This window comes from Pongo pygmaeus, chromosome 19 (genome assembly GCF_028885625.2).
Source record: "Pongo pygmaeus isolate AG05252 chromosome 19, NHGRI_mPonPyg2-v2.0_pri, whole genome shotgun sequence".
NCBI lineage: Eukaryota > Metazoa > Chordata > Mammalia > Primates > Hominidae > Pongo > Pongo pygmaeus.
The window spans coordinates 77,745,653-77,874,850 of record NC_072392.2 but is presented as its reverse complement, the minus strand read 5'-3'; the positions used below and the strand labels follow the sequence as shown (position 1 = coordinate 77,874,850).

Here is a 129,198-nt window from a genome sequence, read left to right as displayed (position 1 = left end):
AAGCTGGGGTTGGGGTGGGCAGAGGCTCTTGGCGAACGCCGGGCTCTACGCCTCTGGGATTTCTTGCACCTTCGCTACGGGTCGTGTCACTGCGGAGTCCTCTCACGCCCGCGGTCCAGACCCCTTCCCATCGGCTCCTTCTCCCCGCCAAAGATGCCCCGGCCTCCAGGAGGGCTTCAGGGATCGCTGTCACTCCAACCATCAGGAAGGGCTGGCATGTCCGTCTGGGCTCCTGAGTCTCACAGGCGCCCTGTCCTTCCTCCTAGATAAAATATAAACTAGCCAGGTCACTTACATGCTGCTAGCATGCCCCATGGCTCCCCCTCCCTTGCTAGTCCCAATCCTTAGGAGCAGAAGACACCTCTGGAGCCCCCCAGCATTCCCTCCCTGGTCAGACTAGGCTGCCCTGTCTGCAAAATACTGGACCTCCCAACCTACATCCTTAGCTGTGCCCTCCACCCAGCTCCTGGGGATGATGGGTCCCAATACCAGGACTGGGACCTCAGACTTCTGCTAGGGGTGCTGAAGGCCAGGTACCTGAGATGGTGTGGGGTGTGGTAGGGCATGGTGGGTGGGCTGCTGAGTCTCCACCCTGACCTTTTTGGTACCCATGCTAGGGGACCACAGGTCGCTGAAGAACAAGATTGGAGGCAGGGAACCCCTTCCTGGGTCCTCTGCTTCCCCAAGGACCCAGGACCTCTGCTGGGGATGAGGGAACTGCCTCTAGCTTGTGACACCCCCACCCCCCGCTCTATTTTAGGCCCAGGAGAGGTGAGAAGGCGATTTCCCAGGAGGCGCTGACATCAATGCAGGCAACCAAGTGACTCCCCCCACCCCCAACCACCTGCCATGTCAGACCCAGATGCTCAGTAAGGCTGAGCCAATTCTTCCTTCGCTCTGGAGACATCTTGAGAACCTCCTCCAAGATGTAGGCACGAGGAGGCTCCTGGGAATGAGGGCCTACTAGATGGTATTCCTGGAAACTCATGATGAGCCCAGAGGGATTGTGCTCCCCATTTTACAGATGGGGAAACTGAGGCTCTGAGAGGTTATGTGAGCTTCCCCAAGTCACACAGCTGGTGAGAGGCACATCCCATACTCCAGGGCCCCACTCCTCTTAGCCACCCCTAGTCCTACTTCCATCTCTGCCCTCCATTTGGGACCACAGGGGACTGGTATATCTGGTCCCATGCACCCTCACCACACACCTCAGACACGAAGGTGGCTGTCCTGCTCCAGCCTGCCCATGTCTCAGGGCCACATCAGCAAGTCCTGATCAGGAGTGCCCCCCAGTAGGCTGGGTGAGGTTTGTCATTTCACAGTGGGGGCCTGGGGATGGGAGAGTCTGGGTCCTCCAACATGTTCAAGACCACAGAGCAAGCCCAATCTGTGGTCCAGGCCTCTTCACCAGAGGCCTGTTCCTACCACATCGGTGGCCCTGGGACCTTAGACTTCCTGTTGGGGAGACCTGATGAGCCCTAAGAGTGACTCTCCCTGGTGGCACCCTGGGCTAATTCCAGTGGAGACTCAGTCATATGGCTCCCTGGCCCCCATAGCCACTTATATTCCTGGGTTCCCCGGCTCCCAGCAGATCTAGCGAGAACTTACTTTTTTTTTTTTTTTTTTTTTTTTTTGAGACGGAGTCTCACTCTGTCGCCCAGGCTGGAGTGCAGTGGCATGATCTTGGCTCACTGCAAGCTCCGCCTCCCAGGTTCACGCCATTCTTCTGCCTCAGCCTCCTGAATAGTTGGGATTACAGGTGCCCACCACCACGCCCGGCTATTTTTTTTTTTTTTTTTTTTTTTTGGTATTTTTAGTAGCGACGGGGTTTCACGTGTTAGCCAGCATGGTCTCGATCTCCTGACCTCGTGATCCGCCCGCCTCAGCCTCTCAAAGTGCTGAGATTACAGGCATGAGCCACCGCACCCGGCCAGAACTTCCTATTTTTTTTTTTCTTTCGGAGAGTCTCGCTCTGTCACCCAGGCTGGAGTAAAGTGGCGAGATCGCGGCTCACTTCAACCTCCACCTCTGGGGTCAAGTGATTCTCTTGCCTCAGCCTCCCAAGTAGCTAGGACAACAGGCATGTGTCACTATACCCGGCTAATTTTTTGTATTTTTAGTAGAGACGGGATCTCACCATGTTGCCCAGGCTGTTCTCAACCTCCTAAATTCACCATGTTGTCCACGCTGTCCTCAACCTCCTAAATTCAGGCAATCTGCCTGCCTCCCAAAGTGCTAGGATAGGATTACAGGTGTGAGCCACCGTGCCTGGCCTAGAACTTTTTTTTTTTTTTTTTTTTGAGATTGAGTTTTGCTCTTTTTTTTTTTTTGAGATGGAGTCTCGCTGTGTCACCCAGGCTGGAGTGCAGTGGCACCATCTCGGCTCACTGCAAGCTCTGCCTCCCGGGTTCATGCCATTCTCCTGCCTCAGTCTCCCAAGTAGCTGGGACTACAGGTGCCCAACACCACGCCTGGCTGATTTTTTTGTATTTTTAGTAGAGACGGGTTTTCACTGTGTTAGCCAGGATGGTCTCGATCTCCTGACCTCGTGATCCACCCGCCTCGGCCTCCCAAGGTGCTGGTGGGATTACAGGCGTGAGCCACCGCCCCCAGCTGGAGTTTCGCTCTTGTTGCAATGGCATGATCTTGGCTCACCGCAACCTCCACCTCCCAGGTTCAAGCGATTCTCCTGCCTCAGCCTCCCGAGTAGCTGGGATTACAGACATGTGCCACCATGCCCAGCTAATTTTGTATTTTTAGTAGAGATATGGTTTCTCCATGTTGGTCAGGCTGGTCTCGAACTCCTGACTTCAGGTGATCCGCCCACCTCGGCCTCCTAAAGTGCTGGGATTACAGGCATGAGCCCACCGCACCCAGCCGACCTTTTTTTTTTTTTTGAGATGGAGTCTCACTCTGTTGCTTAGCCTTTTTTTTTTTTTTTTTTTTGAGATGGAGTCTCACTCTGTTGCTTAGGCTGTAGTGCAGTGGCATGATCTCGGCTCACTGCAACCTCCTTCTCCTGGGTTCAAGTGACTCTCCTGCCTCAGCCTCCCAAGTAGCTGCAATTACAGGTGTGTACCACCATGCCTGGCTAATTTTTGTATTTTTAGTAGAGATGGGGTTTCACCATGTTGGTCAGGCTGTTCTCGAACTCCTGGCCTCAAGCAATCTGCCTGCTTCAGCCTCCCAAAGTGCTGGGATTGCAGGCGATAGACCTTATTTTTTAATTTTTTCAGGGTCTCACTCTGTTGCCCAGGCTGGAGAACAGTGCACAATCATAGCTTCCTGTAACCTTGACCTCTTGGGCTCAAGTGATCTCCTGCCTCAGCCTCCTGAGTATCAAGGACTACAGGTGGCGTCACCAAGCTTGGCTTTTTTTTTTTTTTTTTTTTCAGATGGAGTCTTGTTCTGTTGCCCAGGTTGGAGTGCAATGGTACGATCTTGGCTCACTGCAACCTCCTCCTCTCACCGGGTTCCAGCAATTCTCCTGCCTCAGCCTCTCGAGTAGCTGGGATTACAGGTGTGCTCCACCTCCACCGTGTCTGGCTAATTTTTGTATTTTTAGTAGAGATGGGGTTTCACCATGTTGGCCAGGCTGGTCTTGAACTCCTGACCTGAAGTGATCTGCCCACCTTGGCCTCCCAAAGTGCTGGGATTACAGGTGTGAGCCACCATGCCTAGCACTTTTGTATTTTTTGTAGAGATTGGGTTTCATCATGTTGTCCTGGCTGGTCTCAACACCTGGACTCAAAAGACCCATTCAAGGCCGGGTGTGGTGGCTCACGCTTGTAATCCCAGCACTTTGGGAGGCTGAGGTGGGTGGATCACGAGGTCAGGAGATCGAGACCATCCTGGCTAACACGGTGAAACCCCGTTTCAACTAAAAATACAAAAAATTAGCCAGGCGTGGTGGTGGGCGCCTGTAGTCTCAGCTACTCGGGAGGCTGAGGCAGGAGAATGGGGTGAACCTGGGAGGGGGAGCAGCCTCCCAAAGTGCTGGGATTACAGGCATAAGGCCAATGCTTAGCTAACAAATTTTTTTTTTGTAGAGACAGCGGTCTTTTTATGTTGCCTGGGCCAGTCTCGAACTCTTGGACTCAAGTGATCCTACAGCCTCAGCCTCCCAAAGTGCTGGGATTAGATTACATCTGTGAACCCCGGCACCCCGCCTTGGCTAGACCTCTTGCCTCTCCCTTGACCACAGTCCCCAGTCCCTGAGGTTCCACCTCCCCTGTCCCTGAGGTTCCACCTCCCCTGTCCCTGAGGTTCCACCTCCCCAGTCCCTGAGGTTCCACCTCCCCTGTCCCTGAGGTTCTACCTCCCCTGTCTTATGCTTGCCTCAGCTCTCTTAGGAGCTGTGGGATCCCCACATAGAAAGCTTGCTTCACGTTCTCTCACCCACCGTCCCTCCTGAGGTCAGGGCTGTCTGTTTTCTCATTGGTGGCCCCTCATCAGACTGGGACTTCAGAAGAGCAGGGCTTGTCTTCCTCATCAGACCTGACCCTGATAGCAAGGGCTGTTTTCTGCTTAGATCAGGGCAGGCCTGTGTCTCCCCCTCAAACATAGGGTTCCCTGGGGTGCCCCACCTCAACTTCACAGCTATGGCTGGCTCCTTCGGTCCATCCATTGAGGCTGGGGCCACTATTTCTGCTGCCCTGATGCCACTCTTGGGGTTGCTCTTGCTGAGGGAGCTGTGGGGCCCTGAGGGGTGGGTCTCTGGCCTCCCTTAGGAAGCCCCTCCCCTAGGAGGCCAGAGCCTCCTTCCTTCTGCTGCTCTTCTAGCTCTTCAGCCGATTCTCTCAAATTTTCCTGCACAAGGGCCAAGTTGGGGATGCAGGGCCAAGACCTTGTCTCCACAACTCCAGGTAAGGGAGGGGTGCTGGTTGCCCCCAGCCCTGGGGTGATACCATGGGCAGTGATTCCTGCCAGTGGAGGCCATCCAGGCCTGGTGCCCAGCCTTAAGGCCTGCAGCACAGACCATGCTAGTCAAGGGGGCAGGATTCAGGTCTCCAGGCTGGGGTCCCAATCCTGCCTCCCCCACGAACCGGCTGTGTGACCTTGAGCAAGCCTGCTGGCCTCTCTGGGCCTTGGTTTCCTCATCCATGACACAGGGGTTAGAAAACCACTCCCCTCACAGTGCTCCTCTTGGGGATGATGGCTGAGCTGCCCGTGCTTGTAGCAGTGTCTGGCACATGAAAGGGGCTCAGTCACCCTGGGCTCGCACCGTCCAAGGCGCCGAGGAGCAAACTGGCTCCCTGGCCCTTGCCCAGGACCCCAGGCCTCTCTATGGCTTGGGGGCCTCGGGGTCCTCTCTCTACCCAGCGCAGAGAACCTGTGCCTGATGTCATGATGTGGAGGGGTGGCAGCAGGGGAAGTGCCTAGCATTTGGACAGGAAGTTCATCCTGCTTCCTCTTAGATGCCAGCCCAGGGTCCAAGGACCATTCTTCTCATCTGCATAGCTCTCCCGGGAAACCTTATGCTCCTCCCTCTCAGGCGTCCAAGTGGCCCCTCTTTTAATCTCTGAAGCTCTCAGGCTTCACCAAGGGAGGAGTTGGGGGCACCTGGGGCACCAGGATCCCAGGCACACTCATCCTTTGGGAGGTTTGTGGGGCACAAATACAGTCATACCCATAAGGGCCCAAGTGCCACTTCTCTTCCACAAAAGGGATCCTCCTGGAGCTCAGGAGAGGGCCCTTGGGAGGGGGCCTGGGACAGGGGGTCTCACAGTGCCCCTCAGCAGCTTCATCCACAAATGCACACCCGAGATGAGGACGCCAGTTACCAAGGGACACTGACAGGTGGGAATTAGTGAGAATAAGCTTTATGTAAGTTTAGGAGGGAGGCTCACAGGCATGTGTGCCTGTGGGTAATATGTTATTTGTTGAGACAATGTGCCAAGCTCTGTGCCACATACCTCACAAACACATCTGATTTCATTCTTGTGACTTCCTAGAGAGGTAGCAACTATGATTACCTCCATTTTTCTTATTTATTTATTTATTTATTTTTGAGACAGAGTCTCGCCCTGTTGCCCAGGCTGGAGTGCAGTGGCGCAATCTCGGCTCACTGCAACCTCTGCCTCCCGGGTTCAAGTGATTCTCCTGCCTCAGCCTCCCGAGTAGCTGGGATTACAGGCGCGCCATCACGCCCGGCTAATTTTTGTATTTTTAGTAGAGATGGGGTTTCACTATGTTGGCCAGGCTGGTCTCAAACTCCTGACGTCAAATGATCCGCCTGCCTCTGCCTCCCAAAGTGCAGGGATTATAGGCGTGAGCTACCGTGCCCAGCCTAGATTACCTCCATTTTTTAGATCAAGAAAACAGTTTGAGCTGGGCACAGCTGAAACTCCCCTGGGAAGGGGAGCCAAGGTCCAGGATGAGAAGGAGTGCTCGGGTATACAGCACTCCTGCTGGTGGCAGGATAGGGAAGGACATAAAAGATTTGCTGGCGGTCACAGTATTTTACTATAGGAAAGGGTCCTGAAATCATCTCATCCAAGCCCCTTACTTAAAGACAAGGAAACTGAGGCCTGAGTAAAAAGGCATTTTTCTGAGGTCACAGTGAGCTGGAGGCAGCTAGCTCCTGCATTCCACTCAGCAGAAGGGAGTTGGGGTGGAGCTACCGATCGGTCACATCTGCCGAGAAGTGAAAGGCTCAGCAAGAAGAGGCGAGAACAAAGGCCTAGGGACCTAGTCTGAGGAAAGCAGTTAGGGCTGGAGGGCTCTTCAGGTGTCTCAGAGCTGACTCAGGGCAGACGGCAAGGCCTGTGCTGAATGAACGAACGAGGGAATGGGCAATGGTGAGGAAGGGCAGGGGGACAGGAGAACCAGGCCACTGAGGGGCTGCTGGGACCAAGGGAGTCAGGCTTCAAGGAGGAAAGAAAGGAGAAAAGGAACCAAGTTTGGTCACCAGTAGCCTGTCCATGACCTTGGAATAGATGATCCTAGTGGAATGCTTCAGGCAGAGCTACCCAGGAAGGAAGTGTGGAAGGGAAGGAGGTGAAGAGGAGGCGGTAGGTATAGACCACAGGAAGCAGCCAGAGAACAGAAGGTTGGAGCCTTCAAGTATTTGAAGTTGATTTACTGAATCAACTCAAGTGTTTTCCAGGAGAGGAGCATGGCATTTTGGGGCAGAGGGGAGAGATGGCAAGTCTGAGAAGGAAACCAACAAGGGTGGTTGGCTAGGTGGGCTGGAGGGCCAGGGACAGACAGCGTGACTTGTGGAGGGAGGACACCTCTTCAGAAAGAAACGGCAACATGTTGAAAAGGGACTGACTGCAAGATGAGGCAGTGCCCACTGGGTCTGGTCAAAGTCATCTGGTGCGGGACCGGGATGTGGAAAGGGGGCTGGAGTGGAAAGGAATCTGAGCAGTGCTCACACCAAGGAGCCACCGCAGGACCTCACTGACATCAAGCACCACCCATCCATCCTGGGTCAAGTCTCAGATGTTCTGGTTTCACCTCTAATCTGAGTCTACAGCCAGGAAGCTGCAATGGAGAAATGGCTGAGGAGTGTTCCAGCCCTGGCATTTGGCCTGGCAGAGATGTCCAAGGTCATGATCATTGAGATGGGGGGAAGGCAAGGGTACACGGATGTGAGGTTCGGGGAATGGGTCCTGGGCAGCTGACAATGAGGGCACCTGAACCTGGCACCACGGGTTTTGTGTGAGCAGCAGGTAAAGGTATCAAAGTCTGAGACAGGGGCGAGGGGAAACTTCCTCATGCAGAGGGGTGGTGTCATGGGGAATGAGGCAACCCCATGTCACAAAAGGAAAGGGACGAACCCAGCAGTGCCCAGACACAAGCCACAGTCTGGCTTCAGGGAAGAGGAGTGGGCCCTTAACAGGAATGTCCGCCGAAGCAAAGGAGTTTTCTTGGGAGGGATGGAGGGGCATGTCCTCTGCAGGCAATCACTCCCCAGGCAGCAGAGCCAAGTAAGTGACCAGATGAGACTGGGTAAAGGAGGCTGGGCAGGGACAGAGGCAGCCCTGCTCCCTGGAGCCCCTGGGCAAGGCCGGCAGGAGGGTTGTGGCACTCACACACGTGTGACTTGCAGGAGGTCCCATCCCACCATCTAGTGATTCTGTCCATCACTGCTGGCCCGCAGCCCTGCCTTGGGTCACTGGAGGGCAGATCAAGGACCGACATATGACATTCCAGCCCCATCTCTTTGCTATTTGTTATTAACAAATTTATTTACATTTCCTGAACCAAAATTAATTGTAAAATTTAACAGGAAGGGGGTAACATGACCTCTAAGGTGGGCTGTACACATAGTTGCTCTATTTCCAACTAATAACTTGAGTCCTCACCCATAGCTGGCCCCCCCCCCTTCTTCCTTTGAAAGGAGACACAGAATAGCACCAGGCTTCCAGGAGCTTCAACATTTAAAGAGACAACTCTTTAAATGCACGGACACAGAGAAGGGTGAGAAGAACCACGGTACAAATTGTAATGAAAGAAAAAGTGGCCAGAGAATCGATAGCAAACCCATTTCTGTCTCCAGATTAATGGCTTGGCTGCCAGAAATGGGGGGAGGTCCTTGGGGAAGGAGAGGAGGGAGCGAGGGAGGAGGGTGATGTGGAAGTTGGCAGGTGACACACTGGCCCCGGAACAGCCGAACTTCGGGCAGGCAGCTCAAGCTGAGGAGGCAGAGAAGGGCCGAGAGGGGTCCCAGAGGGGGTTCTGGCCACATCCTGGGCTCAGGGGAAAGGTCAGTGCGGGGCCCCAGCTAAGTGCCTGGGGGAGGGAGCTCTGTGAGTGGTGCAGCCCAAGCCCCTCCTCTGCTTCATATGTTCCTGAGGATCTGCGTGCGGGAGCGTGGGGGGCTGGGGGAGGGGACAAACACAGGCATGTCGGAAAGCAGGAGCGGCCACATGCTCGTGGGAAAGGAGGCCGGGGTTGGGGGTGGAGCACATCAACAGCTAACCCGCGGCTCTGCAGAGAGGCAAGGGCCTGTGGAGGGCCAGGAAGCCGGGCCAGGACTCCTGCTGCCCCAGCTCCTTTGTGGTCCCTCCCCATGCCAACTTCGCCTCTGCCTCCTGGCGTGGGCGGCCAGCCTCAGCTGGGCAAGCCCACTGTAGACTCTGCCTGGTCAGGAACATGGCAGGAGGCGGGGGTAGGAGAGCCCCCAGCCCAGATTCTCTCCCAAAGACCTGGCCAGTGGGAGGGCTGGCTCTGTTGCCTCCATGGAGCTGAGCGTGACAGCTGCTAGCTGGACTTCAAAGGCCAGGCCCAGGCCTCCTTCTGGCTCTTTTGGGGAAGTCCTGGGGTTCTGCCCCTCCTGCGTCCTGGTCAGCCCTGGCCGGGTGTGCAGCACCCAGCAGAGGAATAAGTTGTATCTGTGGCCCTTCAATCTGGAGCTGCCTGGCCCTGTGAACAGCCAAGCACCTTGGGGACTCATAGGAGCAGCTCTCTGCCAGCATGGGGCTGGGGCTGGGGCTGGGGCTGGGGTTGGGACCAGGGCTGGGAGACAGGGAGACAGGGCACCTGGAGAGGCTGGGGGGCCCAGAGGCATCGGGAACAGCTGGCTCCCGCACTGGCTGGCAGGGGCTGCAGGAGGGAGGTAGACCTGCTCTCTACAGGTGCTCCTGAGGGCTGCACACTGGTAGCTGAGTACAGGGGAGCTGATGGCTGGCCTGGAGCTGTGGGGCAGCTGGGGAGCTGGCCAGCCTCCTGGGATACAGGGCCAGTGGCTGTACACTCAGAATCCTCAGGCCCTGGGGGCCACCCTTCCCCCAGCCAGGGGGGCTGTGTGGCCCAGAACTCTGCTGGTCTGTCTGTGGGCTGCCAGGCGAAGGGGTCTGGGAGAGAGAGGCAGGTCTGTGAGTGGCACAAGGGCTGGAGGGAGGCAAGGAGTCTGGACTCATGGCCTGGAAGGGGAAGAGAGGGAAGATGCTTGCCACTAGTTGTCCTGGTGCCGCAGGGGTTGGGGGCTATTGGGACAAAAAATGAAGCCTGTGGCCAGGAGGCCCCCACTCTCTTCTCAGCACTGCCACTGGGGAACTGAACCTTCCGCTTGTGGCCAACAAGTGCCAGGTCTGGGCCAGAGGAGAGTTCCATAAAACCAGAGCTAGGCAGGAGGCATTGGCAAGCAGGGCTCCTGGACACTAGTGTCCCTGGGGGGTCCACAAACACATCAACTGACCCCCCCAGGTCCTGGCAGCTTGCTATAGGTCCAGGTACCTCACCAGTCCCTGCAAGTTCAGCTGGTGCCTGCGTGCTGTCCACTGTCCCATCCTGCTCTGGGATACCTGATGCCTGGCAGCTGTCTTCTTTCCTCATCCTGGGAGATGCTGCCCTGGGATGGGAGGGCTGATGGGGGTGCAGAGTCTCAGGACAGAGAGGGTCACAATCAGAAGCTGGGGAACCTGACCACCTGTTGGGACAGAAACACCCAGTGAGCTGCAGGTTGCAACTTCACAGCAGGCCTGGGCCAGGGCTGAGGGCACAGGGAGAGCTGCCACAGTTGGCGGTTCATGTGCCGAGAGAGCTGCCTTCTCTGAGGCCTTGGTTGAAAGTCCTCCCGTTTGGGTCTGAACCTGCTGCAGCAGCCAGCACTGTGTGCACTTCTCTTGGCTCTGCGGCCTGTGGTTGGGGCCGGCCAGAGGAATAGGTTAGAGGCTATTCCATTTCATGACTTCACAGAGGAGGCTGTGCCCTTTGGCAGCTGAAGAAAGCAGCGCAGTGCCTGGCTGTGCAAGTTGAGCTTGAGGTAGAGATTTGGGGTGAGAGGTGAAGCCACAGCCCCAGGTGGGAGAGGGTCTGCCTTGCTGGCAGCAAGGGGAAGCGGGGCTCAGAGGGCCCTGGAATTCCCACCAAACCCCATGCAGTCCTTCTTTCTGGGGGTGACTTCTACAGAGGGAGAAAGACTTTGCTTTTCACCTACCTAGGAGAGGCCCAAGCACTACCCCCCTGCTCCCTGGCCAGAACTGCTTATCATCCACATCAAAGTCCGTGGAGTAGGAAGGGAGCCACAGTCTAGTCTGGGTCTAGTCTTCATCAACTGAAGCCACAAATGGAGGTCTTTTTATTTTTTTTGGCCACTCCCAAAACAAACAGGACTGAGGATGAGGGGAAAGGAAGGTGAGAAAAAAGGAAAACATCACAGTCTGGTCCCAGCAGCCACAAATCTGAGGGTCTCTTCCCACCCAGAGGGCAACAGAGGAGAGTGTGGACGCAGTTGTGCCTGCCAGCGTGCCACTCACCTGGGGCGGCCAGCCTGGAAAGGGATGTCTGCAAAGCTGTGGCTGAGCTGGGCAATGATCCTGTCCACTTCTGCATATAGATGGGCTTCCAGGGCAAAGCTCCGGTGCTGGGCACTCTGAAGATGCTGCCGACCGGGGAGAGGAGCACAGGGCATTAGATGAGGCCTGGGGGGAGGGGGACACGGAAGCTGACCTCCCAGCCCATGCTCTGGCCCTGGAGGACAGCCATAGCAGCGTAGAGATTGCATAGGAAGGACTCATCCCCAGTGAGCAGGCTCCCTCAGGGCACTCTGGGAGCAGCTGCTTAGTGGGGAAGGGGCTCACCACATGGAGCTCCTCGAAGGCCTCTTGACAGCACTCACAGTAGCCTTTCTTCCTCCTGGGCATGGTGCGGGCAGCTGATCGCGGGCTTGGCTCTCCATCCTTGGATTCTCTGGGGAGGGTACATAGTGCGGCAAAGTGGTTACTGCTGGGGCCCTTGGGGGAGGAGCCACTACTTAGGGCCTGGAGCCTAGGTCAGAGAGGGGAAGGACCAAGATGGCCAAGGGTCTGGGCAGTCACCGGCAGGCAGGCCTTCCCTGAGCTTGGTACCAATTATCTAAGAATGGCAAGAGGGGAACAAGGAAGAAGATGTCTGGAGATGTCCCTGTGGGCAGCCTGTCTTATCTCTGTCCTTCTCTCTCTCTTTTTCTTTTTGAGATAGAGTCTAGCTTAGTCACCCAGGCTGGAGTGCAGTGGTGCGATCTCGGCTCACTGCAACCTTCACCTCCTGGGGTCAAGCCATTCTCCTGCCTCAGCCTCCCGAGTAGCTGGGATTACAGGCGCCCGCCACCATGCTCAGCTCATTTTTGTATTTTCAGTAGAGACGGGGTTTCACCATGTTGGCCAGGCTGGTCTCAAACTCCTGACCTCAGGTGATCCACCGTGCCAGCCATCTCCATCCTTCTCTTAAACCACAGGTGAGGATGGGATGGTGATGGCAGCAGCAAGAATCCCTTGTAGGAATTCCAACTCTGTGCTCAAACCTACACCCACATTCATGAGACCTGAAAGATAAAAGGGAAAATGTCTCAACTACACTGAAGGGACTACTCTACTTTTCCACCCTGAATGTCTCCCCAGCTTGGTTCAGTCTGTCCCTTCTCTCATGCTGCCTTGGATCTCTCACAGCTGTCCTCACTGTCCGCTAGGACTTTCAAACCTTCCTCAAACCTGACTTCTTTTTTTTTTTTGAGATGGAGTCCCGCTCTGTCACCCAGGCTGGAGTGCAGTAGCACGATTTCGGCTCACTGCAACCTCCACCTCCTGGATTCAAGTGATTCTCTTGTCTCGGCCTCCCAAATAGCTGGGATTACAGGAACACACCACCACGCCTGGCTAATTTTTTTTTTTTTTTTTTTTTTTTTGTATTTTTAGTAGAGACAGGGTTTCACCATGTTGGCCAGGCTGGTCTCAAACTCCTGACACCAGGTGATCCGCCCACCTCAGCCTCCCAAAATGCTGGGATTACAGGACTGAGTCACCACATCCGGCCAAGCCTGACTTCTTATCTGAATATCAGCCCCATATTTCTTTTTTTTTTTTTTTGAGATGGAGTCTCGCTCTGTCGCCCAGGCTGCAGCAAAGTGGCGCAATCTCGGCTCACTGCAAGCTCCGCCTCCCGGGTTCACACCATTCTCCTGCCTCAGCCTCCCGAGTAGCTGGGACTACAGGCGCCCGCCACCACGCCCGGCTAATTTTTTTGTATTTTTAGTAGAGGCGGGGTTTCACTGTGTTAGCCAGGATGGTCTCGATCTCCTGACCTCATGATCCGCCTGCCTCTGCCTCCCAAAGTGCTGGGATTACAGGCGTGAGCCACCGCGCCTGGCCTATCAGCCCCATATTTCTAACAACCAAAGGGCATTTCTGACTGGCTATCCAGCAAACTTGACAAGTCCAAAACACTCTTTTTAAAGACTTCCTAAGTATGACACAAAACCCAGAAGATATACAGAAAAACTCATAAATTCAACTATATACAACTTTAAAATATGTATGCATGGCAAAGAATCATTAGCAAATGATATGGTTAGGCTTTGTGTCCCCACCCAAATCTCATATTGAATTGTAATCCCTATAATCCCCAAGTGTCAATGGAGAGACCAGGTGGAGGTAACTGAATCATGGGGGTGGTTTCCCCCTTGCTGTTCTCGTGACAGTTCTCATGAGATGTGATGGTTTTTAAGGGGCTCTTCCCCCTTCACTCAGCACTTCTCCTTCCTACCACCTTGTGCAGAAGGTGCCTTGCTTCCCCTTTGCCTTCCATCATGATTGTAAGTTTCCTGAGGCCTCCCCAGCCATGCTGAACTGTGAGTCTATTAAACCTCTTTCCTTTACAAATTACCCAGTCTCAGACAGGTCTGTATAGCAGTATGAAAATGGACTAATACAGCAAAGTTAAAAGACAAACCACAAACTTGGGGTTTTGTTGTCGTTTAAAAGTATTTACAACTTCTCTGCTCAGGGGGGCTTAGGAAAAAATATACATATATTGATTTATTCACAACTGCCAGGTCCGGTGGCTCACACTTATAATCCCTGCACTTTGGGAGGTCAAGGTGGGAGGATCACTTGGGCCCAGGAGTTTGAGACCAGCCTGGGCAACATGGTGAAACCCCACCTCTACAAAAAATATAAAAATTAGCCAGGTGTGGTGGTGCGCACCTGTACTCCCAGTTACTTGGGAGGCTGAGATGGGAGGATTGCCTGAGCCTGGGAGGTGGAAGTTGCAGTGAGCAGAGAAAAGAAAATATTTACAACTAATAACAAAGAGCTCATTTTTCTAATATGAGAAGGGCTCCTTACAAATCATTAAAGTGATCAATAACCAAATAAAAAATGGGCAAAGTATATAAAGAAGGTTCACATAAAAAGAGATTCAAACAATCAAACATATGCAAACATACTTAGCCTCATTCATAGTAAGAAAAAAACAAAAATTATAATTATACTGAGATACAGTTTTTAATGTTATACTGGAGGTCAACATATCTGCCAGTCACAGCATGAGGCAAGGGGATGGGAAACAGCCTGTCTCATGCAGTGCAGGTAAACATATAAGTTGGTATCCCCTCCATGAAAAGCCATTTGGCTGAATTTATCAAAATTATAAATGCATGTATCTTTTGACCCAATATTTCTATCTCTAGGAATTTATTCCACAAATACACTTGAACAATTGCAAATGTACTCTGAACATGATTTTCATTGGAGCTAATCTAAGCATCCATGAATAACAGACTGGTTAAATAAAATACAGTAAATACATTCCATGCAATGGAATAATGGATACCCTGCAGCCATAAGAGGGAATGCAATTTTTTTTTTTTTTTTTTTTTGAGACAGGGTCTACTCTGTCACCCAGGCTGTTGTGCAGATTCACCACCTTGGCTCACTGCAACCTCCGCTTCCCATGCTTAAGCAATTCCCCAGCCTCAGCCTCCCAAGTAGCTGAGACTACAGGCTTGCACCACCATGCCTGGCTAATTTTTGTATTTTTAATAGAGGTGGGGTTTCGCCATCTTGCTCAGGCTGGTCTCAAACTCGGGAGCTCAAGTGATCCACCTGCCTCGGCTTCCCAAAGTGCTGGGATTACCACTGTGTCTTGCCAGATTTTTTAAAAATATAAAAATAGAGATGGAGGTCTCATTATGTTGCCCAGGCTGGTCTCGAACTCCTGGCCTCAAAGTGATCCTTCCCCCTTGGACTCCCAAAGTCCTGGGATTATATTCTTGGTCTATCTCCAGAGATAGTTCACGGATATACAAGTACATGTGTATCCTTCGTTCCCTCTTCTTACATAAAGAATCATATAGGCTGGGCGTGGTGGTCCACGCCTGTAATCCCAGCACTTTGGGAGGCTGAGGTGGGTGGATCACGAGGTCAGGAGTTCGAGACCAGTTGGCCAACATAGTGAAACCCCATCTCTACTAAAAAAACAAAAAATTAGCCGGGCGAGGTGGTGTGTGCTGTAATCCCAACCACTCGGGAAGCTGAGGGAGGAGAATCGCATGAACCTGGGAGGTGGAGGTTGCAGTGAGCAGAGATTACGCCACTGCACTCTTGCCTAGGCAACAGTGCGAGACTCATTCTCCAAAAAAAAAAAAAAAAAAAAAAAAAAAAGAATCATATGGTATTGACTATGCTGGATGTTACTTGCTTTTTCTTTTCATGCCACCCCAGGCTGCGCTCTCCATTTGGCAGGGGTGTGAGGCACTACTCGGATCTCCTCCAGCCTCTACCCTTGGGAGGAAGGTTGCACCAGTGAGGAGATAGAACTGGAGGCTGGGTGTGGAATATAGACTTTTCACATTAAACCATTTGTAACACAAATTTTAAACTTTTTAAATTTTAAAAATTTTAAACTTTAAAATATAATAATGATTTCAAAAATGTAAAAATTTAAACACTTCTTCCTACACATATTTTCCACATGCACACACACACACACACGCCTGGAATTTTGATGTCCTACCAGGGCCAACCCCCCGCCTAGGCTCCTCACATGCAGATACCAAAGCGTCATTGCTTCATCTTCCCTGTACAGCCTCTTAGCTCCTCTGTGATCCCAAGGCTATCCCAGGCCTAGCATCACTGCCAGCGCCAAGCCTGGGCCACCTTCTGACTGGCTCTCCCTGGTATCCCTTGTATTGGGACTTAACCTCTCCTTGCTCCCACGTCATCTGTTGCCACATTCCCTTAATTTTTTCCCTCCTATTTGTACTATTTTCTGACCCACAGCCTTTGTCAGCTGATGGAAACCACAGACCCTCCTTGGCCCCAGGAACTCCAGGGCTGAGAGTCTGCTCTGTTCTCTCCTGGTCTATAACCCCACAGCCCAGAGGTTAGAAAGGGTCTGAGAAGGCATCTCACCCATCACCTGAGCTGAATTCCTTTTCTACTTTGGTTAATGAGCGTTCAAATTCTCAAACATCTGCAGAGTAGAAACATTAACAAGCCCACAAGCCATGAGCCACGTAATGCAGCGATCTTCTCCTCCGCCCCGCCCCTTAGTTATTCCTGATGTTTGGCCCAACCAGTTTAAACTTTGATATTCACTAAAATCACCTGAGAGCTTGTAAAATGCAGCTTTTGGGGATCCATCATCAGAGATTTTGATTCTATAGATATGGGGTGGAGTTCAGGAACCTGCATCACGGTTTCACTCTGTCACCCAGGCTGGAGTGCAGTGGCACAATTATAGCTTACTGCAACCTTGAACTCCTGGGCTCAAATGATCGTCCTGCCTTAGCCATCTGAGTAAGTGGGACTACAGGCACTTGTCATCATGCTTGACTAATTTTTTTTTTTTTTTTTTTGAGAAGGAGTCTCGCTCTATCGCCCAGGCTGGAGTGCAGTGGCGCAATCTCGGCTCACTACAGCCTCCGCCTGCCGGGTTCAAGCAATTCTCCTGCCTCAGCCTCCCAAGTAGCTGGGATTACAGGTGTGCGCCACCATGCCCGGCTAATTTTTTTTTTGTTTGCATTTTTAGTAGAGATGGGGTTTCACCATATTGGCCAGGCTTGTCTCAAATTCCTGACCTGAAGTGATCCGCCCACCTTAGCCTCCCAAAGTGCTGGAATTACGGGCATGAGCCACTCTGCCTGACTCATAATTTTTTACATTTTTATTTTATTTTTTTTGTCGAGGCAGGGTCTTGCTATGTTTGTGTGCCCAAGTTGGTCTCAAACTCCTGGCCTCATGTGATCCTCCCACTTTGGCATCTCAAAGTGCTGAGATTACAGGCATCAGCCACTGTGCCCAGCTAGAACTTGTACTTTTAATGAGACCCCAGGGGACTCTGATGATGGTGGTCTATAGATATGAGTTTGAGAAAGCGGTCTATTGTCCTCTGTGTATACTCGGTAAACACAGTGAGGTAACTGCTGAGTGAGGTAACTGCCGGGTGCACCATGTCTGGTTGCAATGGTCCATGCTCTGGGGGAAACAGTGCAGGCCAGGGGTTCTGGGCGGACAGGGTAAGAGTGCTGTGTCTCAGCAGTGAATTAACAAATAAGTCTTCTTTGACCCTTAAGGAGAAGGGGGTGCCCTTCACAACCCTGGCACCTCCTTTTCTTCTTCAAGTTAAATTCTTCAGTACAGATGAAGAACACAAAATAAAATGGATGAACGCTCCTAGTCTCTCTTCTCTGGGCTACGTTCCCAGAATAGACTTTGCCTAAGGAGCAAACACATGGCCATTCCCAAATCTGACCAGCAGGCCCCCGATGGGGAGGACTTTGGCCCGTAACCAGCCCTTGGTACTCAGGAACCAGAAAGACCCACCTGGTATGGTGCATGCTGCCCAGGGTCGTCAGGGCCTCAAAGGGACTTGCATCTTTGGGTCCAAGAAAAGAAATTTCAGGAAAGGATTTAAACTGATGATGGAAAGGACGAAACTTCCTGCAACAGAGAAAACTTCCACTTTGACTACAATGGGGAAGGTAAAGGCTGAGGAGGGGGCCTCACCCAATGCCCTAGAATTCCAGCCCTGATAAAGTGGACTCTCACCTCCACATCTTTTAAATTCTATAACAAAACTCATCAGCCTTTCTAGGTTAAATTAATATGTATGTTCTCCCTGTCTTTTTTTCTTTTTTTTTTTTTTTTTTGAGACAGAGTCTTGCTGTCACCCAGGCTGGAGTGCAGTGGCGCGATCTTGGCTCACTGCAAGCTCCGCCTCCCGGGTTCACGCCATTCTCCTGCCTCAGCCTCCCGAGTAGCTGGGACTACAGGCGTCCGCCACCACGGCCGGCTAATTTTTTGTATTTTTAGTAGAGACGGGGTTTCACTGTGTTAGCCAGGATGGTCTCGATCTCTTGACCTCGTGATCTGCCCACCTCAGCCTCCCAAAGTGCTGGGATTACAGGCATGAGCCACCACGCCCGGCCCCTCCCTGTCTACTTTTCAAACTCATACCACTGCCTCCCTGGAATCCTATAAGCACCTTCTGGGCTTATCCTATTTTATGTCTAAGGAAATGAAGCCCAAGAGGTTCTGTGACTTGCTCAAGGGCTCACAAATAGTTAAGCGGCCAAGGTCAGATCAGAAGCCACATCTCCAGACTCCTGATCTACTTTTCCCCACCTTCCCATTTTGTTTCTTGACCCTACAACAATCTTTGAGGACTCTAGCCTGGCAGATTCTAAATGGAAGAATGTTCAAACCAGAACAGTTATTTCCCTGTTCTGTGAAGTGTTCTTGCTGGTCCTTAGAACTATTTGAGGGCTGGTGTTCTGAAAGGAGAAGACAGGCACAGTGAAGGTTCTGGATAGTCAGACCTGGACTGAGTGGTTCTGGCAGTGTGCCTCAAGTTGCAAACATTCAAGAGACTTGCAGAGACAGAAGTGATCTGTGTATACTTCGCAAACCCTGCCGAGTGAGGTAACTGCCGGGTGCACCATGTTTGGTTGCAATGGTCCATGTTCTGGGGGAAACAGTGCAGGCCAGGAGTTCTCAGGGAGTAGGGTGAGAGTGCTGTAGCTCAGCAGTGAATTAACAAATAAGTCTTCTTGGACCTTTAAGGAGAAGGGGGTACCCCTCACAACCCTGGCATGTTTCTTTCTTCTTCAATGATATTTTGTTGCTGCTTAGGGGGCTTGAAACTTGACGATGGGCAGGCTAATAGGCCTAATAGGCTTTGAACACACCTGCTTCAAAACAGCACATTAAAAAAAAATCACAAGAGGCTGGGCACTGCGGCTCCCCCCTGTAATTCCAGCACTTTGGGAGGCCGAGGCAGGTGGATCACCTGAGGCCAGTTCGTGACCAGCCTGGCCAACATGGCCAAACCCCGTCTCTACAAAAAATACAAAAGTTAGCTGGGCGTGGTGAACACCTTTAGTCCCAGCTACTCGGGAGGCAGAAGAATCGCTTGAATCTGGGAGGCCGGGGTTGCAGTGAGCCAAGACTGTGCCACCGCACTCCAGCCTAGGCGACGGAGTGAGACTCCGTCTCAAAAAAAAAAAAAAAATTCACAAGAAATCTCAGCTCCAGTTGGATCTCCTCTCTGGCCTATAACGCCAGGAACACACACATTATGTACCCCACTCTGGTGACAGTGATATACCTGTGCCTGCCATGTGCAGTGCAGATACTGAGGCTATAACAGTGCCTTTCAGCCATTGCATATGTGTCATGATTACCTACGTTTAAATAGGTGTGAAGGGGCTGGGGATGAACACGCACTCCATCCCACTGGAACTGGAAGACAGCACCTCTGTACCATCCCGTTGTTCTCTCCACTTGCCTTTGGGCCACCAAAGCCAGTGCAGCACTGTCTGCAGGTGCTGAGAAGTGACCCTGGGCTTGTCTGGAGGATGGGCAGGCATGCCAGGCTCCTAGGGCTGGTCTCAGCTGCCCTGCCCTTCCCTGCCTGAGGCACACAGACAATTCTGTCCTCAGTAGTCTCTGCTGGATATACTTGGACTTATTTCCTTTAAAAAATTTATATAGTCTGAAAATGCCTTTTTGGAAAAAAAATTAAAAACAAAAATTTAAATTTTGAGATAATTATAGATTCACATAGACTTTCGATCTCGTACTTACTGAAGAGTCAGTGATAACCAACATGGCTGCTAATAGCTCATCAGGTTAACATTGTCAATGGGACCCTCCTGCTCCAGGGAAGAAGAGGCCATAATGGTGTACACAGAAGACACAAGACAGGGCAGGCAGGACACCTGGATTCTAGCCTTGGGCTGCAATTTATTAGCAAGGTGGCTGTACACAAGTCCCTTCTTTCTCTGACCTCAGTTTTCCCCATTAGGAAGAGATGGGCTCTCCTCATGCTTTTTTCACCCAGGGCTGTCAGGAGGTAACACGAGCCAGAAAAGGATTTTTCAAAGTGAAACAGAAAGGCTTTATCCAGTACAGGGTGGCCTGACAAGGGAATCCCCAATACCACCCCTACCACCCTCATTTCAGCCAAGATGATGTCTTGGACTATACTAGCACTGTGACTGGGTAATGATTTGATATGAAATGTCAGCATACACCCAAGGGGAAAGGAGCTGTAATAATGAGCCTGCATGGGACACCATGAGCTCATAGAGCAGAGTATTACATAGAGGTAATTCACACACAGGATCTTTAACCTCTGACTCATCTCCAAGAGGACTATTCACTGTATAATGCCACTCTCAGAGGCTCCTCCTGGTTTGCGTGAGACTTCTCCATGACAGTGGGAGAAAGTGGCTTCTCAGGAAGATGAAGGTGCAAGGTTAAGGGGCTCCATGTCTTCACATTAGCCTGAGGTCCCTGAGCACCCCTCCCTCCTCCCTCCTCTGTGCAGGCCTAGCTGGGGCAAGCAGAGAGAGGAGGTCCCACTCACCTGCTTTCATCTTCGATTTTGAGGAACGGTGCCTTCAGTCTGGCCACTGAAAAGGGGAAGAATGCACACATTAGCTATCTGTCTGCCCCTGTGCAGGGCCTGCACCACACATGCAGGAAATGCTGAGAGGGGAGGCTCTGCCAAAGCCTAAGAGCCTTGCAAGAGCTGGAAATCATGCCACCCCAGGCTGCGCTCTCCATTCACTCAGATCTCCAGCCTCTACCTCTGGGAGAAAGGTTGCACTAGTGGGGGGATAGGCTGCAGTGTAACTGCAGCCCTAGATGGGCCCTCCCTCAGCAGGACACAGGAGCTCCTGTGTGTGGATTCTGGAGGCTATCGACCAACCAAAGATGCCACCACTATCAGACACCTGACTGGTTTTGTGGGAGAAACCCAGCCCCTGATGGTTTCTGCTAAAAGCAGGGTAGGGGTGGTCATTCCCACAAAGTCCCAGGTCCTTCCTAGACCTCTGCTTCTGGAGCCTCAGGATACTGAGGGGCCTAAGAACAACTTCCCAGGCAGAATGCTCCAGGAGGACCCTGGGTTTTTTGGAGGTGAAGCAGAGAGGAAGAGGGATAAAGAGTGTTTAGTGGTCTTATTAGCAGGATGGTAGAAAAATATCACAGGTGAAATCTGGTTCCTGAAAAAATAGGGCAAAGGAGTGCTGAGAAGATGAATTTGGAGTCAATTAAGAGACTCACCCCTATTAGATAGGTATTCGCATAGCTTACAAAATCTCTTAGGCATCAGGACCCACAGTGACCAGGAGTCCTGTCGAAAGGGCAGCCAAGGCAGCTGAAATCCTGGGCCCATCTGACAGCCACAAATTCCCCAAAGACGCTGGCACCTTACAGCTCCCAACTGTACTTGAGGCCACCAGTAGCACCCAAGCAAAAAGCAGCCTTTTCTCCTTTAGCAGCAGCTCTCATTAATTACTTTTTGGGGACAATTTCTTGTCTTTCTAATTAACTGAGACAGTTATTAAAATCAATTCCCCTACAGACTTCCTTGAATTTTGAGCATGAGAGAGGTGTCAAGTGACTTTTCTTAGCTCCTGCTTGTGCATGAATAAATGCCACTGAAAGAGCATCTTTGGGAGAAACATCCAGGGGGAGCAACTCTCCTGCTGTCCAAGAGGAACCAGGAGACGGAGTCCATCAATCTGCCAGTTTGTCAGTTTCACGGAGTTTGGCAGTTCTGAAAACGGTAGGCAGCTGTCAAACTGCCCACCCCCAAACTGCTACTGAATCAGAAGGAAAAGGATGCTGAACCTCAATCGATGCCCAGGAACAGCCAGAGGACACAGGAGCCAAAGTGTCTGCATGGGGTCTTGGCTCTAAAGGAGAAGCCCCGGCCCAGCAGCTCTGGACTTGCTCTTGGACATGCCTCTCTCGCTCCAGAAACCTGAGGACCAGGCCCTGGAAACACAAAGGGGCAAGATAACCTGGACTCGCTTGCTGCCACAGAAAAGTGAGCAGATGCTGCCACAGAGGGAGTCGTGGGGAAGTGTTTAGGGAGGGAGGGATTGCAATTAGATGAGGAAAAGCTACCACACTGACCTTTCCGTGTTCTTGACTCTGCTGCTGGACATGTTCCCTAAATGGAGAGGAAAAATAGGTTAAGGATGTGAGGAAGCCACGGGGGTCAAGGAACCGGGCCTGATAAGCCAAGTGGCTGCCAGTCTGTCCCACTTTGCTTCCTGCTGTTGAGAGGCCTGAAGAACCAGACTCTCGGGCCCTGAGCTGGAGCAGACCTGGGCACAACGGCTCCCTCCTCAGCAACACGATGAATAAGGGGGGCACTCGGTGTGTGGATCTTAATGGCAGCTGACTGTGTAGGGAGTGCAAGTCAGTACAGAGAGCAAGAACTCTGGAGTCCCAGAGGCCTGGTGGGAACTTCAGCTCTGCCACCTGCAATGTGAAGAGTACCCACCGACCTCATCGCATGTGGCACAGAATGGATGCTCACTAAATGACAACTTTATTTTCTAGGTACTGATGCTGTTCCAGGTACCCTATAGGACTAGGATAAAGACGATGGCCATTTGCTTTCCTATGTCCTATCTTGTGTACTCTGATTCTGTGGGTCAAAATCAATGTTTAAGCCAAGGTCAAACAAAGTTGATATTAAAAAGTAAATGGAGGCCGGGCATGGTGGCTCACGCCTGTAATTTCAACATTTTGGTAGGCTGAGGCAGGTGGATTGCTTGAGCTCACAAGTTTGAGACCAGCCTGGGCAGCATAGTAAGACCCTATCTCTAAAAAAAAAAAAAAAAAAAAAATTAGCCAGGCATGGTGGCACATGCCTGTAGTCCTAGCTACTTGGGAGGCTGAGGTGGGAGGATGGTTTGAGCCCAGGAGGCGGAGGTTGCAGTGAACAGAGATGGCACCACTGCACTCCAGCCTGGGCGACAGAGCCAGACCTTGTCTCACAAAAAAAGTAAAGTAAAATAAACAAATCAAATAAAAAGAAAAAAGAGTAAATGGATCTTCTGGTGTGTACCTGAAAAATAAGTAAATAAATATAAGATAAATGGAATAAAATTAAAAAATCAGCTTTAGCTGGAGGGCCAGGATGATGGTGGATCCATGATCACCTGTGCCTCTGGGCCCTAAGAAGTTCCAGATTCTCCTCTAGGCCACACCTTGAGGGCAAACACAATCCAAAGAAGCCTCTCACATTCCCTTGCATATCAGCACATTACACCCAAAACTCACTTCACTGCTAGATATCTACAAAACTAATTTTTTTTTCTTTTTTTTGAGACAGAGTCTCACTCTGTCTCCCAGGCTGGAGTGCAGTGGTGCGATCTCAGCTCACTGCAACTTGTCTCCCGGGTTCAAGCGATTCTCCTGCCTCACCCTCCCAAGTAGCTGGGATTACAGGCATGTGCCACCACACATGGCTAATTTTGTATTTTAGTAGAGACAGGGTTTCACCATGTTGGCCAGACTGGTCTCAAACTCCCGACCTCAAGCGATTCGCCTGCCTCGGTCTCCCAAAGTCCTGGGATTACAGGCATGAGCCACTGTGCCCGGCCTACAAAACTGATTATTAAGTTAAAGTAAAAATGCTGTGCATCTGCGTAGAAGGGGGGAATTTTTGACATACTTGCTTCTATGTGCATAGAGTCCTAGAAACTGTTCACACTGTCAGGAAGGGAGGTCAGTGGTTGAGGAGAAGCTGGAGCAGGGAGAGAATTTTTGTTGTATACCCTTTTGAATTTTGAACAACACAAATTTAACAGCAGCAACGTCCCCAACACTCCTAGAGGAGAGGGTGTGGAGAAGGTGTCAGTGTCTGAGTGCTCTATCTGCTATTTTTTTAAGTTTTTTTGAGACAGAATTTCGCTCTGTTGCCTAGGCTGGAGTGCAGTGGTGCGATCATGACTCATTGCAACACGTCTCCCGGGTTCAAGATTCTCCTGCCTCAGCCTCCTGAGTAGCTGGGATTACAGGCATGTGCCACCACGCCCGGCTAATTTTTGTATTTTTAGCAGAGTCGGGGTTTCACCACGTTGGTCCCGCTGGTCTTGAACTCCTGACCTCAAGTGATCTGCCAGCCTCGGCCTCCCAAAGTGCTGGGATTACAGGCGTGAGCCACCATGCCCAGCCGCTCCATCCACTTTGGATGTGGCTTGCTAGTTCTGTTAGCTAATTAGCACTGTTAACTAATAGCTATTACTGTTCGTCTTGTGCCTGGATGCCAGGCTGTGGATAGATCTGTAGATTTAATCCTTCCTCAAATTGAGGCTTGGGTGAAGATACTGTGGCTTTAAACCAGGTTGGGCTCTCTTGATGTGGTACACACAGTTCTAACGCCAGCAAAGAATGGAAAACAAACAAGGATTTAGAAGATGGCAGCTATTTCAATCACTCCTTCTCACCCCTGCAGTATGCAGACTCATTCCCAGTCTAGAGGCTGTACAAAGGATGTTCCAGAATAGCAGCCTGGTCAGTGCCATGGGCATTTATGAACTTTATCTGGTCCAGAACTACTGTAGGCAGCCCATGGCCCAGGCGGTCCAGGCCATAGGGATGTCTCAGCAGGGTGTGTGCCATGGGAGGACTGCAAGTGCCACAGAGAAGAGAGAAGAAAGGGTGTTGCAAAGCTATGGGCGCTAGGACTGACGTAAGTAAGAGGCTGCATTCCTCTTCCATCTTTCAGAATGGCCAGGAAGAGATGGTTTGGGCGGGCCATGGATTTACCTAAGTTGTCACTGATTTCACTGAAAACCATCCATTTGTCCTTCAGTTCAGCAGGATGACCTACCTCTGGCTTCTTTGGCTCTTGTTTTTTCACACATAAAGAGGGAAGAGACAGCTGTTGCACGTGCATCATCATTTCTGTGGAGAAGACAGAGGGTTTGTGCCAAAGGCTTCCAGTCTTCACTTACCTAGCACAGCCCCTTCCTGGGCTGCAGGACTAAACTCGCTCGGCCAGCCCACTGAATCACTCCAGCCTTGCCTGCCACCTTCTGGCTACACATCCCCACTGCATCTCCTGACAGTGGAGGTTAAGGACTGGGTCCTCTGTCCCTGGAACAGCACCTGAGAGTGTGTCATGCTCTTTTGCAGCATTGAATACAACTCATCTTTGAACAGAAGGTGCCTCATGGCTTGCTAAGGACTTTAAGGCACCACTGAAGAGCTGCGGCTGTGAGGGAGGCCATGCTGTGTGAACTACTCAGCTGTACCCTCAGGTGAAAGACCAGCAAGGGCTAAACATGCTAGCACTTCTCTAACAGAGAAAGGCAGGGAAGGAGATCAAGTCAGAAATGGCTGATTTTTCAGTGAGATGAAGCCATCCACATCCCAGACCAGGAACTTCTCCTGTACAGCCTCTAGACTCCCCTGGAAGATCTTGGTACCAAGGGGTGGGGCAGCACCCCAGTCAGCACCTATGGGCTGTCCCATCTGGACCAATCCCCTAAAATGGATCAGAGAAAACTCCAGACTCAAGAATGGAGCTGGGTATGAGACTACTCACTGCCAGCTGGTTCAAGACAACTATTTTAGTGTAAACAGGCTGCAAACAGGTTGTTTACAGTGTGAGAAAAGAAGGAGCACAAAATTTACAGCTGAGTAAAACTGAGAGTGGTGGGCCACACTACACACTCTGGTGAGACCATGGACAATTTGCCTAATCCCTTTGAGGCTCAATTTCCTCATCTGTATAATGGGGACAGGACCGTAGTGAGGATTAAATGAGGTAATTCGTAGCACAGGGTCAATACCTGTTAGGTGGCCATGAATTTTTTTTTTTTTTTGAGAAGGAGTCTCGCTCTGTCACCCAGGCTGGAGTGCAGTGGCACAATCTCGGCTCACTGCAAGCTCCGCCTCCCGGGTTCACGCCATTCTCCTGCCTCAGCCTCCCAAGTAGCTGGGACTACAGGCACCCGCCACCATGCCCGGCTAATTTTTTGTATTTTTAGTAGAGGCGGGGTTTCACTGTGTTAGCCAAGATGGGTCTCGATATCCTGACCTCGTGATCTGCCTGCCTCGGCCTCCGAAAGTGCTGGGATTACAAGCGTGAGCCACCGCACCGGGCCAAATTTTTTTTTTTTTGAGACGGAGTCTCGGCTCTGTCACCCAGGCTGGAGTGCAGTAGCATGATCTTGGCTGACTGCAACCTCCGCCTCCTGGGTTCAAGTGATTCTCCTTCCTCAGCCTCCTGAGTAGCTGGGATTACAGGCACACACCACCAGGCTCAGCTAATTTTTGTATTTTTAGTAGAGACGGGGTTTCACTATGTTGGTCAGGCTGGTCTCGAACTCTTGACCTCGTGATCCACCCGCCTTGGCCTCCCAAAGTGCTGGGATTACAGGTGTGAGTCACCACGCCTGGCCAGTGGTCATGAATATTAAGATCATTTCTGCATTTGTAAAACAGGATCATCATACTAGCTGGGGGAGAGCTGTAGCAGGTGACATGAAATGGCATGTTCTAGGGACCTCCTACGGGATGCCGAGGCCACAGCCTGCACTCTGCGTCCTCACCACTTTCCCCCTTCCCCACATCCTCCCACCTTTGTGGATCAACATGGCAGCTGAGTACTTCTGGCTTCCGGTGACCAGAAGCTCACATGACCATGATCCTTCTAAAAGCTGACACTCCTGGTCAAAGTCACCAATTCTCCCTCCACAGGAGCCCAGCACAGAAAGGGTACCATCCACGTGCAGAATCCTCACTCCCCAAGAGCGGGCATTGGTCAGGAGGCTGCTGCTGCCCCCACTGCCTCCTCCACTGATGCTCCCCTGAAATTACAACACAGAGTCAGGTAGGAGCAGAGACTCCCCAAGGCCTGAACGTGAAAGGGACAGATAGAAATTGCTTCTGGGAGGCCTGAGTCATCCATGGGAGGGACTGCGGGGAGGCAGGCAGGAGAGAGAGTACAGTGCCCAGAGAGTCCATCCCAACCCCCAGGAAGACATCCTGTCCTCCACATGGCCACATTGGGAGGGAGGACCACTGGTCTGCCTATACACTGTGCTCTGGCCACCTCGTGACCAGGAAGGAACAGATGCTTCTGAGAGAGCTGTTCGTTGGGAGGGCCTCTGCGAGGAAAGCTCTCAGCACAGTAAGTACACAACGAACACGGTGACCATCGTCCTCACTGAGCATGAAACTATGCTAGCTGCAGATCTTCCCCCTCCACTGGCTCAGTCCAGCAGCACCACTTCCCCTCCTGTACCCCTCCTGATGTCACTAGCACGACTTTTCTCACAAGATCACCTTAACTCCTCCTCCTGCCACTAAACTTTAACAGCCCTGGATTTTCACACAAGGAATAAAGAGTTACTTGGTTTTTTTTTGTTTGTTTTGTTTTGTTTTATTTTTGAGACAGAGTCTGGCTCTATCGCTCAGGCTGGAGTGCACTGGCACAATATCGGCTCACTGCAACCTCCACCTCTCAGGTTCAAGTGATTCTCCTGCTTCAGCCAGCTGAGTAGCGGGGACTACAGGTGCATGCCACCACACCCTGCTAATTTTTCGGTAGAGATGGGGTTTCGCCATGTTGGCCAGGCTGGTCTCGAACTCCTGGCCTCAAGTGATCCACCACCCTCAGCCTCCCAAAGTGCTGGGATTATGGGCATGAGCCACCACACCCGGCCTAGAGTTATTTGTAAAAGAAGTCTGGCTTCTGTACCCAGCAGTCCTGTCCCGCCACATCCCACATCCCCACGGTTCTCTTGGTAGGCTCCAGAGTTGGAGGTGGCTCTGGCTTCAACACTTAATCTCTAGGTGAATGGCTAAATAACTTGTCTGAGCCTCCACTACCTGATGTAGAAGAAGGAAATAATGACAATACTACACATCGCAGAGTGTGCATTTTGTGTGGGTGCTTCAGAAGAACCTGGGAAGAAGGGTGAAATCCCTCCCTGTGCTGGAGACCACCCGCTCTGTGCCATCTTGCCCCAGCTCACCTGGTTTCTGATGGCCTTCTGCAGCAGCTCCTTCCCTCTGCTTAGAGGCACCTGACGGGGACAGAAGAGCAGTGAGGTCTGCTGTTAGGCCACCTGTGCACTGAAAGATGTTTACACAGGAGCTAGTGAGGGGTTATGTCTTGGGGTTATGTCCCTCGGAAAGCTGGGAGCAGTGACAACTGAGGATTGGTAGAAATGAGAGCCTAGAAAACGTTTAGGAGGTAAAGGTAAAGCCGCAGGAAGTTTAGGTCACCCTGAGGTGGCAGCCTGAACCTGGTGGAGAGAAGGGCACTCTGAATTCACTGAGATCCAATTGTTACAAATGTCCTGAGACCCTCTTTAAGAGTCTCTGCATCCTCCAGGAGATAATGAAAGCAAATGTTTCACTTTAGAAATTTTTGCTCGTAGGAAGTCCCATCTGTCATCACAATGCCAACAGTGTATGTTCATGGACATTTTAATATTAATATAAGTTAGACAAAATAAGAATGTAAGCCTAGAGGGGAAAAGCCATATTCCATTTTAAATCAAAGACATAACACGTGTATTGTCCAAACTCCTGGCCCTTTATACATGCAAGCACGGAAGAAGGGAATGGCTGCCTACTCAGGGTACTCCTGCCCAAGCCCAGACCAATCCCAACACGTCTTCTCTGGTTTATGAAGACTCTCCTCTGGTTTCTAAACCTCTGACTTTCAAGTCCCATAAAAACTGACATACGGCATAAAAGGGTAGCATGGGGGATAGTATGTTGCTGAGGTGTTTAGATCCAGAGCTATGATAAAATATTCTCAGTCCCTGAATTCAAATGAGAGATTAAATTAATACAGATGAAATTAAAACCAGAGACTGCCTTAAAAGGCTCACCAAAGCCTACTTCCTTTGTTTACACAGTATACCTTTCCTACATGAGGTTCTTACCGAGTCAATGGGTTTCTGTGAAGGCCTGGGGTGGCTGCCTTTTGGATCAACCATGGCCGATGTTTCCACTCTGACCTCACTGGGGCTAGGGCAGCCTCTGTGTCTTGTCCCACTGCTCTCTGCCTTTACTTCTCTGCGGCTGGACACGATGTAACTTACTTCTTTGCTCAGAAAACCCTCAATTACCTGAAACCAGATCACAGAGGTGGCTGAAAACCAAAAAGCAAATGCGAATTGTCAATATAAAGAGGCTGGAGAAGGAAATCTTGGCTGCCACGAGTTCCAGAATCAATGTCTTTAAATAGACTAAATGCAGTTCCGTACCAAGTTCCTAAGAAGACATCATCCTGAAATCTAATGGGGTTTATATATATATATGTGTGTATATACATATGTATGTGTGTGTGTGTATGTGTATATATATATGTATGTATGTGCATATGTGTATGTGTGTGTGTGTGTGTGTGTGTGTGTGTGTATGTATGTGTGTATATATATATATATATATATATATATATATATATATGTGGCAGGTTTTGTCTCCAGGACTGCTGCCCTGACCCAGTGGCAGAAGGTTGCAGGCTTTGAGTTCTATAAGCAGTTTGAGTTTGCATGCAGCAAGAACACATTGAAAGAGCTGGACGGGATTAAGACTAGCTTGTGTAAGCCATGATTTTTCTGTGTAAGACACACTGGGGACCAGGTGTGGTGGCTCATGCCTGTAATCCTAGCACTGTAGGAGGCTGTGGGAGGATCACTTGACATCAGGAGTTCAAGACCTGCCTGGGCAACATAGCAAGATCCTGTCTCTAGAATTTTTTTTTTTTTAAATTAGCTGGGTGTTGTTACGTGCATCTATAGTCCTAGCTACTTGGGAGGCTGAGGCAGGAGCATCACTTGAGCCCAGTAGTTCAGTGATGCAGTGAGCTATGACTGCACCACTACACTCCAGCTTGGGGGAGTGAAATCCTGTCTCTAAAAAAAAAAAAAAAAAAAAAAAAAGGCTAAAATGGCTTATATACACTTTACCACTATTAAAAAAATATTTAGTTATGAATTGAAGGATTACATTTACCTTTTTTTTTTTTCTTTTCTTTTTTTGAGACAAGGTCTCACTTTGTCTCCCAGGCTGTAGTGCAGTGGTGTGATCTTGGCTCACTCTAATCTCCACCTCCTGGGTTCAAGCAATTCTCTTGCCTTAGCCTCCCAAGTAGCTGGGACAACAGGTGTGTACCACCACACCGGCTAATTTTTGTATTTTTTGAAGAGATGGGGTTTCACCATGTTGGCCAGGCTGGTATGGAACTCCTGACCTCAAGTGATCTGCCCACCTCGGCCTCCCAAAGTGTTGGGATTACAGGTGTGAGCCACCATGTCTGATCGCATCTACCTTTTTCTCGTCACCGGCTGGAGTACAGTCATGCGATCTCAGCTCACTGCAACCTCCGCCTCCCAGGTTCAAGTGGTTCTCCTACCTCAGCCTCCCAAATAGCTGGGACTACAGGCGCATACCACCACGCCCAGCTAATTTTTGTAATTTTAGTAGAGATGGGGTTTCACCATGTTGGCCAGGATGGTCTCGATCTCTTGACCTTGTGATTTGCCCGCCTTGGCCTCCCAAAGTGCTGGGATTACAGGTGTGAGCCACCGTGCCTGGCTGCATCTACCTTTTTTAATACAGCAAAAGAAATGCTAGAGGGTAGGAGTAGGGCAATCAATGATTATCCTATATAAATATAGGAGATTGTTAATGACCATACGTTCCTCCTCCCATCCCAGTATACCTACTCCTTTGCAATATGACTTTGCTGTTCCTGCCATTAGGAGGTGGGACCTTTTTTATGCCCTTCAATCTGACCCAATTGGACCAATAGAACATGTGGAAATTATGATGTGTGAGTTCTAGAGCCTAGGCCTCAGAGGCCTTGGCTTCCTGCCTCACTTTCTGGGAAGGCTGCCTTGAGACCCCCATGTTAAATCAGCTAGTCTAGCTTATTGCACATAGATATGATAACTGACACAGAGTGCCAGATGTGTGAGTGAGGCCGTCTTGGTCTTTCCAGCCCAGGTGACCCTCCAGCTGAATGCAGCCTCAGGAGTGAGCCCTGTTGAAACCACCAGATAAACCGCCCAGCCAACCCATAGCATAATGAGAAATAATAAATTGTTGTTTTGGCCAGGCGCGGTGGCTCACGCCTGTAATCCCAGCACTTTGGGAGGTCAAGGCGGGTGGATCATCTGAGGTCAGGAGTTCAAGATCAGCCTGGCCAACATGATGAAACTTCATCTTGGCCGGGCGCGGTGGCTCATGCTTGTAATCCCAGCACTTTGGGAGGCCAAGGCGGGCGGCGGATCATGAGGTCAGGAGATTGAGACCATCCTGGCTAAAACGGTGAAACCCCGTCTCTACTAAAAATACAAAAAAAAAAAATTAGCCGGGCGTGGTGGCAGGCGCCTGTAGTCCCAGCTACTCGGGAGGCTGAGGCAGGAGAATGGCGTGAACCCGGGAGGCGGAGCTTGCAGTGAGCCGAGATAGCACCACTGCAGTCCGGCCTGGGTGAAAGAGTGAGACTCCGTCTCAAAAAAAAAAAAAAAGAAGAAAGAAACTTCGTCTTTACTAAAAGTACAAAAAAAAAAAAAAAAAAAAAAAAAATTAGCCGGGCATGGTGGCAGGCGCCTGTAAACCCAACTACTCTGGAGGCTGAGGAAGGAGAACTGCTTGCACCTGGGAGTCGGAGGTTGCAGTAAGCCAAGATCGCACCATTGCACTCCAGCCTGGGCATCAAGAGTGAGACTTTGTCTAAAAATAAATAAATAAATAGATAAATTAAAAAATAAATAAATAAATACTTGCTTTAAGCCCAAGTAGGGTTGGTGTTTTATATAGCAAAGGCTAAATGACAGAAAGGACTAAAAGTTCAAAATGTAATTATGGGCCAGTTTGGTTATACAATCTTCATTCTATCCATCCTCACCACTGAGTTTCTGCAGTCCTGAGTTTCTGGGTTTGACAGCAGCGAGCCTCTCCATTCCAAGTCCTATTCATCCAGCTTCCCCAGTTATTAGTTTCTTTTGGGTCAAGCACTATCATGCTGTTTTCTTTTTTTTTTCTTTTTGAGACAGAGTCTTGCTCTGTTGCCCAGGCTGGAGTGCAATGGCACAATTTTGGCTCACTAGAACCTCTGCCTCCCGGGTCCAAGCGATTGTTATGCCTCAGCCTCCCGAGTAGCTGGGACTGCAAGTGGGTGCTACCATGCCCTGCTAATTTTTTATATTTTTAGTAGAGACAAGGATTCATCATGTTGGACAGGCTGGTCTAGAACTCCTGACCTCAGGTGATCTGCCCACCTCAGCCTCCCAAAGTGAGATCACAGGCGTGAGCCACTAAGCCCAGCCTAAATATATATATGGTTTTTTTTTTTTTTTTTTTTGAGACGGAGTTTTGCTTTGTTGCCCAGGCTGGAGTGCAGAGGCACGATCTCGGCTGACTGCAACCTCCACCTCCCGGTTTCAAGCAATTCTCCTGCCTCAGCCTCCCGAGTAGCTGGGATTACAGGCACATACCACCACACGTGGCTAATTTTTGTATTTTCAGTAGAGACGGTGTTTCACCATGTTGGCCAGGCTGGTCTCGAACTCTTGGCCTCAAGTGATCCGCCTGCCTTGGCCTCCCAAAGTGCTGGGATTACAAGCGTGAGCCACCATGCCCAGCCCCTAAAAATATTTTAATGGAATCAAAAACAGCAAATGCTTTTTACTCAAAGTTGTTCACCTGTGTTATTTCTAAATGCTGAAAATTATTAAGTCTAAATGTCCACAGAGCAACAGTTAAGTAAATTAATAATCCACTCAAAAGAATATTACATTCCCACTGCAAATGATGCATATGAAAGGCAATAATGATAGAAAAGTGCTAATGCTTTAAGGTTATGGGTAAAAAATTGATAATAAAAATGTACTAATGCCAGCTGGGTGCTGTGGCTCACGCTTGTAATCCTAACATTTTGGGAGGCTGAGGTGGGGGGATTGCTTGATGCCAAGAGTAAAAGACCAACCTGGCCAACATAGCAAGACCCTGTCTCTAAAATTAAAAAAAAAGTACTCATGATCATAACTAGAAAAAAATAAGCATTGCCCTGCCCTTCCCAGCCCTGCCCTCAGCTCCCTCTTGCAGGCAACTGGGTAAGGCAAAAAATAAATAAATAAATAAAAAAGGGCCAGGTGCGATGGCTCACACCTGTAATCCCAGCACTTCGGGAGGCTGAGGTGGGGGGGATCACCTGAGGTCAGAAGTTCGAGACCAGCCTAACCAACATGGAGAAACCCCATCTCTACTAAAAATACAAAATTAGCCAGGCATGGAGGTGCATGCCTGTAATTGCAGCCACTTGGGAGGCTGAGGCAGGAGAATCGCTTGAACCTGGGTGGTGGAGGTTGCAGTGAGCTGAGATCGCGCCATTGTACTCCAGCCTGGGCAACAAGAGCAAGACTCCATCTCAAAAAAAAGAAAGAAAAAGGGCCAGTAGCAGTGGCTCAGGCCTGTAATCCCAGTACTTTGGGAGGCTGAGGTGGGAGGATTACTTGAACCAGGGAGGTTGTGACCAGTCTGGGGCAACATGGTGACACTCTGCCTCTACAAAAAATACAAAAATGAGCAGGGCATGGTGGTGAGCACCTGTAGTCCCAGCTACAGGGAGACTGAGGCGGGAGGATCACCTGAGTCTGAGGAGCTTGAGGCTGTAGTGAGCCATGACCACGCCCCCCATTCTAGCCTGTGTGACTAAGTGTGGCCCCCTCTCAAAAAAAAAAAAAAAAAAAAAAAGGCACAAAAAACAAAGGCAGGATGGAGGCAGAAGGTAGATGGGCATTATCAAGGGCTAGGAGTATCAAGGATATAGGGAGTTGCCCAAGCATATAGGGAGTGACTGATAGTGGGTACAGGGTTTCCTTTTTGGGGTGATGAAAATGTTCTACAATTGACTATGCGATCATACAACTTACATATTTCTGTGAATATAGTAAAAACCACTGAGCTGTGTACTTTAAATGGATGAATTTTATGACATGTGAATTATATCTAAATTAAGCCATTTTGAGAGGAAGGAGGAAAGAAAAATACTTAAAAATGCTGGTTGTCACCTGGAGTAGTTCCATGTTCTCTAAAATTTCTAGAATGAACAGATAATACGTTTATTTATTTATTTATTTTAACATTATTTTTGAGACAGGGTCTTGCTCTGTCATCCAGGCTGGAGTGTAGTGGTGCAATCATAGCTCACTGCAGCCTCAAACTCCTGAGCTCAGATAATCCTCCCACCTTAGCATCCTGAGTAGCTGGACTATAGGCACGTGCCACTGCCCCCAGCTAATTTTTTTTTTTTTTTTTTTGAGACGGAGTCTTGCTCTTGTTGCCCAGGCTGGAGTGCAATGGCGTGATCTCAGCTCACCGCAACCTCCGCCACCTGAGTTCAAGCGATTCTCCTGCCTCAGCCTCCTGCGTAGTTGGGATTACAGGCATGTGCCACCACACCCGGCTAATTCTGTATTTTTAGTAGAGACAGGGTTTCTCCATGTTGGTCAGGCTGGTCTCAAACTCCTGACTTAGGTGATCTGCCCACCTGGGCCTTCCAAATTGCTGGGATTACAGGAGTAAGCCACCATGCCTGGCAGCTATAATTTTATTTTTCGTAGAGATGAGGTCTCACTATGTTGCCCAGGCTGGTCTCAAACTCCTGGACTCCAGCAATCCTCCCACCTCAGCCTCCCAAAGTGTTGAGATCACAGGTGTGAGCCACCACAACCGGCCATTAAGTTTCCTTTTTTTTTTTGACCGGGCGCGGTGGCTCACACCTATAATCCCAGCACTTTGGGAGGCCGAGGCAGACAGGTCACGAGGTCAGGAGATCAAGACCATCCTGGCTAACACAGTGAAACCTAGTCTCTACTAAAAACACACAAACAACTAGCCGGGCGTGGTGGTAGGCGCCTGTAGTCCCAGCTACTTGGGAGGCTGAGGCAGGAGAATGGCATGAACCCGGGAGGTGGAGCTTGCAGTGAGCCAAGATGGCACCGCTGCACTCCAGCCTGGGTGACAGAGCGAGACACTGTCTCAGAAAAAAAAAAAAAAAGAAAGTTTCTCTTTTTTTTGAGACAGGGTCATGCTGTGTCACCCTGGCTGGACTGCTTCCCGGGGCTCAAGGGAGTCTCATGCCTCAGCCTACTGAGTCGCCGAGACTACAGGCATGTGCCACTGTACCTGGCTAATTTTTGTATTTTTGGAAGAGACAGGGTTTTGCCATGTTGGCCAGGGTGATCTAAACTCCTGGGCTCAAGTGATCCACCTGGCTCGGCCTCCCAAATTGCTAGGATTACAGGTGTGAGCCACCGCACCCAGCATTTTTTTGAGACAAGGTCTCACTCTGTTGCCCAGGCTGGAGTGCAGTGGTGCAAGATCTCAACTTCAGTTCACTGTAACCTCCGCCTTTTGGGCCCAAGTGATCCTCCTACCTCAGCCTCCCAACTGCAGTCATGCACCACCACACCCACTTAATTTTTTGTATGTTTTGTAGAGACGGGCTCTCACCATGTTGCCAGGCTGATCTTGAACTCCTGGACTCAAGTGATCCATCCTCCTCAGCCTCCCAAAGTGCTGGGAGTACAGTCATGAGCCACTGTGCCCAGCCTAAGTTTCTAATAAGGAAAAAGATTTATCTTTGTTTTTTGAAGGTTATTTATTTATCATTATTTTTTTTTTGAGACAGAGTCTCGCTTTGTCTCCCAGGCTGGAGTGCAGTGGTACAATCTCGGCTTACTGCAAACTCCGCCTCCCAGGTTCAAACAATCCTCCTGCCTTAGCCTCCTGAGCAGCTGGGACTATAGGCGCCCACTATGATGCCTGGCTAATTTTTGTATTTTTAGTAGAGACAGGGTTTCGTCATTTAGGCCAGGGTGGTCCCAAACTCCTGACGTCAAGTAATCCACCTGCCTTGGCCTCCCAAAGTGCTGGGATTACAGGTGTGAGTCACTGCGCCTGGCCAAAAAAAATGGTTTATATTTAAAATTGCTTTCGGAAATGTAGTGAGACACTGAAAATATCTGGAAACTGCCGGGCATGGTGGCTCACACCTGTAATCCCAGCACTTTGGGAGGCCGAAGTGGGCAGATCATGAGGTCAGGAGTTCAAGACCACTCTGGCCAACAAGGTGAAACCTCATCTCTACTAAAATACAAAAATTTAGCCAGATGTGGTGGTGTATGCCTGTAATCTCAGCTACCTGGGAGGTTGAGGCAGGAGAATTGCTTGAACCAGGGAGGTAGAGGTTGCAGTGAGCTGAGATCGCGCCACTGCACTCCAGCCTGGGTTATAGAGCAAGACTGTCTCAAAAAAGAAAATACCTGGAAACCATAGATATAATTCCTATCCAACTCCTGCTCTACAGCCTGCAAAGGCATATGGCATCACAGGAGAAGAGCAGGTTACCTACCCCACCCAGTTGCTGAATGGCCCCTGTCAAAAACTGGAGATTCTTGCCAGCAGGTAGATCCAAGTAAAAGGACTTTCCAGAAAAGGGATGCTTCCCAGCACCTGGTGAGTTCTTCTGGCATTTTCCTAGACACCTGGAAACTCCTAGCTGAGCCCCTAGAAAACAATAAAGAGGAGCAAAGTAAGAAGCTTGAAAAGAGAGTCCTGAGGCCAGGTGGCCCTCACTGACAGCTCAGTTTGTGTGCTATAATAGCACAGACTAGACCCTGGGCACACACAGACAGCTGCGAAGCCAATGCCCTTACCCTCAGAAGCTCAGATGTGCTGAAATTGGAACCTTCCAAACAAGATAATAAGCAAACAAGGCTTGCTGACTTCCTCACTTCTTCCTTAGAATGTAAATCTAGGGAAGCCATTTAAGTAAAAAGGAATTAGACAGATCCCCAAACCAGACATTGGGGGGCTGCGGTGAATAGTAAGCTAGGGAAAAGAGGGCCCAGATTCACACGGGGGTGCCAGGCAGGAGGATGCTTTCTAGCTGTGCTGGGTGAGTCACTGCCTGCCCTGTTGCCAGTGCCCAGCCCCTAACCAGAGTAAGCAGGGTAACATCATGGCAGTGTTGCCACCTAGCTTAGGGTGAATATGCATGTGTATTCGAGACAGATAAGAGGGTAAGGGGACAGTGAATTTGTTGGCTCCTAAATGGGCCTACTTCCTAACCTCACCATTTGGTAACTTAGGTAATTATAACTCAAAAAGACAGCTCTTGAAAAACAAGACAGTGTGTGTGTGTGTGTGTGTGTGTTGGAGAGCACAGAATGCTGCTGCAAATGGAGAGTGAATGAGCCCATATTCCAGGGGCTTTGTACTATAGTGGGGTTGTTTCCTCTTCTTTTTTTTTTTTTTTTTCCTTTTGAAACGGAGTTTCACTCTTGTTGCCCAGGCTGGAGTGCAATGGTGCGATCTCAGCTTATCGCAACCTCCTTCTTCCGGGTTCAAGCGATTCACTTGCCTCAGCCTCCCCAGTAGCTGGGGATTACAGGCATGCACCACCACACCCGGCTAATTTTGTATTTTTAGTAGAGTCAGGGTTTCTCCATGTTGGTCAGGCTGGTCGCAAACTCCCGACCTCAGGTGATCCGCCCGCCTCGGCCTCCCAAAGTGCTGGGATTACAGGCGCGAGCCACCACGCCTGGCCTGGGTTGTTTCCTCTTCTATGCAACCCCCAATCCCTAAACTCAATGGAGGACACATGAGATAGGGCATAAGCTTTTGATCTTCCTTCGAGGAGCACGTTACCAATCAGAGTGGCTAATGTCCCAAAGGGACATTTGTGTATAAGAAAACATGAGGCAACTGAAGAAAGCAAGTACTACTAAAGAAACTTTATCTGGTATAGATTGTCTATCTGTCATAATAATGAACCAGATAGGAAAAAGAAAAACCATTAAGGTATAATAAATATCCTCGAAAAGACTAGGGAGGATATAGGAAACATAAAGCAGGAACAGCAGTTAAAGAAAAGAATTAGGCCGGGCACAGTGGCTCATACCTGTAATCCCAGCACTCTGGGAAGCCGAGGTGGGCACATTACTTGAGGCGAGGAGTTCGAGACCAGCCTGGGCAACATGGCGAAACCCTGCCTCTACTAAAAATAGAACAACTGGCTGGGCATGGTGGTGCACACCTGTAATCCCAGCTACTTGGGTGGCTGAGGCACAAGAATTGCATGATCCCGGGAGGCAGACGTTGCAGTGAGCTGAGATCACGCCACACTCCAGTCTGGGTGACAGAGGGAGATTCTGTGTCAAAAAGGGGGGGGATGGGGAAGAATTAGCTGGAGATAATGGACATGAAAAACATAGTATTTTTAAAATCTTGGCCAGGTGCTGTGTTTCACACCTGTATCCCAGTACTTTCGGACGCTGAAGCGGGTGGATCACTTGAGATAAGGACTTCGAGACCAGCCTGGCCAATGTGGTGAAACCCCGTCCGTCTCCACTAAAAATACAAAAAATAACCGGGCGTGGTGGCTTATGCCTGTAATCCCAGCTATTCGGGAGGCTGAGGCAGGAGAATTGCTTGAACCCAGGAGGTGGAGGTTACAGTGAGTTAAGAGTTAAGATTACACTACTGCATTCAAGCCTGGGAGACCAAGAGAGATTCTGTCTTTAAAAAAAAAAAAAAAAAAAGCCAGATAATACCAAGTGTTCGTGAGGATATGAGAAACTGGAACCCTCATATACTTCTGGAGGGAATGTGGAATTGTGCAGTCATATTGGAAAACCATGTGTTAGTTTCTCAAAAGGTTAAACACAGACTTACCGTATGACCCAGCAATTTTACTTCTAGGTATATCCTTGAAAAATAAAAACACAGCCACATGAAAACTTGTAAATGAATGCTTATAGCAATATTAATCATATAGCCAAAAGCTGGAGTCTTTCCCATCTTGCAAGATGATGGGTGAGAAAGCTGAGAAGCCAGATACTAAAGAGAAGAAACCCAAGGCCAAGAAGGCTGATGCTGGTGGCAAGGTGAAAACGGGCAACCTCAAGGCTAAAACGTCCAAGACAGGGAAGCCCCATTGCAGCCACAATCCTGTCCTTGTCAGAGGAATTGCAGATATTCCCGATCTGCTATGTATTCCAGAAAGGCCATGTCCAGGAAGAAGTACTCAGCTGCTAAATCCAAGGTTGAAAAGAAAAAGAAGTTTCTTGCAACTGTTACAAAACCAGTTGGTGTTGACAAGAACAGTGGTACCCAGGTGGTTAAACTTCACAAAATGCCTAGATATTATCCTACTGAAGATGTGCCTCTAAAGCTGTTGAGCCACGCAAAAAAAACCACAGCATGTGAGAAAACTGTGATCCAGCATCACCTCCAGGACCATTCTGATCATCCTCACTGGGCGCCACAGAGGCGAGGGTGGTTTTCCTGAAGCAGCTGGTCTTGGGACTGGACCTCTGATCCTCAATCAAGTTCCTCTACGAAGAACACACCAGAAATTTGTCATTGCCACCTCAACCAAAATTGGTAGCAGCAATGTAAAAATTGCAAAACATCTTACAGGTGCTTACTTTAAGAAGGTGTGGAAGCCTAAACACCAGGAAGGTGACACCTTTGACACAGAAAAAGAGAAATAGATTACAGAGCAGCGCAAGACTTATCAGAAAGCTGTGGACTCACACGTTTTACAAAAAAATCAAAGCTTTCCTCAGCTCCAGGGCTACTTGTGATCTGTGTTTGCCCTGACGAATGGAATTTATCCTCACAAATTGGTGTTCTGAATTTCTTAAGAACCTAATAACTGATAACATTTTGTGTCTCTTAAAAAAAAAGTGGAAACTCATATGTCCATCTGATGAATGGATAAACAAAATGTGGTATATCCACATAATGGAACACTACTCAACAATGAAAAGGAATGATGTACTGACACATGGCACCACATGGATAAACTGCAAAAACATCATGCTAAGTGAAAGAAATCAGTCACAAAAGACTACATATTTTATGACTCTATTTATATGAAATGTCCAGAAGAGGCAAATTTATAGAAACAGAAAGTAGATTAGCAGATGACTAGGGCTGGGGAGTCAGGAGAAATTTGGGAGTGGCTGCTAATGGGTATTCTTTTTTGGAGTGAGAAAAGTGTTCTAAATTGATTGTGGTGATGGTTGCCCAATTCTGTGAACATACTAAGTCACTGAATTGTACACTTTATATGGATGAATTGTGTGGTGTGTGAACTATAACTCAAAAAAGCTGTTAAGAAAAAAAAAAAAATAGGACAGGCGTGGTAGCTCACGCTTGTAATCCCAGCAGTTTGGGAGGCCAAGGCAGGTGGATAATGAGGTCAGGAGATCAAGACCATCCTGGCCAACATGGTGAAACCCTGTCTCTACTAAAAATACAAAAATTAGCTGGGCGTGGTGGCACGTGCCTGTAATCCCAGCTACTTGGGAGGCCGAGGCAGGAGAATTGCTTGAGCCAGGGAGTTGGAGGTTTCAGTGAGCCAAGATCATGCCACTGCACTCTAGTCTGGCGACAGAACAAGACTCCATCTCAAAAAAAAAAAATTTTTTTAATTTATTTTGAGATGGAGTCTCACTCTGTCACTCAGGCTGGAATGCAGTGGCACGCTCTTGGCTCACTACAACCTCCGTCTCCTGGGTTGAAGTGATTCTTCTGCCTGAGCCTTGAGTAGCTGGGATTATAGGCATGCAGCACCCAAAGCCAGCTCTAAAAGAAAAACAATTTAAATCTCAATATTTGCACAGTCTCAAAGTATTTTCCTGTAAGATAGTTATTAATTACAGAAGGTAAAACAGTAACTTCACAGTGGAAAAACCTAGCAGACACCACTTTTAATCAAGGGATCGAAGTTAATGAGATTTATCTTATCTTCATCATGTGCCTCCTGATACCACATACTGGAGAGGGGATAACATCACTTCTGTGCCAAAAATGCTTTAGCTGAATTCAATCATGTGGACATACCAAACAAACCCAAATTTAGAGGTGACTTCAAAAGTACTGAGGTCATCAAAGACAGAAAGAATGAGGACCTCCTCTCAGGAGGAGACTAATGAGATATAATTAAAAGTAATGTGTAACCTTTTTTTTTTTTTTTTTTTTTGAGATGGAGTTTTGCTCTGTCGCCCAGGCTGGAGTGCAGTGGTGCAATCTCGGCTCACTGCAACCTCTGCCTCCCAGGTTCAAGCGATTCTCCTGCCTCAGCCTCCCAAGTAGCTGGGACTACAGGCGCGTACCACCACGCCCAGCTAATTTTTGTATTTTTAGTAGAGACGGCCATGTTGGCCAGGATGGTCTTGATCTCTTGAACTCATGATCCGCCCACCTCGGCCTCCCAAAGTGCCGGGATTACAGGCATGAGCCATCGTGCCCAGCTGCAACACGTAATCTTAAACCAGGAAAAGAACACTGGGGGATAATTGGTAAAATGTGAATGAGATCTATAGATTAGTTAATAATATCAATATTAATTTCCGGATTATTTTTCTTTTTTTTTTTTTTGAGACAGGATCTCACTCTGTCACTCAGGCTAGAGTGCAGTGGTGTGATCATGGCTCACTGCAGCCTTGACCTCCTGGGCTCAAGGGATCCTCCCCCTGAGCCTCCTGAGTAGTTGGGACCACGTGTACCACCATGTCACGCACCACCATACCTGGCAAATTTTTTTTATTTTCTGTAGAGACGAGATCTCACTATGTTGCCCATTCTGGTCTTGAACTCCTGGGCTCAAGTGATCTTCTCACCTCAGCCTCCCAAAGTGCTGGGATTACAAGCATGAGCCAACATGCCCAGCCTCCTGGATTTTTTTTTTTTTTTTTTGAGACCAAGTCTTGCTTTGCACCCAGGCTAGAGCGCAGTGGCATGATCTCGGCTCAGTCCAACCTCTGCCTCCCGGATTCAAGGGATTCTCCTGCCTCAGCCTTCCAAGTAGCTGGGATTACAGGTGACTGCCACTACATCCAGCTAATTTTTTTGTATTTTTAGTAGAGACAGGGTTTCACCATGTTTGCCAGGCTGGTCTCGAAATCTAGCTTCAAATGATTCCCCCGCCTTGGCCTCCCAAAGTGCTGGGATTACAGGCATGAGCCACCATGCCTGGCCTGGATCTTTTTAATTGTATTATTATTACATAGATGTTAATATTTGGGGAATCTGGGTAAAGAGTAGGAACCTTTGACTATTTTTGAAATTTTTTTATAACTGTGAAATTATTTTAAAATTAAAAACGAAAAGATCTATCCACATCAATAGATGAGCTAATATAACAGTGTTAGGTGGTAAATTAGGTTGAGTAACTCTTCCAGAAGGTATCACGAAGAGATAAATAAATGGACATCAGAGAATTTAAGAAATGCAGAGGATAGGGATAGAAATGTCAACAACACCAGAAGAGTTGCAAAGGGGGAAAAACAATGGAGAGAAGAAAATATTTGAAGAAATAATGATCCAGGCTTCTGAATAAATGTGGAAGATGAATACAAGAACTTCTGTTCTCTCTCCAAATCTCACTAAAGTGACAGAAAAAGAATAAAAATAGATAAAGATACTGGCAAGAAGACAACAAGCAAGAGATGCTACAAAATGTTGGAAGCTGGAAATTAGATGGGTGAGTGAAAAACAGACAGGAGATGAGAGAAGGCTAAATCCTAAGCCAACAAGAAGCAAGCTGATTAGAGCTGAAAGGCCCAATCAGAGGGACCATATAGAGTAGAATGCTAGAATGAAACAGTAGGCTAAAATACCAATTATTTGAAAGCCTTTAAAAGGAATAGACACTCAGAACCCTCTCCCACCCCAGCAGAAGACTAGAGCTGTGGTTCTTAACTGGGGAGATTTTTCCCCTCAGGGGATACTTGGCAACCTCTGGAAATGTTTTTGGTTGGCACAACTGGGAAGTGGGTGTGCTCCTGGCATCTAGCGGGTGGAGGCCAGGGATGCCACTTAATATCTTACAAAGCACAAGACAACCTCAGAAAACAAAGAATTACTTGGCTCAAAATGTCAATAGTCTTGGGGCTGAAAAAATCCCTAGACTAGAGGAACATTGGGCACAGGTGAAAGCAAAGATAAAGCCCCAGTGAAAACATAGAGGATCAAAAGAATATCTGTATACTGAACAGTAAGACCTACAGATCTCTCGCCCCAGTGAGCTCCCAGAATGCTGACAAGCTTATACTTACCAGACAGAGGTTTGGAGGACTCTTCTCTAGGGAACTGACTAGCCCAAGACAAAAACATACGAAGTAGTGACAATTGAGGTCCCTCCCCAACAAAATTGCCAGGTCCCAGCTTACAATGAAGTCTATCAAGTTGACAACCCCTTCTCCTCATTCTTAAATATGAATAGGTAAACAAAGATCATCAGACATTTAAAGAAAGTTTCTAACAAGAAATTAGGCTAGACTGGGCGCGGTGGCTCACGTTTGTAATCCCAGCACTTTGGGAGGCCAAGGCGGGTGGATTACCTCAGGTCAGGAGTTCAAGACCAGCCTGGCCAACATGATGAAACCCCGTCTCTACCAAAAATACAAACAATTAGCCAGGTGTGGTGGCATGCGCCTGTGGTCCTAGCTACTCAGGAAGCTGAGGCAAGAGAACTGCTTGAACCTGGGAGGGGGAGGTTGCAGCGAGCTGAGATCGCGCCACTGCACTCCAGCCTGGGAGACAGAGCAAGACTCTGCCTCAAAAAAAGAAAAAAAAAGAAATTAGGCTAACAAACAGAAAAAAGAAGAGGAAATAGACACAATGTAGGAAGCAGAAGAAAACTAAAAAGAAACAAAAACAGTACAATTAACAACCAGAGAGAGGAAAGGGAATACATTATATCCATTAAGCACAACAAGACACTGTAAGAAAAGACATACACAGAATAGAAAAAGCTCTTGGAAATTTATAAATGTTATAGAAATTAAAAATTCAACTAAAATTGGAGATTAAGTTGTGGAAATTTTCTAGAGAACAGAATGAAAGACAAATAGATGCAACATGGGAGAGAAAAACAAGAAAATCGGCTGGGTGTGGTGGCTCACACCTGTAATCCCAGCACTTTGGGAGGCCGAGATGGGTGGATCACCTGAGGTCAGGAGTTTGAGACCAGCCTGGCCAACATGGTGAAACCCCGTTTCTACTAAAAATACAAAAATTAGCCAGGTGGCGGGTGCCTGTAATCCCAGCTACTTGGGAGGCTGAGACTGGAGAATCACTTGAACCTGGGAGTCAGAGGTTGCAGTGAGCTGAGATTGCACCATTGCATTCCAGCCTGGGCAACGAGAGCAAAATTCTGTCTCAAAAAAAACAAAAAACAAAAAAAAAAACCTGCAAGAAAATCAAAGGAAGAATCTATGAGATCTAATATCCAAACAATAAAAGTTCCAGAAACAGAAAAGAGAAAATAGGAGAAATATTATAGAAATAATGCTAAAAATTTCCCAGAACTAAAGAAAATGATGTTCCAGATTGAAAGGTACCTGCTCCATAAATGAAAAAAGTCCCACATCAAGACACACTGTCATGGAATTTCAGAATACTGAAGAGAAAGACAGGATTTGATTTACATTGTAGCCAATACCGAAGACCAGCTAATGTAAAAGCCTTCCTATGGGAGCCTCTCTGAACCTATTCTGGTTTGGGGGCTGCCCATTAAAAAAAAAAAAAAATAAGCTGGGCATGGCAGCTCACATCTGTAATCCCAGCACTTTGGGAGATCAAGGTGGGAGGATCACTTGAGCTCAGGACTTTAAGACCAGCCTGGGCAACAAAGTGAGACTCCACTTCTACAAAAAAATCAAAATTTAATAATTTTTGACAATAATAGCAATAAAAATAGCAAATATATATCACTTGCTATGCACAATACATTCTCAACAGGTCTATAAAGAAGATAAAATTATTATACCTGTTTTACAGATAAGGAAACTGAGGCACAGAGAAATCTTGTATGCCCAAGATCATACTGTTAGTAAGGGGTAGAAATGGAATGAAGGATACCTCTTATTACTTGTTAAGTGAAAGTTAAAAACAAATACAAAAAACATACAGAGACTGTTACCACATTGGCATATAGATGGATAAATGTTGAGACAGTCTTGTCTAAATTTATACAGAATTTCAGGAAAGCCAAATATTGCTGTGGGGCTCCCCAAACTTGTACTTCATTTTTTAAATTATTATTTATTTCAATAGCTTCTGGGGTACAGGTAGTTTTTGGTTACATGGATGAGTTCTACAGTGAATTATGAGATTTCAGTGCACCTGTCACCCAAGCAATGTACACTGTACCCAATATGTAATCTTTTATCCCTCACCCCTCTCCTAACCTTCCCCCTCATCAAATCCCCAAAGTCCATTATATGACTTTGCATGTCTTTGCATCCTCACAGCTTAGCTCCCACTTACAAGTGAAAACTAAAGGATATTTGGTTTTCCATTCCTGAGTTATTTCACTTACAGTAATGGCCTCCAGCTCCATCCAAGTTGCTGCAAAATACATTATTTTGTTCCTTTTCATGGCTGAGTAGTATTCCATGGTGTAAAAAATACAGAATTTAAAATACAGGGGATATAACACAGGAAAGAGGCAAAAAGAATTCCACAGAATAATGAGGGGAGATCGGAGGACAAAATCAGTGCAATAGGCCTAGTACATAGCCAGACCAGACTGGAGTACTAAAACGCTATGTCTCCAAGACAAATTGACAGATCCTCTGATGAGCTTGAAAGTACTGAGAGAAGGCCCATACTCTGGTGAAGAGTTTGGACCTGAATTAGTGATCCATACATAAAAAACAAAGAAAATCTCCTAGTTTATTATATAGCTCAGTGGTGAATAATTTTTTGTCTGTTTGTTTTTTTGAGACGGAATCTTTCTCTGTTACCCATGCTGGAGTGCAGTGGCATGATCTCGGCTCACTGCACCTCTGCCTCCCGGGTTCAAGTGATTCTCCTGCCTCAGTCTCCCAAGTAGCTGGGATTACAAGCGTGCATGACATCCTACTGATTTTTGTATTTTTAGTAGAGATGGGGTTTCACCATGTTGGCCAGGCTGGTCTCAAACTCCTAACCTCAGGTAATCCACCTGCCTCAGCCTCCCAAAGTGCTGGGATTACAGGTGTGAGCCACTGCGCCCGGCCGAATAACGTTTACGTAATGAAAATAATGTCGGCAGGGCACGGTGGCTCACACCTGTAATCCCAGCACTTTGGGAGGCGGAGGCAGGTGGATCACGAGGTCATGAGATCGAGACCATCCTGGCTAACACGGTGAAACCCCATCTCTACTAAAAAAAATACAAAAAATTAGCCGGGCCTGGTGGTGGGCACCTGTAGTCCCAGCGACTCCAGAGGCTGAGGCAGAAGAATGGCATGAACCCGGGAGGTGGAGCTTGCAGTGAGCCCAGATTGCGCCACTGCACTCCAGCCTGGGTGACAGAGCAAGACTCCGTCTCAAAAAAGAAAAAAAAAATGTCAATACAAATGACTAAACCAAAATTACTACGTATATACTGGGGGGATAAGAGGGAAAGTAAGAAATGCATGTGTGTTTGTGTGTGGTGCAGAAAAGTGGTAGGACAGAAAAAATCTTTATTGTCCATAGGAGATAGTCAATAGATATAATTCAAAATTGGCTGGGCATGGTGGCTCACTCCTGTAATTCCAGCACTTTGGGAGGCCAAGGTGGGTAGATCACTTGAGCCCAAGAGTTCAAGACCAGCCTGGGCAATATAGTGAGACCCCATCTCTATAAAAAAAAAGAAGATAGACTGGGTGTGGTGGCTCACGCCTGTAATCCCAGCACTTTGGGAGGCTGAGGAGGGCAGATCGTGAGGTCAGGCAATTGAGACCATCCTGGCTAACATGGTGAAACCCCATCTCTACTAAAAATACAAAAAATTGGGCTGGGTGCAGTGGCTCATGCCTGTAATCCCAGCACTTTGGGAGGCTGAGACGGGCAGATCACGAGACCATCCTGGCTAACATGGTGAAACCCCACCTGTACTAAAAAAAATACAAAAAATTAGCTGGGCCTGGTGGCGGACACCTGTAGTCCCAGCGACTCCAGAGGCTGAGGCAGGAGAATGGTATGAACCCGGGAAGCGGAGCTTGCAGTGAGCCCAGATCGCGCCACTGCACTCCAGCCTGGGTGACAGAGCAAGACTCCGTCTCAAAAAAGAAAAAAAAATGTCAATACAAATGACTAAACTAAAATTACTACGTATATACTGGAGGGATAAGAGGAAAGGTAGGAAATGCACGTGTGTTTGTGTGTGGTGCAGAGAAGTGGTAGGACAGAAAAAATCTTCATTGTCCATCGGAGACAGTCAATAGGTATAATTCAAAATTGGCTGGCCATGGTGGCTCACACCTGTAATTCCAGCACTTTGGGAGGCCAAGGTGGGCAGATCACTTGAGCCCAGGAGTTCAAGACCAGCCTGGGCAACATAGTGAGACCCCATCTCTATAAAAAAAAAAAGAAGATAGGCCGGGTGTGGTGGCTCATGCCTGTAATCCCAGCACTTTGGGAGGCCGAGGAGGGCAGATAATGAGGTCAGGCGATTGAGACCATCAAATACAAAAAATTGGGCTGGGTGTGGTGGCTCATGCCTGTAATCCCAGCACTTTGGGAGGTTGAGATGGGTGGATCACGAGACCAGGAGATCGAGACCATCCTAGCTAACACAGTGAAACCCCATCTCTACTAAAAAGACAAAAAATTAGCCAGGCATGGTGGCACATGCCTGTAGTCCCAGCTACTCGGGAGGCTGAGGCAGGAGAATCGCCTGAACCCAGGAGGCGGAGGTTACAGTGAGCCGAGATTGCGCCACTGCACTCTAGCCTGGATGACAGAGTGAGACTCCGTCTCAAAAAAAAAAAAAGGAAGACATAAGTCAAAATGGAAAACAATTAAAACAGTATAAGCATATTATTACAGAAATAAGGTGGTAACTTCTAGAAGAAATAGTTAAAAGCTGTAAATGGTTGTTTTTTAGGAAGTGGGAATCAGGCAGCCTGAAAGGGGATTAACTCTCATGCCTCCTGTTTTTTGTGATAAACTTTGGCTTTTTTTTTCTTTTCTGAGACGGAGTTTCATTCTTGTTGCCCAGGCTGGAGTGCAATGGCGCAGTCTCGGCTCACTGCAACCTCCACCTCCTGGGTTCAAGCGATTCTCCTGCTTCAGCCTCCCAAGTAGCTGGGATTACAGGAGCTTGCCACTACGCCGGCTAATTTTTTTTTTTTTTTTTTTTTGAGACGGAGTCTTGCTCTGTTGCCCAGGCTGGAGTGCAGTGGCGCAATTTTGCTCACTGCAAGCTCCACCTCCCGAGTTCACGCCATTCTCCTGCCTCAGCCTCCCAAGTGGCTGGGACTACAGGTGCCCGCCACCATGCCCAGCTAATTTTTTGTATTTTTAGTAGAGATGGGGTTTCACCGTGGTCTCAATCTCCTGACCTCGTGATCCGCCTGCCTCGGCCTCCCAAAGTGCTGGGATTGCAGGTGTGAGCTACCGCGCCTGGCTGTGTTTTTTCTATTTTTAGTAGAGACAGGGTTTCACCACATTGGCCAGGCTGGTCTTGAACTTCTGATCTCAGGTGATCTGCCTGCCTTGGCCTCCCAAAGTGCTGGGATTACAGGTGTGAGCCACCACATGTGGCCTGCCTTTTAAGCTATGTCAAGAATCAAACAGGAAGCCAGGTGTGGAGACATGCACCTGTAGACAAAGCTACTTGGGAGGCTGAGGCAGGAGAACTGCTTGCACCCAGGGCTTTGAGGCTGCAGTGAGCTATGACTGTGCCACTGTACTCTAGCCTGGGTAACAGAGCAAGTTCTTGTCTCTAAAATAAAATAATAATAAAAACAAAATCTAAAGAATCAAACTGGAGGCCAGGTGCGGTGGCTCACGCCTATAATCTCAGCACTTTGGGAGGCCAAAGTGGGTGGATCACGAGGTCAGGAGTTCAAGACTAGCCTGACCAACATGGTGAAACCCTGTCTCTAGTGAAAATACAAAAATTAGCCGGGCATGGTGGTGTGCTCCTGTAATCCCAGCTACCCAGAATTACTCCTGTAATTCCCTTCTACTGAGGCAGAAGAATTGCTTGAATTCTGGAGGCGGAGGCTGCAGTGAGCCAAGATGGTGCCACTGCACTCCAGCCTGGGTGACAAAGTGAGACTCCGTCTCAAAAAAAAAAAAAAAAAAACAAAAAAAAAAACCTGGAATAAAAACGAAAATAAAAACCCTCTAAAATCCACACATAATCGTCTTATAGTAAATTTTAAGAACAAATATAAAAATGTATAATCTAAAATATCGGGCTGGGTGCAGTGGCTCACGCCTGTAATCCCAACATTTTGGGAAGCTGAGGAGGGTGATCGCTTGAGCCCAGGAGTTGAAGACCAGCCTGGGCAACATGGCAAAACCTCGTCTCTACAAAACAAACAACAAAATTTGGGCGTGGTAGTGAGTGCCTGCAGTCCCAGCTACCTGGGAGTCTGAGGTGGGAAGATCACTTGATCCTGGGGAGGCTGAAGCTGCAGTAAGCCATGACTGCTCCACTGCACTCCAGCCTGGGTGACAGAGCAAGATCTCAAAATAAATAAAATAAAATAAAATATTTTTTTCTTTCATCAATATAATCCATAGGTTCACATAATCTAAAACATCTAATGAGAAAAGGAGGTCACTTACAAAGCAACGAGAATAAAAAAGAAATGCTGAAGAAAACAAGGAGAAAATACTGTAATTTTTCAATGTGTTGAAGGAAAAAAATCTTGACTTAAATTTTACTACAAGGCTGAAATAAATATATTCTTAGTTTATCACACAAAGCCTCCTTTTGAAAACACTCTTGAGGGAAGTTCTCCACAGAAACAGAAGTGGAAAAAAAAAGCAACAATAGATAAGAATGAATAAATAACTCAGTAAATGAAGTGGATTACTGTTTAAAAGGCAACAAGCCGATGGCATATCTGTTAACAATCCAGAAGTAAAAGTAGATGGTATTTTTTTTCTTTTTTTTTTTGAGACGGAGTCTCGCTCGGTTGCCCAGGTTGGAGGGCAGTGGCGCAATCTCGGCTCGCTGCAACCTCCGCCTCCTGGGTTCAAGCAATTTTCCTGCCTCAGCCTCCTGAGTAGCTGGGACCACAGGCACGCCTCACCACGCCCCGCTAATTTTTTGTATTTTTAGTAGAGACGGGGTTTCACCGTGTTAGCCAGGATGGTCTCAATCTCCTGACATCGTGATCTGCCCGCCTTGGCCTCCCAAAGTGCTGGGATTACAGGCGTGAGCTGCCGCGCCCGGCCAACTAGATGGTATTAACTAAAGGGGCAGTACGGAGGAAGTGCCATGTGCTAAAATACTTACCTAATTAGGTAGCAGTGTTTAACTTAAGGATTTTATTGTAAACAACTATGAATGTAATAATTTATAAATTTAATAAGTCACTCTATCCTGACTCCACATCTGTCTGTTAATCTTGTTCATAATATGACTCTTACTTGACCTTTACCATGAATCCCAAAACGGTCTATGATGCTGCGTCCATACACACACACATAAAACCACTAAGTGGGCCGGGTGAAGTGGCTCACACCTGTAATCCCAGCATTTTGGGAGGCCTAGGCAGGAGGACTGCTTGAGGCCAGGAGTTTGAGACCAGCTTGGCCAACACAGCGAGACCCCATCTCAATAAATAAATAAAATGAATAAATAAGTACATAAAAACACTGAGTGATCAGAAAACTCCAACAGGGCGAACATTTTTCGGTCTTTTCCAAGAGACCCTGGGGCAATTTTCACCTCATGTCCCTAGTTCTGACCCGCTACCCACCTAGGTCCGGGGCCCGGAGCCTACTCTCAGCCATGGAACTCTCCAGCTCGAGGCAATCGTCTCCTGAGAAAGGACATAACAGCAGCTCAATCATCTTCACCAACCCTTCGACCTTCCATGCCTCCCGCCCACTACCGTCTCCCAAAACCCGCACAGAAACGCGACTCCTGGGAACAGCAAGACTCAACTACATCCCGCGACTCCCGCCAAGCTCTTGTCCCTCATGCCCTCCGCCTCCTTTCAGACTCCGCTCAGTCAACGGCCGTGACCTCTTGGCCACCTCCTGTCCATCTTAATCTCCATACATCCCTCCAGGCTGTTGTCCCCTACGTTCCTCTGCCACCTTCATTCCTCGGTCCCCTCAACTCCTGTGGCTCCTTCCCTGCCCCTATACCCTCCTCAGCTTCGGCACCTACCCGCTGGTCAATTCCTAAGTCCCCTCCACGACCCCGCACCTCGCCTCAGCTATTAACGACCCCTTCCGCCTTTCTTTCTCCCCTTCCCGGCAACCGTACCCTTTCCCGGTTTCCTCATCAAATGCCGGCTCCTTCTCGGCCTCCGCACTCCTTCCTCAGAGACCTCCGTATTACATTCGCGAGCTCCATGAGCTCTTCCCGACTCCACAGCCACGGTTATCCCGGGGCAGCTACAGTATCAATCTCTTGGCGTTTTCGGCCGCGGCTTCAGTTTAAATTTCCTGCCGGCTCCACCCCTAAAAGGAGGCCGTAGCTGCGAGATCCGCCCTACGGTGTCCTTGGAAGGACAATATTAGTTTCGCGATTCCTCTCTCCGTTCCCCCACCGCCTACGCCTTCTCAAACCGTCTCTTCATTTCTCGGCTCTTCACTGGCTTGACGGCTTTGTCCCTTAACGGCCCTCAAGTTGAGGACTAATGGTCGCTTTTTAGTGATTCTTCACACTGAGCTGCATTGAAATTCCTAGAAGTTTGAATACTAAATAACAAAATAAGCCTAACACTTGCAGAGCATTTGCAGTTTACATAAAGATTTCACTTACACATCATTTCATCTTCACATTTTTGTCCCCCTCCTGTTCTTCAATTATTACCTGCCCAACAAAACTTCTCAAAAGAAGTATCTTTATCCCTCACGTCCCATCTTTTCTTCAACCCATCTAATTAGACTGCTAATTAGAGATCAAATTTGATCTAATAACAGATCATTCAGTGGCGAGCTGGGGACCTCCCCACTAAAACTGTACTTATCCAGGTCAACTGTGATTTCCACAGTCTGAAATACTATCCTCATCATATCCAACTTATAGATGGACTATTCCTTCTTTGAAATATTTTCTTCTTTTTGCTTCCATGACTCAGCACTCTACCGGTTTTTTTCCCTATCTCAATGGCTCCTCCTCCGTCCCCTTTGCTGGATCCAAAGCCACTGTTCACCTATATATGTTGGAGTATGCCAACGCTTTAGCCCTTATCCCTCTCCCTTATCTCCCTAGGAGATCTCATCCAGCTCCACAGCTTTACAATTCAGCTCTGCCACACCTTCAGATTTTCTGTAGCTTTGACCTGTCTGATCTCCAGACTCACATATTCAAGTGCCTACTGGCTATTTCAATTTGGATGTCTAATAGGCACCTCAGGCTGAACACATTCAAAACAGAACATTTGTTTCGCTGCCCCTGTCAAAAAACCACCTGTTCTCCCCCCAGGTCTTCCCCTCTCAGTAAAATGTTACTGTTTACTCAAATGTCACAATCATTCACCCAGTTGCTCAAACCAAAAACCTAGAAGTTATCTTTCAGTACTTTCCCTTGTGCCCATCCCCACTCCAAGAAAAAATCCTACTAACTCTGCCTCCAAAGTACATCTGGAATCAGACCACCACCACCCTAGTTCAAGCCGCTATCATTTCTTGCCTAAAGTACTGCGGTCAATTCTTCACTTCTACTCCCGAGTAGCTTCCTATCTCTCCCCAATATAATCCATTCTCCATTCAGCAACCAGAGTGATAGTTTTTATATTTATTTATTTATTTATTGAGAGCGAGTCTCGCTCTGTCGCCCAGGCTGGAGTGCAGTGGCACAATCTTGGCTCACTGCAACCTTTGCCTGCTGGGTTCAGGCCATTCTCCTGCCTCAGCCTCCCGAGTAGCTGGGATTACAGGTGCCTGCCACCATGCCTGGCTAATTTTTGTATTTTGGTAGAGTCGGGGTTTCACCAGGTTGGCCAGGCTGGTCTCGAACTCCTGACCTCAGGTGATTCATCCACCTCGGCCTCCCAAAGTGCTGAGATTACAGGTGTGAGCCGCCGCGCCTGGCCCAGGGTGATATTTTTTAAACACTGGTAGAGGTATATATAGTACATAAACTTGGTATCTCTTCCAGTGGGACTCCTCCCTGAGGAAGCTTATACATCTCAGCCCTGATGAACGAACGAAGGCTTGGCCATATGACTTGCTTTGGCTCATGAAAAAAGAAAAAAGTGACATCACTTCCAAGCAGAAACTTTAAGAGGCAAGATGGTTCAGCATGTTCTTTTTTCACATGTGTGACAGAATTTGTATAATAAAGGTATCTGCCTCAGCATTGTTTGCAATACCAAAAGATCAAAAGTAACGAAAATATTGATTAACAACGGGCAGTAGGTTAAATAAATTATGGTGTAGTCATACTGTGCAACACTATGCAACTCTAAAAAATGAAAATACTTTAAAATATAAATGTATTTAGGGAGTCCTAGCCAGAGCAATCAGCAAGAAAAAGAAACAAAAGGCATCCAAATAGGTAAAAAGAAAATCAAACTATCTCTGTTTACTGATGATATGATTCTATATCTAGAAAACCATGAAGACTCCACCAAAAGGCTCCTAGACCCAATAAATTACTTTAATAAAATTTTAGGATTAAAAAAAAGTCAACACACAAAAATCAGTAGCATTTCTATGCACCAATAATGTTCAAGCTGAGAGCCAAATCAAGAATGTGATCCCATGTACAATAGCCACACACACAAGGCTGGGCGTGTTGGCTCACACCTGTAATCCCAGCACTTTGGGAGGCTGAGGCGGGTGGATCACTTGAGGCCAGGAGTTCGAGACCAGCCTGGCCAACATGGTGAAACCCCATCTCCACTAAAAATACAAAAATTAGCCTGGAGTGATGGTGTGCAACTGTAATCCCAGCTATTTGGGTGGCTGAGGCACAAGGATCACTTGAGCCCAGGAGGCGAAGGTTGCAGTGAGCCAAGATCACACCACTGCATTCCAGCCTGGGTGACGAATGAGACTCTGTCAAAAAAAAAAAAAAAGCGCCAGCCAGGCACGGTGGCTCACACCTGTAATCCCGGCACTTTGGGAGGACAAGGCAGGCGGATCACGAGGTCAGGAGATCGAGATCATCCTGGCTAACACGGTGAAACCCCGTCTCTACTAAAAATACAAAAAATTAGCCAGGTGTGGTGGCGGGCGCCTGTAGTCCCAGTTACTTGGGAGGCTGAGGCAGGAGAATGGTGTGAACCCGGGAGGCAGAGCTTGCAATAAGACGAGATCACCCCACTGCACTCCAGCCTGGGCAACAGAACGAGACTCTGTCTCATTAAAAAAAAAAGAGCCACATACACAAAACAATCCCTAGGAATACATCTCACCAAGGAGGTGAAAGATCTCTACAAGAACTATAAAACACTGCTGCTGAAAGAAATAATAAAGGACACAAACGAATAGAAAAACATTCCATGATCATGGATTGGAAGAGTCAATATCATTAGAATGTCCATACTGCCCAAAGCAATCTACAGATTCAGTGCTATTCCTATCAAATTACCAATGTAATTTTTCACAGAATCAGAAAAAAAAAAACTATTCTAAAATGCATATAGAATGAAAAAAAGAGCCTGAATCGCCAAAGCAATCCTAAGCTAAAAGAACAAAGCCAGAGGCATTACATTACCTGACTTCAAACTAAACAAGGCTACAGTAACCAAAACAGCATGGTAGTGGCACAAAAATACACATAGACCAATGGAACAGAATAAAGAACCCAAAAATAAAGCTGTACACCTACAAGTAATGGGGAAAGGACTCCCTGTTAAATAAATGGTGCTGGGAAAACTGGTTAACCATATGCATAAGAATGAAACTGGACCCCTACCTCTTACCATATACAAAAATTAACTCAAGATGGATGAAAGACTTAAATGTAAGACATCAAACTAAAAATTCTGGAACAAAACCTAGGAAATACTTCTGGATATCAGCCTAAGTCCTCAAAAGCAATTACGACAAAAAAAAAAAAAAAAAATTGACAACTGGCACCTAATTAAACTAAAGAGCTTCCAAAGCACAGCAAAAGAAACTATCAATGAAGTAAACAACCTACAGAATGGGAGAACATATTTGCAAACTATGCATCCGACAAAGGACTAATATCCAGAATCTATAAGGAACTTAAATAAATCAACCACAACAAAAAAACCTAATTAAAAAGTGGGCAAAGGCCAGATGCAGGGGCTCATGCCTGTAATCTCAACACTTTGGGAGGCCACCAACCTAGTTCAAGCCGCTATCATTTCTTGCCTAAGTACTGCGGTCAGTTCTTCACTTCTACTCCCGAGTAGCTTCCTATCTCTCCCCAATATAATCCATTCTCCATTCAGCAACCAGAATGATAGTTTTTATATTTATTTATTTATTTATTGAGAGGGAGTCTTGCTCTGTCACCCAGGCTGGAGTGCAGTGGCGCAATCTCGGCTCACTGCAGTACTTTAGGCAAGTAAAGCCTCCTAGGCTTTACTTGAGCTCAGGAGTTCAAGGTCAGCCTGGACAAAATAGGGAGGCCCATCTATATAAAAATTTTTTTAAATTAGCTAGGCCTGGTGGCATATGCCTGCAGCCCCAGTTACTTGGGAGGCTGAGGTAGGAGGATCACCTGGGCCAGAAGGTCAAGTCTGCAGTGAGCCAAGATCACGCCACTGCACTCCAGCCTGAGCGACAGACCAAGACCTTGTCAAAAAAAAAAAAAAAAAAGGCAAAAACATGAGCAGACATTTCTTAAAAGAAGACATACAAGTGGCGACAAACATAAAAAAATGCTCAATATCATTGATCATCAGAGAAATGTAAATCAAAACCACAATCAGATACCATCTCATACCAGTCAGAATGGCTACTATTAAAAAGCCAAAAGATAATAAATGTTGGCCAGTCTATGGAGAAAAGGTAATGCTTATATACTGTTGGTGAGAATGTAAATTAGTTCAGCCCCTGTGGAAAGCAGTGTGATTTCTCAAAGAACTAAAAATAGAACTATCATGTGACCCAACAATCCCATTACTTGGTATATACTCAAAGGAAAATAAACCATTCTACCAAAAAGACACCTGCACTATGTTTATTACCGCACTATTCACAGTAGCAAAGACATAGAAACAACCTAGGTACCCGTGAATGGTGGATTGGATAAAGTAAATGTGGTACATATACACCATGGGATACTATGCAGCCATAAAAAATAATGAAATTGCTGGGGGCAGTGGCTCACACCTGTAATCCCAGTACTTTGGAAGGCCGAAGTGGGCGGATCACCTGAGATTGGGAGTGTGAGACCAGCCTGACCAACATGGAGAAACCCCGTCTCTACTAAAAATACAAAATTAGCCGGGTGTGGTGGTGCATGCCTGTAATCCCATTTACTTGGGAGGCTGAGGCAAGAGAATAGCTTGAACCTGGAACTCAGAGGTTGCGGTGAGCTGAGATCTTGCCATTGCACTCCAGCCTGGGCAGCAAGAGCAAAACTCAATCACAAAAAAAAAAAAAAAAAAATCATGTCTTTTGTAGCAATGTGAGTGTAGCTGGAGGCCATTCTCCTAAGCAAATTAGCACAGAAACAGAAAACTAAATATTGCATGTTCTCACTTTTAAGTGGGATCTAAACCCTGGATACACACGGACATAAAGATGAGAACAACAGACAGTGGGGACTCCAAAAGGAGGGAAAGCTGGAGAGAAAGTGGGTAATATGTTCACTATCTGGGTGATGGGATCACTAGAAGCCCAGGCCAGGTGTGGTGGCTGATGCCTGTAATCCCAACACTTGGGACACCAAGGCCCAAGGATCACTTGAGCCCAGGAGTTTGAGACCAGCCTGGGCAACACAGGGAGAATCTTTCTCTACAAGAAATAAAATAAAAAATTAGCTGAGCATTAGGTATGCACCTGTGGTCCCAGCTATTGGAGAGGCTGAGGTGAGAGGGTCGCTTGAGCCCAGGAGGTCAAGGCTGCAGTGAGCTGTGATTGCCCCACTGCAGTCCAGTCTGGGCAACAGAGGGAGACTCTGCCCCCGCCCACTCCTCCCACCCACCTACCGACAAGCCCAAATTGCAGCATCGCACAATATACCCTTGTGACAAACTTGCACATGTACCCCTGAATCTAAAATTTAAATTTAGGCCAGGAGTGGTAGCTTATGCCTGTAACCCCAGCACTTTGGGAGGCCGAGGCAAGCGGACTGCTTGAGACCAGGAGTTCCAGACCAGCCTGGGCAACACAGCAAGACTCTGTTGCTTAAAAAAAAAAAAAAAAGAAAAAAAGAAAAAAGAAAAAAGAAAGAAAGAAAAAGAAAATAAGAAAGTAAGAAAGAGAAAATAAGAATAATTGAAAATGAATTAGCTAAGTGTTCAACTTGAGAAGTCAGAAAAATGAACAAAACAGTGAGCCCAAAGGCTGTAGACAGTCAGAAATAGCAAAGGATAGAAATTAATGAAACGGAAAAGAAAAAGTAGATTCTTAAAAATCAATGTGGAAAAGACAAATAACACAAAAGAAAAATACAGGCAATACAAACATGAGACATTTTAAGGGCTGATAAACATAAAGCATGCTATGACTCACTAATAATTAGGAAAATACCAATTTAACAATAATTAAATGCCACTTCATAACTTTTGATCTGCAAAAAATAGCATGTATTAAAACCAAGTTCTAGTAAAAATGCAAAGAAAAGGGTGGGGTATAAAACTGGGGCAAACCTTGGGAGAGCAATTTAGTACCCAATAAGGTACATGCCCTTCAGTCTAACACTCTTCTAGGTTTATCCTGGGCCGGTGGTCTCCAAAGAAAGGTGTGCCTTGGCCAGGCACCGTGGCTCATGCCTGTAATCCCAGCACTTTGGGAGGACAAGGTGGGCGGATCACTTGGGGTCAGGAGTTCAAGACCAGCCTGGCCAACAGGATGAAACCCCATCTCTACTTAAAAAATATAAAAATTAGCCAGGCATGGTGGTGTGTGCCTGTAATCCCAGTTACTTGGGACACTGAGGCAGCAGAATTGTTTGAACCAAGGAGGCAGAAGTGGCAGTGAGCTGAAATGGCCCCACTGCACTCCAGCCTGGGCGACAGAGCAAGACTCTCCACCCCCCACCACTCCCCGGCCAAAAAAGAAAGGTGTGCCTCAGGTACAAGATGATTACAAAGGTCAGGCATGGGGACTCACACCTTTAATCTCAGCACTTTGGGAGGCTGAGGCAGGTGAATCGCTTCAGCCCAAGAGTTTGAGACCAGTCTGAGCAACATAGTGACACTTCATCTCTACTAAAAATTAAAAAAAAAAAAATTAGCTGGGTGTGGTGGTGCATGCCTGTGGTCCTAGCTACTCAGGAGGCTGAGGTGGGAGGATCAGTTGAGTCCAGGAGGTGGAGGCTGCAATGAGGGATGATTATACCACTGCAGTTCAGTCTGGTTGAGAAAGTGAGACTCTGCCTCAAAAAAAAAAAAAAAAAAAAAAAAAAAGAGCTGGGTGCAGTGGCTCACGCCTGTAATCCCAGTACTTTGGGAGGTTGAGGTGGGCAGATCACCTGAGGTCAGCAGTTCGAGACCAGTCTGACCAACATGGTGAAACCCCGTCTCAACTGAAAATACAAAAATTAGCCGGGCATGGTGGTGGGCGCCTGTCATCCCAACTACTCAGGAGGCTGAGGCAGGAGAATCGCTTGAATCTGGGAGGCGGAGGTTGCAGTAAGCCAACATTGCACCACTGCACTCCAGCCCGGGTGACAAAGCAAGACTCCGTCTCAAAAAAAAAAAAAAAAAAAAAAAAATTGATCATAGAGGTGCTGAAAAAACACACTGTAATTTAAGTGTATTATATTATCTAAAAAAAGAAAAACAAGTAAGCTTTATTAATATTTAGTAAGTGGATTGACATTGGGCCTCTGTTAGACATCCTGGGTTATGTAAGACAGGTGAGGTAACTGGGTAAGAGGTCAGGAGCTTCGTATTTGGAGGGGTTGTGTGTTTTCTTTCAGTGTTCTGCGCCACGTTTGCTTTTCAGTGTTCTACACAGTTTTTATTATTATCATTATTTTATTTATTTACTAATAGTTTTGCTGTGTTGCCCAGGCTGGTCTTGAACTCCTGGCCTCAATCGATCCTCCTGCCTTGGCCTCCCAAAGTGTTGGGATCCAGGTGAGAGCCACCACACCTAGTCTTTATACAGTTTACGTATGTCTAGATAAGTGGATTTACAGATTATGCTATCTGGATTTAATTTTTCCTAACTCTCCAAAGTGGACAAGGGGCTTAACCAGATTCTTGTGAAGGAGCAAGATTACAGTTACAAATAATCCTAGTGCTTCACATACAAATGAGTATTACAGGTACAAACTCTTAATGTTTGGTAAGAATCCAGTGTTGAGAAGAAGTCAGCTGGCCAAGGGGTGAAAAAAATCACCACTAATCAAGAGAAGCTCATGCCATAAAGAGCATATTTTGAAGACACATGTTTGGAAATGTTTTGATCTTTAATGACTTTGTTTCTAATAATGGTATGTGAGCCATCTTTAAAAATAAAACAAAATGGGCTGGGTGCGGCGGCTCATGCCTATAATCCCAGCACTTTAGGGGGCCGAGGTGGGTGGATCACGAGGTCAGGAGATCGAGACCATCCTGGCTAACACGGTGAAACCCTGTCTTTACTAAAAATACAAAGTTAGCTGGGCATGGTGGTGGGCGCCTGTAGTCCCAGCTACCCAGGAGGCTGAGGCAGGAGAATGGTGTGCACCTGGGAGGTGGAGCTTGCAATAAGCCGAGATCGTGCCACTGCACTCCAGCCTGGGTGACAGAGTGAGACTCTGTCTCAATAAATAAATAAATAAATAAATAAATAAATAAATAAATAAATAAAACAAAACATCTGATTCTCACATTAAAAAATCTAGGCTGGGCGCAGTGACTCATACCTGTAATCCCAGCACTTCTGGAGGCCAAAGCTGGTGGATCATTTGAGGCCAGGAGTTCAAGACCAGGTTCAAGACATGGCAAAACCCCATCTCTACTAAAAATACAATAATTAGCTGGGGGCGGTGGTGTTTGCCTGTAATCCCAACTACTCAGAAGGCTAAGACAAGAGAATCACTTGGCAGTAAGCTGAGATTGTGTCACTGCACTCCAGCCTGGGCAACAGAGTGAGACTGTCTCCATAAAAAGAAAAAAATCTATAAAACAGAATTTTCTAAACCATTTAAAAATCTTCCAAACAAGTGTCTCAATGGGTTTTGGGCAGGAAAAGGTGGCTCTTACCTGCAATCCCAGCACTTTGGGAGGCTGAGGCAGGTGGATCACTTGAGGACAGCAGTTTGAGACCAGCCTGGGCAACAACACAGTGACACTCTGTCTCTATAAAACACTTAAAAAAAAAATGGGCTGAGGTGGGAGGATTTCTTGAGCCCAAGAGGTTGATGCTGCAGTGAGCTGAGATCGCCCCACTACACTCCAGTCTGGGCAACAGAGTGAGACCCTGTCTCAAAAAAAAAAAAAAAATTGGCCAGATCTGGTAGTGGGCGCCTGTATTCCTACCTACTTGGGAGGCCAAGATGGGAGGATCCCTTGAGCCCAGGACTTTGGGCTGCTGTGAGCTATGATTGTGCCACTGCATTCCAGCTTGGGTGAAAGAGTGAGACCCTATCTCTGTATATATATTTTTTTAAAAGGTGGCTGGGTGCGGTGGGTCATGCCTGTAATCCTAGGCCTTTGGGAGGCCAAGATGGGTGGATCATGAGATCAGAAGATCGAGACCATCCTGGCCAACATGGTGAAACGCCATCTCTACTAAAAATACAAAAACTTAGCCAGGTGTGGTGGCATGCGCCTGTAGTCCTAGCTACTCGGGAGGCTGAGGCAGGAGAATCGCTTGAAGCTGGGAGGCGGAGGTTGCAGTGAGCCAAAATTGCACCACTGCACTCCAACCTGGGTGACAGAGTGAGACTCCATCCAAAAAAGAAGAAAAAACAATGCTGGGTGTGGCGGCTCATACCTGTAATCCCAGCATTTTGGGAGTCCAAAGTGGGAGGATCTCCTGAGGCCAGGAGTTCGAGACCAGCCTGGGAAACACAGGCAGATTCTGTCTCTCTTAAAAAAAAAAAAAAAAAAAAAAATCTAAAAAAACTAGCTGGCAGGCTGGGCACAGTGGCTCACGCCCTTAATCCCAGTACTTTGGGAGGCCGAAGTGGGTGGATCACCTGAGGTCAGGAGTTCAAGACCAGCCTGGCCAACATGGTGAAACCCTATCTCTACTAAAAGTACAAAAATCAGGCCGCGCGCGGTGGCTCACACCTCTAATCCTAACACTTTGGGAGGCTGAGGCGGGCGGATCATGAGGTCAGGAGTTCCAGACCAGCCTGGGCAACATGGTGAAACCCTGTTTCTACTAAAAACGCAAAAATTAGCCCAACGTGGTGGCATGCATCTTTAATCCCAGCTACTTGGGAGGCTGAGGCAGGAGAATTGCTTGAACCCGGCAGGTGGAGGTTGCAGTGAGCCAAGATCGTGCCATTGCACTCCAGCCTGGGCAACAAGAGCAAGACTCCATCTCAAAAAAAAAAAAAAAAATCAGCTGGGCGTGGTGGCGGGCGCCCGTAATCTCAGCTACCTGAGAGGCTGAGGCAGGAAGAATCGCTTGAACCTGGGAGGCGGAGGGTGCAGTGAGCCAAGATCACGCCACTGCACTCCAGCCTGGGTGACAGACTGAGACTCTGTCTCAGGAAAAAAAAAAAAAAAAAGAAAAGAAAACTAGCCGGGCATGGTAGCATGCACATATAGTCCTGGTTACTCAGAAGGCTGAGGTGGGAGGCTGGCTTGAGCCCAGGAGTTCAATGCTGCAGTGATCTATGATCATGCCACTGCACTCCAGCCTGGGTGACAGGGCAAGACCCTTTCTCAAAAGAAAAGAAAACAGGCCAGGCATGATGGCTCCCGCCTGTAATTCCAGCACTTTGGGAGGCCGAGGTGGGCGGATCACCTGAGGTCAGGAGTTTTGAGACCAGCCTGACCAACATGGAGAAACCTCATCTTTATTAAAAATACAAAATTAGCCAGGCGTGGTGGCACATGCCTGTAATCCCAGCTACTTGAGAGGCTGAGGCAGGAGAATCGCTTGAACCCAGGAGGTGGAGGTTACAGTGAGCTGAGATTGTGCCATTGCACTCCAGCCTGGGCAACAAGAGTGAAACTCCATCTCAAAAAAAGAAAAAAATGCAATGCCTTCTGATTAGTTTGGAAAGAACAACTGATAAACATCAGGGAAGATTCTGTAGCAAAACACCTCATGTATCCCAGAAATATATACACCTACTTGGTACTCACAAAAATTAAAAAAAAAAATCAGGGAAGATAGAAATGAGTCCAATTTCAATAAAAGTTTTGGTAGATGGGATTTTAAAATGACTGGTTTTGTTAAGCACAATGATGCAGATTTTAGAGAAATGGAGCATAAAAAGTATTCATGAAAGTAGATAGAGTACTATAATAAACCCCTACGAGTCCATCATAGGGGTCAAGACTGCAGTCAAGACAGTCATGAAAACCAAGAATTGAAATGAATAGAACTTAAATAGCTGCAATACACATTGGTAAACCAAAAGTTTTAAAGTAATGAATACAGCCAGGTGTGGTGGCTCACGCCTGTAATCCCAGCACTTTGGGAAGCTGAGGCAGTCGGATCACCTGAGATCGGGAGTTCAAGAGCAGCCTGACAAACATGGAGAAACCCCGTCTCTACTAAAAATACAAAATTAGCCAGGCGTAGTGGTGCATGCCTGTAATCCCAGCTATTCAGGAGGCTGAGGCAGGAGAATCGCTTGAACCCGGGAGGCAGAGGTTGCGGTGAGCCAAGATCACGCTATTGCACTCCAGGCTGGGCAACAAGAGCAAAACTCCATCTCAAAAAAAAAAAAAAAAAAAAGGTAATGAATACTTAACACTACTAAACAGTAAACTTAAAAAGAGTTAAGATGGGGCCGGGTGCAGTCCCTTATGCCTGTAATCCCAGCACTTTGGGGGTCCGAGGTGGACGGATTGCTATATAGTTGGATGTTAAGATGGGTCCAGGTTGGCCGAGCGCAGTGGCTCACGCCTGTAATCCCAGCACTTTGGGAGGCCGAGGTGGGCGGATCACGAGGTCAGGAGATCGAGACCATCCTGGCTAACACGATGAAACCCCATCTCTACTAAAAATACAAAAAAAAAAAAAAAAAAAAATTAGCCGGGCGCAGTGGCGGGCGCCTGTAGTCCCAGTTACTCCGGAGGCTGAGGCAGGAGAATGGCGTGAACCTGGGAGGCGGAGTTTGCAGTGAGCCGAGATCACGCCACTGCACTCCAGGCTGGGTGACAGAGTAAGACTCCATCTCAAAAAAAAAAAAAAAAAGAGATGGGTCCGGGTGCAATCTCTTATGCCTGTAATCCCAGCACTTTGCGGGGCTGAGGTGGACGGATTGCTTGAGGCCAGGAGATTGAGATCAGCCTGGTCAACATGGTAAAATCCTGTCTCTACCAAAAAAAAAAAAGATTAAAATGCCAAATTATATATTTTACCACAATTAAAAATAAAAATAAATAAAGAAGTGGGGGTGGTAATGGAACATCTTCAACTACATTATTTTTACTAAGGATTTTTGATATACTACAAATAATAAATATTTATATTATCTACTTCTTTCTTTTTTTTTTCAGACACAGTCTTGCTCTGTCGCCCAGGCCTGGAGTACACTGGTTCAATCTCGGCTCACTGAAACCTCTGCTCCCCGGGTTCAAGCGATTCTTTTGCCTCAGACTCCTGAGCAGCTGTGATTACAGATGCCCACCACCATTGCCTGGCTAATTTTTGTATTTTTAGTAGAGACGGGGTTTCACCATGTTGGCCAGGCTGGTCTTGAACCCCTGACCTCAAGTGATCCACCTACCTCGGCCTCCCAAAGTGTTGGGATTACAGGTGTGAGCCATCAGACCTGGCATACTTCATTTTTTAATAGTTCTCTATTTTGTATGTTTTATGATGGACATACTAATTTGATATCGCAGTTCACATAAATAATTCATAAATAACTACATATTAGTGCATTAGGTGTACATGCTGAAAATATTTTTACTGCTAAGAGTATGTGGCAAAAATGTCTGATGCTCACTGATCTAGAGGAACTTTCCCATGGTGGGCAAGGGGACCACCTAAGAATGTGAACTGATGCACTGACTGGAAAACTAGGAACTAACCTCACCATGCATGAGCAGAGGAATGGATCAGCTGGGGCATATTAAAGCAACAGAATACAGTGATTTAAATGGATGGATAAGAGCTACATGTATCAACATGGGTAAATATATATATATAATATATATTGATCTATATTATATATATATATAATATATAAATATATATATATATATAATATATAAATATATATATATATATTTTTTTTTGAAGCGGGGTTTTGCTTTTGTTGCCCAGGCTGGAGTGCAATGGTGCGATCTCGGCTAACCTCAACCTCTGCCTCCAGGGTTCAAGCGATTCTCCTATCTCAGCCTCCCAAGTAGCTGGGATTACAGGCATGTGCCACCACACCTGGCTAATTTTGCATTTTTAGTAGAGATGGGGTTTCCCCATGCTGGCCAGGCTGGCCCAGAGCTCCTAAACTCAAATGATCCACCCACCTCGGCTTCCCAAAGTGCTGGGATTACAGGCGTGAGTGACTGTGCCCGGCCCAACATGGGTAAATATTTTAAACAACCTTGAGTGAAAAAGCACATTGTAGAATGAAAAGTACAGCATGCACACCAATGTGATATCTTATGGATACATCCATATGTTGTAATATGTATTATATATGTAGCAATGTGTACTATGTTTAAAAACATTCAAGAAGAAGATAAACACCAAATTCAGGAATAGTGGTTACATCTGGGGAGAGAGGGAAGAAAATGAGGTTGGAGAAAGGGCTTCAAATTTGCTTTCTTTTACAAAAAGATACAAAGTAAATAAATATAACAGCTCAAAACCAGTCTCCTTCAGTTCTCCTCCTCCGTGACAACCATTCTCACATATCCCTGGTGTATCTTTCCAGAGGTATTCTATGCACATATAAGGACACATATGTACATGTATTCCCCTACCCTACCTTCTTTTTAAATAGTGATGGTGGCAAGCATTACACGTTGTTGATCTGTACTTTTTAAACAATGTATCTAGAACTTTGATACATGTCAGTGCATAAAGAGCTTCTTTGTTCTTTTTTTTTTTTTTTTTTTTTTTTGAGATGGAGTCTTGCTCTGTAGCCCAGGCTGGAGAGCAATGGCATGATCTCCTCTCACTGCAACCTCTGCCTCCCGTATTCAAGCGATTCTCCTGCCTCAGCCTCCCAAGTAGCTGGGATTACAGGTGCTTGCCACCATGCCCAACTAATTTTTGTATTTTTAGTTGGCCGGGCTGGTCTCGAACTCTTGACCTCAGGTGATCCACCTGCTTGGGCCTCCCAAAGTGCTGGGACTACAGGCACGAGCCACCGCGCCCAGCCTCTTTGTTCATTTTTTTTTTTTACAGCTGCACAATACTTCTTTGTGTGGCTACCAGAATTTTTAAACCAGTCTCATATACATAAAATGTAGACTATTCTTTTACTACAAAAAGCTTCACTACAATGAATATCCTTAGAAATATGTCATTCTACACAAATGTACAGTTTTATTTTTTAAAGACAGAGTTTTGTTCTGTTGTTCAGGCTAGAAGGCAGTGGCATCATCATAGCTCACTATAACTTTGAGCTCCTGGGCTCAAGTGATCCTCTTGCCTCAACCTCCTGAGTAGGTAGGACAAAAGACATGCACCACCACTTTTTTTTTTTGTAGAGCTGGGGTCTCATTATGTTGCCCAGGTTAGTTTTGAACTCCTGGCCTCAAGCAATCCTCCCTTGTCAGCCTCCCAAAGTACTGGGATTACAGGTGTAAGCCAGCATGCCTGGCCATTATACAAAATATTAAATCAACATTTTTTTCTTTTTTTGAGACAGAGTCTCACTCTGTTGCCCAGGCTGGAATGCAGTGGCATTATCTCAACTCACTGCAACCTCCGTGTCCCGAATTCAAGCGATTCTCCTGCCTCAGCCTGTCGAGTAGCCAAGTAGCTGGGACTATAGGCATGCCTTACCACACCTGGCTAATTTTTATATTTTTAGTAGAGACAGGGTTTTGCCGTGTTGGCTAGACTGGTCTTGAACTCCTGACCTCAGTGATCCACCCATCTTGGCCTCCCTAAGTGCTGGGATTACAGGCACGAACCACCAGGCCCGGTTTAAACCAAAAATTTTAAAAATAATTAATACTTAACACTGTTAAACCATATACTTAAAAATAGTTAAGACGGCAAATTGTGTATTTTACCACAAGTAAAGATAAAAATAAATGAATAAGTTATGAACAAATTCCCAGAAGCAGAAATGCTGGGTCTTTTCAAACAAACAGTCCTCCAACAAGACCAGATCCATTTACTTTCTGCTCCAACATTTTCCAATGTCTTTTACCCAAGCACAGTTCAATACAGTATATTATCAGACTTTTTTGATCTGAAAAGCGGACGTGGTATTTTGCTGCAATCTTAATTTGTATATTTTATTTTTTGTAAGCTTTCAATTTGTCACTTATCCATTTATATAATTTTTTCTTTTTTTTTGTTGAGACAGAGTTTTGCCCTTGTTGCCCAGGCTGGAGTACAATGGCGTAATCTTGGCTCACTGCAACCTCTGCCTCCTGGTTTCAAGCAATTCTCCTGCCTCAGCCTCCCAAGTAACTGGGATTACATGCGCCCACCACCACAGCTGGCTAATTTTTTTGTTTTTTGTTTTTTTGAGATGGAGTCTCGCTCTGTCGCCCAGGCTGGAGTGCAGTGGCCTGTCTTGGCTCACTGCAAGCTCCGCCTCCCGGTTTCGCGCCATTCTCCTGCTTCAGCCTCCCTAGTAGCTGGGACTACAGGCGCCCGCCACCACACCCGGTTAATTTTTTTTTGTATTTTTAGTAGAGACGGGGTTTCACCGTATTATCCAGGATGGTCTCGATCTCCTGACCTCGTGATCTGCCCGCCTCGGCCTCCCAAAGTGCTGGGATTACAGGTGTGAGCCACCGCGCTGGGCCATTTTTTTGTATTTTTTTTAGTAGAGATGGGGTTTCACCAGTTGGCCAGGCTGGTCTCGAGCTCCTGACCTCAGCTGATCTACCCGCGTTGGCTTCCCAAAGTGCTGGGATTACACAGAGTCCTGCATAGACTTACATAGAGCGCATGAGCCACTGCACTCGGCCTTATATAATATTTTTTAAAGCATGAGCTATTGTTACTTTTGTAGTAAAATAGCCATTGCGGATATTCTTAAAATTTAGGGTCTGGAGAACCTTGATTCAGTTTTCGAGAAGCTTGTTGATGCTTTCAAAAAACCTTATTGCATTATGGCTGGGCACGGTGGCTCATGCCTGTAATCCCAGCGCTTTGGGATGCCAAAGCAGGTGCATCACCTGAGATCAGCAGTTTGAGACCAGCTTGGCCAACATGGCAAAACCCCATCTCTACTAAAAATAGGGAAAAAATTAGCTGGGTGTGGTGCTGGGTGCCTGTAATCCCAGCTACACGGAAGGCTGAGGCAGGAGAATTGCTTGAACCCAGGAGACGGAGGTTGTAGTGAGCCGAGATCATACCACTGCACTCCAGTCTGGACGACAACCGTGAGACTTCACCTCAAAACAAAAACCAAAAAAACTTATTGCATTATACCTGTATCAATTTCCTGATTTACTATTATATTGTCTTTATGCTTGATGTTACTATTAGGGGAAACTGGGTGAAGGTGTGCAGGACTCTTTGTACTATTTTTGAAACTTCTTGTGAGGCTGTATTTCTAAAAAACAAAATTTTGTGATGTTTTTCTGGTTTGGGGGCTCTGCACTGACCAGCTATGATCCTTGAGCCACGATGGCTCCCAGGTCTGTGAACCGACAAGCCCCACCTGCAAGACAGCTACTAGATTAGAAAGAATACCTGAGGACTTGAAAAAGAGGCAAGGCTTTGGAGGCTGACTCTGGCCTCTGACTCTGTTAGTGTCACATTCTATCTAACTCAGCGAGCACACAGAAGCCACGCAACTAAAATTCACACTCTGCCATATTTCTTACATTTGTATCTGTGCCATTCATTTACATAATCCCAATGCCACTAAGGGTAGACCTCTTCAATAAGAGGACCTCTGCAAGGTATACAAACTCCTTTCCTTCTTTTTTTGTTGTTATCCCCTGAATATCTTCGATTTGAACCCTGTAGCTCAAGCCACACATGACTCTCTGGAGGCCCCCTAGCAAGCCTTTGAATTCACAGTTCCCCTGCATCTGGATCTACCCCCTTTTTCCCTCCAGTCCCTTTACGTAAAGAACTCCTACCATTCTTCAAGAAAGTTCAAGCATCATCTCCACTGGGAAGCCTTCCTGGATTACCTATGACCCTCTCCCCACGAGCTTCCAACTCCACTCCAACAGGTAAAGTTAACTCAATCTTCTAGGCATCCTACTGCAACCTCTGCTAAATAAAGCTCCATTAAAACATTTATATCACTATATTGTCATCATTTGTTTAAACATGTCTGTTCCTAATGGATTAAAAACCCCTGAGGACATATATTTTGTGACATTCATTTTTGTTTTCAGTGCCAACAATGCCATACTGAAGGTACTCAGTACATATTTGAGGAAGGAGTTAGCCAGGACCTTGCCAGCTTCCTCTGCACTTCAGCTAAAGCCAACCAAATTCTTGGGTAATTCATTCCAGCCCAGAGCCAGGTGTTTTGACGTCAGCTGAGGCTCTCATAACTCTGCCAAAGAAGAGTTCTTGCCACTGGTTAGGCGCCCTCTAGTTGTGACTCCCTCCATATCTGTCTCCTTATCTTTAGTGTTTTTTTTTTGTTTGTTTTGTTTTTTTTTGAGATGGAGTCTCACTGTCGCTCAGGCTGGAGTGCAGTGGCGCGATCTTGGCTCACTGCAACCTCCGCCTTCCGGGTTCAAGCGATTCTGAGTAGCTGGGATTACAGGCCTGCGCCACCACACCTGGCTTTTGTTGTTGTTTGTTTTGAGACGGAATTTCGCTCTTGTTGCCCAGGCTGGAGTGCAATGGCACGATCTCTGCTCACCGCAACCTCCGCCTCCCGGGTTCAAGCGATTCTCCTGCCTCAGCCTCCCAAGTAGCTGGGATTACAGGCATGGTGGGACACGCCTAATTTTGTATTTTTAGTAGAGACGGGGTTTCTCCATTTTGGTCAGGCTAGTCTCGAACTCCCGACCTCAGGTGAACTGCCCACCTTGGCCTTCCAAAGTGCTGGGATTACGGGAGTGAGCCACCGTGCCCGGCCTTATTTTTGTATTTTTACTCGAGATGGGGTTTCACCATGTTGGCCAGGCTGGTCTCGAACTCCTGACCTCAAGTGATCCATCCACCTCGGCCTCCCAAACTGTTGGGATTACAGGCGTGAGCCACGGCGCCCGGCCTGTCTCCTTATCTTTAAAATGTGGACAATAAAAGTATCTCCCCACAGGGCTATAGGGAGGATTACAAGAGATAATGCATGAAAAGCTCTTGGCACAGTGCCTGGCAGAGGGTGGGGTAGGCTCCTCAAAGAATAGTCCCGTGCACGTGTTGACTCAATGAGTGAGTGGAAGAAATGACTTGAGGTTGCCTGTTTATTTACTGAGTGCCTACCATGGAATCACGGAAGGTTTTCTGCAACCTTTACTTTGACAGAGAAGGGCTTGTACAGGTGAAGGTGGTAGCCGTCGGTAGCGACGAGGGTATTCCGGGCGTTCAAGAGGTTCCTGCCAGACAGCTGTGTGGGAGTGGGCGGCCAGCATCCCCCGAGCGCGCGTGGTAGGCAGCTCGGTCGGGTAGAGGAAGCGATGGAATCCACGCTGAGCTCCAGTCCTGGGTAGTTATTAGCCGGGTGACTTTGGCCAAATTACAGCACCTCTCTCAACTTCCCGAGCTGTAGAATGAGTCTGTTAAGAATACTCACATGCCAAGCATCTTGTGAGATCACGCGACCACACGTATGCGAAGACGCGCTTCATCTAGAAAGCACAAAACTCTCAAGCCGGCCGACACGGCTGCGCTCTCTGCACTTACGGGCCTGGGCTCCCTCTTCAGACATGCGCGGTGGACCTGCGGCGCGGCCCGTCAGGCACTGCGGTAGGCGCCCCAGGGGCTTGCAGGACCCTGACCCCAAGATGGCGGCGCCCAGCGAAGTGGCCGCGGTAGCTCCTGGCGAAGGCGATGGCGGAGGCGGCGGCTTTGGCTCCTGGCTGGACGGACGGTTGGAGGCACTGGGAGTGGACCGAGCCGTTTATGGAGCCTACATCTTGGGTGTCCTGCAGGAGGAGGAGGAAGAAGAGAAGCTGGATGCCCTGCAGGGGATCCTCTCTGCTTTCCTGGTAAGTAGCCTGGACACAGTCCTTCAGCCTGCCTGGACACATTCCTTCAGCTTCTGGCCAGCATCTGAGGACCTGTCAGTACTTTGCACCCTCCGTCCCCTACCGGGTATCCCAGAGGCTCAGTGGTCTCACCTGGGATAGGTATACTCCTCTGATAGCTGGGCGGCGGGGGAAGGAGGTTGCTCCCCAACCAGGTGTGGGAAGCCTGAAAGCTGCAGGTACACAGAGAGGAAGGGCTTTCTCGTATTCTTGGGGACAAGGCCCTCTCCGATGCTTGTGAGTGAGCCGAGGAGCGTTCTTCCGAAGGCATTGAAATGTCAGAATGGGAATGTTATAAATATCTGACGACCAATTCCATTTCCATTCGTTTACAGTGTTCACTGGGGGTATTAAAATGCTCTTGGGAGGTCTGTGCCTATTACAAGGCAGTTCCCAGGGCTGTCCCATGACAGAAGCCTGCAGGAAGTGCCCTTTTGATTCTTATTTAGATGTAGGAGTCCATAAAAGGTAAGTTGGTGGTAGAAGTCTTTTCATGCCCACGCAGAACTGAAGCAAACGTCGTGCTTGATCCATTACAGTATTTGCAGTAATCATTGGTGGTGGGAAGGAGGGTATGAGAGAGATCAGAGCTTTAACGAAGAGAGATAAACTTAGTCCTTAGCCTGTTAGAAGCAAGATATTCAGAAATGTGTACTTTAAGCTATGTTTACATAGTAAGTCACCCAGATGTCCACTTTTTCAACCTGATCATTTCTGCTGCCTTCATCTTCACTTCCCACACCTCCAACATACACACTTATTAGACTGGTTATTACAGATTAAATTGGTTGTAGGTGCTACCTGTGACTGTCTAACAAATTGTTTCCTTTTAAATACAAGCTTAAAAATAAAATTTACTTGAATCATCACTAAATACTGTAGAAGCTAGAGTTGTCTCTGCATTCATGGATTAGAGGAGATCCTGGATACCTGACTGCTACTGTGAGAGCCACCTGTCTGTCTATCAAAGGCTTTATCCTCTGGCATTTATTAACAATGGACAGGTTAGGAAAATGGGTTCTTTGTTATTCTCAAAACCAATTTTGAGAGGCTAGTAATAGAGAGAATCAAAATGTACTATGAGGTGGGGCACAGTGGCTCATGCTTGTAATCTCACCACTTTGGGAGGCTGAGGCGGGAGGATTGCTTGAGGCCAAGAGTTCCAGACCAGACTGGGCAACATAGCAAGACCCTGTCTCTACAAAAAAATTTAAAAAATTAGCCGGGTATGGTGGTGCATACCTGTAGTCCCAGCTACTAAGGAGTCTGAAGTGGGAGGATCACTTGAGCCTAGGAGGTTGTGGCTGCAGTGAGCCGTGATTGTGCCACTGCACTCCAGCTTGGGTGACAGAGTGACCCTGTCTCAAAGAAAAAAAAATTACTATAAATATATATAGATATAAATGTACGTATTCATACCTCATTTTTTTAAAAGGGTAGAAGGCAGAAAACATTTTCAAATACAAAAGTGTTTTGTGAAAGAGGAAACAAGTGCTAGGAAAAAATTACTCACATTTGGTGGAAGCAGTTCATAGATTGGGTACATGGTTGAAACATAACACTAGTGCAGCTGTCACAGATTCTTCTGGCAGTAACCCATTTGAGTTCCAGAGCCTCTTCTGGCAAGATTGGCTTATAAATGGGAAAACTTTAACACAGCCTGTGAGGAAGCTCAGAAGTTCACTGGAAATACAAGACAGTGGAATCAGTTCTTTTTTTGGACCACAACATTACAGATTATAGGGAGAAAGAGTAGGAGGCAAGCAATTTAAGTTAGTTTTTATTTACAGCTGGGAAGTTTCTAAACACTCCATGAAGCCGTTGAAATAACTTTGATACTTCTTGGTACCAGCTTCTTGATCAGTCCGTCATTATTTGGAGCTGTTTCTGTTGATAAAGGTAGACATTAGTTTGCCTTTTTTTTTTTTTTTTTTTTAAGAGAGTCTCGCTCTGTTATAGTAATGTGATCATAACTCACTGTAACCTTGAACGACTGGACTCAAGCAATCCCCTCTCATCAGCCTCCCAAGTAGCTAGGACTACAGGCACCTGCCATCACATATCATGCCTGGCTAACTTTTTTTTTATGTTTTATGTTTTATGTTTTGAGAGAGTCTCACTCCGTCACCCAGGCTGGAGTGCAGTAGCAAGATCTCAGCTCACTGTAACCTCTGCCTCATGGGTTCAAGTGATTCTCAGCCTCCCAAGTAGCTGGGATTACAGGCATATGCCACCATGCCTGGCTAATTTTTATATTTTTAGTAGAGATGGGGTTTCACCATGTTGACCAGGCTGGTCTCAAACTCCTGACCTCAAGTGATCCACCCATCTCAGTCTCTCAAAGTGCTGGGACTATAGGTGTGAGCCACCACGCCCAGCCATGCCTGGCTAATTAAAAACAAAAATTTTTTTTTTGTAGAGACAGGGTTTTGCCATGTTGCTCAGGGTGGTCTTATGCTCCTGGGGTCAAGACATCCTCCTGCCTTGGCCTCCCAAAGTGCTGAGATTACAGATGTGAGCCTCTGTGCCTGACTTGGGCTAGGATTTAATATGAGGAATTAAGAAGTTTGTTAGCAATAATCTGAGGTAAAATTCAAGAACAGTGGCATATAGTTAGGAGCAAATAACAGTAAACAAAAACTTTCTATCATCCTTCTCTTCAACAGTACTTACATTGGTTGATTGATTTATCAAATTTTTATTGATGGATTACCATATGCCAGGCACTACCCTAAGTGCTTGGGGCACTTCAAAGAATAAAACAGATAGAAATTCCTGCCCTCATGTGGTTACATTCTAGCACGGAAAAGCATCACTAGTAAATTATATAGTATGTTACAAAGTGATAAGTGCTAGGGAAAAAGGAGCATTGTAAGTAGGATAAACTTTCCTCTTAGTGCCTTGAACACAGCAGGCACTTTCTGTATAAATAAATGAAGGAATGGATGATTGAACTGCTTTGATTTGGATGAGGAGACTGAGGAAATAAACCACTTTGTCCTCTAAGAGTTCCCGTTCTCTTTTGCTTCTCTGCTGCTCCTTTTCCTGCCATTCTTTTTCTTTTGGTGGGGGATTTTAAAAGAGCGGTACCACTTTCTCATCCTTTTTTCTTTTTCTCGTTTGCTTTTCTTGCTGGTTGGGGTTGGGGGAAACCCATGAACTATTGAAACTCTGGACCAAGGAAGTTCTGTGTGTCTAGCATATATGCTAAAAGGATGCAAGGTAGAGGAAGAAATACTTTGCTGGGTACAAAATAAGGATATACATAATAAGTCTGTGTTCTGACTCTCCACTTTTCTTTGGGAGATGGTATATATAATGGTTAAGAACATGGGCTCGGCTGGGTGCGGTGGCTCATGCCTGTAATCCCAGCACTTTGGGAAGCCAAGGCAGGTGGATCACGAGGTCAGGAGATCGAAACCATCCGGGCTAACATGGTGAAACCCCGTCTCTACTAAAAATGCAAAAAATTAGCTGGGCGTGGTGGCGGGCGCCTGTAGTCCCAGCTGCTCGGGAGGCTGAGGCAGGATAATGGCGTGAACCCAGGAGGCAGAGCTTGCATTGAGCTGAGATCGCGCCACTGCATACTCCAGCCTGGGTGACAGAGTGAGATTCCGTCTCAAAAAAAAAAAAAAAAAAAAAGAACATGGGCTCTAAGCCAAACTGCTGGGGTTCAAATTGTGTTTAATCCATTATTACTTGTAAGACCTTGGGCAAGGTAATTAACCTCTGTGCTTTGGTTTCCTCTTCTGTAAATTGAGAGTAAAATAGTACTTAATGGCATTATTTTAAGAATTGAGAGTTCTCATGTAAAAAGCTTTTAAAGCAGTGCCTGGCACATGGTAAATGCTTAATAAATGTGAATGCTGACAGCTTGCCCTGAGAGGTAGAACGTGAAGGTGGGGAATGTAGCTGTAATGAAGATGGAGGGAAGTGCTCGTGTTTATTAGATGCCTGTTCTTTGACAAGTAGGGTAGGCATTTATATACATTTTCATTTATCCTCAGTAAAATCCTGGGAGAATGTGAAGAGCAGAAAGTTAAGAAACTTCCTCACAGATCCGGGATTTGAACTTAAGTATCTCTAACACTAAAGACAAGATTTTTGTTATATCATGCTGAGGAGGGAGATTGGTTGGTATGCAGAATATGTATGCTTCTCTAAAATGGACAGCGGGATGGTTGGACAAGAGACCATTTCCTCATGTATCTCCTCTTTATTATGTGTCAGCAAGCTAATGGATATGATCTAGCATGAAAGTTGATAACCTTAGGGAATGTTCTGAATTGTATACATCATCCAAGGAATATTTCACAGAGGAGTTTTGACTTAGGGAACAGGTTTTTGCTCCAAAAGAATTGGGGGAGGTAGATGGGAAAAGGGAAGATTGTTGATCAAAGGAAACAAAATTGCAGTTAGACAGAAGGAATATACTTTAGTGATCTGTTGCACAGAATGGTGACTATAATAAGTAATAATCAGCTGGATGTGGTGGCCCAGGCCTGTAATCCCAACACTTTGGGGGGCCAAGATGGGAGGATTGCTTGAGGTCAAGAGTTGGAGACCAGCCTGGGTAAGATAGTGAGACCCCATCTTTAAAAAAAAAACAACAAGCAAACACTCAATTAGCCAGGTGTGGTAGTACATGCTTGCAGTCCTAGCTACTTGAGAGGCTGAGGCAGGAAGATTGCTTGAGCCCAGGAGTTTGAGGTTACAGTGAGCTGTGATTGCACCACTGCACTCCACCCTGGGTAACAGAGTGAGACCCTGTCTCTAAAAAGTAATAATAATAAATAAATAATAATGCATTGTATACTTCAAAATTACTAAAAGAGTACATTTTAAATGTTTTCTTTCTTTCTTTTTTTTTTTTTTTTTTTGAGACAATTTCTCTCCCCTCTCCCAGGCTGGAGTGCAGTGGTGCGATCTCGGCTCACTGCAACCTCTGCCTCCTGGGTTCAAGTTATTCTTGTGCCTCAGCCTCCCGAGTACTGTGATTACAGGCGTGTGCCACCAAACCTGGCTAATTTTTGTATTTTTAGTAGAGACGGGGTTTCAGCACGTTGGCCAGGCTGGTCTCGAACTCCCAGCTTCAAGTGATCCGCCCTCCTCAGCCTCCCAAAGTGCTGGGATTACAGGCGTAAGCCACTGCACCCAGCCTTAAATGTTTTCATCACCAAAAAAATGAGAAATATGTGAGGTGATAGATTTGTTAATTAGCTTGATTTAATTATTCTACAATGTGAACATATATTGAGACATCACAGGGTACCCTACATATATATAATATATACAGTTATTATTTGTTAATTAAAAACAAAATAAATAAAATATTTTAAGAGAGAATGAGGAAGGCTGCCCTGAGTTGGTATGAATCTTCCCTTGGAGCTTATCAGGATGGAGTGGCTGTTCTTGATGTAGGAGGTGTGGGTTCTGGGACGCACAAGCAGGATTAATTCTGTGTCCAGAGCCTCAGAAAAGAAACATACTCTTTTGTGGCTCTCAGACCCTTCCATAATTTCACAGCACGGAGAGCTGTGCTTTCTTCATAGGCTTTTTTGAGGTTACTATTGTTTTTGAGGGCTCCCTCAGGAAATTAATTGGTCTGCTTTTCCAACTAGGAAGAAGATTCCCTCCTTAATATCTGCAAGGAGATTGTGGAACGATGGTCAGAAACTCAGAATGTTGTCACCAAAGTGAAAAAAGAAGGTAGAGTCAGAGTTTCTGTGTTTAACCTCCCGAGCCTTTTCCGGCAGCCTTGACTGTATAGCTATTAGGAAGAGATCTTTTCATTTTCCCCTTGGATGCTCATTTTCCCGAAGATAGTGCACACTGGCAAACACCCAACAGCCTGTGTTAACTCTTTACTGAACATTGACTTCCTTTTCTTTTTTTGCATTTTTCCATTTCGACTGACCACAGTTTTCTTCATTGTGGTTTTTTACTTTTTCTTTTTCATCATCTTTCCACTGCTTCTTGTAGATTTGCATTGCAGGTATGGAGTCAACTATATTTTTACCACTTCCTACTTTTTTCATGTTGTCTTTTTTTTTTGAGACAGAGTCTTGCTGTGTCACCCAGGCTGGAGTGCAGTGGCATAATCTCGGCTCACTGTAACTGCTGCCTCCCAGGTTCAAGCGATTCTTGTGCCTCAGCCTCATGAGTAGCTGGGACTACAGGCTCATGTCACCATGCCTGGCTAATTTTTGTGTTTTTAGTAGAGATGGGGGTTTCACCATGTTGACCAGGCTGGTCTCAAACTCCTGACTTCATGTGATCTGCCCACCTCAGCCTCCCAAAGTGCTGGGATTACAGGCGTGAGCTACTGCACCCTGCCTCATGTTGTCATTTCATAACACAAATTATGGTTGGTATTTGGCATTATTCAGCTAAACACTTTACCCTTTAAAATGGAAGAGAAATGGGCAAATATACCCACCACTAGGACGGTAAATTAGCTACAGAAAACTCAAATCATAAAAGCCAAATTTGGAAAGATTCTGAACTCTGTACACTGTTGGTTCTCGGTTTTGACTGTGTATTAGAATCACTTAATGTACCTGGGTTGGGGCCCAGGCATTTGTATTGTTTAAAAGCTCCTGTAGGTGATTCTAATGTGCAACCAAGTGTGAGAACTACTATTTTACACCATTGTTTCCTTTTCTTGAGACTGGAGAACTTACTAGTTGATTTTATTTTATAGTATGGCAAAATATTCTTAATCTAAGAATTCCACCTGCCATAATCAGAAACATAAACAGTCCAGCTTAAGTTGATTTTAGATTCCTGCTTAGGTTTTTGGGATGCCATGGGGAGGAAGTTGAGTGTTCAGAGGCTTAGTTTTCTGTGGTCCTAATGCAGTGCTTTTCAACTTTTTTTTTTTTTTTTTTTTTAAGGCAGCAGAACTTCAGTATATAAAACAAGTAAAATCAGGGCTGCTCTGATTGAAGATGGATACAAAGCTTGGCCTGCATGGCCTTTCCTTTCCTTCCTCAATGGCCCCCGAGCCATGTCCTTTGAACTGCTGGGCTCTGAGGAGGCAGCAGATGCCAATGTCTTTAGTACAAGTGCTGCCTGTGTGGACTAGTGGTTCAGTGGGCTTGTTCTCTCTCATTCAACCTTATTCTTCCTTCCACCACCTCCCAGATGAAGTACAGGCCATTGCCACCCTAATTGAGAAGCAGGCCCAAATTGTAGTAAAGCCAAGGATGGTGTCAGAAGAGGAGAAGCAGAGAAAAGCTGCCCTCCTGGCCCAGTATGCTGATGTGACAGATGAAGAGGAATATCCTTTCTGGAGTCTTGGCACCATTCCCTAAAGCTCAAGCCGGACATATTTGTGGGTTTACAGTGACGTTTGGCAAGTTGCTAATCCCCCTCTATAGCTTAATTTTCCCCTCTAAAATGGCAGTAATCTATGGCCCTTTGTGGATATGCGGAGTGATATTGGATTAGTTGATACTGGACTTATATTTTTCAACACATAATCAGTATATTCCTGAAAACTTTGGTGTAAAACAAATAATGTCTTAATAGTCCATTTATATTATGCTTTCAGAAAATACAATATAGCTGTAATTCTTTATATTTGTATAATACTTTTCTATACAGTGTAGTATAAAGTATAATCCATCTTTATGTTCTTTCCCAGTCAATAAGGAAACTGAGACACCAACAGATGAATGGGTGATCAGAGGCATTCAGAAGATTAGTGGCAAAACCAGGACTAGAACCTGGGTATTTCTGGGTGAAAGATTCTCTAAATTTAGAGCAGTTTGAATCTTTTCTTTCTTATGTGACCAGGTAGTTAAAAGTAAGGCTGAACCCCCAAAGCAATACCAGAATAAATCTGGACAGAGTCTCGCTCTGTCGCTTAGGCTGGAGTGCAATGGCACAATCTCGGCTCACTGCAACCTCTGCCTCCCGGGTTCAAGCCATTCTCCTGCCTCAGCCTCCCGAGTAGCTGGGACTACAGGCACGTGCCACCACGCCCAGCTAATTTTTCGTATTTTTAGTAGAGACAGGGTTTCACCATGTTAGCCAGGCTGGTCTCGATCTCCTGACCTCATGATCTGCCTGCCTCACCCTCCCAAAGTGCTGGGATTACAAGCGTGAGCCACCGCGCCTGGCCTCTCTTCTAATTTTTTCTTATGAGTTTTCTTGCCAGGGTTGGCAGAGCTATGGTTCTGGTGACATAATTTCTCATCTTGGGCTAGAAAAGAACTTTTAAAGGGATTAGTTTGGAGGAAGGATTTCTAAGGGAAAAATAAAAATCTATACTCTGAGTTGCCCAGCATTAGGGAGAAAATTAAAATAATATTGAGGTCAGGCATGATGGCTTACACCTATAGTCCTGGCACTTTAGGAAGCCGAGACGGGTGGATCGTTTGAGCCCAGGAGTTTGAGACCAGCCTGGGCAACATGGCAAAACCCTGTCTCTACTAAAAAAAATACAAAACACTAGCCAGGTGTGGTGGCATGTGCCAGGTGGGAACTGTGCAAAAAGAAAGTATTGCCAGTAGGGGCAGGTTTAGTTCCCTGTGAATTTCATACTTATTTAGGAAATGCTTTGCTTACTGAGCCTATTTGAATGAAGTATGTGGCATATTATGCAGTGGACATCATACCAGAAATGTCAGCTGTCTAATCAATAGTTTAGGAAAGAATTCTTGGGCTCTTTGGAGCCAGTTTCTCTTTTTTTTTTTTTTTTTTTTGAGACAGAGTCTCGGTCTGTCACTTAGGCTGGAGTGCAATGGCACAATCTCGGCTCACTGCAACCTCTGCCTCCCGGGTTCAAGCCATTCTCCTGCCTCAGCCTCCCGAGTAGCTGGGACTATAGGCATGTGCCACCACGCCCAGCTAATTTTTCGTATTTTTAGTAGAGACAGGGTTTCACCATGTTAGCCAGGCTGGTCTCAATCTCCTGACCTCATGATCTGCCTGCCTCACCCTCCCAAAGTGCTGGGATTACAAGCGTGAGCCACCGCGCCTGGGCTCTCTTCTAATTTTTTCTTACGAGTTTTCTTGCCAGGGTTGGCAGAGCTATGGTTCCGGTGACATAATTTCTCATCTTGGGCTAGAAAATAACTTTTAAAGCAGTGGTTCTCCTGGAGGACTTGTTAAAACACAGATTGCTGGGCTTCACTCACAATTTAGTAGGTTTGGCATAGGTCCCAAGAATGTGTATTTCTAATACATTCCTGGGGGTTTTGTGAACCATACTTTGAGAACCACTGTTTAAAGGTCATCTGGCTTCCAGGTAATGTGGCAATCCACCCAGACCAACTTAAGTTTCTTTTCAGCCTCCAAGAAAAGGATCTTACAGAAGATATAACAATCTTTCCTAAGTTGAGGTTTCCAAAGATGAATCTCCTGGGTTTATCGCTATATCCCTGAGAATGTGCTCCCTCCATTCAGTGTGCTTTTCCTACTTACCAGTCTATTGAATGTTTTCTAATGTTAGGTTGGGATGTTGTTTTCCATCTGACTTTCCTTAACATCACTTACTGAAGCAGATGAGAAGGATGATTCAGGTGCTACCACAATGAACATTGGTTCTGACAAATGTATCCTTCTGGGTCCCTCCCCATGTGTTTCTCCATAGAGTCCTCTTGAGATCAGTTTTTATTTTGCTGTCATTGCTGGCGGCTCCCCTTTACCTTCAGGAACTCATGTCATGCTAACATTGGGAGCCCTATTTCTAGGACAGCCCTAGATAGTCAGTTTAGCAAGAACTTTCCCCAGAGAAAACAAGTTAACAAGTACTGTAAAGGGATTAGTTTGGAGGAAGGATTTCTAAGGGAAAAATAAAAATCTATACTCTGAGTTGCCCAGCATTAGGGAGAAAATTAAAATAATATTGAGGTCAGGCATGATGGCTTACACCTGTAGTCCTGGCACTTTAGGAAGCCGAGACGGGTGGATCGTTTGAGCCCAGGAGTTTGAGACCAGCCTGGGCAACATGGCAAAACCCTGTCTCTACTAAAAAAAATACAAAACACTAGCCAGGTGTGGTGGCATGTGCCTATAGTCATAGTCCCAGATACTCAGGAGGCTGAGGTGGGAGAATCACCTGAGCCCAGGAAGTCAAGGCTGCAGTGAGCCGAGATCTTGCCACTGCACTCTGGCCTGGGATATGAGAGTGAGACTGTGTCTCAAAAAATAATAAAATAATGTTGAAATTTTCTCTTTTTCCTCAAAAACCTTATAATTTGTCAGAGAATACAAACACCAAACACTTTTTTTTTTCTTTTTTTTGATACAGAGTCTCGCTCTGTTGCCCAGGCTGGAGTGCAGTGGTGTGATCTCGGCTCACTGCAGCCTCCGCCTCCTGGGTTAAAGTGATTCTCCTGCCTTAGCCTCCCGAGTAGCTGGGACTATAGGTGTGTGCCACCATGCCCGGCTAATTTTTTGTATTTTTAGTAGTGACGGGGTTTCACCTGTTAGCCAGGATGGTCTCGATCTCCTGACCTCATGATCTACCTGCCTCAGTCTCCCAAGTGCTGGGATTACAGGCATGAGCCACTGCGCCCAGCCTAAACTCATTTTCTATCTCTTATAAATTCAGTGTTTATGGTTATTAGAATGTGGTTTTCACTTCAGCTTTAGTAGTCTAGGAACAAAAGCAAACTGATAAAGTTTAATAAGGTTAAACATCTTATTTAACTCTTTTAAGGCATTTTAACAGAGCCAAGTACATAAACATTTAGCCAGTTACATTACTACTCTGTTCACCAAAACTAGCCTAGATTCTCTAATATTCTGCCATTGAATGATATAAGTACTTATTCTAGAATGAAATTTCATTTTGATGAAATATTTTGTTTTCTTATTTTTTTGTTTCTTTGGTAAAATATTTTAAAATTCAGATTTAGATAAATCTGAATAAGAGTTTTATTCCAAAGGACATTTTAAAACTTTTGTAATATGGCTTTAGGATTTCTCTGTTAGACCAAGGATAAACATAAGGGTTTTTTTTTTTAAACTAGGAATAGATAAAGACCATTCAGGACTCAGCAGGTAGAGAGAGGATAAGTAGAATGAGGAAAGGCAGCAGTAGTTGTGATCTGTGTGACCTGTACCCTAATCCCTTAACTCACCTGTAGTTCTGTTCCGAAACACCAATGTGGAAGATGTCCTTAATGCCCGAAAACTGGAGCGAGACTCACTTCGGGATGAATCCCAAAGGAAGAAGGAACAGGACAAGCTGCAGAGGGAGAGAGACAAACTAGCCAAGCAGGAGCGCAAGGAAAAGGAAAAGAAAAGGACACAGAGAGGGGAGCGAAAGCGATAACCTTGGCCTACTCTATTCTTTCCCCCCATGAACTTATCAAAGGGAGAACTGGTTGTATATTTAAGAGAAATGAGAGTGCATTGCAAAGTAGTTTCCCAAGGCATTTCCCCTATTGTTTACATGGTCAAAAGGAAAATCACGATCACTTCTAATTACAAAATGTGCTATGTTTTGGTGGGTGGGCAATCAGATTATTATAGTTGATGACTGTACCAAAGATCTGGAATGGGGGCCACCTTTATATTTTAATACTGAAGTCCTGTGCTCCTTTTGGCCACTTTAAAGTCTTCCTTCACCTTGGATAAATAGGAGCATTCAGAAAGCTAACAGTTTTCATTCTGAAGGAGCAGAAACATAATCAATCCCTCCCTGAGATAAAATGTGGGCATGCACATTGCTTTGGAGGCAGTATTCAGCTGTAAGTGTAGTATTGTTTTATGGCTGAAATAGAAACCTAATGAAGAGCACTACTTGGATCCAGATTTTATGTTAACATGGCAGCAAAACTAGGAAAATGGGAAGAAATTACTTGGGGGGTGTTCTAGATCTGATTTTTTTTTTTTTTTTTTGAAAGTTTCAGCCTATGGGAGGAAAAGAGGTATCTTTTAAAATAGAGATAGTTACATATTTTTCCTCTTCTAGGCTGTGTCACTATTGGGTGCAAGGATATCATTGTTGGCTAGATTCATTTTGTATAATCATGTATCCTCTTGAGTGCTGGTAGAGATTTTAATCCTGATTTTTCCGTAAAACGTGAGTATTAAGAAATAATTCCTGGTTTAGAGAAACTGGAGAAATCACCCTTTTAAGGAAGAAACACTGGAAATTTCTGCTAACACCAAGATATTTAAGAGTGTACATAGTAGGTGCTCAACAAATTTATTGAATGAATGAGTGAATGGAAAAACTGGGAGAGTCGAAAGTGAGCAGAAGCTCTCCATTTCTACTTCTGTCACAAACCACATTAAATTGTAAATAAGGCCCTTCTCCACTTGACTTCAGGCAGCAGATTGTCTAGAAGCCTAAGGACAGCAATTTCTGTGACAAGACAAAGTAGATATTTTATACCAGGGGTTGGCAAACTACTGCCCACGGGCCGAATTTGGCCCAGTCTGTTTTTGTATGATACAAACTAAAAATGATTTTTACATTTTTAAAGAGTTATAAAAGAAAAAAAATGTGGTCTGTAAAATCTAAAATATTTACTACCTGGCCTGTTGGAGGAAAAGTTTGCCAATCTCTGTTTTATACCATTAACTATGAGATTAACAAAAACTTTTACCTTTGTGCAGAAGGTTTAAAAAAAAAAAAAACATGGTTAAGGAAAGGGAGACATGTGACCTCTTCATACACTCCTATAACCGTGGCATTGCAAAAAATAAAAACCACCTTTAAAAAAAATAAATCTTATTTAAATTGCTGTCTTCTGACTTATTTTGATTGCTTCTACATACCCATGGAAATGAAATATGTGTGAGTAGTTACTTAGGAATGTGTTGATTTTTATTTTATGCTTTGTTTTGATTAGCCCTATAACTTAAATTCCACTAGTGGAACCTCTTCCTGGAATCCATAAATAATTCTTTCTCAATTTTCCTTTTTGTGAAGTAGGAATTAGATCAGAAAGGTTAGCATGTTTTTTGGAACATCAGGAAATTGGCTTAGAAGTCCTTACGATTATGGCTTATAGTCCTTTATGTGGTGGTAACGATAGGGTATGATAGAGCCTATTTTAATTTAGTAATCCTTATTTTGGGATTTTGGGTTGTTCTCACCTTGATTTTTGTCACTGAAGGAGTCAGGTTATATCCACGGTCCCCTGAAGGGTACTTGTTTCAATTTGTTAGTAGTCAGTTCTTTCTTCTGGGACTCTACTATGTATGTCACAGTTAAGTATACTCTCAAACTAATGCTTAAACAGAAAAAAGAGGATCAGCTCATTAGGCTTTGAGTTTAGTTATCCACTTGACTCAGGTGCTAATAAATCCTTTACGTCTAAAATGTTCAGTATTGCAAAGGGCACATTTTTTTTGTTTTTTGAGACGGATCACTCTGTCACCCAGGCTGGAGTGCAGTGGCACCATGTTGGCTCACTGCAACCTCCACCTTGCGGGTTCAAGTGATTCTCCTGCCTCAGCCTCCCAAGTAGCTGAGACTACAGGCAAGTGCCACCACACGCAGCTAATTTTTTGTATTTTTAGTAGAGATGGGGTTTCACCGTGTTAGCCAGGATGGTCTCGATCTCCTGACCTCGTGATCCACCCGCCTCAGCCTCCCAAAGTGCTGGGATTACAGGCGTGATCCACTGGCGCCCGGCGGCAAAGGGCAAATTTTAAACAGCCATATCTTCTATGGTAAGATTGAGTTTTAGGCCAGATTTTGGATTTCAGTCATAAATTCTCAACCCTCTAAAACTTTATAGTAGCAGATTATTCAAGTGAGAAGGACACTGATAACAACTCAAGGTAATTTTGCTTTTTCCATTAAAAAGAATGAGTACACCAAGTTCCTTCAGATTAGAAATGGCAGGAGCATCAGTTTTATCAGTTTCACTGCAAATTCTGTAAAAGTTTTATAATGTTTTCATAGGTTGTAATTCAGAATTACAATGTTTTATAGGTTGTAATTCAGAAATACAAGTACATAAAAACCATCTGTTAGAGGATATGCCATTGAAAGGGACAACCAACTAATTTAAAAATTATCTATTGGGTGATATGATTAACAATATTTCAAAGAATTTTTTAAGTGTTTGGTTCTTATTAATGGACTGGTATTTCATTTCTGACCAGTATCATGTAAAAGCTTCCCTAAAATTTTTATTCTGGTTTACATGGATTAGCATAAAGATAGAGCAAAAATTTAATCTTTGAAGGAGATCTGGTTAGATCCATGGATATCTGAATGGCATTGATTTATAAACCAACATTATTACTTGTGTGTTAATAATGAAATCTAAAACTTAGTATAAGTTCTTAAATGAAATTCATTTGACTTTCTGATATGAGTGACTCTTAAGGTTAGAAACTAATATAAATTTAGAAAAATGAAACCAAATGTTTTCAACAAAGTAATTTATTTTTTTCCTGAGACTAAATTCAGTACAGTATTTGTTTTTATAACATCCAACATGTCTTATGTTAAACTTAACCACGTTCTATGCAGTGACTGTGGTGAGATGATCTATTTTATTTGACTACCCTCAATGTAATTCATTTGGGTAGTTCTAAGGCATATCAGTGATCAAAATGTTTCTCCCTACAGTTACTCTTGCATTCTCAATCAGTTTCTTCTGCACATCATCTAAAGAAAATTTATGTGGTATGATTACACTCTTTTTTTGTTTAATACCAGAATTTCTAAAACTAAGAAAAACACTAACATTTAAAACATCAGTGTTTCTAGTCAAGGATATTTCAATTAAATTTCATCAGTACATTATAGTTTAACTCATGCTAGAAATGTTAAAACCCAAGATCTTCTGAGTCACATAATACCAACATTTCATATTAACGAATAAATTACTCAAGTTCTATACAAAGATACTAAGTGAAGAGAAACAGAAAAAGCTAAGCTTTCAATAGTTTTAAAAAATACAGAAGCAAACTAATGAACACAACTACACAAAATATATGCTAACCAATTGCAAGCTAAACTAGTTAGAGATTAACCTTTAAAAAAATACATTTTAGAACTTAGAAGCAAACTAATGAACACAACTACACAAAATATACACTAACCAATTGCAAGCTAAACTAGTTAGAGATTAACCTTTAAAAAAATACATTTTAGAACTTCGTGATACCCTCATAAAAGGCAGCAAACTAAGGGTATTAAAACAGTAGTCATTATTTCAGTTACTGTGCATCAAGTCTAAAAGATCCAGATAAAGGGAATGTTTTGTGATTCAATTTAAATAACTTTAAAATTGGAAACATTTAATAATTGATAATATAATTAAAATTTAAAGAATATACACAAATGATCTGAATAGCTTTTATATTCAGTAACTTGCATGGTTTTTACACTGGCACTTTTATCATTAATTTAGGAGAATCAGATCCATTTCCCTCCATATACTTAGGCATTAAGATTTCAAATTTATAAATATGGTAGTATTTTAAATATTAAATTTTTACATGAATATTGGGTTTATCCGTATTTTCCTTTGTTTCCCAGGTATTATCCAGTTTTGTAAGGAAAACACTTTTATATCACAATCAAAACTTGTCTTGGTTACTAGGCTGTAGCCATAATTGGGTTACAGTCACTTAGATTCATTATTTGGAATTATACTTAACTAAGACAGACCTAAATGAAACTTATCTCCTAGAAGAATTTCACATTTGCATTTACCTGCACGGCAGAATGAGTTTAAGCATATTTTAGCTGTTGGGAAATATTAAATTTACTTAAACTTGTTATCTGACTACTCAGAACTCTGAGTAGTCAACTGTACCTTTGCGTTTACTTAAAACTATATCGGATTCACTTCAAATAGAAGATTTTTAAATAGAAGTTAGACTTCATTAAGGTATTGGTATTAACTTTAAATCTGAAAGAAAACATACTGAAAGTTTGACAAGTTCATTAAAAAATTTTTAGCATGTCTTGATATATTTATCAGCTTTTTATTCTTCTTTCTGCTGGCATTTCCTTAATGTTTGTTTGTTTCACCTCTCTGGTTCATTGGATTGCTACTATTTATGCTTTCATGGACTTTGTATCTTCACAGTTTACTGTATCTTGTAAAGCCTTTACCACATCAGCTGTACTGGCTGTTTTTGGCAAGGTCATCTGCAGTGCACACCACAGGGCAGTGCGTGTTTTCCGAGTAGCCACACACATCTCTTTAATTGCTGAAGCAAGGGCAAAAACATCTGTAAAATAAACATTCAGGGTCATTTCATATTAAATGCCATTTAAATATCTGTTAAATCTTACAAGACCCAGTGCTTTTGCTACTAAATGATCAAATGTTATTTTTGTAAAAAAAGGATAGTTATTGATTGAACCAAAGTCCTGTCCTTTATCATTAAAATATTTAAAAGTATTGATACTTTATTTCTGACTTGTATGATAGTGACTGTACTTTGAGTAGAACACAGACTATCTTGAAACAGTTATAATAGACAAAATTAATAAAATGGAAATACTTTTGGAGTAAATAATGTGGAGATTATTTACCAATTTATTCTGTAGATAAGTGTTAATTTTAGAAATCTAATCTTTCAACCTCAGAATCTGATTTTATCAATACCTAAATTATCACACTGACTTACCACAAGAATATGCATTAATATTTGTACCTCTGTCATCTTGGCATCTAGGAACTCCTTGCCTTTGCCGATTGGAAGCATTAACAATTTCATCCTTTCTACGTGACTGTACAATGTGAATAGACTCCAAGTGTCTATCAAGAGCAGTAGAGATATTGGCATGAAGAAGAGAACTCCGAAGACGTTCCATTTTGCCTAGTAAAGTCACAACCTGAGGGAAGCATTTTAAATTTTGATAAGACATGTCCTGCCATTAAGTAAAAACAAATCTTCAGTGAAGCAGAATAGAGATGACAGCAATAATATTCATTCAATAAATCAAAGAATGCTTACTGTGTCCTGACACCATGCTGGGGGAAACAAAAATGGAAAGTGTTTTCTATCTACTTGTCTATGTTAATTCTAAAAATATGTGGTAGTTGATTACTGAAAATAAGCATCAATGAAAATGTTAAATATTCAAACATTACCATGTCATTAACAGTGCAAATACAAGATCTGATACTGTTTTTGACAAATAAGAGACCAGCCTGCAAACAGCATTGTTAGGAAGTATTGTAATCTAATGGAAAAAGTTTTGAGCTAAAAAGAGAAGTACTTGACTGATTAATCCTGACCTCAACAAGTCTTTAATTTTTCTGGGCCTCCAATGTTCCCTTTTTGGAAATCAGAAATATTCAGATAGTAATACTGACTAGTGATAGCTTTAAGGAATCCATAATACAGAAAATACTGATTTAAATTTACATTAAAATAATACAAAATGACTCCTGTAACTGTCAAAACTGCTAAAGAAAATTAGGATGCTTCTCAATCCTCTGGATAATGAAACTTAAAAAAGGGCACTGATATATTAGGTCAGTAGGGGGAGTATGTTTCATATGCCTAACTTGTTTCAAATTCTAAACTTGGAAAGTACATGGAAAGAGAACTTTTTGAATAATTGCAATTTGAAGATCAAGTAAATACAATAATTATCTTTGGGAGTTAAATGATTTAACAATTGATAGTAGAACTTGGTGTTCACTGACTGGAGAATATAGGGGGAAAAAGCTTCTCAAGAAACTAATGGCACTGGAATTAATGTTTCTCTAACCTCAAACTCGTATTAAGTTTCTTCATAGTAAGTCTATTCCGTATGTTAAATATTTTCCTTTCAACTGTGTATCAGCCAGATCCTTCAGGGGAAAACAAAACACACTAAAAACACCTCCAGGGAACTACTAATTATTTTTAAGTAAGACAATCAATTTGAGCAAATGATAAAGAAAGAGTAAAGAAATGTGCAGATTGGGGCTGGGCACTGTAGCTCACACCTGTAATCCCAGCACTTTGGGGAGGCCGAGGCGGGCGATCATTTGAGATCAGGAGTTCGAGACCAGCCTGACCAACATGGTGAAACCCTGTCTCTACTAAAAATACAAAAAATTAGTAGGGTGTGGTGGTGCATGCCTGTAATCTCAGCTATTCAGGAGGCTGAGGCAGGAAAATTGCTTGAACCCGGGAGGCAGAGGTTGTAGTGAGCCAAGATCTTGTCAGAGTGAGACTCCATCTCAAAAAAAGAGAAAAGTCTGCACAGGTGATTTTTAAATAAAGTTTTAAAAATATATTTTTTCAAAATTCTACAAAGCTAGCAAACTAGAAAATAGTAATTTTTTTTTTTTTGAGACGGAGTCTTGCTCTGTCACCCAGGCTGGAGTGCAGTGGTGTGATCTCAGCTCACTGCAAGCTCCGTCTGCCAGGTTCACGCCATTCTCCTGCCTTAGCCTCCCGAGTAGCTGGGACTACAGGCGCCTGCCACCACGCCCGGCTAATTTTTTATATTTTTAGTAGAGACGGGGTTTCACCATGTTAGCCAGGATGGTCTCGATCCCCTGACCTTGTGATCCGCCCGCCTTGGCCTCCCAAAGTGCTGGGATTACAGGCATGAACCACCACGCCTGGCGAAAATGTAATTTTTAAATCCTCTGTTAATGAAATAATGTTGCTAAGTATAGATAAAATGAATTTTTTTTTTTTTTTTTGAGACAGGGTCCCACTCTGTCCCAGGCTGGCATGCAGTGGCATCATCTCAGCTCACTGCAATCTCTGCCTCCCAGGCTCAAATGATCCTCCTACCTAAGCTTCCCGAGTAGCTGGGACTATAGGCACATGCCACCATGCACAGCTAATTTTTGTAAAGAAAATAAAATTATTATAACAGGCATAAACATATCCTTCTAAATTAATGTGAAGTATAAGCAAAGCTGGGAAAAGTATATCACTATCCACAGTATGTCATCCTTTATTTCCTAGAAATGTATTACTGAGATAAAGAAATTTTAATTTGGAACAGTTTTTTTTTAAAATAATAAAAGACTGAAGTTTTTATTAACATCTGGCTGTACCTCATATGTTAGGCTCTGAATGTACCATGGATAAATTCCATTGTACAGATTTTCAAATTTGACTCATGTTGATTTTTCTAATTCCTAAAATGGTTTTATTCAATAAAAGATGTAATCTGTTTTGCTGCATTTTTTTTCCCAGGAAGAATCTTTATCAAATTTTATTTGGAAAACTAAGTTTTTAAGAGAGGAAGGTCAAAAAAGGAAAAGTTTACCTACCCTAAGTTGCTTAGAAAATTCTGAAATTACAAAGAAGATAATAGGAATAATCATTAAATTATAAAATGACTTAACATGAGGATTCTTTACAACATTTGACTTGAAGTCATATCCTACTTCGCCAAAACAAAAGTATTTTGTTGGCTGGTGGTGGCTCACACCCAGCACTTTTGGAGGCTGAGGCAGGTGGATTGCTTGAGCTCAGGAGTTTGAGACCAACCTGGGCAACATGGTGAAACCCTGTCTCTATAAAAAATACAAAAATTAGATGTGTGTGGTAGCATGCATCTGTAGTCCCAGCTATTTGGGGGCTTAGGCAGGAGGATCTCTTGAACCCAGAAGGTCAAGGCTACAGTGAGCATAGATCATGCCACTGCACTCTAGCCTGGGTGACAAAGTGAGACCCGCCTCAAAAAAAAAAAAAAAAAGGAAAGATAGTAATTCCCTATTAAGTTACCATCTTATGTAAGCACAGCTTGCTCATCAAGCTGGAAAACAAATGTGACAAAGAAATGAGACTTTCTCCATAAATAATACTCAAAATGGTTTTTGCTTTTTAAAAAATTCTTTCAGTTGAGGATTAGCTCCACTGCCAATTTGAGCTTCAAGAGGAACCATTTAAATTACGAAAATTACTTTTAAAATGATTGAGTGGGACTATTTTCCCTTTCCTTTTTTTTGAGACAAGATCTTGCTGTGTTCCCCAGGTTGGAATGCAATGGTGTGGTTATGGCTCACTGTAGCCCTGACCTCCTGGGCTCAAACTATCTTCCCACCTCAGCCTCCTGAGTAGCACAAGCATGCGCCACCATGTCCAGCTAATTTTTAATTTTTAGTAGAGACAGGATCTCCCTATGTTGCCCAGGATGGTCTCAAACTCCTGGGCTCAAGTGATTCTCCCACCTCCACTTCCCAAAGTGCTGGTATTACAGGTGTGAGCCACTGCACCCAGCCCCTTTCCTAAATATTATAGTTCTAGGACCAAACATGAAAAAAATATATTTCAGAGAGTTAGATGTAAATGTGATTTAAAACGCTTCAAAGCTCTAAAACTTGATGAGAGTTTTATTTATTTATTTATTGAGATAGAGTCTCGCTCTGTCACTCAGGCTGGAGTGCAGTGGCATGATCTTGGCTCACTGCAACCTCTGCCTCCTGGGTTTAAATGATTCTCCTGCCTCAGCCTCCCGAGTAGCTGGGACTACAGGCGCATGCCACCACCCCCAGCTAATTTTTGTATTTTCAGTAGAGACAGGCTTTCACCATAATGGCCAGGCTGGTCTCGAACTCCTGACCTCAGGTGATCTGCCCGCCTCGGCCTCCCAAAGTGGTGGGATTACAGGAGTGAGCCACCACGCCTGGCCTGAAATTTAAAAAAAATTTAACAAAAAATCCATCCACTGTTATCTATTTTTACAGCTTACTCTGGCTAGTTCTCGAAGTTCATCCACAATTAAGCGATCAACTCTAGATGGGTTGGAAGTCAGCCTTGGAATTGGAGTGTTGTTAGTACTGGATACTTTTTTCCCAGGATAATTCTTGGCAAGGGCTAATTCAGTCTGTAAAAAATTACATACTTTTTAGATGTAGAATTTTCTAAATATGATTCGACCATGAATAATAGTTTTCATAAGCCTAATAAATAAAGTATTACCACTTTAAATGAAAATTCTGTTTTGGTATCAAAAGGCAACAAATGTAAACCACAATACCATAGTCTTTTTCTATCTTTTTTTTTTGAGACGGAGTCTCGCTCTGTTGCCCAGGCTGGAGTGCAGTGGCTCAGTCTTGGCTCACTGCAACCTCCGTTTCCCGGGTTCAAGCGATTCTCCTGCCTCAGCCTCCTGGGTAGCTGGGATTACAGGCGCCTGCCACCACGCCTGGCTAATTTTTTGTATTTTTAGTAGAGACTGGGTTTCACCATGTTGGCCAGGCTGGTCTCCAACTCCTGACCTTGTGATCCGCCCACCTTGGCTTCCCAAAGTGCTTGGGATTACAGGCGTGAGCCACTGCGCCCAGCTATCATCTTAATACAAATAAAATACCTGAGTATACCAACAGGTTAACACTAAAAAATTCAAAGAAATAAACTTGTAACCACTAAGGGGGTAAAAAATCTACTTCAGAATAACAATAACTTAAAATAACAATAACTTTAAAATGTCAAGCATTTTTCGTCTTCATTTATTTAAGCTTCCCTTTGGCCAACCCCATCCATTTTTAGTTTTTAAGTAACCCACTTAATTCCTTACAGTCATGAACTTACAGCAAATCCTGGACATTATAGAATTCAGGTCAGAAATAAGGCAAGTTGGCCGGGTGCAGTGGCTCACACCTGTAATCCCAGCACTTGTGACATCAAGGTGGGAGGATGGCTGGAGGCCAGGGGTTTGAGACCACCGTGGGGAACATAGTGAAACCCAATGTCTACAAAAAGTTAAAATTAGCCAGGCATGGTGGCATGTGCCTGTAGTACTAGCTACTCAGGAGGCTAAGAAGGAAGGATTGCTTGAGCCCAGGAGTTTGGTTACAGTAAACTGATTCTGCCACTGTACTCCAGCCTGGGCAACAGAGCAAGACTCTGTCTCTTTAAAACAACAACAAATAAAGCAAAAAAAAATACGGCAAGTACTCTTAAACTACACTAAGGTAAACAGAATGAAGACAGGCAAAAGGAACATACTGTTATTCCTAAATGGTTAACTTTGTGTTACCTTTTTTCTCTCTTTTTCTAATGCTCTCCATTGTTCATAGCACTCTTCTAGACGCATATGAAGTTCACTGGCTGGTCCACTACGGGTTTTAATTGGTCTTTGAAATCCAAAAGTTGGCATGAGACCAGAAAAAGAGTTATCACCATACATCATATCATTAAAATAAGGGTACAAATGGCTTAAGTCATCATAAGAAAATAAGTCATAGGACTCCAACAGTGGAACAACTGCATGGCCAAATGGGTGGGTGGATCTTAGGGGAAACCCATTCGAACCAAGTTGTTGAAAACCCTGATTATGCCTTAAATCTCCCATCATATAATTATTAGAAAAGCATGACGCTTGTGTGCGATTCACACGGCTATTGTCTCCACCTCTCGTTCTGTGGCTATTAGAATGACCCTGTGACTCCAGTAGATCTTGGTATGTATTTTGTGATAAGCCATCTAAATGCTTTGGACCTTCCTCAGGATCATAATGTCCACTCTGGGGCTTGGCTTGAAAATTATGTTTGTTTATATTTTCAATTATCCCATACTGCTGAGCTGAATAGTTATCACAAAATCCATTTGGCTGCTTTATTTTTTTATCTGTAACCAATTCAAAGAGATTTTCTTCTCCAGGCTTTGTTAGTCCTTCTATGTGATTGACAGATTGGATTCTTTCTGCACCATTGTAACTAAAATCAAAACTAGAAAATGCTGAAGGGTTTTCTTGGCAATGTTTCTGAAATAAATTGCTATTTGGGGTTAAGTTTGTGGATGATAGTTGGGGGAAATCTGAAGAATGGTTAGAACCTTTTGAAGCTGCATTTAAATGACTATTTAATTTCATCAAGTTACCTTGATTTCGATAAGGAATAGGAGTGTTATTTTTTGTTTGAACATTCATCCAAGTTGGTCTGTTTAAATTGATACCTCCTGAAGATGTTGCTGAGTTTGATAATAAATTCACTGATTTAAAATACTCAGAATGTGGGGGATCAGGTTTAGCAAACTGTTGCTTTTCTGTGACGTTAGCAAAATCATTAGCAGGACAAGCTGTGTGAGGTTTTAGTCCATATTCTGATGTTAAGCCAAAATCAGCAGTGAATACTGCTTCCTTTGCGAACTGTTTCTCCGTCAGATGTGGCGTAGTTTTCGGAAATGTGAAATTCTGCTGATCAGGGATTGTCTCCTCCATTTTCTTCTGATTCGCTGGTTTAACCTGAAATAACTTTGTGTAGGTGTCTGCTTCTACAGTTGGTGTTTCAGGTGTGCCATTGGCTAATTTTTTGCTATCTTGGACACTAAAATTTGAACATTTATTAAGCTTAGCCTTATTAGGATGAACATACTCTGGGTATCTACAATAATCTACATTTTCATTGTATCTATTAAATTGAGAAAGAAACATCTCTGCCCTTTTTTGCTGTAGTGGTGCTTCAAGACCTTTAGTACATATTCTGTCTCTTCCATAAGGGTAGATATCAACTCCTGATTCTTTCATGATATCAGACAGACCAGTTTGTGGTGTAAAACAGTTTTTGATAAGTGGATACTCTTGGAATGTTGTCTTAACTGTATCATTTGTCTGAATATTGTGACAGTTAGAATGATCACTTCGTGAGGGGTACATCCATTGTTCTTCAAGGTCTAAACCAGTAAATCCATGATAAAGTTCATCTATTTTTTGTTGTGGTGTGAGATTACTGTTATGCAGGTATTGCTTTTCCATTGCTGACACAGATTCACCACTACAAAAAGCTTGCTGAGAGATGGCTGTATCTATTGGCCTTTTGGTTTCTGTTAAGAGGTCATGGTGATCTGCAAATCTGCTTGTGTTCATTGGCCAAACTGACTTTAAATTGGAGGAGCAGGTCCTAGAACAAATAAATATATTTAATTACAACTTAGGTTTTAAAGACTTTATTTCCTCAGTGGAAAAGTGAGAAAAGGTCTTCAAAAACATTTATCTTGCCGCATGTCACCATTCTCTAATCCCTTTCAACTCTGCTTTATAAGCTACCATTAGCTCCAGATAATTATCTATCACATGAAATGTGCTATATGTTATATAAATACGCATTTTAATGTCTTCAATGTACTTTCCTTTCCCAAGAGACAATAACTAAGGCCTAATATGTGACTTCATGGTCTTAGATCTATTATTTATCTATAGTAAGCAGAAAATAAGTTTTTCCTTTGCTTAGGTTATTATATAAAAGCATTGTTGACCACAGTTTTTTTAATGAAAAAAATGTGTTTTGCTTAAACTTTCTGAAATTAAAATATTTTAATTGGTTATATGTGTGCTACATACTTCCCTATTTATGAAATAGTATATTTGGGTAATATAGCTTCCACACTTCAATGAAACAATTAAAACATTACAAAATTTTCTAACACATGAATAAAATCCATATGTATTTCTGCATAGTAGTAATGAGTTTTATTCTTTGGGATCTATGTATAAAAGTTCCCTTGAATTTATATTCTTTAAGCCAACCTTTAGTTCATGAACTCAAGGGAAATAGCTCTGAATTATGCAAGAATAATTTTTCAATGAAAGTCCTTATACAAAACCTTAGACTGAACTTCCAATTATATAGCAAATACTTCAGCAAAATCCAGTCTCCTTGAAACAATATTTGAATTAAGATACCTACTGTCAGATGATCCACTATTAAGTAAAAATAAAAGTTAATAAACAGGGTAAACTAGTGTATGTTAGTTTAAAAGCCTGTTATATACTATATAGATTATATACTAACCCTTCAGCAAAATATGGCTGTGACTTATCTTGTTCTTCCAAAATGTTAGACACAAGTCCATATAAGTCTGTTTCACTGCCATAGTCATTTCTTTCTGTTTGAATCCTAAAAATAAATGAATTCGTGCTGAAATACAATATATTGATTACTCTTTCCAGACTTATCCTACCTTACCATCTTTATCTATAAAATAGGTGGACTGAATCTACACCATCATTTCAAAGAAAGAAGAGACTAGAACTCAAGAATATTTTCTTTTCTACATATTTTTATGCGGAAATGTCTTTTCCACATAAATATTTCTCCATTTCAAATCCTATATCTAACTTACAGTGTATGCTTACCTCTTATTTCTCCACAACACATGTTTTTCATTTTAGGTGACCAAGATATAAATCTCTCATCTATGATGTCACAGACATGCTTGGTATCATAGCTGCTCCTGAAAGCAAGTCTTGTCTTATTATACATTATTCCATCAACACCCGCTCAGCTTCCTCATTTGCAATTTGAAAACCATATGAACCTGATGCGCTATTCTATTTTTGTGACTCTATATTAATATTGGATAAAAAAGTGAAATGCGATATGGTCATCCTAGACATCATAGCAATTTTGCAGTTGTCCCTTAAATGTAACAGATTTGGGAGCCATCCCTAATCCTTGCAAAGCATGACTGGATGGAGTTCCTTATATCCCAGAAATCCACCTAGTGACTGATACTGACTAAATACAAAATGTAAAAACCACAAGCACATGGTAGATTGGTACCTTTTACCTGTTATAGTTTTTGGGTAATTTCTTCCTTGAAGTAATACAGGTTGAGTATTCCTTATCCAAAATGCTTGGGATCAGAGGTGTTTTGGATTTCAGGTTTTTTTCTTGGATTCTGGAAATATACATTATATTTCAAATATATAATGTATATTTGTATATTTGGTTGAACGTCCCTAATCCAAAATCTGAAATGCTCCAATGAGCATTTGTTTTGAGCATCATGTCAGCACTCAAAAAGTTTTGGATTTTGGATCAGTTTGGATTTCGGATTTTCAGATTGGGATGCTCAACCTGTACGTCTATTTGTTGGTTTGTTTGTTTATTTATTTATTTATTTTTGAGATGGAGTCTTGCTCTGTTCCCCAGGCTGCAGTGTAATGGTGCGATCTCTGCTCATTGCAACCTCCACCTCCCAGGTTCAAGCAATTCTCCTGCCTCGGCCTCCCAAGTAGCTGGGACTACAGGCGTGTGCCACCACGCCTGGATAATGTTTTTTTTTTGTATTTTCAGCCTGACCACGTTGGTCAGGCTGGTCTCGAACTCCTGACCTTGTGATCTGCCCACCTCGGCTTCCCAAAGTGCTGGGATTACAGGCGTGAGCCACCGCTCCCGGCCCTGTACGTTGTTTTATAATAAATTGTAACTTCCTGTTTTTTCATATTTCAACATTTCATAGTGTTGGGATATTTTAGAAATAAAATGCCTTATATTTGCATAACACTCATATTTAATTGATCTTCATAACATTGGAAAGGTAAGCATTAGTTATCATTCATTATTATCTGTTGAATAAATGAATGATCATTTGAGATATTAAGAAACTTGTATTTTGCAAGGGTATATGACTTGCCAAACTACTATATACTTGCTAAATAGTCTCCCCGTAAGTCCAATACCTTTTCTACTACATGTGTTATCTCATAAAAGTTCAATATAAAAGCTTTTTTGTGTAATTATGTATTAGTATATATCTAAAAAAGTATTCAATGTAATATATACCAAACTGCTAGCAGCTGTTATTGGGTGGCGGGGGGAGAAGGTTAAGACAGACTTTCACTTTTCTTGATATATATTTCTGAAAAGTTTGAATTTTTTCACTTGATCTTAGCCAAAAGCTGAGAATAGGCTTGAATTTTTTCAATAGCATATATCAACTTTAAAAATATTTTTGTTTTTTGTAGAATTATGTATTATATAGACTTTCTAATAAAATTATTTTAGAGAATTTGCCAAGAATTTTAATTTTTTAACACTTTTCTAATAAATACAAATAACTATTTCCTGGTTAGACTAAAGATGCATCAGCTTCTATAAATAGCTCTCATATATAATTAAAGATAGATGTCACTCCCTTAGGGCTCCTCTTTGCAATAGGCTCCCATAATATCCTAGTTATCGTCGTCATCATCATCATCATCATCAAGATTATAAAGGTAAGGATAATATTTGCCATGTTTAAATTCTGGTATCCCCCATAGAAAAGCATCTGATGTACAGGGGGCCCTTATTATTTGTGGAATTGAACAGAAAAATAATTTAAAATATCTTATGTTTGATAAAACCCTGTTTGTTGTATAGTTGTGAAGGAAAAAAATGGAAAATTTAGAACTGGATTACAAAAACATCTAAAAGTTTTAACTCATTCATATAAGTCATCTTTAGAAAGAAGAACTTAAGATTTATGCACTAAATGTTCCCACTAATGAACTTTTTAAATTAATAACCTAGCTGGGCAGAGGCTCATGTCTGTAATTCCAGCACTTTGGGAGGCCAAGGTGGGAGGATGGTTTGAGGCCAGGAGTTCAAGACCAGCCTAGGCAACAAAGTGAGACCTCGTTTCTTGAAAAGGCAACAAATTTTTTTAAAGTTAGCTGACCACCGTGGTGCATACCTGTAGTCCCAGCTACTGTGGAGGCTGAGGCAGGAGTATGGCTTTGAGCCCAGGAGTTCAAAGTTGTAGTGAGCCATGATCTCGCCACTGCACTCCAGACTGGGTGACAGAGCGAGACCCTGTCTCGACAAAACAAAACAAAACAAAACACTGTAAAAACTATACACTAATAACTGCCCAGTTTACACTTTCCTAAAAGTTTGAAAAACACAAAATGCCACAACAGTAAAATGATGATGTAGGGAACAGAGAGCAAATAAACCTCAGTTCCTATGTAATTAAATTTAAAAATACCTCAATTACCCTGAGAAATGAATTAATTTACCTGTTCTTTATATTGATCTGAGAATTAGAAGGTTGTTTAATATCATCTCCATAAGTAGACCATGGTGCACAGAAAAGTGAAGAATCTACAGAACTTGAATATTCTGTTGAAGAAAATGGAGTATAGGTCTGCCTTAGGTCTACATTGTCTTCACTCTGAAAGTTTTAAGAAATGTTTATCAGACACATCAAAACTTCATTTGTTGTAGAATATTAGAAAAATAAGAAATCAGGGGAAATAACACAGATGTAAGAGTTGGGAGAATTACATTCAAATGTAGACTTAGTGACTTAAGCTTGCTTTATACCAGGGATTGGCAAACTTTTTCTGCAAAAGGCCAAATAGTAAATATTTTAGGCTTAGCTGGCCATTAAGGTTGCTGTCAAAACTTTTCAACTCTAATGCTGCAGCACTAAATCAACCATAGACAATAAACAAACGGGTTTGGCTGCACTGCAATAAAACTTTATTTACAAAACAGGCATCTGGCAGATCTGGTTCCTTGTTGCTGGTCCGTGGTATAAAATACCTACAATTATTGTAGTTTTTTGTATTTTTTTGAATAGATAAGCATTATGTGGATACTAGCAATGTTATTTTTAATACATTATATATAAAATTCAGTCTTGGGACCAGGCGCGGTGGCTCAAGCCTGTAATCCCAGCACTTTGGGAGGCCGAGGTGGGCGGATCACGAGGTCAGGAGATGAGACCATCCTGGCTAAATCCTGTCTCTACTAAAAATACAAAAAATTAGCCAGGCGTGGTGGTGGGCGCCTGTAGTCCCAGCTACTTGGGAGGCTGAGGCAGGAGAATGGCATGAACCTGGGAGGCGGAGCTTGCAATGAGCCAAGATAGCACCACCGTACTCCATCCCCGGCGACAGAGCGAGACTCTGTCTCAAAAATAAATAAATAAATAAAATTCAGTCTTAATGTCCCCAATCTCTGAAAAAAGTTAATGTATATTTATATAGAATTTTACACTATTCAAATAAATTTCACATATATTATCATATTCAGTAAACCTTGTGACATGAGTATTATCTCTACTTTAAAAACAAGGAAACTGAGGCTGCAAGTCACTCAGCCAATATGTAACAAATCTAAAACCAAAACTCAAGGTCTTTTTCCTCCTATTGCAGGGCCTTTTATACAGTATCTTTTTTTTTTTTTTTTTTTTGAGACAAGAGTCTGGCTCTGTTGCCCAGGCTGGAGTAGAGGGTGAGATCTCGGCTCACTGCAACCTCTGCCTCCCGGGTTGAAGCGATTCTCCTGCCTTAGCCTCCCAAGTAGCTGGGATTACAGGCACCTGCCACCATGCCTGGCTAATTTTTGTATTTTCAGTAGAGAGTTTTAGGGTTTCACCGTGTTGGTCAGGCTGGTCTCAAATCCTGACCCCAAGTGATCTGCCCAAGGCCTTGGGCCTTCCAAAGTGTTGGGATTACAGGCATGAGCCATTGCACACAGCCTCGGTGAATGCTTCTGTAATGAACTTGAGTAAACAAGAAGTTTGGGTGTTAAGTTTCTTTAAAAAAAAAAAAATAGAAATGGGGTCTCACTGTGTTGCCCAGGCTGGTCTTAAACTCCTGGCCTCAAGCGATCCTCCTGCCTTGGCCTCCCAAAGTGCTTACAGGTGTGAGTCACTTTGCCAGGCCTTGGGTTTTAAGATTTTAATGATTTAAACCCTGCCTCCTTCCAAAAGGGACCATGTAGGGAAAGTGAATTTAACAAACAAAAAAAGATTAAGCTAATTTATACATTGTTTATTCTAGAAAATGCTTCCTTAAAGAAGACTGAAAGTATAAATTCAAAATTTTTAACTCTCCAGATAAGTAACTATTAAAACCTGAGATGCAATAACTATAAATACCCAGACATAAACACAATGAAAATAGCATTTTCTTATAAATGCAGAAGAGATGTAATTCTGGCCGGGCGCAGTGGCTCACACCTGTAATCCCAGCACTTTGGGAGGCCTAGGTGGGCGGATCACCTGAGGTCAGGAGTTTAACTCCTGATCAACATGGTGAAAGCCCGTTTCTACAAAAATACAAAAATTAGCCAGGTGTGGCGGCAGGTGCCTGCAATCCCAGCTACTCAAGAGGCTGAGGCAGGAGAGTCACTTGAACCCAGAAGGAGGAGGTTGCAGTGAGCCAAGATTGAGCCATTGCACTCCAGCCTGGGCAACAGAGGGAGAGTCCATCTCAAAATAAATAAATAAATAAATTAATTAATTAAATTAAATAAGGAAAAAAGGAAAAGATATAATTCTGGCTAAAAGTATTTTCTAATTGCTTTTATTCTGTTAATATTTCTAAATTTTTGTTCCTAATAGATATGATCACTGAAAAACATTTAAACTATACAACGTTATACGATACCAACAAAATATGAACATTAAGAAATACCTCCCAATCATCCATCTTCAAGAATCTAAAAATATTTTATAACCATTTGTTTAAGTTCTGGTTATGATTCTATTTAAAACCCACACATTATAATTTTTCTGTTTATAGTTTATATTACGACTATTCTCAAGTTGAGGAAATGGAAACACAGAAGGGATTTTGCTGAGAGCTAAAACTAAAAACTACCTTTCCAGAATTTGTTGGTTAGCAGCAACTTTTACAAAGGCTTTTTATCTTTCTTTCCTAATTTTATCCTTTGAGTTCTAAAGTTATCATCATAGGCCCACTCTTATGTGTGAAGTATCCAAAGTGACATAAATAATTGTTCATCTTTTTGAAATAGTTGCTTAAACAAAAGGAACATTTTCAGATTATGTAATGTCAAATGAATAAACAGTATTGGAAATTAAAAATATTTTGGGAGTATTCTTTCAAGTATATTTTACATTTTAAAATACATTTTGAATATTACAAATAAAAATCCTTTTAAAGGACAGACTTAACTTTTGTATTCTTGGGTTAAAACAACTAAAGTAATGTGGTGGATTCAAACAATCATACTTGAAATATCTGCATCCCTTTCGTTAACAGAGGCCAGGAAATATGCAAATATTTGAGTGGGCATATTAACTGGATTAACTTTAAAATGTATCACTTATATCCTTAACATACTTAAAACAGTGAACTGAAATTAAATCCAAGTAAATTTTAGTCCGGATGTAAACACTGCAGAGAGCCGTGGAACTATGGTCTGGGTTCCACTTCAGCTTTGTCATTTAGGGCACAAATCAAGCTCTCTGAGGCTCAGTTTCTCAATCTGTACAATGGCATAATAATATACAAGATTCTTAGTGTGGATTAAATAAAATAATTTATTTCTAGATATTGTTATAATTCAAAGTACAACAATATCAACATTGATGTCCTGGTTAAATAATTTCAAATGAAAATTACTTACATTACCCAAGCTTTATTTCCTTTGATTAATAAATCTAAATGTCTTGGTGAGGTAAGTGGTAGCATATAATTTAAGACATTGTTAAAACCAGAAAATAAAGGAGTAAAGTGAAATTTTCACCTTTAAATTATCAAAAATGTGTTTGTACCAACTTGCAATAAATGCCTGAAGGAAAAAAATACATTTTGATCTTACTAAATAAGTAGATTTTCTTACATTTCTGGCATTATGTTATGCTAAGGACAAGGTGGAAACGAATCAATGAAAAATCTTATTCCTTAATTTGTTTCCTTTTTTCTTTCTGTTTTTTTTTTTTTTTGAGAGGGAGTCTCGCTCTGTCACCCAGGCTGGAGTGCAGTGGCATGATCTTGGCTCACTGCAACCTCCACCTCCCTGGTTTAAGATTCTCCCGCCGCAGTCTCCCAAGTAGCTGGGATTACAGGTGCCCGCCCCCACACCCGGCTGATTTTTGTATTTTTAGTAGAGATGGGGTTTCACCATGTTGGCCAGGCTGGTCTTGAACTCCCGAACTCAGGTGATCCACCCGCCTCGGCCTCCCAGAGTGCTGGGATTACAGGCACCAGCCATGGCGCCCGGCCTTTAACTTATTTTCAAAGCAAAGTATGTATTCTGCAAACACTGTATTTAAAAGATTGTAGCCAGCACGGTTGCTCACGCCTGTAATCCCAGCACTTTGGGAGGCCGAGGCGAGCGGATCAAAAGGTCAGGAGATCGAGACCGTACTGGCTAACACAGTGAAACCCCGTCTCTACTAAAAATACAAAAAATTAGCCGGGTGTGGTGGCAGGTGCCTGTAGTCCCAGCTACTCGGGAGGCTGAGGCAGGAGAATGGCATGAACCTGGGAGGTGGAGCTTGCAGTGAGCCGAGATCGTGTCACTGCACTCCAGCCTGGAAGACAAAGCAAGACTCTGTCTCAAAAAAAAAAAAAAAAAAAAAATTGTTTCTGGGCTGGGTGCTCTGGCCTGAAATCCTAGCACTTTGGGAGGCCGAGGCGGGAGGATGGCTGGAGCCCAGGAGTTCGAGACCAGCCTGGGGAACATGGCAAAACCTGGTCTCTAAAAACAATACAAAAATTAGCCGGGCATGATGGCAGGTGCCTGTAATCCCAGCTACTGGGGAGGCTGAGACGGAAGAACTGCTTGAACCGGGGAGACAGAGGTTGCAGTGATCCGAGATCGAGCCACTGCACTCCAGCCTGGGCAACAGAAGGAGACTCCGTCTCAAAAAACAAAACAAAACGGCTGGACACGGTGGCTCATGCCTGTAATCCCAGCACTTTGGGAGGCCGAGGTGCGCGGATCACCTGAGGTTGGGAGTTCGAGACCAGCCTGACCAACATGGAGAAACCCTGTCTCTACTAAAAATACAAAATTATCCAGGCGTGGTGGCGCATGCCTGTAATCCCAGCTAATCGGGAGGCTGAGGCAGGAGAATAGCTTGAGCCCAGGAGGCGGAGGTTGCGGTGAGCCGAGATCGCACCACTGCACTCCAGCCTGGGTAACAAGAGCAAAACTCCATCTCAAAAACAAAAACAAAAACAAAACAAAACAAAAAAACAGCCGGGCGTGGTGGCGCGTGCCTCAGGAAGCTGAGGCACAAGAATCGCCTGAGCCCGGCTGGCGGAGGTTGCAGTGAGCGGAGATGGCGCCACTGCACTCCAGCCTAGGAGACAGAGCAAGACCCTGTCTCAAAAAAAAAAAAAAAAAAAAAAAAAGTTGTCCCCGGTTTTCTCTTCCTTAACTGTGGAGCCATTAAACACCTATGAATCGGTGGCTCGAGTAAATCAATTTGAGAATAAATCGTCTAACAGAGGCGGAGTTTACTAAAGGACCTGCGATTTGTAGCAATCGTAGAAGGAAGCGGAGCCAGTCAACATCACGCTGCCGAAGACGTCGGTTAACCTGCTGCCGGCGTCGGCGCCGAGGTTCCAGCAGCGATTCGCACCTCCGGCGAACGCGACTTTGGGCTGCAGCACACGGGGATAGGAAATATCAGAAAGTGGTCAAGAGGGTGACGCCGGAGCTGAAACGGCCCGACACCTGTTCCACCTCGGCCGTTCGGCTCAATTCCGAACCCTATCAGAGGACACGAATTTGGGGGCCCGCGCTTCCAGCCTCGGGATTCTCACTCTCCCTTCGGGCCCCGTGAGTGCTGACCCCGAGGTGCGCCCCTCCCCGGCCACCGCCTCAGCGCGACGGCTGCTTCCCGGGAATCGCGGCGACCCCTGAGTGCCGACCCCGAGGTGCGCCCCTCCCCGGCCACCGCCTCAGCGCGACGGCTGCTTCCCGGGAATCGCGGCGACCCCTGAGTGCCGACCCCGAGGTGCGCCCCTCCCCGGCCACCGCCTCAGCGCGACGGCGGGAATCGCGGCGACCCGGGCTCCGTCCGGCCCGTCCAGTCAGCCCGCGCCGCGCCCCCCCGCCCACCCGCCCCGTCCGGCCTCCCCACCGACGACCCGCCTCTGCCGCCCCGTCTGGGGACGCGCCCCCTCCTCAGCCTCTCCTCCTTGTCGCCTCTTGCAAGCCTGGCCACCCCCTGGACCCTGCCCTTCCTCATCCGTTACCTCAAGTCCTTCCTCCCTCAGGCCTGAGGGGTGAGGGCGCGGGCAGGTGTCTCCGCGTCTCACCTCCATGGGGCCCCCCCAGCCTCTCCTGGACAAGGCACAGTTCCTGGGGTACGGGGGTGAGGGGGGGCGTCCAGGCCCGGCTCCCTCAGCCCGCACCCCGCCGTCTCCGCAGCCGCCTCCGCCGCCCGGGCGCTGCCTGGAGCCAGTGTGCGGGTAGGGGAAGCGGGAGCGGGGAGGGAGGGGCGGGGGCAGAGGCCGTTACCTGGCCTGCCTGGGGCTCGCGGCTCGGCACGCGACACGGCACAGGCGCGCCCCGCCCCGCTCCGCTGTGAGGCCCGCCCCCACAGCTTCGCACCCGGCCATTGGCCCGATGCCCATCCAATGGGCGACCACTCCAGGCTCCGTTACCCCCCAGAGACAAGGAGAGGAAGGGGCGGTTAGTGGCCCACGCTCTCTCGCCGCTTCTGAGCTTTTCCCGCTCAAAGTAAATGTGTTCGGGATTGGCCCGGACTGGCAGGCACCGGCCCGATGATTTGCTGATAGGACAGCGGAGAGGCAGATCGTGGATGGTTGAAAGAGCGAAAGAGCGCAGCCCTACCGGGTGGGAGAGGTGTTGGAGGCACTTGGAAGATTTGAGAAGTCGCTCAGCAACTGGCTTATCATCCAAAACCTAGCCGTTGCACACATTTCATTTGTCCGACATTTCATATTTGTCCCTTAGTCCCTCCCGTATCTCTCAGAATCCGTTGGAGCTGCCCAGAGACTAATATCTTGTGCCGGTTTGGGGAGGGCGAGGAGCAACTTGTGGATTGGGTGTTGCTGGGAGACCCCTTTTTGAGGGAGAGCTGCCCTGTGTCCTAAGCCCGGGCTTTCAGTCGGGGTTAAGGCATTTGAGTGTTAATGTGACTTTTGAACAAAGTTCGCTGTGACCTTTTTGTTCGTTTTTGTTTGTCTGTGTAAAACAGGGTCTTGCTCTGTCGCCCAGGCTGGAGTGCAGTGGCGCTATCATAGCTCATTGCAGCCTTGAACACCCGGGTTCAAGCGACCCTCCCGCCTCAGCCTCCCGAGTAGCTGGGGCTGCAGGCACGCGGAGCCACCACTCCTGGCTAATTTTTAAAATTTTTTGTAAAGCTGAAGGGCGGGGGGGTTGGGTCTCCTTATGTTGCCCAGGCTGGTCTGAAACTCCTGGTCTCGAGTGATCCTCCCGCCTCAGTCTCCCGAGTAGTTGGGGCTACAGGCGTGTGCCACCACTCCTAGCTAATTTTTTTTTTTTTTTTGGTGAGACGGAGTCTCTCTGTCGCCAGGCTAGAGTGCAGTGGCGCAAAGGCTCACTGCAACCTCCACCTCCCGGGTTCAAGCGATTCTCCCGCCTCAGCCTCCCGAGTAGCTAGGACTACAGGCCCACGCCACCACGCCCTGCTAATTTTTGTATTTTTAGTAGAGACGGGAATTTCACCATGTTGTCCAGGATGGTCTCGATCTCTTGACCTCGTGATCCGCCCGCCTCGGCCTCCCAAAATTCTGGGATTACAGGCGTGAGCCACTACGCCTGGCTCCAGCTAATTTTTAAATTTTTTTGTAGAGCTGGGGTTGGAGGTGGGGATGGGGGTGGGGGGTTGGATCTCCTTATGTTGCTCAGGCTGGTCTTGAACTGAACTCTTGGCCTGAAGTGATCCTCCGCCTCGGCCTCCCAAAGTGTGGGATTACAGGTGAGAGCTTACATAAAGAAGCCATTCCAGGCACCCAACAAACCATTCACATGGCAGTCAGATTGGGGATGTGAGGTCTCAGAGAAATGCTAGTTTTTGTCCCCAGACACTGCTAAAAAATCAGATAGTTGAAATATAAAAGAAGTAAACACAGTAAGCACCTTTAGGCTGTTTTTATATTTAAAATCAAAACTTGAGAAATGAGCACTTAAGTGGAAGATACTGTTTTAACTCAGACACGAATGGAAGTAGGAGGATGAGTTTTATTGACCCATATTGTCCTGATAGTTACTTCAGGTCTCTACTCAGTTTTGAGTTCAGAAAGCTCACCAAGGCTGGGTGCAGTGGCTCATGCCTGTAATCCCAGCACTTTGGGAGGCCGAGGCAGGAGGATTGCTTGAGCCCAGGAGTTGCCCAGCCAGGGCAACATAAGGAGACTTCCTTTCTACAAAAAAATTAACAATTAGTTGGGTGCGGTGGTGTGTGCCTGTAGTCCCAGGTACTTACACTTGGGAGGCTGAGATGGGAGGATCACCTGAGCCGAAGAGTTCGAGGATGCAGTGAGCCATAATCACTCCATCACACTCCAGCCTGGGCAACAGAGCAAGACCCTGTTTCAAAAAAAAAAAAGGAAGAAAGAAAACAAAAAAGCTGCTGGACTCACACCTGTAATCCCAGCATTTAGGGAAGCAAAGGCAGGAGGATAGATTGAGCCCAGGAGTTTGAGATTTGCCTAGGCTATATAGTGCTCCACAAAAAGGAAAAACAAAATGTGCATGCACACACACACAAACACAGGCACACACACTTAAAAAAAGCTGACCAGGTGGTGTGGCTCGAACAGTTACATTTCTCTGCCTCAGCCTTAAAGTTGCCGGTGTAGGGCTCATTGCACTGAGGACTACTGGCTTTTTCCCCGTTTCCTATACTCCCTAGAAGAATTTTGAAAAACTATGAATCCCCTTATGTATTTTTGTAGTAAAATATACATAAGATTTGTCATTTTTAAGTGTTTGGTTAAGTGGCATTAAGCACGTTCATAATGTTGTGTAACCATGACTGCTCTACAGTTTCAGAACTTCATTAATCACAAACAGAAACTCTGCATCCCATAAATAATTATTCCTCATGCCCCCTTCTCCCAGTTCCTGGCAACCACCATTTTACTTTCTATCTCTATGAATTTGACTACTCTAGGTACCATATATAAGTGGAATCATACAATATTTATCCTTTTGTGCCTGGCTTATTTTACTACGGTAAAATAAACCTTGTCATCAAGGTTCCTTCATGTTATAGCATATACCTGAATGTCATTCCTTTTTATGGCTGACTAAGTTTCCATTGTATGGATATACCACATTTTGTTCAAGCATTCATCTGTTTATGGACACGTGGGTGGTTTCCACCTTTTTTTTTTTTTTTTTTTTTTTTTTTTTTTTTGAGCCGGAGTCTTGCTCTGTGCTGCAGGGGGGAGTGCAGGCGCAATCTTGGCTCACTGCAATCTTCCCCTTATTGGAGGAATCATTCAAATGATTCTCCTGCCTCAGCTTCCCCAGGAGCTGGGATTACAGGCATGCGCCACCAAACCTGGCTAATTTTTTTTTTTGAGACAGAGTCTTGCTCTGTCACCCAGGTTGGAGTGCAGTGGCATGATCTCAGCTCACTGCAACCTCTGCCTCCAGGGTTCAAGTGATTCTCCTGTCTCAGCCTCCTGAGTAGCTGGGATTACAGGCATGGATCACCATGCCTGGCTAATTTTTGTATTTTTAGTAGAGACAGGGTTTTGCCATGTTGGCCAGGCTGGCCTCGAACCCCTGTTCTCTGGTGATCCACCTGCCTCGGCCTCCCAAAGTGCTGGGATTACAGGTGTGAGCCACCATGCCCAGCCTAATTTTTGTATTTTTAATAGAGACGGGATCTCACCATGTTGGCCAGGGTGGTCTCGACCTCTTGATCTCAAGTGATCTGCCTGCCTTGACCTCTTAAAGTGATTACAGGCATGAGTCACCGCGCTTGGCCCTCAACTTTTCACTATTGTGCATAGTACTGCTAGAAACATTGGTGTACAAGTATTTGATTTATTTTTTTTTCCAATTCTTTTGGGTATATACCTAAGAGTAGTATTGTTGGGACATATGGCAATTGTATTCAATGTCTTGAGTAATTCCAAAATGTTTTACACTGTGGCTGCACCATTTTACATTCTCACCAACAATGCATGAGAGTTCCCATTTCTCCACATCCTCACCAACACTTGTTATTTTTTCTTTTTCTTTCTTTCTTTCTTTTTCTTTTTTTTTTGAGACAGTCTCCCTCTGTTGCCCAGGCTGGAGTAGAGTGGCATGATCTTGGTTCATTGTAACCTCCGCCTCCCAGGTTCAAGGGATTTTCATGCCTCAGCCTCCCAAGTAGCTGGGATTACAGGCACACACAACCACGCCTGGCTAAATTTTTGTATTTTTAGTAGAGACAGGGTGTTTCCATGTCACCCAGGCTGGTCTTGAACTCCTGAGCTCAGGCAATCTGCCTGCCTCGGCCTCCCAAAGTGCTAGGATTACAGGCGTGAGCCACTGCACCCAGCCTATTTTTCTTTTTAAAATGTATCTCTCTATAGCTATACATATAGATAGATATAAATAGATATAGAGAGATCTATCTCTGTATATCTATCTATATATATCTATATATATATACAGAGATATATCTATATATCTATATATATCTATATATCTATATATATATACAGAGATATATCTATATATCTATATATATCTATATATCTCTGTATATATCTATATATATCTATATATCTCTGTATAGATCTATATATATCTATATATCTCTGTATAGATCTATATATATCTATATATCTCTGTATAGATCTATATATATCTATATATCTCTGTATAGATCTATATATATCTATATATCTCTGTATAGATCTATATATCTATATATCTCTGTATAGATCTATATATATCTGTATATCTCTGTATAGATCTATATATATTTATATATCTCTGTATAGATCTATATATAGTAATCTATGGTAATCTGAAATTACTATATATATGTATTACTGTATGTGTGTGTATATATATATGTATACACACACACACACACACACAGAGAGAGAGAGATGGGATCTTGCTCTGCTGCCCAGGGTGGACTGGTAGACCACAGTGGCATGATCATAGCTTACTGAATACTCAAACTCCTGGCTTCAAGTGATCCTCCCCACTCAGCCTCCCAAAGTGCTGGGATTACAGGCACCACACCCAGTCTCTTTTTCTTTCTTTAAATTTTTTTTTTTTTTTTTTTGTAGAAACAGGATCTTTCTATGTTTCTCAGGCTGGTCTTGAACTTCTGGCCTCAAGCAATCCTCCCAAAGTGCTGGAATTACAGGTGTGAGACATTGCACTCAGCCTTTTTGTTTTGTTTTCTTTCTTCTTCTTCTTTTTTTTTTAGAAAGCCAGTTGGATACAGTGGCATGCTCCTGTAGTCCCAGCTAGTCTGGAGCCTGTAGTGGGAGGATCCCTTAAGCCCAGGAGTTTGAGGCTGCAGTGCGCTGTGATCATGACACTGCACTCCATGCTGGAGTGCATGAGAGATGAGAGACCCCATCTCTCAAAAAAATTTTTTTTAAAAAAAGATGGCTATCCTAGAGGATGTGAATTGGTATATCATTGTGGTTTTGACTTACATTTCCCTAATGACTAATGATGTTGACCATCTTTTCATGTGCTTATTGGTATATCTTCTTTGGAGAAATACCTATTTAAGTTCTTGGCTCATTTTTTGAAGTCATACTGTCTTGTCGTGTATTAATATGGTTTGTCGTAGAAATAAAAATTACTGGCAAATTTAACACTCCATTGAATTCAAGTGAATACATTGACAAAGAAAACATTTTGGTTATGAACAGAGTAAGTATATAATATGTAGTTAGTTCTTTCAGTTCTTTCATTCTCTTTTGGAAGATCTCATTTTCAACTTGTGTGTTGAGGGTTGGGTGGGGTTGGTTTCCCAGTCTTACTCAGACATATATACAAACCTCAGATTAAAGTGAGAAAGAGTTAGGAATACTCAAATAATTGTTTTATGTCTTCTCTGCCTTGATCTGAACTTAAAATTTTGTGGAGGGAGAGACTATTGACCCTCTTTCTCCATTTATTTTTTCTATACAGGGACAATGACGAAAGACATGTTTATACAATAAGATTAATTACATTTCAGTAAATTTGATCCAATTCAGAATGATGCTGCCCTCAAGTAAAAAACTTTTTTTTCTTTTTCTTTTCTTTTCTTTTTTTCTTTTTTTTTTTTTTTTTTGGAGTCTCACTCTGTCGCCCAGGCTGGAGTGGTACGATCTCGGCTCACTGCAACTTCCGTCTCCCGGGTTCAAGCAATTCTCGTGCCTCAGCCTTCTGAGTAGCTGGGATTACAGGCACACACCACCATGCCTGGCTAATTTTTCTATTTTTAGTAGAGACGGGGTTTCACCATGTTGGCCAGGCTGGTCTTGAACTCCTGACCTTGTGATCCGCCTGCCTCGGCTTCCCAAGTAAAAAACTTTTTTTTCCACTTACTATTTTGGGGATATTTAAGTGAATCTGATATTACTATTGGATTTTTTTTTTCTCTTGAAACAGAGTTTTGCTCTTGTTGCCCAGGCTGGAGGGCAATGGTGCAATCTCGGCTTGCAGCAACCTCCACCTCCCAGGTTCAAGTGATTCTCCTACCTCAGCTTCCCAAGTAGCTGGGATTACAGGTGCCCGCCACCACGCCCAGCTAATTTTTGTATTTTTACTGGAGATGGGGTTTCACCATGTTGGCCATGCTGTTTTCACCATGTTGGCGGGGCTGTTTTCGAACTCTTGACCTCAGATGATCCATCTGCCTCCCAAAATGCTGGGATTACAGGCATGAGCCACCTCGCCCGGCCCTACTATTGGAGTTTTAAAGAAAGATATTTAAGAACATTCTTTGCTAGAACTGAGGACAATTTAAACTTATTCCATTCAAAAAAACTTAGTGCAGAATGCAGACTTTCTCTTTTAAGTCTATGTAAAAGTTAACTTCTTTTTTTTTTCCACCTCTGGAAGACAATGTAAAATGTAGTACTCTTCAGGTACACTAATGTGACCCTTTTTGTACTTTAACAGGGACGTAAACATTTCCTTTTGTAACAAAAATAAATTATGGGTTTCATTTTAAAAAGCCTATCCCCAAGAAATATTTTCAGTGCTAATCTAAGTAAGATTTCATTATTCTCATAAGTAAACCTTTGAGTTCAAATAAAGTATTTTTTTGTTTTTTGAAAATTGAAGGTATATGTAGGGGCTCAACCTAAATGCCAGGGAATTAACCCTCCATAGGAAGTAATCATATAATTCTAAGTCAGTATATAATTGAATTGATGTAGGATTTTTAAGTATTCTCTCAACTATATTAAATGAATTGTTTTTCAAGTTTTCTAGTGGTCCAAAAACTTAAATAGGCTGCAAATCTGCTGTGATTCAAACCGTGCAATTCCTCACAGGCATCTCTGACTTGAGGGACTAAGTTCCTGTAATTATGTGTCCTGAAATTAACTGGGTTGCCAGATAGGTTTTCTCAACCTTTAATAGCTTGTTGGAAGCCTTACAGAATGCTCTTTATTAGAAATATTTGGAACTACTTCTCCCTTTTTGGATACTCAAATTAGTGTTTTTCTAGTTCTCTGGCATAATTTGTATAGCTGCTTCCTTTGTAGAAAGTAAGCTTCTGTTCTGCTTTTCCCCTTCTGGTTGGCTGGAGTGCTAGGTCGCTCTTATCTGTGCTCTAGGAAACTTTTAGATTTCTACTTAGCTTAGGATGACACCCTGAAAGATTTAGGGTCTGCTTCTGTTTGGGTTAGGGGGTAGACACTTGAATTCATTGGTCTTTTTTTGGATCACTGCATCCTTGACCTCCAGCACTCAAGGGATCCTCCCACTTCAGCCTCTAGAGTAGCTGCAACTATAGGTGTGTGCCACTATGCTCACTAATTTTGTGTATTTATTGTAGAGACAAGGTCTTACTGTGTTCCCAGGCTGGTCTCGGACTCCTGGACTCAAGGGATCTTCCTTCTTCAGACTCCCAAAGTGCTAGGGTAACAGGCATGAGCCACCATGCCCGGCCAAATAGATTGGTTTTTATCAAAGATGCTGTAATATTAATATGCATGTTCCCGCTATCCCTTCAAAAGTGAAAATTAATGTTGTTTTCTTTTCTTTCCTTTTCTTTTTTTGAGATGGAGTCTCTCTCTGTCACCCAGGCTGGAGTGCAGTGGTGCGATCTTGGCCCACTGCAACCTCTGCCTCCTGGGTTCAAGCAATTCTCCTGCCTCAGCCTCCCAAGTAGCTGGGATTACGGGTATGCACCACCACACCCAGCTAATTTTGTATTTTTAGTAGAGATGGGGTTTCTCCATGTTGGTCAAGCTGGTCTTGAACTTCCGACCTCAGGTGATCCGCCTGCCTCGGCCTCCCAAAGTTCTGGGATTACAGGTGTGAGCCACTGTGCCCAGCCCAAAAAAGACTTTATTTTTTAGAGCAGTTTTAGGTTCACGGCAAAATTGAGAGGGAAGTACAAAGAGTTCTCATATACAGATTTGCTGCCCCTTCACAGATGCAGCCTCCCCCAATATCAGCATCCTGCACTAGAATGGTACATATGTTATCATCAATGAACCTACATTGACATATCATTATCAATCAAAGTCCATAGTTTACATTAGGATCCACTCTTGGTGGTGTACTTCCTATGGGTCTGGAACAGTATATAGTGACATGTATCCACCATTTTGGTATCATACAGAATAGTTTCACTACCCTAAAAATCCTCTATGCTCTGCCTCTTCACTCCTCCCTCCCCTCAACCCCTGGCAACCACTGATTTTTTTTTTCTATCTCCATAGTTTTGCCTTTTACAGAATGTCATAGAATTGGAATCATAACATATGTAGACTTTTCAGATTGGCTTCTTTTACTTAGTAATATGCATTTAGGGTTCCTCCATGTATTTTCATGGCTTGATAGCTCATTTCTTTTTAGCACTGAATAATATTTCATTGGATGTACCACAGTTTATCTACTCACCTGCTGAAGGACATCTTTCAGTTTTGGCAATTATGACTAAAACTGCTATAAACACCAGTGTGCAAGTTTTTGTACGGACATAGTTTACAACTCATTTGGGTAAATACCCAAGAGCACAATTGCTGGATCATATGGTAAGGGTATATTTAGTTTTGTAAGAAACTGCCAAATTATCTTCCAAAGTGGCTATACTATTTTGCATTCCTACCAGCAATGAATGAGAGTTCCTGTTGTTCCACATCCTTGCCAGTATTTGGAATTGTCAGTATTTTGGATTTTAGCCATTCTTTTTCTTTTCTTTTCTTTTCTTTTTTTTTTTTTTGAGATGGAGTCTCTCTCTGTTGCCCAGGCTGGAGTGCAGTGGCACGATCTCAGCTCACTGCAACCTCTGCCTCCTGGGTTCAAGCGATTCTCCTGCCTCATCCTCCCAAGTAGCTGGGATTACAGGTACATGTCACCACACCCAACTAATTTTTTTTTGTATTTTTGGTAGAGACGGAGTTTCACCATGTTGGATAGGGTATTTTCGAACTCCTGACCTCAGATGATCTGCTCACCTCGACCTCCCAAAGTTCTGGGATTATAGGCGTGAGCTACCATGCCTGGCCTAGCCATTGTAATAGATATGTAGTGGTATCTCATTGTTTAGTGCTTTTTTTTTTTTTTTACAGGGTCTTGCTCTGTCACCTAGGCTGGCATGCAGTGGTGTGATCACAGCTCACTGGAGCCTCGACCTCCTGGGATCAAGCGATTCTCCCACCTCAACCTTTGAAGTAACTGGGACTAGTCATTATCATGCTTTGTTGATTTTTAGGTTTTTTTTTTTTTTGTAGAGAGGGAGTTTCCCTGTGTTGCCCAATTTGGTCTCAAACTCCTGGGCTCAGGTGATCCTTCCACCTTGGCCTCCCAAGGTACTGGGATTACAGGCATGAATGAGCCATCTTGCTTGGCCTAGTTCTTTTTTTTTTTTGAGAGGGAGTCTCGCTCTGTCACCCAGGCTGGAGTGCAGTGGCACGATCTCAGCTCACTGCATCCTACTTCTCCCAGGTTCAAGCAATTCTCCTGCTTCAGCCTCCCGAGTAGCTGGGATTACAGGCATGTACCACCACACCCATCTAATTTTTGTATTTTTAGTAGAGATGGGGTTTTCACCATGTTGGCTAGGCTGGTCTCAAACTCCTGACCTCAAATGATCCACCCGCCTCAGCCTCCTAAAGTGCTGGGATTACAGGCGTGAGCCACTGTGCCTGGCCTTTTTTTTTTTTTTTTTTTTTTAAACCACTTTCTTTTACATATCCCTGGCTCCTAATTGCTTTTCTACTTTTTCTTACTGCTCCAGCTTCTAGATAAGTGGTTCTCAAAGTGTGGTCCTTCAACCAACAGCATCATCACCACCCAGGAACTTATTAGAAATGGAAGTTCTTGCACCCTGCCAAAACCAGAAACTCTGCTGATGGGTCCCAGCAATCTTTATTTTAACGACTGTTAAAATCAGAATCAAGTGATTCTGATGCAAACTTAAGTTTGAAAACATTGTTCTATTAAAAGTAATGGCAAAAACCACAATTACTTTTGCACCAACCTAAGAGCTCTGCACTGTTCAATATGGTAGCCTCTAACTATTGAACTTTTTTAATGCTATTATCTCCTTTATTCAAAAATAAATATTTCACTTTGATTCAACATATTTCAAATCACATTAAGCACAGAGAAGAAATACATTCCCTTTGGAGATTGTGAACACGTGTTGGAAACAGGCATGATCCAAACAATGGGGATGAGGTGAGTGTGGATTCCAGCTGCTTCCTGACCCAGAAGTTCCGCCCCTCTTCAGGAGGAGCTACTTATCGATTTTTAGGCGAGAAAAAGACACACACACACTGCTTTGAAGTCTGAAAGGCACATGAGTGGACTGTAAGATATATGGCACGTTCACTGATAAAACATCCCCTACTCCCTCCCAAGAAGAGCAGAGACACTTTAATCAAGTCAAAGGCCAGAGAAGGGCCTGGTGCGGTGGCTCACGCCTGTATCCCAGCACTTTGGGAGGCCGAGGCGGGTGGATCCCGAGGTCAGGAGTTCGAGACCAGCCTGACCCATATGGTGAAACCCTGTCTCTACTAAAAATACGAAAATTAGCTGGGCGTGGTGGCGCGTGCCTGTAATCCCAGCTACTCGGGAGGTTGAGGCAGGAGAATCACTTGAACCCAGGAGGCAGAGGTTGCAGTGAGCTGAGATCACACCATTGTGCTCCAGTCTGGGTGACTGAGGGAGACTCTGTCTCAAAAAAGAAAAAAAAAAGCAGCGAAGACAGGGTGCTCCTGCTTATAGCTCAGCAGCATGAACATCTCTGAATATGAAAGACATTTTTCATTTGCTTCCACCTCCTGTGCCTCCTTTCCCTGCCGACTGGGTCCGTGGATGGCCGCGGTGCTCACCTGGTGATGGTGAGGTGTGTGGCTGCATACACAAACACCACAATCAGGAGCACCACCGCGGCCAGCGTGGGCAGCACCACCGTGGTGATCTGCTGCCGGGCCTCCTGCATGGCTTGCTTCTGCTCCTTCTTGTCCTTCCATGTCTCCTTCCTGGGCTTCCCTTTGAGCTGCCGCATCTTTCCTAGAAGAGGCTGGGAGGGTGTGTCTAGAGGGATTCCAAGAAGGGCCACAATCCTCTTGTCAAGGCTGGAACCTCCTTTTCTTCAACTTGATTCAATAATTTCAGCAAACTGATTTCCAGTACAGGAGACTTGACTTATTTGTTGTAACAGATCATGTCTTCAACATGCAACACTCTCAGATGGTGCAGCTGGGAAAATGAACAACATCTTTACTGATCTTCAGCAGTCTATAACTATTGAATTCTTATAATATGTTTCGAATGAACCGAGATGGGCTATAAGTGTAAGATACATCCTGGATTTCAAAGGCTTAATATGAAAACAGAGAAAGTAAAATATCTCACTGGTAATTTACATATTGATAGCATTAAAATTATATTTTTCATATACTGGGTTAAATAAAATATTAATTTTACCCTTTTAAAAGTTTTTACGAGATTACTAGAAAATTTTAAATTACATATATGGCTCTCATTATATTTTTTTCTTTCTTTTTATTTTTCTAGAGATGGGTCTCACTATGTTGCCTAGGCTACATCTAACTCCCGGGCTGAAGCAAATCCTCCTACCTCAGCCTCGCAAGTAACTCAGACTGCAGGCATGTTCCACTGTGCCTGGCTTCAGCTCTTATATTTCACACCATTTGCCTGGCTTCAGCTCTTATATTTCACACCATTCTCCTGCCTCAGCCTCCCGAGTAGCTGGGACTACAGGCGCCCACCACCACGCCCGGCTAATTTTGTTTTTGTATTTTTAGTAAAGACGGGGTTTCACTGTGTTAGCCAGGATGGTCTCTATCTCCTGACCTCGTGATCCGCCCGCCTCGGCCTCCCAAAGTGTTGGGATTACAGGCGTGAGCCACCGCCCCTCCCCTCCCTCCTTTCCTTTCTTTCTTTCTTTTTTTTTTTCTTTTTTTTTTTTTTATTTTGAGATGGAGTCTCGCTCTGTTGCCCAGGCTGGAGTAGTGCAGTGGCCCGATCTCGGCTCACTGCAAGCTCCACCTCCCAGGTTCATGCCATTCTCCTGCCTCAGCCTCCCGAGTCGCTGGGACTACAGGTGCCCGCCACCACGCCCCCCTAATTTTTTTGTATTTTTAGTAGAGATGGGGTTTCACCGTGTTAGCCAGGATGGTCTCGATCTTCTGACCTCGTGATCCGCCCACTTCAGCCTCCCCAAGTGCTGGGATTACAGGTATGAGCCACCGTGCCCGGCTTTCTTTTCTAAGAGGCAGAGTCTCACTCTGTTACCCAGGCTGGAGTGTAATAGTGGATGTAATAGCTCACTACATGCTTGAACTCCCGAGCTCAAGCAATCCTCTTCTAGCCTCATTCTCCCCAGTAGCTAGGACTACAGGTGCACACCACCATGCCCAGCTGATTTTTAAATATTTTTTGTAGAGATGATCTCTTGCCATGTTACCCAGGCTGGTCTTAAACTCCAGGGCTCAGGAAATCCTCTCACTTTGGCCTCCCAAAATGCTGGGATTACAGGTGTGAACCACTGTACCCAACAGCTCTCATTTCTATTTCTATTGGACAGCATTGTTCTAGACCATGGGTCTGCAAACTACAGCCTGTGGGCCAAATCTGGCCTACCACCTGTTTTTGTACAGCCCATGAGCTAAGAATGGTTTTAATTTTTTAAGTGGTTGAAAATAATTTTTAAAAAGAATGATGTCCTCTGACATGTAAAAATTATATGAAATTCAAGTTTCATTGTTTATAAGTAAAGTTTTATTGGAACACAGGCACACTCATTTGTTTAACATCTATGACTGCTTTTGCTTTACAGTGGCAGAACTGAGTAGCTGTGATAAGGATGTGCAGCTTGAAAGTCTAAAATATTTTACTATCTGGCCCTTTATGACAAATGTGTGCTGATCCCCGTTCTAGACCATCAGCTTTCATATATTCCCTGGAAGAGGACCCTGCTTTTAACTTACTCCTATTTTTTTGTTCTCAATCTTCGCTTAGCTTTTAGGCCCAACTCCTTGATATGCCACTGCCCAAATCTCAGTGGTATTTTGGGGTTACAAGAGCTGACCTATGCATTCTTTAGACTACAAAGAAGTCAGCCAAAAATGTTCTTGCCTTCCTAGAGCTGCACAGGAACCGGTGGATCTAGCAAGAGAGAACAGAGAGATGTTCAATAGCTTCTTTCTCCAAAGGTAGGGACTTACTTCTCAGAGGACAAGCAAATCCAGGATTGATACTACATCAGACTGAGAGGGGAGCCTATGATTTGGCTGGCCAGTTTCTTTTCACAGCTCAGTGATACCTCTTTTTTTTTTTTTTTTTTTTTTTTGATACAGAGTCTCACCCTGTTGCCCAGGCCGGAGTGCAGTTGCCTGATCTTGGCTCACTGCAACCTCTGGCTCCCAGGTTCAAGCGATTCTCATGCCTCAGCCTCCCGAGTAACTGGGATTACAGGCATGCACTGCCATACCCAGCTAATTTTTGTGTTTTTAGTAGAGATGGGGTTTCACTTTGTTGGCCAGGCTGGTCTCAAACTCCTCGCCTCAAGTGATCCTCGACTCAAGTGATCTGCCTGCCTCGGCCTCCTGAAGTGCTGGGATTACACAGATGTGAGCCACTATGCCCGGCCAGCAACACCTCTTGAATTAAATCTTCTCTCACTTCCTCTCTCCCTCTCTCCTTCTCTCTCTTGCTCTTGCTCTCGCTTATGCTCACTCTCAGTCAGTGTAGTTGGCTTCTGCATGGTCTGTTCCTGCCAGATATTTCGTGGAACTCACTATGACATTTTTTTCCACTCCAATGAAGCAGACATCTGGATCCTTTAGTGAGCTTCTTGATCCCAGTGTGCAACCAAAGCCTTGTTGGCTCAGTGAATCTTTATGTTCTCATGTTATAGGATTCCCAAGGAAGAGGAGTAAGGCTATGGTTTCAGAATGTTAATTGATAACAGTTCTTGGCAACAGAACTGTTGCCTGGCTTTTCCTCCATAACCTGTTTCTTCCACCCACAATAATAACATTTATTCTTAATAGATTAGTACCAGTCTGGAGTTCTCTGTCATTCCCTCTCTCTTACACACACACACACACACACACACACACACACACACACATCCTTCATTCCTTTTTTCCTTGCTCTACTGATTATATTTAGTATATTAGTATGTTTAACTCACTCACTCACTTCCTTCCTTCCTTCCTCTCTCCCTCTTTTCCCCTCCTTCCCTCCCTCTCTTCTTTCCTTCCTTCCTTTCCTTCTTTCCTTTCTTCCTTACCTTCTTTCCTTCCTTCCTTTCCTTCTTTCTTTCAGACAGGGTCTCACTCTGTCACCCAGACTACAGTGCACTGGCATGATCTTGACTCACTGCAACCCTTGCCTCCTGGGCTCAAGTGATCCTCCCACCACCTCAACCTCCTGAGTAGTTGGGACCACAAGTATGCACCACCACATCTGGCTGATTTTTTATATTTTGTGTAGAGACAGGGTTTCACCATGTTGCCCAGGCTGGTCTTGAACTCCTGGACGCAAGTGACCCACCCATCTCGGCCTCCCAAAGTGCCGGGATTGCAGGTGTGAGCCACCACACCCAGCCAAGACTGTTTAATTTTCTAATATTAGTTTCTAAGTAAATTCCCTGAGCATTATAATGATGTTATCCCGGTTATTGATGGAATATTAATGGTTAAAATGTAAACTGTCAAAGTTAGGGAGGGATCTTCTATCTCTCTTCATTTAAGAACTCTTTCCTTTAGACAATTGCCTTTAGATTTTATAGTAGAGTTGAATTTAGGCATAGGGGTGGGGAAAGGCAGGAACCCTATAACATAGGAAAATCCTAAAAGCACTTGAGTTTCTCTATCTAGCTTATCCTGCATTTTGGGCACCATGACGGAAATCTATTGAGGGCTTCTAGCTGATTCTAGAATTTATGTTTCCCGCAAGGATTGCCTCCTGAGAGATGTCAATAAGATCACAATTATTTTGTTTTTAATCCTTAGTCTGTAGTAAGGCCTCATAATCTTCTCATAATGTTGGAAAGTAAGCTGGGGGATCAGGGAGCCTAGTATTTTATTCCTACTCTTATCCAGATGATCTCCATATTTCTGGCCTTTACCTTCTCCAGGTCTCACTTTTCTTTCTTTCTTCTTTTTTTTTTTATTTTGAGAGGGGTCTTGTTCTGTCACCCAGGCTGGAGTACAGTGGTATGATTATAGCTCACTGCAGCCTTGAACTCCTGAGCTCAAGGGATCCTCCTGCTTCAGCCTCCCAATGTATTGGGATTACAGGCATGAGCCACTGCACTGGGCTTGGTCTCACTCTTCTCATCTGTAAATTAAAGGATCTGATTAGTCAACTTTTAAAGTTCCTTCCAACTTCAAATTGTTCTGATTCTGCATCCCCATTGATAGCCTAGAGACAATAATCTCTATTATTCTCATTCGAAGATTGAGTAATGCTAATGAAATGTCAAAAATAAAAACTTGTTGAATTCTTCAGAAGAGAGATAGATTATTGAACTCCCACTTATTCAGAATGAGCAAGAAATGAGATATTTCAATTAATTCCATGTGTTGGTTAATGGAAGTTGTTAGATACTATATATGGTCAACAAATATTTAGATAATTAAATATTATCTAAATATTTAGATATTTATTCTAAAATACACAATAGAATTACAATAACTATAATACATTTTTTATTCAGTCTGTTACAGGGCCCTCACAATAGAATTCTGAACTCATAATCATTGTATGGCACTGCAGCTACAGATAAGATTGAGCTAAGTTAACAATATATAATTGTAGGCTGGGTGCAGTGGTTCACACCTGTAATCCCAGCACTTTGGGAGGCTGAGACGGGCAGATCACTTGAGGTTGGGAGTTCAAGACCAGCCTGGCCAACATGGTGAAACCTCAGTTCTACTAAAAATACAAAAATTAGCTGAGTGTGGTGGCACATGTCTGTAATCCCAGCTACTGGGGAGGCTGAGGCACAAGAATCGCTTGAACCCAGGGGATGGAGGCTGCAGTGAACTGAGATCATGCCACTTCACTCCAGCCTGGGCAAGAGCATGAAACTCTGTATCAAAAAAAAAAAATATATATATATATATATATACACACACATATATATACTTGTTTCTTGAAAGTTTTATTTGTAATTTTTCCTTCTTATAAAATTGGAATATATAAAAATTCAAGTTTTTTTTTCTTTTCTTTTTTGAGATGGAGTCTTGCTCTGTCATCCAGGCTGGAGTGCAGTGGCACGATCTCAGCTCACTGCAACCTCCACCTCCCAGGTTTAAGCCATTCTCCTGCCTCAGCCTCCCAAGTAGATGGGACTACAGGCATCCGCCACCATGCCTGGCTAATTTTCTTTGTATTTTTAGTAGAGACAGGGTTTCGCCATGTTGGCCAGGCTGGTTTCAAACTCCTGACCTCAGGTGATCCGCCTGCCTCGGCTTCCCAAAGTGCTGGGATTATAGGCATTAGCCACTGTGCCCAGCCAGAAAAATTCAAGTTATTGGAAACATAGAATTACAAAATTTTAGATCTGGACAGGCCCTTGAGAATCATTTGGCCCAACTCTCAAATGTACAGATGAGAATCCTGAGGCTCAGAGAAGTCCAAATCACACAGCTAATGGTGCCACGGATGGTTCTAGAATTCATGTTTCCTGCAAGAGTTGCCTCCTGGAGAAAGGGATGCTAATAAAATCATGATTACTTTGTGTTTAATTCTCAGTCCGTAGTAAGGCCTCATCATCTTCTCATAGTCTACTCATGTAATCACCATTATAATCATTTATAATTGAGATAATTTCCTAGTACTCAAAACAATGTTGCCATCTTTTGAAAATAATCAGTAAAATAAGGGGCAGAGAGGGATATAGTAAAATTGTTTTTTTTAAAGAGATAAAATGTAAGTTTTTGATACCAACATTTTAAAGCTTATGTAGGCAGGGTGAGGTAGCTCATGCCTGTAATCACAACACTTTGGGAGGCTGAGGTAAGAGGATCACTTGAGCCCAGGAGTTCAAGACCAGCCTAGGCAACACAGTGAGACCCTCTCTCTACAAAAATTTAGCTGGGCATGGTGGCGTGTGTCTGTAGTCCCAGATACTCTGGAGGCTGAGGTGGGAGGATCGCTTGAGCTTGCCTGGAGGTTGAGGCTGCAGTGCACCTCTATCACAATATTGTACTCCATCCTGGGTGACACTGTGAGACCCTATCTCTTAAAAAAAAAAAAAGCAGCAAATATCTTATTCATAATAATTTTCTTTTTTTATGTAGGTGTTTTGGCATCATATATGTCAGACTCCCTAACTAAGTTAGGCATTTGCCCATAAATTTAGGAACAATTGTCTTGAGTTTCCTCCAATTTCTTTGGTAGGAAGGAGAATGTAATATATATTAATGCTTTTTCTCACTCTCCTTTGCTATTTCTCTTTTTTTATATATATAATTTTTTTTGGAGGTGGGAGGTTTTGAGACAGGGTCTCAATCTGTTACCCAGACTGGAGTACAGTGGCGCATTCTCAGCTCACTGCAGCCTCAACCTCTGCGGCCCAAGCCATCCTCCCACCTAAACCTCTCAAGTAACTGGGACCACAGGTGTGCACCACCACACCTGACTAATTTTTGTATATTTTGGAGATACATGGTCTTGCCACGTTGCCCAGGCTGGTCTTAAACTCCTGGGCTCAAGCACTCCTCTTGCCTTGGCTTCTCAAAGTGCTGGGGTTACAGGTGTGAGTCATCACGCCCAGCCTCTCTCTTTATATATATAACTAGGGTTTTATACCTAGCACATTCGAAGACTTGAGGACAATAAGAGTGGCTCTTCAACATACAAATGCTGGGGACCTTTGAAATAAGACGTAAGTTTGTGACTATACCCATAAAAATTTTGGAAATCAAACACATTTTAAAAATTTGTTCTGTGCCAATCACCTTGTTTTGATCTGCCACAATCATATATATATATTTTTTTGTCATTAACAACATGGCTAGCTTCAACCATCAGTTGAATAATTTTATCTAAATTAGTGGATCTCACACTTCAGCCTACATCAGAATTACCTAGAGCAGGGGTCCCCAACCCCTGGGCCATGGACCAGTCTGGTGCAGGTCCGTGGCCTGTTAGGAACTGGGCTTCCCAGCAGGAGGTGAGCAGGAGGCAAGCCAGTATTACTGTCTGAGCTCTGCCTCCTGTCAGATCAGTGGTGGCATTGGAATCTCATAGGAGTGTGAATCCTATTGTGAACTGTGCATATGAGGGATCTAGGTTGGCACTCCTTCTGAGATCTAATGCCTGATGATCTGGAGTGAACAGTATCATCCTGAAACCATCCCCTGCTCACTGTCTGTGGAAAAACTGTCTTCCAGGAAACTGGTCCCTGGTGCCAAAAAGGTTGGGGACCACTGACCTAGAGCATTTGTTACAAAACAGATTGGCCCAAATCCCAGAGTCTCAGATTCAATAGATCTGGGGTGGGGCCCCAGAATTTGTGTTTCTGAGGTGATGTTGATGTTCCTGGCTAGGGGACTTTGAGAAGTTCTGTTTTAGCCGGGTGCCGTGGCTCATGCCTATAATCCCAGCACTTTGAGAGGCTTCTTGAAGTGGACTGCTTGAGTCCAGGAGTTCGAGACCAGCCTGGGCAACATGGCCAAACCCTGTCTCTACAAAAGACACAACAATTAGCTGGGTGTGGTGGGCCACGCCTGCAGTCCCAGCTGCTGGGAGGCTGAGGCGGGAGTATCGCTTGAGCCCGGGATGTCGAGGCTGCAGTAAGCTGAGATGGTGCTACTGTACTTCAGCCTGGGTGACAAAGTGAGACCCTGTCTCAAAACAAATAAATAAATAAAAATAATGATCTCTTGAACTGAAAATCAAAGTAAGTTATTTGGTATTATGTAGAGTAGGCCAAGACACCAGTATCAAAATGTTTCACTTTTACATAGTGAGACCCCTTCTCTATCAAAATAAAAAGGTGAACTTTTTTTTTTTTTTTTATAGGGACGAGGTCTCACCACTCTGTCACACAGGCTGCAGTGCAGTGTCACGGTCATAGCTCATTGTAGCCTCAAATTCCTGGGCTCAAGCAATCCTCTCACCTCAGCCTCCTGTAGTTTCTACTTTTTAATGAGTTGTGTTAATATTTTATTGACATACCTATTTATTTTTGTCAATTGAGTGAATTCCACCAATTATGGAGCTGTTTTGGTGTTGTACAGATAAAACCTCCAAATGAACAGGTAGCTGGATGGGACTGGCCCATCCAGTCCCATCCAGCTACAGTTAGATGCAGTTTTGTCTGGTTATTTGTGTGGTTGTTGCACTGTTCTAATTTAAAAGAAAGGAGGACTCCATCTGATCAGCCTGGTGGAAAGCTATATTCTGTATTGGTTAGAGCTCCTAAACGATCTCCAAAGGGAGTTAAGGGGATTGTGGTGATGTGGTTTGCAGGTCAGCCCACTAGTGATTAAGATCAAACCACGCCTGGAGAGTTTGACTGTTTCTGTTTACTCAGTACTCCCAGGCTCCCACTCCCCCTGCCGTCTTGGTTATTATTTTTGTTGTTTGAGCTTTCAATTTGGCTTTAGGAAAATGTCAAACATTTGGTGGGGGAGTTGCATGGGTCATGACTTTGACCAGTGCACTATTAGAAAACATTTTCAGGAATTTCTCACGCTGGGAGCGGTACTGAAAAACTAAAATTATATATATATATATATATAAAATTATGAGCGTATAAAAACTATATAGATAGTTTTTTAACCTTAATTTCCACTTCTTTCTTAAGTATGGTTTTTACATTTTACAAAGAAAGCACTGCTGGTTGTAGAAAGGTTAAGTAATACACAATGGGTTAAAGAAAAAGAAAAAAATCTCCTAGAGATTGCACCATACTGTTAAAGAAAAGCCTTCAGTCACACACACACACAGAGAAACACTGAGGCGTAATTTTAACTACCACATGGTAGTGGTAAATATCTCCATGAGATGGTGCTCAAAGATTAGTTTTAGTTTCTATCCTGACTATTGTGAAATTACAATTCAAAATTTATGTAGGTGAGTTCATGCCCTTTAATGTTCATACACATCTTTGTGTGTGTTTTATTGTATTTAGTGTGATTATAAAATTTCGCCCCTTTGGGGCTTTTGGTCATTACATTGTTTCTTTGGAAAATGTTATAAAAGAGATGAGGAGGCCATTGTAATGTGTACCTAATTTTCACTAGACAATATTTTATGGAAATCTTTCCAAGTCAGAATATACAGTATATGATATTTATAATCCTTTTAGTCTTTCCTTATTTGAATATTCTGTAATTTATAATTAATCTTCAGATTTAATTGTTTTATTTGATTGTAAAATTAATACATGCTTGCTGTAAAACATTTTAAGACAGTACATAAATGTACAAAGTAAAATTTAAGTTTCTTCCCCCATCTTCCCCACCCCCTTCCAGAAGTATCCAGTTAATAGTTTGGAATTATTCCTCCAGACCTTTTTTACCTTTGATACAAACAAAAGTAATATATAGTTGGATATTTATTTATTTATTTCATTTTAATTTTTGAGACACAGTCTCGCTCTGTCACCAGGCTGGAGTGCAGTGGCACCATCTCGGCTCACCTCTGCCTCCTGGGTTCAAGCAATTCTCGTGCCTCAGCCTCCTGAGTAGCTGGGATTACAGGCATGCACCACCACACGCTGCTAATTTTTGTATTTTTAGTAGAGACGGGATTTCACCATGTTGGCCAGGATGGTCTCGATCTCCTGACTTCATGATCCGCCCCCCTCAGCCTCCCAAACTACTGGGATTACAAGCATGAGCCACCATGCCTGGCGGATTTTTAAATTTTAATTTTTTTAAAACAAAAACAGAGTCATAGTACAATGTACTATGATTCTGCAACCTTTTTAACCAACAATAAATATATCATGGTACAATATCGAAGTATATGGTTTTTTAAATTAATTATTTACCTTTTCTTCTTTTTTTTTTTTTTTTGAGATTCTGTCACCCAGGATGGAGTACAGTGGCACACTCACGGCTCACTGCAGCTTCCTTTAGCCTCAAGCTCCTGGGTTCAAGTGATTGTCCCGCCTCCGTCTCCCAAGTCACTGGGACTATGGGCATGCACCATCACACTTGGCTAACTTTTAAATTTTTCATAGAAATGAGGTCTCACTATGTTGCCCAGGCTGGTCTTGAATTCCTGGGCTCAAGTTAGCCTCCTGCCTCCGCCTCCCAAAGTACTGGGATTACAGGCATGAGCCATCGTGCTGGGCCAGGTGTTTTTTTAAAATGACTACATCATATCACAGAATATGGAGCAATCCTCTATTGATGGACACAGGGTTTTTTCCTTAGCTTTCACTTATTATTTTTGTTTACTTGTCTTATTAACTCTGAATGATAAAGTTATAATAGAGTTATAATAGTTATAATAGTGGGATTTCTGCGTTGAAGGGTAAACTCATTTAAAATGTTGATACATGAGGCTGGGTGTGGTGGCTCACGTCTGTAATCCCAGCACTTTGGGAGGCCAAGGTGAGCGGATCACCTGAGGTCAAGAGTTCGAGACCAACCTGGCCAACATGGTGAAACCCCATCACGACTAAAAATTCAAAAATTAGCTGGACATGGTGGCAAGCACCTGTAGTCTCAGCTACTCGGGAGGCTGAGGTGGGTGAATTGCTGGAACCCAGGAGGCAGAGGTCGCAGTGGGCCAAGATCGCGCCACTGCACTCCAGCCTGGGCGACAAAGCTAGACTCAGTCTCAAAACAAACAAAAAAATGTTGATTCATGAGACAAAATTGCCCTTTAGGAAAGTTGTACAATTTTATACCTTCACTAGAAGTGCAGAGGGTTGTTTCTTTATCAATCTGTTATGCAATAGAAACATAGGCCAGGTGTGGTGGTAACTCTTGTGATCCTAGCACTTTGGGAGGCTGAGGCAGGCAGATCATCTGGGGTCAGGAGTCCAAGACCAGCCTGGCCAATGTGGCGAAACCCCGCTTTACTAAAAATACAGAAATTAGCTGGGTGTGGTGGCACATGCCTGTAATCCCAGCTACTCAGGAGGCTGAGGCAGGAGAATTGTTTGAACCCAGGAGGCAGAGGCTGCAGTGAGCTGAGATGGCGCCATTGCATTCCAGACTGGGTGATGGAGTGAGACTCTGCCTCAAAAAAAAAAAAGCAATAGAAACAATCTCATTGTCAGTTTTATTTGTATTGTTTTTCTGGATTACTAATGAGGTTAAACATATTTTCATATGTCTATTGACCACTCAGAATTCTTTTCTAAATTATCCATTCTTATTTTCTTTTCATTTTCTTTTTCTTTTTTTCTTTTTTGAGACAGTCTTCCTCTGTCGCCCAGGCTGGAGTACAGTGGCAATGGCGCGATCTCAGCTCACTGCAGCCTCCACCTCCTAGACTCAAGCCATCCTCCCACTTCAACCTTCTGAGTAGCTAGGAGCACAAGCACATGCTACCACACCTGGCTAGTTTTTGTATTTTTTTGTAGAGACAGGGTCTCACCACGTTGCCCAGGCTTGTCTCAAACTCCTGGGCTCAAGCAATCCGCTCGACTCAGCCTCCCAAAGTGCAGGGATTACCATGCCTGGCCTCCCTGCTGATTTTAACGGTCTTCATTAGCATATACTAAATCCCTATATAAAAAAAGAAAAAAGAAAAAGAAACAAACAAAAAAATCCCCATATATATTTAAATCTGCCTCTGGACTCCATTCTTTCCTTTCCTATTTCTGTACCAATCGCATATTGCTTTAATTTGCATAGGTTAAAAAAAATTTCTAATATCTGGTAGGGGTACTCCTTTAAAAATAGTTTGTTTGAGACAGGCTCTCACTCTGTCACCCAAGCTGGAGTGCAGTGGCGTGATTTCGGCTCACCGCAACCTCCATCTCCCAGGTTCAAGTGATTCTTCTGCCTCAGCCTCCCGAGTAACTGGGATTACAGACGCACGTCACCACGCCCGGCTAACTTTTCTATTTTTTGGTAGAGGCGGTGTTTCACCATGTTGGCCAGGCTGGTCTCAAACTCCTGACCTTAAGTGATCTGCCCACTTTGGCCTCCCAAAGTGCTGGGATTACAGGTGTAAGCCACTGTGCCAAGCCAAACAGCTTTTTTTAAATTTTATTTTTACTTTTTTTTTTTTTTGAGACCAAGTCTCTTTCCGTCGCCTAGGCAGGAGTGTAGTGGCACCATCTCAGCTCACTGCAACCTGCGCCTCCTGGGTTCAAGCTATTCTCCTGCCTCAGCCTTCAAGGTAGCTGGGACTACAGGCATGCGCCACCACACCCAACTAATTTCTATATATTTAGTAGAGACAGGGTTTTGCCATGTTGGCCAGGCTGGTCTCAAATTCTTGGCCTCAGATGATCCGCCCACCTCAGCCTCCCAAAGTGATGGGATTACAGGAGTAAGCCACCACACCTGGACTATTTCTAAATTTCTATGAATTTTTAAATTGAGGTAAAATTGTAGCATAAAGTTAACCATTTTAAAGTGAACAATTCAGTGATATTTAGCACATTCACAATGTCATGTAACCATCACCTCCATCTAGTTCCAAAACATTTCATCGCCCCAAAATGAAACTCTATATTCATTAGGCAGTTTTTCCCATTTCACCCTCTCCACACATTTTTAACACATAAAAAATAAACTTGTTATAAAATCCCAAGCTTCAGGTTTACCAGGTATTAAGGAAGCTTAAAAATCAAGTCCCAGTTCAGAATCATACAGAAGGTTTTCCAGATTTAGATCATCCTCCGGCAGGGTGTCTGCATCCTCCAAGCATGATTCTACATCCCCAGTAGCCCAAGACTCAACTTGGATTCTGAAAATTTGCTGCTAAATTGCTTTGTGATTTTTCTCAAGTGTCTATGACTTCTGTTGTCTCTTGAACAACCTTGTTTTTGTTGTTGTTAATGTTTTTTGTTTGTTTTTGAGACAGGGTATCTCTCTGTCACCCAGGCTGGAGTGCAATGGTGCAATCAATGCTCACTGCAGCCTCCACCTCCCGGGCTCAATCAATCCTCCTGCCTTAACCTCCCAAGCAGCAGGGACTACAGGTGCATGCCACCATGCCTAGCTAATTTTTTATTTTTATTTTTAGTAGAGATGAGGTCTGACTATGTTGCCCAGGCTGGTCTCAAACTCCTGAACTCAAGCAATCCTTCTGCCTCAGCCTCCCAAAGTGCTGGGATTACAGGTGTGAGACACTGTGTCCAGCCTTGAACAATCTTGCAAACCCGCTACTTTTTTTTCTTTTCCCCTGCCCACCCATCCATAGCATCTGGCACTGGCTTTGTACCATCACATGCCCATCAAATTATTGTTGATTGATTGCTTTCAAAATTTCCATATTAGACCCTCAGCAGTGTGTCAGGAGACTGTCTGGGGCATGATTTAAGTGGGAGTTGAATTAAGAAATTTCAACACACTGTATCTTACTTTCAGATAATGACACTACTGGCTGCCATTTATTTAAGTGCCTATTAATTGTCATACCCTACAAATGGTTTTATTTAATTCTTATAACAGTCTCATGCAGCGGAAGCTTACTGATGATATTCACAGAGGTTAAGTGACT

At 44.6% G+C, this 129,198-nt stretch overlaps 3 protein-coding genes, 1 long non-coding RNA gene and 1 pseudogene across 24 annotated transcripts; 3 read left to right on the top strand and 2 right to left on the bottom strand.

The window, feature by feature from the left end:
- Positions 1-8,169: 8,169 nt before the first annotated feature.
- DBF4B (DBF4B-CDC7 kinase regulatory subunit) lies at positions 8,170-69,928 on the bottom strand. 15 transcript variants are annotated; one of them, XM_063656757.1, is made up of 13 exons: positions 69,780-69,928; positions 36,409-36,563; positions 28,925-29,133; positions 28,004-28,054; positions 26,605-26,833; positions 24,850-24,923; positions 22,137-22,173; positions 20,578-20,623; positions 17,532-17,648; positions 11,532-11,640; positions 11,208-11,332; positions 10,254-10,378; positions 8,170-9,872 (listed from the first exon to the last, which is right to left on the bottom strand). In XM_063656757.1, the coding sequence occupies exons 1-13, from the start codon at positions 69,926-69,928 to the stop codon at positions 9,400-9,402; spliced, it is 1,899 nt and encodes a 632-aa protein (XP_063512827.1). In that variant the 3' UTR covers positions 8,170-9,399. The 15 variants fall into 15 exon arrangements, with proteins under 15 accessions (XP_063512827.1, XP_063512832.1, XP_063512816.1 ...); XM_063656762.1 differs by lacking the exon at positions 69,780-69,928 and adding exons at positions 50,768-50,830; positions 51,283-51,516 and having other exon boundaries at positions 8,170-10,378; positions 11,208-11,372; positions 28,925-29,110; XM_063656746.1 differs by lacking the exon at positions 69,780-69,928 and adding exons at positions 50,768-50,830; positions 51,283-51,516 and having other exon boundaries at positions 8,170-10,378; positions 28,925-29,110.
- Positions 38,867-39,697, top strand: LOC129016921 (large ribosomal subunit protein eL6-like; annotated as a pseudogene).
- A 138-nt stretch (positions 69,929-70,066) lies between the features above and the next one.
- On the top strand, positions 70,067-88,372 carry CCDC43 (coiled-coil domain containing 43). Of its 2 annotated transcripts, XM_063656763.1 has the most exons (6): positions 70,223-70,504; positions 76,165-76,252; positions 77,690-77,825; positions 80,048-80,106; positions 81,646-82,586; positions 87,164-88,372. In XM_063656763.1, the coding sequence occupies exons 1-5, from the start codon at positions 70,223-70,225 to the stop codon at positions 81,831-81,833; spliced, it is 753 nt and encodes a 250-aa protein (XP_063512833.1). In that variant the 3' UTR covers positions 81,834-82,586; positions 87,164-88,372. The 2 variants fall into 2 exon arrangements, with proteins under 2 accessions (XP_054312706.1, XP_063512833.1); XM_054456731.2 differs by lacking the exon at positions 87,164-88,372 and having other exon boundaries at positions 70,067-70,504; positions 81,646-83,253.
- Positions 84,325-104,405, bottom strand: MEIOC (meiosis specific with coiled-coil domain). Of its 6 annotated transcripts, none has more exons than XM_054456721.2 (8): positions 104,130-104,382; positions 103,398-103,532; positions 98,178-98,332; positions 95,185-95,289; positions 92,433-94,293; positions 91,143-91,277; positions 87,116-87,323; positions 84,325-86,713 (listed from the first exon to the last, which is right to left on the bottom strand). In XM_054456721.2, exons 1-8 carry the CDS (start codon positions 104,196-104,198, stop codon positions 86,538-86,540), a joined length of 2,844 nt encoding a protein of 947 aa, XP_054312696.2. In that variant the 5' UTR covers positions 104,199-104,382; the 3' UTR covers positions 84,325-86,537. The 6 variants fall into 6 exon arrangements, with proteins under 6 accessions (XP_054312696.2, XP_054312697.2, XP_054312698.2 ...); XM_054456722.2 differs by having other exon boundaries at positions 87,143-87,323; XM_054456723.2 differs by lacking the exons at positions 98,178-98,332; positions 103,398-103,532; positions 104,130-104,382 and adding an exon at positions 95,529-95,579.
- Positions 104,406-104,551: 146 nt separating this feature from the next.
- LOC129017834 (uncharacterized) lies at positions 104,552-114,648 on the top strand. The gene is made up of 3 exons (XR_008495148.2): positions 104,552-105,841; positions 113,637-113,738; positions 114,305-114,648. It is a non-coding gene; the product is annotated as an uncharacterized LOC129017834 (long non-coding RNA).
- The last annotated feature ends 14,550 nt before the right edge of the window (positions 114,649-129,198 follow it).

What these genes read in the sequence shown, in the direction of transcription:
- DBF4B (XM_063656745.1), bottom strand. Translation starts at nt 69,928, where the DNA reads ATGCTGGCCGCCCACTCCCACACAGCTGTCTGGCAGGAACCTCTTGAA. An exon ending in AGAAGGCCATCAGAAACCAG is followed by an intron (nt 26,834 to 28,003) that starts GTGAGCTGGGGC and finishes TTGTAATTTCAG; the next exon opens with GGGAGCATCAGTGGAGGAGG. An exon ending in GGCAGCATGCACCATACCAG is followed by an intron (nt 11,641 to 17,531) that starts GTGGGTCTTTCT and finishes TACCCTCCCCAG; the next exon opens with AGAATCCAAGGATGGAGAGC.
- CCDC43 (XM_054456731.2), top strand. Translation starts at nt 70,067, where the DNA reads ATGAGTCTGTTAAGAATACTCACATGCCAAGCATCTTGTGAGATCACG. An exon ending in GGATCCTCTCTGCTTTCCTG is followed by an intron (nt 70,505 to 76,164) that starts GTAAGTAGCCTG and finishes TTTTCCAACTAG; the next exon opens with GAAGAAGATTCCCTCCTTAA. An exon ending in GATGTGACAGATGAAGAGGA is followed by an intron (nt 77,826 to 80,047) that starts ATATCCTTTCTG and finishes AACATCACTTAC; the next exon opens with TGAAGCAGATGAGAAGGATG.
- MEIOC (XM_054456721.2), bottom strand. Translation starts at nt 104,198, where the DNA reads ATGGAGGTGAGACGCGGAGACACCTGCCCGCGCCCTCACCCCTCAGGC. An exon ending in ACGATTGCTACAAATCGCAG is followed by an intron (nt 98,333 to 103,397) that starts GTCCTTTAGTAA and finishes TAAAACTTTCAG; the next exon opens with AGTGAAGACAATGTAGACCT. An exon ending in TAGAAAAAGAGAGAAAAAAG is followed by an intron (nt 91,278 to 92,432) that starts GTAACACAAAGT and finishes AATTTTTTACAG; the next exon opens with ACTGAATTAGCCCTTGCCAA.